Source organism: Delphinus delphis, chromosome 13 (genome assembly GCF_949987515.2).
Source record: "Delphinus delphis chromosome 13, mDelDel1.2, whole genome shotgun sequence".
Lineage (NCBI taxonomy): Eukaryota > Metazoa > Chordata > Mammalia > Artiodactyla > Delphinidae > Delphinus > Delphinus delphis.
In genome coordinates, this window is record NC_082695.1 from 32,936,166 (window position 1) to 33,080,344 (window position 144,179).

Genomic DNA, 144,179 nt, shown 5'->3' on the forward strand with positions numbered 1-144,179 from the left:
TCTCTCATTGATACTGGACTTTGGAAACAGGAGTGTAAAATGAGACTGTGGTTTATTTCTTAAAAATAATGGATTCTGGACTTCCCCAGTGGTGCAGTGGTTAAGAATCCGCCTGCCAATGCAGGAGACACGGGTTCGAGCCCTGGTCCAGGAAGATCACACGTGCCGCAGAGCAACTAAGCCCGTGGGCAACAACTACTGAGCCTGCGCTCTAGAGAGCCTGCAAGCCACAGCTACTGAAGCCCGCGCACCTAGAGCCCACGCTCTGCCACAAGGGAAGCCATCACAATGAGAAGCCTGTGCACTGCAACGAAGAGTAGCCCCCGCTCACCGCAACTAGAGAAAGCCCGCGTGCAGCAACGAAGACCCAACGCAGCCAAATTTATTTATTTATTTATTAAAAAAAAATAATGGATCCTGTCATCAGGAAAGGGTACTGATGAAAATTAGAAGAGTAAAAGCGTGGTAACCTTGGCTTCCTGCAGCTTTGAACAAGGATATTAGTACCTCAGAAAGAGGGACCTCCATGAGCAATTCAAGGTATCCAACTGAGATTCAGCAGGTACTCGTTTAGAGCCCATGGATCAGGGTAGGGTAGCAAGTAAGCTAAGGGAAACCTGAAAAAAAATTTCGTCTCTTAGCTTTAGATCACCATAAGGCGGACTGTCATTTCGGGGGAGTTCTGTGGAAAGCATCCTGTGCTAGTAAACTTATTTGGAATGTGGTTATCTTTTGTTTTCAATCGGAGGGCAGAAGCCTTCTAGATAATTCCTATAAGTGATTCTTGTAGATCATGGCTGTTTCTTTTTATTTGCTTTCACTTGGGTTGAACTTCGGTTACTGGATAGTCAAGAGGGTCAGGAATTTAATAATGAAAACGAGCATATATTGAATGTTTACCAGGTATCAGGCACTATGTATACAGTCTCTTTGTATGCTTTGTGACAACTCTCAGGTTACACATTATTAGGGATGAAGACACCAAGATTCAAAGAAGTTAAAAATGCCTCCAATATCAAGTTGTTATCAGAGCCAGGACACAAGAACGAGCCCGCCCCCAGGGCCTGTGCGCTTAGTCACCGTTTCCTATGCCCTCAAACCAGGAAAGGAGCAGCTCTGGCCGTGCACATGTTCTTACCACCTTCAGTCCACTGTTAGGGAGAGCAGCTGGAGGACAGAGGGGGCATTTACACAAATAGCTGCCCCTGAGTTTGTATAATAAATTGATCCCAATATTTTAATTTCTGTAAGATATTTCCCATCCGAGGGCCCGAATTACTAACCAACATTGTTTTGCCTCTCTTCCGGTCTAGAGGCTGCCCCCAAATAATGTGGAAAACTGCAAATAGAATGTCATGGATGATTGCAAAATAACAAAGCTACCCGTCTGCTTTCTTTACACGTTCCGTCATGCAGTGAGCCAGGGAAGTCCCACCAGACCAGAGGCCATCTACTTTGGTGCCAAAATTAACTCATTGTGTTTATAAAAATGGTTATCTATGTCAGGAGTTCTCCCACCCACCCCCTTCTCTCTGAAAAGTGCTAGAAAACTTGAATTCAGGTTCTACCTCTACTGCTTTCAAGCTGTCACCACCTTGGGCTGGTTATATAATCTCTTGAATTCCTTCAGCCAAAATGCAAACAGTGATTGCCTGCCCAGTTTACCCCACTCTTACTTATTATTTCAAAAGATAAATTCTTTGTTTTGCATAAGTAACAGGTAGGAAATTTAGCTTTAAAATGTTTTTTTTAAGATCAGATATAATTGATTTAAAAAGTTACCGACCTCAGGATGACCGATAGAGAAGGTTAGAAGGGTAAAAGGGAACTTAACTGCACTTCATTCTTATGCTGTTTACATTTAATTGAGTGAAGTTTGTGTGTATTAGTACCGGTTTTTCTAATTCTTGGAATATTTTAGCTACTCTTCTGCAATCTTCCAACAAGCTTTCAGCCAGTATGAAACAGAAAGTATTAACCAGATTGGAAGGCTATGGGATCAGTTGATCTGATAAGTGTAGACAAGATTATATTTAATAGGGACTTCCCTGGTGGTCCAGTGGGTAGGAGTCCGTGCTCCCAATGCAGGGGGCCCGGGTTCGATCCCTGGTCAGGGAAATAGATCCTGCATGCATGCCACAACTAAGACCCGGTGCAGCCTAAATAAATAAATAAATATTAAAAAAGAAAAAAAAATGGTGACCTACTTAATTTATACCAAAAAGTTTATATTTAATAGTCTATAACAAAATGTGACATTGAGAAATGAGGACTGAAAAATGGTAGCAATGAATTAAATTTAGGTGCTATATAATTAATCATTATTTTCCCAAACTCACTTCTGTGAATTATGAGATCATAAGAATTTTCCAGCTTTTTTTCCATATAAGTTTAGTGAACATCCATCTCAGATAGATGCGAAATTAAAGATGTAGAGAAAAAAATTTTTTTTCCTTGTGATGAGAATTCTCACGATTTACTCTCCTAAGAACTTTCATATATAACGTGCTGTGGTGTTCATTATATTTGTCATGTTGTACATCACATCCCTAATACTTATAACTGGAAGTTTGTACATTTCGATCACCTTCATCCAGTTCCCCTCCCCCACCCTGTACCTCTGATAACCACAAATCTAATCTCTTTTTCTATGAGTTTGTTTCTGAAGTATAACTGACATACAACACTGTGTTAGCTCCTGGTGCACAACATAGTGATGTGGTATTTCTATACATTTCAAAACGATCATCATGATACGTCTAGTTACCATCTGTCACCATGCAAAGATATTAAATAAACGACGGTACTCATCGACGGTACTCCCCACCCTGTGCATTTCATACCTGTGACTCATTTATTTTGTAACTGGAAGTTTGTACCTCTTAATTTCCCTCAACTATTTCTCTCTTCCCCCTTGGCAACCACCTGTTTGTTCTCTGTATCTATGACTCCATCTCTGTTTTGCCGTGTTTGTTCACTTATCTTTTAGATCCCACATATAAGTGAAGTCAGGCATTTTAACAGCCATGAGGTGATATCTCATTGTGGTTTTAATTTGCATTTCCCTAAGAAGTAGTGAATTGAGCACCTTTTCATGTGCCTGTTGGCCATTTATATATCTTTGGAAGAATGCCTATTCTGGTCCTTTGACCATTTTTTAATTGGATTATTTGGGGTGTTTTTTCTTTAGGTTTCTAATTTTATTTTTTTTTAATTGAAGTATAGTTGATTTACAATGCTGTGCCCATCTCTGCTGTATAGCAAAGTGACTCAGTTATATACATATAGACATTCTTTTTTAAAATATTCTTTTCCATTATGGTTTATCACAGGATACTGAATATAGTTCTCTGTGCTATATAGTAGGGCCTTGTTGTTTATCCATCCTGTATATAATAGTTTACATCTGCTAATCCCAAAGTCTATTTGGGGTTTTTTGATTGTATGAATTCTTTATATATTTTGGATATTAACCCCCTATCATATATATGGCTTGCAACTATTTTCTCCCATTCTGTAGGGTATTTTCCCTTTGTTGATGGTTTCTATTGCTGTGCAGAAGCTTTTTAGTTTGATATAGTCCCACTTGTTTATTTTAATTTTGTTGCTTGTGCTTTAGGTGTGGTTTCCAAAAAATCATTACCAAGACCCATGTTAAGGAGCTTTTTTTCCTATGTTTTCTTCTGCGAGTTTCACAGTTTCAAGTCTTACATTCAAGTCTTTAATCCATTTTGGGTAAATTTTTGTGGGTGGTGTCAGATAAGGGTCCAGTTTCATTCTTCTACATGTGAATATCCAGTTTTCCCAGCCCATATACTGAAGGCACTGTCTTTCCTCCATTGAGTATTTTTGACTTCCTTGTCAAATATTAGTCAAGTGTACATGCTTGGGTTTATTTCTGGGCTCTTGATTCTATTCCATTGGTCTGTTTGTTTTTATGCCAACACCATGTTGTTTTGATTACTATAGGTTTATAGTATAGTATAGTATAGCTTGAAATCAGGAAGTGTGAGGCCTCCTGCTTTGTTCTTTCTCAGGATTTCTTGGGCTATTTGGGTCTTTTGTGGTTCCATATAAATTTTAGGAGTATTTTTTTCTATTTCTGTAAAAAAAAACTGCCATTGGAATCTTAATAGGTATTGCATTGAATCTATAGATGGCTTTAGCTAGTATTGACATTTTAACAATATTAATTCTTCCAATCCGTGAACATGGGATAGCTTTCCATTTACTTGTGTCTTCTTTGATTTCTTTCATCAATGTCTTATAGTTTTCAGGGTAGAGATCTTTCACCTCCTTGGTTAAGTTTATCCCTAGGCATTTTATTGTTTTTGATGCTATTGTAAATGGGGTCAATTTTTAAATATTTTTCATTTCAGATACTTCATTGTTAGTGTATAGAAACACTACTTATTTTTGCATGTTAATTTTTTATCCTGCAACTTTATTGAATTTATTGATTAGATCTAACAGTGTTTTGGTGGAATCTTTAGAGTTTTCTGTACATAAGATCATGTCATCTGTAAATAGAGACAGTTTTACTTCTTCCTTTCAAATTTTGATGCCTTTTATTTCTTTTTCTTGCCTAATTACTCTAGCTAGGGTTTCCAGCACTATGTTGAATAGGAGTGGTGAGAGTGGGCACCCTCGTCTTGTTCCTGATCTTAGAGGAAAAGCTTTCAAATTTTAATGATTGAGTATGATGTTAGCTGTGGGCTTGTCATATATGGCCTTTATTATGTTGAGATATGTTCCTTCTATGCCTACCTTTAACTGTTTTTATCATGAACAGATGTTGAATTTTGTCAAATGCTTTTTCTGTGTCTATTGAGATGATCGTCTGATTCGTTTCTTTCATTCTATTAATGTGATGTGTCACATTGATTGATTTGTATATGAGGAACCATTCTTGCATCCCAGGGATAAATCTCACTTGATCATGGTGAACCATTTTATGTGCTGCTGAATTCAGTTTGCTATCATTTATTTTGTTGAGGATTTTTGCATCTATATTTGTCAGGGATAGTAGTGTCCTTATCTGGCTTGGGTAACAGGATGATGCTGGCCTCATAAAATGAGTTTGGGAGTATTCCATCCTCTTTGATATTTTTGGAAGAATTTGAGAAAGGTGGTGTTAATTCTTTCTAAATTTTGGTAGAATTCACCAGTGAAACCATCTGATCCTGGGATCTTCTCTTCACTGGGAGATTTTTGATTAGTGATTCAGTCTCCCAACTAGTAATCGATTTATTCAGATTTTCTATTTCTTCCTGATTAAGCCTTGGTATTTTGTTTGTTTCTGAGATTTTTCCATTTTTAAATTTCTCCCTACTAGTAATTGATCTATTCAGATTTTCTGTTTCTTCCCGATTCAGCCTTGGTAATTTATGTTTCTAAGAATGTTTCCATCTTTACATTTCTTCTGGGTTGTTCAGCTTGTTGGCAGATAGTTGTTTGTAGTAGCTTCTTATGATCCTTTGTATTTCTGTGGTATCAGTTGTAATGTTACCTTTTTTTTCAATTATAATTTTGTTGATTTCAGTCCTCTCTCTTTTTCCCCTAGTTAGTCTAGCTAAGTGTTTGTCAATTTTGTTTATCTTTTCAAAGGACCAACTCTTAGTTTGGTTAATCTTTTCTATTGTTTTTCTGTTCTCTATTTATTTCTGCTCTAATCTCTATTATTTCCTTCATTCGGCTAACTTTGAGCTCAGTTTGTTCTTCTTCTTGTAGTTCCTTAAAGTGTAGAGTTAAGTTGTTTATTTGGGATCTTTCTTGCTTCTTAATGTAGGTGTTTATTGCTATGAACTTCCCTCTTAGACCTGTTTCTACTGCATCCCGTAAGTTCTGGTTTCACATTCCATTGTGTTTCTGAATTTTCTAGTTTTCCTCTTGTTATTGATTCCTATTGATGCCACTTGGGTCAGAGAAGGTACTTGTTATGATTTCCATCTTTTTGAACTTTCTAAGACTTGTTTTGTAGATTAACATATGATCTACCCTAGAAAATGTTCTATGGGCACTTGAGAAGAATCTGTATTTTGCTGTTGTTGTTTTATATTAAAATGTTCTATATATGACTGTTAGGTTCATTTGGTCTCTAGTGTTGTTCACATCCGTTGTATCCTTATTGATTCTCTATCTGTATAATCTATCCATGGTTGAGAGTGGGGTGTTAAAGTTCCCAACTCTTATTGTATTGCTTTCATTTTTTAAGCGATATGTTAATAATGCACCGAAAACAATTTAACTTTGGAGATAGAGTGGAACTCGACGTATGCTAATTAATATCTGACATCTACAGAAGGCGCTACAGTTTACATTTTTTAAATTAGTTCACAGTATTTTGAGATAGATATTATTGTCATTTTACAGACAAAAATTTTTTAAATGGGCTCAAACCTAGGTTCTTTGATTCTGGTAAGTTAAGATACATTAATATCTGAATTATAAGCAGCCTGAAGTAGAATACTAAGTATGTACATGGTCTGTTTACTTTATATAAAACTTTTGGCTCTTCTTAAAACTTCCTAATGTAAAAGACTAAGATTTGATTTCAGACTCCCAAGTTCCTAAATTTGTTGTTTTTTGTTTTTATTGTGTATGGCTGTCTACTAGTTATCTTCCAGTATCCATTCTACTCTTGTTCTATAGTAACTGAATTTTTAGCTGTGCACTGCACTTATGACCGTAAAATCTCTAAAATTAGTTTTGTGGGGGTTTTCTTGCAACTGAAAAACTTTGAAAATATTTCTGTGAGTGACACCATCCAGTACTGTAATTTGGAGTGTGGGCCCTGTATTTAGACAAGCTGCGTGTGAGTTTTGGTTCCACCACTCAGTGGCCTTGGACAAATACTTGAACCTTTCTAGTTTTATGTTTTCTTACCTATAAAAGGGGACACTAATAATATGAGAATTAAGTGAAATAATCTATGGAAGGTTTCTACTCATGATGAACGCTGTATTTTATTGTTATTTTCCTATCTATCAATGAAAAGATGGGACTCCTGGCTTTCAGTCTCCTCTCTGCCTTAAATTTGCTATGAGAACTTTGAGTAACTGATTTTATCCTCCTGAGTCCTTGATTTAAAGGAGGGGTTGCATTAGATGATCTTTAAGTTTATTTCAGGTTTCAAGTCTATTGTTCTGTAATTATTTAATTAGTTGGGATAATACCCTTTAGGCATTTTTTGTTTGTTTTATTGAAGTATAGTTGATGTACAGTATTATATGTTACAGGTGTACAATATAGTGATTCACAATTCTTTAAAGGTTATGCTCCATGTATAGTTATTACAAAATATTGACTGTATTCCCTGTATTGTATAATATATCACTGTAGCTTATTTTATACCTAAGAGTTTGTATATCTTAATTCCCTGCACCTATGTTGCCCCTACCCCTTTCCCTCTCCCCACTGGTAACCACTAATTTTTTCTCTATATCTGTGAATCTGTTTCTTTTTTGTTGTATTCACTAGTTTGTTGTATTTTTTAGATTTTACATATAAGTGATATCATACAGTATTTGTTAGTCTCTTTCTGACATTTCACCTAGCATAATACCCTCTAGGTCCATCCATGTTTGTTGCAAATGGCAAAATTTCCTTTTTTTTGTGGCTGAGTAGTATTCCATTTTATATATATATATATATATATATATTCTTCTCTATCCAGTCATCTGTTGTTGGACATTTAGTTTGCTTCCATATCTTGCCAATTGTAAGTAACGCTGCTATGAACACTGGGATGCATGAGTCTCTTCAAATTAGTGTTTTGGGTTTTTTTTGGATATATAACTAGGAGTGGAAATGCTGGGTCATATGGTAGTTCTATTTTTAGTTTTTTGAGGGACCCCCTACACTGTTTTCCACAGTATCTGCACCGATTTACATTCCCATCAACAGTGCACAGGGGTTCCCTTTTCTCCGCATCCTCACCAACATTTGTTGTTTGTATTCCTTTTGATGATCCTTTAGGCATTTTTAAGGTAATTACTTGAATTGCCTGCCTTCTAACTCCGAATGGGCACCAAAGGTGATCCCAAGGTCCAAGTTCCTCAATACCTATGAGAGGTAGTAGGAGAGGGGTGTCGGGAAGCTGGTGAACATCACTTAAGTTTGTGCCACTTCAAAATAAAGGGGATATGGATGATTCCACCCACCCTGTCACAACTCCTAGTAGAATCATTCAAATCACACTTGATGTAATACCACTAAACCTGGGCTTTCCTTCTCTTATTTTAAGGACATTCTCAGCCTTTGGAGATGCATCTAAAAGAAACATAAATCTTACTCTAAAAAGTATTCCGGGATCCCATGCTGTCTGTTTTTTTTTTTTTTTTTTTTTTGCGGTACGCGGGCCTCTCACTGTTGTGGCCTCTCCCGTTGCAGAGCACAGGCTCCGGACGCGCAGGCTCAGCGGCCATGGCTCACGGGCCCAGCCGCTCCGCGGCACGTGGGATCTTCCTGGACCGGGCACGAACTCGTGTCCCCTGCATCGGCAGGCGGACTCTCAACCACTGCGCCACCAGGGAAGCCCCCGTGTTGTCTTTTGATTTATTCTCTTGCTTTGGTGGAGGAGCACGTGCTCAGTCTGAGGAGAGAATAGGAGTGAACTTTGTTGAGATCCGTTTTACCTTCACGCGTATTGATGGTTGGGCTGGGGATTGAATTGTAGGTTGGAAAACAATCTGCCAGGAAGTGAAAAATTCATATTTTTGCACAGAGTTTTCTGAGCAAGCTTTTTATGACACCTGGCTTGAAAAACTAGCCTGGGAAGCTGAAGGGTAATTGAATAGCCAGAGACCTCCTGAGATTCTAATCTCCCAATGTGTTTATATTTCAAAGGTCATCTCATTTCTAAAAGTATGTTACAAAAGCTGATGGTGTTGAACCACAGATCCCGGAGCCAGTCATTTACATTCCGAAAGATTGTTAATAACTAGGGAGCAAAATTTCTCTCAGGAGGGAAGGGGCAGTTTGGGGGTCTATATAAACTCCCAGATTCGTCATTTCAGGCAGACCTGTGTGCAGAGTGACACCTGGCTCCCATCATGTCACCTGTAGGGTACTCGGTATAGGGAACTGGTGCTAAGTAACAACAACTTTGATTTCTCCTCTAGAAACCTCACATCTGCTTTCAGGGTAAAAATATGAATAAGTAGATGGTAAAAAACGTATAATCTATCTCACAATTTTGAAGTATCTGGAGAAGTCTAAAGCGGTTCTGATTTCTGATCCTTTATGTGGGGCCCATATATTTTTCTCTCTTTAAAGCTTGAAGAATCTTCTCTTCAGCCCCATGTTCTGAATGAAATCGGATGATGTGTGGGTGTGGGTCTTTGTACTACAAACTGGTGGGTCCTTTCAATCTGGGAACTATGTCTTTCAGGCCTGGAAAGTTTTCTTATTTCATGTATGATTCCTTATCTTTGTTTTTTCTCTTTGTTCAGTTTTCCTAGACAAGACTTCTAAATTTCTTGTTTATTTCTTATTTTCCATCTCTTTGTCCTCTTCATCTGATTTCTGAGCGATTTCTTTAACATTATATTTCCAACATTTATACTAAGTTTAAAAGAAAGCTTTTTGTTTGAAATAGTTTTAGATTTACGGAAATGTTGCCAAATGAGTACAGAGTGTCTCCATATACCCCAGCAAACTTCCCCTAATGTAAGTATCTTCCTCGACCATAATGTAATAATCAAAACTAAGAAATTAACATTGGAACAATTCCATTAATTACAAACTTAAGTTTGGACTTCACCAGTTTGGGGTTTTTTTCTTCTCACTAATTAATGTCCTATTTCTTTTAATGGATCCAGTCCAGGATATCACATTGCAATTATTTGTTATATCTCCTTAATTTTCTCCAATCTGTGATGGTTTCTCATTCTTTCCTTGTCTTTCATGACCTTGATACTTTTGGATAGTACTACTGTGTTATTTTTGTAGAATGTTTCTCAGTTTGAGTCTGTCTGATACTTTCTTATGATTACATTGAGGTTGTGCATTTTTGGCAAGAATACCACAGAAGTGATATGTCTTTCTCTGTGACTCATATCAGGGGGTTCCTGTTGTTGCTGTGTCTTATTTCTGCTGGTGTTCACCTTACTTGAGTAATCTAGTCTTTGCGAGGTTTCTCAACTATAAAGTTACTATTTTGCCTCCCCTTTTTTTTTTCAGTTCTTAGTTCACAAGTTTATTATGAAAAACACTGCAGTGCTCTTGTGCAGTAACATCATCTTACAGGAGGGAGGAAAAAAAACCAGTTCTGTTCAAAACAACTCACCAGGCTCTGACAGTAACAAAGAACAACATGAGGCTGAGATTTGAGAAGGGGAAATAAACTGAGTGCAGACAAATCATACAATTAAATTAAACAGTATCCCTGCAAATAAACAAAACGATTTCAAAACTCACAAGTAGAGGGGAGGCCTTGGTACTTAATTTTAAAAATGTTCATTAAGCTCCAATGATTGTTTGCTGGTATTCTTATCTATAGTCATGCTGAGTAAAGCTATAGCTAAATGGTTATCACAACTCATGAATATTTATTTTATTCTATGAGATATAAGCCAATGCTCTCATTATTTTGTTACTCAAATTGTTTCAGCTTTGGCCATTGTCTACCACAATTTTAATTTCCATAAGCTTTGTTTTATTTTTCACTTGCCTCCCACCGGCTCTCTTTTCATAACATTCTGCTCTTGTTTTATGCTTGCAAAATCTTAACGTTTCTGAAGATACTAACGGTAATTTGTTTTTTAATGTTCTCCCTGCATCAATCATCTGTTTCCTTCAGGTTGCTTTTCTCTGTTTGTTTGCTTGCCTTGGTTTCTCTCTTTATGTTAGAGACATTCCTCAGAGGACTGGTGATACTTCTTGGTCATCTCATTTCTAAAAGTATGTTACAAAAGCTGATGGGAATCCCTGAGCCCATGGGAGAGGCTTCACTGTGTGGTGACCTGACTGGGATGCTTGTTAATTATCACCTGATGTCAGCATCTTCAGATCCTTCCATTTGAGATGGTCAGACAGACAAAGAATATTTTCAAATCTCCTGTTTGGGAGGAAATTCTGGGAATCTGAAGGAGTAGAAGGCTGAAGAATATCAGTATGTGTGAACTACCTTTAGTCTCCTTGTTCTCTGAATCCCCACCTTCAGCTGGTGTCCCCAAATCCAGAGGCTTCTTATTCTACCCCCTCAGGAGCATATTTTTTAAAAAATCTCTTTATTGTCACTTAGTAGCATTTTGGAACGGTAAATTAAGAAAATACATTTGTTCATCTGTCATGTACAGCCAGAAGTCTCAATAACTATTTTAATATGGAACTTCTTAAGGGGGTTATAAGTAGATCTTAAATAGGATTTGGCAGAAATGTGCCGAGGCCTGTCTGTCGGTGGCAGCCTGTGGAGTCGGTCAGCAAATCGGAAGTTCTAATGTCTTTCCTTTAAACCAGGGTAGCATGAGGACGGTCAGATTATGTACTTTGGTTATAGATCTTTAGTTTGTGAAGTTTGGGGAGAAATCAGCACATAACTATGAGACTCCAATAAGCTATTAAAATGTTAATGACATTTTTCATTCCCAAGTAAAAATATTTTAGTAGGATCTTTCTAAATGAAATATAGAAGATACTGATCCTATTGGTAAAACTGACCCATGATGATGTTCACAGGCTTCGGTTCTCTCTGGGGGTTTAAACCCCCATTTGATATTTATTGTGCTTTACTACAAGCCAGGTCTTGTAGGAGGTGCCAGGGATGCAGTGAGGGTCCTCACAGTCTAGTGGGTGGAGAGAGATCCATAACAATTACAGTCTCATGCAAGGGGAGTGTGGGAGTGGGGTGGGGGTGGGTGGTGCCCCGCAGGGAAGGAGCACTTAATTCAAACTTGGGGTGAGGGAAGGCTCTTGGAGAGAAGCCTTTCCACATACTCACTTCATCATATGTAGTCCCCATATTGATTTCTGGTAGGCATCTCGGACATAACAAATCCAAAACCAGACTCCTGACTTGACCCTCAGATCTGCTCCCCACACGTTCTTTCCTGTCCCACTAAATGGGAACCCCATCCTCACAGCTGTCGAGGCTATAAAACCTTTTCTTTTGCATCCCACAGCCATTCCACGTGCTAGCCACCAGCATCTCCTACTGGTCCAGCCTTCAAAATGGAGCCAGCATCTGACTGCCCTAGTTCTAAGCTACCGTTATCTCTTGTCAAAATATTGCACAGTCCTCCTGTTTCTGCCCTTGCCCCATCCCACTACAGTCCAGGCTAAACTTAACAACCAGAAGGATCTTTTATATATTTTTTAAATTTATTTATTTATTTTTTTCCACCGTGTTGGGTCTTCATTGCTGCACAGGGGCTTCCTCTAGTTGTGGCGAGTGGGGACTACTCCTCAGTGCACAGGCTTCTCAGGGCGGTGGCTTCTCTTGTTGTGGAGCACCGGCTCTAGGCGCGCGGGCTTCAGTGGTTGTGGCACGTGGGCTCAGTAGTTGTGGCTCGTAGGCTGAGTAGTTTTGGCTCGCAGGGTCTAGGGTGCAGACTCAGTAGTTGTGGCGCACAGGCTTAGCTGCCCTGCGGCATGTGGGATCTTCCCGGACCAGGAATCGAACCCGTGTCCCCTGCACTGGCAGGTGGAATCTTAACCACTGCACCATCAGGGAAGTCCCCAGAAGGATCTTTTAAAATAGAAACTCTAATGTCCCTTCCATCACGTTCCTGAGGTCCTTTAGGTCACTACTCAAATGGTACCTTATCAGTGAAGTCTTAACCACTTTATACAGATAGCAACCCCCCTACCTCCACCTAGGCATTCACTATCCATTGTACTCCTTATCTTATGACATGCTATATCTTACTATTGTAAATTTACTATTTTGTTTATTTTCTGTCTTTCCCCCACTGGAATACAAACTCCATTATAATCAGAATTTGGTCTGTTTTGTCCATTACAGTATATTCCCTAGATAATCCTAGAACTGTGTAAATTTCTCTTGACATTTTTGTGTATGCCCTTCCAGACATTTTTCTATATTTATAAATATATTTAAATAAACATAGAATCGTGTTATACATCCTGTTTTTAACCATGCTTCTTTCATTAAGCAGCATATAAAAACATTTTTCAGTAACAATACTATTCTTGCACAGTATAATTTTTATTTTTGTGTAGCATTCCAGTATTTGGATGTTACCATAGTTTATTTATTCAAGCTTTTATTTTTACACTTTTTTTTTTACACTATGTTTAACTTTTTTGTGTGCCTAAAGCACACCATTCTGACCAAATATTTGTTCACATCTCTGAGCACAGGATATGTCCCTCAGATGGGTCTTAAGAGGTAGTCTTGTTGGCTCAAGATACATAGAAAATTATAAACTTTGTTACCAGTTGCATCTCGGAAGGGTGATATTATTTATACTTTTACCAGTTTCATACAATTTCTTTTAACACTTACACTAGCAGGTATAGGAAGTATAGAAATAACTTCAGTTTTTCAAGATAAAACTGAAGAAACAAGTAAGAATTTGATCCTTTTCTTTGAAGATAAAAATCTTCTCTTTTCAGTCTATTGCTTGCCTTATCTGTATGGTATCAGACTCACTCTAAAATTTTGTGAAAGTCACTTAAACGTGGTGGGATAAACTTTTCAGTGGTTTCCTGGAGACAACTTTTATCTTCTAAGAGACTTTCTTGTTTAGAAGGATCCTACTAAAAATATTTTTACTTGGGAATGAAAAATGTCATTAACATTTTACCCATAGTAATTCATATACATAATACTACTGCATATTTTCTACAAGAAATTTTAAATATTGGCTTTATTTTTATAATAATAAAAAAGTAATGCCCAATATTTTTGGGGAGGTGCCCTGATAAATAAGAAGTAACTGGCCAGTCTCTTGCAGGTTCCACATTTTTTATTTGTGTTTAGGATTGCACAGACACCAGAAAATTCTGCTACTACAATGAATGGAATAATAAGAAAAGGATGAAGGTCGATTTAGTGTGTAAGAGTTGCATTCTTGCAAATGGCACTGAGCAAATAAAAGACTGGTCACTTAATCAAAAACATTGGTAAAGTAACATGTACCTTAAAGATTTATATGTAAACCACTTAAATGTACATTTTTTAACCTGCATTTGATACCGGGTCAAGAGGTTCAGTGATTAGATTGACATATCGTAAATAATTCATAACTGTAATACTGTTTCTTTAAAATAGAGAGAGAACTTAAACCCACTCTGAAACTATGATTATTGCTTACATTTTTGGAATTTTTTTAGCCAATATTTTGTATTTGTCTCACCTATACATAACATAATTTAGCTATTCCATTTTTCGAAGGCATCTAACAGATTTCTTTTTATAGAAGCAAACCTCTTCTCACAATGATTTATCAGTTTGTGAAATAGTTAACTGAATTACATATTTAGATTAAACAGTACGACTGGCATAAATATGTCTGGGGATAGAGGAATACAACTCCCAGCAGGCATACAGTTCAACCGATAGAGGCAGAAATATGTAAATGTTCTAGAAAGTAGCCCACTGGCCATGAGTCTACAGGGCATATAGAGTGCCATTATCATTAGTACCATATTCAGATTGTGAAGGAGTCATTTATTTTCAGCAAGGCACATCCATAATTTAGTTTTAACTCATTCATTTGAATTTTATTGGTTTTGAAATTTGGTTTGTATTTAATTTGTCATTTTAATAGTGTGTAAAAGCTACAGAGATTTAACTCATATAAAGATTTATAGTTGGTTTAATTTGTATATGTTAACGTGACATTCTAATCATTGAAGCCAGCCTCAGGGATAGGTGAGCATCTTTTTTTCTTTTTAATTTTAAAAAGGTACATGTATAATACTTGAATATGAGAATCACTACCATATTGGCCAGGAAGGAATTAGCAAGAACTGATAGAAAGAGATACACACATACACTTATATTTACTGATCCACTCTAACCCTCCACCCCCCTACTCTCTTTCTCAAATGAACTGTCAGTCAGTCATTAAACACACACGGGAAGTTCAAGCTCTGAATGTTGGTGGGAAAGTGGATACAAAGTTGAATAAAACTTGGTCCCCTGGTCTCAAGAAGTAAGTCTGGAGTGGGAGGAAAGAGATGTAATGCACTCACTCATTCGGCCACTATTTAACAGGCAAGAAGTTAAGTGTCATGCAAAAAAGTAGAGGTGGCGACTTGGGGACATCCGAGCCTGGGCTGGCGCTGCTGCCGCTTCGTTTTTGCACAGTGAGTTTCAGCATTCAAAACTGATTTGTACCTTCAAGAATACTTCATTCTGAACTTGCCTCTCTATGGGCTAAGGCCATTATAATGGTGACAGCTGTTCAGTTCTCAGTTAAGATTTGTTATTATCACATAAACAAACCATACTGTTTGCAATTACACTCTCTCTTCTAGGTCTGTGTAAGTTTGTTAAAAGGAAGTGTGTGTGTGTGTGTGTGTGTGTGTCTGTGTTTAATCCCTTTAAGTATGAAAGCTATACATCTGAGAACCCAAAGCTAATTCACAATTTCGAAATGGCATTGGTAGTTTATTAAAAATGAAGATTATGGCTCTCATAGATTTTTACATGTCCAGACGTTCATGTCATAGGTTTTCTACGCTACCATATATTTGTTCTATTCAAGGAAATTATGCATATAAATGAAGTTCTGACCAAGTCTACAATATTAACCCCTCCCAGGGAGGAATCTGGCAAGTACCCATGTATCTACCCAAACCTGGTCGTTTCACAGCAGGACAGGACCTAGGCTGAGAGAGAGATTTGGGAACTGGGCTGGGTAGTCAGATAAACTGAACAATAGGGTCTGGTCTTGAGGATCAACTCACAGAGATGGGCAGTCAGAGGCCTGGTGCCCGGGCTGTTCGGGGGCTCTTGATGTAAGATCTCCTTCAGTCTCGAGTGGGTCAGGGCCAGGCCGACCAGGTTCTAGGAGGAGCCCTGCAGGAGATTTGGGGAGTTTGGGGAGATAGAAGCTGAGACCGAGTTCTGTCTGTTGAGGCCTCTGTAGAAGTAGAAAATCCGTCAGAATCTGACCATTAGTCCTTCACGATGGTCAGATTAGTTTAATGACTTTGCAAGGGGAGGGGAGAGACCCACAAATTATGATCTTTCCATGTTTTTTGTTTGTTTGTTTTGTTTTTTTTGGCTGTACCACGTGGCTTGTGGGATCTTAGTTCCTCGACCAGGGAAACACGGAGTCCTAAGCGCTGGACCACCAGGGAAGTCCCTCCATGTTCTTTTCTTTAAGGCATTATTTACTTTCTGAAATCCATACTAATGTTTTCCCTCCTTCCTTCCTTCATTCCTTCCGCCTCCCCTCCCCTCTTCCCTCCACTCCTCCCTCCCCCTCCCTCCTTCTTGTCTCTTTCTCTCTCCCTCCCTCCCTTCCTTTCTTTTTTTCTGTATTAGTGTACTAGGGCTGCCATAACAAAATACCACAAACTGGGTGGCTTAAAAGAACAGAAATCTATTCTCCTGAAGTTCTGGGGGCCTCAGTCAAGATTTCAGTAGGGCCATGCTCCCTCTGAGGTTCCCATGTGTCTCTCCCAGCTTCTGGTGGTGGCCAGCAATCCTTGGCATCCTTGACCTGCCCCTGCATTGCTCAACCTCTGCCTCTGTTGTCACATGCCTTTCTTCCCTGCGTGTGTCTATGGCTCTCTCTGCATCCTCTGCCCTTATAAGGACACCAGTCTTACTGTATTTAGGACCTATCCTAATCCAACATGACCTCAATTTAACTTAACTAATTAAATCTGCAAAGATCCTATTTCTGTATAAGGTCACATCCTGATTTCTTGGGCGGACAAAAATTTGGGGGAGACATTATGCAACCAAGTACAGACCCCTTTCTGTTACCCATCCCACCCCCCCGTTTTGCTTTTCTTCCTTCCCTTTTAGAACTTTAATCAGTTGCAAGATAAGCAATGAGCTGGTTGTGTTCTTACTTGGTTTTGATGACCTTTTACAAATCACTCCTTGTTATGGTTTTCTTAGCATTCATGAATTATTAGATCATCGATAACTCATAAAGATAAATTATTTATTTTAAACATGCTGATTATTCAAGCTTCATATATTTTCTTGGACGTTTTGCTTGTCCTCTTTAATTATCCTGCTCTTTAAGAGCTGGCTTGAACTTCAAAGGTCAGTCAATGCATTTTTCATAACTTGTAATGGATTTGGGGGGTTTTATTTTTAATAAGCCTTTCAGAAATGGAAAATATCTCTATCAACCTATTTTCTCATTTTTCAATGAGAGATTCTGTGTGGCTTTATTTTTTGATGCAGATATTTACAGTCACCTGACAAAGGGGTAATGTCAAAAACAGAGGCCAGGGCTTCCCTGGTGGCGCGGTGGTTGAGAGTCCGCCTGCCGGTGCAGGGGACACGGGTTCGTGCCCTGGTCTGGGAAGATCCAGCATGCCGCGGAGCGGCTGGGCCCGTGAGCCATGGCCGCTAAGCCTGCGCGTCCAGAGCCTGTGCTCCGCAACGGAAGAGGCCACAACAGTGAGAGTCCCGTGTACCGCAAAAAGCAAACAAACAAAAAAACAACAACAACAAAAAAAACAGAGGAAAACGTGAAGTGTGGATAATATCATGTCATAAAAATGGCAAAATTTCTGCATCAAGGTGAAGAAGAAAGTTGACTGGAAATGCGTCTTACTAACATCCATGTTGTTGCAGGCTGAAAATAGTCTTCCAAGTCTCTTCAGGTAAATCAGATGAACTACTTGGGGAAATTAAAAAAAGTAACCATGACCCGTGTGGACAATGGGTTGGAAGGGAGTAAGAAGGGATGTAGTCAGGAGTCTGTTGTCATAGTGCCAAACTGCAGAGCGACAATAGGAACCAGAGGACCAGCTCTGCCTGTGCACAGGGGGTATGTCTCCAGATCCATCCACAAGGAAAAGGATGTCCAAAGACTAGTGAGCTCTGACCAATCACTTTACTCCCTCCTTCTCTCTTGGAGAGGAACAAAACAGGGGATGTAGAAAAATGGAAATGGAATCTGCAATATTCCTGACTGGGGAGAGAGGAAGAAACACTTCCCACATCCATTTATCTGTAGGGCCTGCCTTTTCTGTCTCCAAAACATACCTCAAATCTGTCCTCCTCTCTCCACTTCCGTTGCCTCCACCTTAAACCAAAACCCTTTCCTTTCTCATTAGATTAATGCAATTCAGGCCCCAGGTGTCTAAAATCCAGAGGAGATGTATGCAGGCCGGCGTGGTCTCCAAGTCTATTAGAAGTTCAAGATCAAGGTGCTGGCAGGTCCCGGACCTGGTGAGGGCCTGCATCCTGGTTTACAGATGGCCATCTTGCTGTATCTTCACATGGCAGAGAGCAGAGAGAGGAAGGAAGTTCTCCCAACTTTTCTTGTTAGGGCTCTAATGCCGGTTATGCAGGCCCCACCCTCAGGATCTCGTTACCTCCCGGCAAGCTCCAGCTCCCAATACCAGCATATTGGGGGTTAGGATTTAACATATGCATTTTGGAGGAACACAAACATTCAGTCATTAACACCCCCCAAGGCTGGCTTAGGGGCGCCACTTCCTGCTACCACAGGCGCGCTCTTTTGTCCCCTCCTTGCTGCAGTCCTGCATTATAATGGCCTGTTTCTTTATCTTCCCAGTTGTAAGCTCCTGGAAAATCAGGACTGTCTTGTTCATAGCTGTGTCCGCAGTACCAGCACATAACATGATAGAGAGTTGTCTGGTGATTAATAATGTAAGCACTGCATGTTACAGGGACCCTTGCTGCCTCTTTTCTGAACTGATTAATGGTTTGGAAAACATAAATTTCTCAGTTTTGTAGATGATATCAAGTAAGGAGGATGACAGAATCAAAACTGAAAAAGTCAAAGATCTAAAATGCCACAGGCTGAAACCAATAAGGTAAAGTTCTAGAGAGAAATGTAAAATTCTACAGGTAGGTTCATGCTGTGCAGTGGTTCTCAAAGTGTAGCCCTGACCAATGTCGGGAAAATATAATTAAAAACAAAATGTCTGGTCAACCTAGAAAACCTCTTCACAAAGATAGAAGAGAAATAAAAGGGTTTTATTTTGAATAAGCATTAAACCAGAACATAATGCGAATCACAGAACAGCCACTAAGGGGATAGATAGCAAAAACAAAAAGAAATGGTACCCATTTACATAACCAGGCAGATGAAACCAATTACCTCTACGTTTTTCAAGATAAAGGGTAACTGATTCTCAAATAAGAGGATTAACTGCCTTCGAATAAGGGAAAAATAAATTTCTCATATCTTTATGACAGAAGGTAGGTTTGTTTTTGGAGACAGGTACCTGCTGAAGTTAGGCTCCTATACTCCCAGGAAACTGGGAGGAAGGGGTGCTATCTTCTTGACGGTTCCAGTTCTGTACGATGGCTCCAGGTCCCCTTTCAAAGAGAAATTCCTGGATTGTAAAATGGGAAAGAGGCTTATTTAGCCCTTAAAAAGATCTCCATACATTTCAAAAGGCAGAGAAAGAGGCCACAAGGGCAAGTTTTCTGAAATAAATGCTCTCTTTTTCTTTGCACCAGGGAGAAGGAAATATTTTTCTCATTTCTAATTTATTTTACCCTTACACCAACAGCATCAGGATCACCTAGGAACTTTAGTTAGAAATGCAAATTCTCAGGTCCCAACCCAGACCCACTCAATCTGAAACTCTGGAGTTAGGGCCGGGCAATGGGTTTTTTAACAAATCTCTCAGGCAACGCTCATGCTCCCTGAAGCTTGAGAATCACTGCAGAGAACTGTTGACAGCAGGCCACTTGAAAAAGATTTAGGGAAGATGAAGGATTTCGTTGAATTTGAATTAATAGTTATCTGCAGTTTGAATTACAGAGGTAGTCACTGCTCTGCTAATACATTACCTTCAATTAGTTAGCAAGAAATTAAGATGTCTGAAATAAAGATATTAGTTGAACCTTGGTTTAGGGTAGACAGTCAAATCGTAACAACTTGCATAACAGAAATAAAAGCAAAAGCATTACGAAAAATTATGCTCATCTGCCTCTCAAGTGCATTCCTTAATTGAATATATGAGAGTTGCCTGATTTTCTGGAAAATCACAGAATGCCCAAATCAGGTAAGGCCATACAAGCCAAACTCAAGAGAAACTAGACAATTGTGCAATTTTTTTTGCATGAACCCCTTCTTAAGTTCACCTGGCTTTCTGCTGGGGGACAAAATCTGTCCTTTCTCAGTGCTTCTCAATTTGGGATGCAAATTGGAATCACTTGAGGATAAGAAACACACACTCAGAGGAGATTCAGAGCAGCAGGTAGTGGATTCTTTGGGGGCATGGGTTCACATAAGCAGTCTGGACAGTAAGCCCTGCTCTCCTTTCTCAGCACGGGCCAGAGCCTGCGATGGACCTCCAAGAAGAGCACTCCAGAGCCCCAGCTATAGTTCTAGGCATGGGGGCTGATGTGGAGAATTTGGAGTAGTTTGGAACGTCCTCATCTAAAGAGTTTGCTTTGAGAAAAGTCCTTTATACCTCCTTTGACCCACTTCTGAAAGACAGCCCTAATAAACTGGTTTCTGTGGCCACTGAAATAGACAACATTCATGATGCCAAGCCTTCCTGAGGAAGACCACCTAAAGTGAGGCTGGTGGCATTTGCTGTCTTAGGAGCTCCGGGTATCCCTGTGATGGACTCTCCCCGTTGTGTCCTCAGGCTACGGACTTTTCCTTCCCACTGGTCCCATTCATGGATGTACTGCAGTTTACCCAGAAGGACCTGGAGGTTGCAGTTAAAGCCATGCAGATGGAGAACCTGAAATTGAAAAGCAAGTATGAGGAGCTCCATACGAAATGCTCGGAGATGGGGAAAATTACGATAGGATTTTTAGGGATGTACCCAGGTGATGGAGAAGGTACAGAAACAGAAGAAGCTTGCCAAAGCTGAAATCTAGAAAGTCAGAAGTAAAAGGTCAACTTACTACAGACAAATTCCATGAAACGTATTGCTCTGAACTTTTAAGGAATTTGAGAGGTGACTGAAGGAGGTGACGGAAGGCTATCTCATGAATGAAGAATGGCTGAAGAAGTGTGCTGAGGATTACAAATTAAGAAGTGAAATGGAAGGCCAAAGATACCAAACATTAAAGGCCCACACAGAAGAGGTTCTCAATCTGTCAGAGAAGGAAATTGCTTGGGTCCAGAGGAAAGGCCCCAGCGGGCTGTTGGCCTTCTAGGTAAGCCTGATAAAGGGCCAGATGAGGAACATCCCTCAGTGACCATTCAGCAGAAGACTAAAGAAAACAATGAACGACTCATCATCTGTTATGACCTTATTTCAGAGCTGGAATGATGTGGATGGAGGTCACTGACCAGTAAGTGACCTTCTCTCCCTCCTCCCGTCTCTCTGTGTAACTGTAAGCAAGACTTGTATACTTTTTTTTTCTCGTTTTTTCCTTTTGGTGGAGATCTAAGATACCCTTAAAAAAAAAAAGTTAGGGCTTCCCTGGTGGCACAGTGGTTGAGAGTCCACCTGCCGATGCAGGGGACACAGGTTCGTGCCCCGGTGCGGGAAGATCCGCAAAAAAAAAAAAAAAAAAGTTATAGAAAATTAAGTATGAGATATCTTGACTTCTGAGTTATGCTCTATTTGACTTCTTCAATGTTGATCTTTCATTAGCAAGTTTTTGTACCCTATCAAATATGTGCTCTTGTGAGGTTTATTGAAATTTTGGGCGGTGTTATACCCTGCAGGTTTTTTTTTTACTGTGGGAAAAACACTGCTCTGAAATTGACAGCCAATAGGACCAAGAATCAATTAATTTTGTTAGTACATATGTACCACAAAAGTATGGTTTATAAGAAGTCGTGTTGGGGGTCCCAGTCTCATAAACTCTTACAATACTAACTGGCAATGATAAAATAATTGCTATAACCTTTTAAAAAAACTTTATTGTAGTTCATTTAGTTATTTATAGTTGCAGAATTAAACAGTGTATTGACATGTGCACAAAATGAGCATTAATTGGGTGAAGAGCAGAAGGTTGTGGGGTGTTGTTAGTGGTCAAGTAGTATTTTGGCTTATCCCCACATGGCGAAATAGGTATATGAAGGACCTTTGTGTCTGAGTTTTTATGGCAAGAAAATAATTTTTTTAAAAATTCATTTTATTGAAGTATAGTTGATTTACAATGTTGTCAATTTCTGCTGTACAGCAAAGTGACTCAGATATACTACTTTTTCATACTATTTTCCATTATGGTGTATCACAGGATATTTAGTTCCCTGTGCTATACAGTAGGACCTTGTTGTTTATCCATCCTATATATACTAGTTTGCATCTAATCCCAAACTCCCAATCCTTTCCTCCCCGACCCCCCTCCCCCTTTGCAACCACAAGTCTGTTCTTTATGTCTGAGTCTATTTCATAGATATGTTCATTTGTGTCATATTTTAGATTGCTATAACCTGTCTTTTAATCAAATCGTGCAAAAATATAATTAGATGTTTTCAGTTCAGTCCTTAGGTATGTGAACTGTCCATCAAGGGGGCAGTGATGAGTTTTTCTTAGTATGAAGATGTGACTAGAATTCAAGCTATTTCAGTGAGACTATATTGACCACCAGAATGACAAAACCTATGGACATGTAAGGAAAGGCAGCTATAGATTTTGGTCCTGAGAGGATTTTAAGAACTACTTTGTTTGACATGAAGGCTCAGACCTTCCTTTTTCTTCCCCTTTTTTGGCCCTAAGAGAATCACAGAATTCTGAACCAAATTTTAATGATCAAGTAATGCCTTTAATTACAAAAGAAAAACTGAGGCCAAAACTGTAATTCACAAAAAAGGAAGCAGCCAAGTCATTTAATACAGGGGAATAAAGGTGAGTGGATACAGCTCAAAGAATGCACCATTCCCTGCCACCCCTTCTTTTTGCTACAAGTTCCACCCATCTTTAAAAACACCAGCTTTGCCAGATTCAGGAGCAAAGAAATTGCTCAAGTTGGGTTTTCTGCCTCCTTTGTAAGCTGCACGTTTTTAACATGTATTTTAAAACTGTGATGTGAAAAGGCCACAAAACAAGAAGCAAATATGCCATTCTCTGCACATGAAAGCATTATTTTACCAGACATCAGAATATGCACTTAGAATTTTTTCTCACAGTTGTGTTCCTGTGGAGATATACACTTGGTCTTATTCATCTGTTTCTCCTGTAACCCCAAGTACAGTCCCCAACACATGGTGCTGTAAGATACGTATTTACATTTTAAAAGTGAATACGTTTTCCATATACTGTTCATTGCCTAGACTTTTCTGATAAAAGGCACAGTCTCTGAGCCTGTTGTGGTTTCAGAACAGAAACGAAGTATGTGAAAAACAGGTTCCTGGGGCAGGAGTGTGAATATTTGTCTGCCAGCCACGCGAACCCTGGCAGCTGTCTCCGGACCTGGGGTCTCCAAATCGGTGTCCCCGGGCGTGTGACAAGCTCAGGCACTTCCCAGGCTGGCACAGATCGTCCAAGGCGAGCAGCAGCAGTTTTCAGAGACGGCAGGGGCGCGATTCGGGGTGGTCCGTTCAATTGCTAACAGGCCCCCCGCCAATGGCCGCGTTGCTGGGCCGAGTGCAGAGGCAGCCGGGCTTCCTCGCAAGGGTCGGGCCCAGCAGGTGGGGACTGGAGAACTCTTTGTGAGTCACGGCCAAGCACGACCCGGTCCGTGGGGCTCGCAGCACTGCCGTTTCCTACCCGTTCCTGCCAAAGGCCCGCTTCAGCGCGTCCACGAAGCCCTCGTAATGCGCCAGGATGGGGCTCTCCCTCTCGATGTAGGGGACAACCCACTCCTCGGCCGGCCCACTGAGGCGGCTGATTAAAAACGCCACCTTGAGGGTGTCGTTTGAGAACCTGGCCTCAAAGAACCTCATGTAAGAGACCGCTTGGATCAAAAACTCGGGAAGCCGGGCGGAGTCGCCTTTGAACGTCTCGGGAAAAGCCACCGGGCAGGCGGGCGGGCGCACCTGGGCCAGCAGGTTGGCTTTTTCGCACAGGAGCCGCCGCACCTGGTCCATGAGCTCTTTGTTTTCCCTGCGCAGCGCACGGTTCTGGGTCAGCAGCTCCTGCATCATGACCGCCAGCGCGTCCATCACCGCCCGCCGGGCTCCGTCCCTGCCGCCGCGCCGCCGGAAGTGCGTGTCGCTCGGGGGCGGGTCCCGGCGGTGGCGCGTCCGGCCTCCGTGGTCCAGGCCGGGCTTATGCCTGAGCGCCGGCAGGCAGCGTCGCCGGGACTACTGGCCGGAAAACCAGCATCCGGGAGGCCTGAAGCAGACGGGCAGCAGCCAGAGAGGAAATGTGGAGTACACTGGGGACCGAGCCGAGGAACGTAGCGCCGCGCTCGGCGGAGGAACCTGACGCCGTGGCTGCGCATCGGCCCTTCCGGTGGGCCCCGTCCGCAACTTCCGGTGGGCTCCGTCCGGGACTTCCGGTAGGCTCCGTCTGCGACTTCCGGTAGGCTCTGTTCGCGGCCGGCGAGCAGGTGCTTAAAGCGGAAGCTGTCTGCTCAGGGATCGCGCGTCACTGGGCAGCTGCTGCTTCGCCCGGTCCTCCCGAGCTGCGAAGCAGTCGTAGAGTTTTTTGAAGTTCCATATTCCTGGATGTTCGCGTGTTACGCTCAAGGCTTCACAGCCACGAGGAGGCAGTTCTAATGAAGCCCTCTGTGCCTGCAGAGTAGACCATCCCTTGGGGCTTCCAACTTGACGGAACAAGGAGCATCTCTCCTATCCGGAGTGCCTCCCAGGTGCCAGACGCCTTATCCTATCTCATCTAAGCGTCCCGACTCTGTGAAGCCCATGCTGGGTTTCTCGTTTGTTTGTTTGTTTTTGTTTTCCTGAGGACACAAGCAGCTCAGAGAGTATATAAATTTATTCTGGCTACAGAGTCGGTGGTACGTTGGTGAAGGCTTCCTGAGTGCCAGGTGATTGAGGATGAACTTAAACTTAAGGTGGCGGCAGGGTCTGTAGATTGGAAGGGGCCCTGTTGAGATGAACGCCATCTGTATTTACAAGAATGAGAGGAACAGATTCCATCTGGTCCAATTCAGCCACCGTTTACTGGCGCTGGCTGTGAGCTCTGCTTCTCTACTGTAATTAGGCTCTGCTCTGACCTCCTTCCTATCTAACCAGTCTCCTATTTTTTCCATCAATGTGACGTGCTAGGTAAAGAAAACTTTAGCCTTTGTGTGTGTGTGTGTCTGTGTGTGTGTGTCTGCAACCAGCGAATCGTTAAGCACGTTGTCTACCAACCACTCTCAGGCTCTGGGACTTCAGCTATGTCCCACTGTTAACATATTTGAGGCGCTTAAAGATTGACCCTGAGGATCCTCCCATGCCAGAACCACCCGAGGTGAAACTGTGGGGAGGAAATTTCAGGAGGAGGTATTGCTGTGTGGTTCAGTGACTAAGAAACCCAAATAGCATATCATGATGAGTAGTTACATTTACGTTTAAGAATATAATTTTTGACTTTTTAGAAATGAGAAGTGATAACTTTTTGCCAGAATCCTCCGTTTGTCATTTACATGGAGATGGTAGGTTTTGATTCTGGCTTTTGATCGATGTACTTTTATTTGGTATTTTACTGTTGGAGACTAGTTTGTATTAATAAAACAATGTTTCCTAATAAAGCTGCAGGTCATAAATTGTGCTAAAACACTTTCAAAAACAAAGTACAAAAGTACTTGAGATCAGTTAATTAAAATGTATGTACCTCAAGAAAGAAGAAAGTCAAATAACAAAAAAGTGGTTATCTTTGGGTGGTAAAATTTTTATTTTATATGTCTGCATTTTTGAAGTGACTTGATTTTACAATAAAAACAACAAAATTTAAAAATGAAAGAAAACAGGAAATATAAAAGAAATGCTTTCTATTTTTAACACATTAGTTATCTAAAGGGAATTTTGGAAAGCACAGAGGATGAATGCCTAGCTTAACTGAGACTGCATTTCAGATCTCAGGCTTAATCTGAAAACACGTAGTATTCTTCAGTTCCTTTTTAGCTAGAAATTATTATTATTATTTTGCCAAGGAAAAAGATAACATGTCATCATATTCAGTTCATCTAAAGAAAGGAAAGCCATTTACTGAGTCGCTATAACTTATGGAATTTCTCTGGAGCTACAGAGAGTATCAAAATGTCGTTTAAGGTTTCAGAGCCAAAATGAACTCTTAGTTTGTCCTCAGTATAAGAAATACAAAATTTATGAACGCAAATACAAGACTGGGCAGTCAGCTCAAAACACTGAGGATGTGCTTTCCACTAACTAGTAATACTGCATACATTCTTATGCACATATCATATGTTACAGTATACATTTTTTTAAAAAAACATGTTGCCAGATATATGATAGGTCATCTAGTCCAGAGCTTTTCTGTGCTGGGAGTTCTAGTTTTTTGTTGTTGTTTTTTAATCACTGGTTTAATCTCTTTACTTGTTATAGGTCTGTGCAGTTTTTCTATTCCTTCTTGAGTCAGTTTTGGTAATTTGTGTGTTTCTAGGACATTTTTCAATTTCATTTAATTTATTGGTGAACAGTTATTCATAGCATTCTTTTATTTGTGTAAAGTTGGTTGTAATGTCCCCATTTTCATTTCTGATTTTAGTTATTTGCATCTTCTTTTTTCTTTCTCAGTCTAGTTAAAGTTTGTCTGTCAATTTTGTTGATTTTTTCCTAAGAACAGACATTTGGTTTCATTGATTCTCTATTTCACTTATCTCTGTTCTAATCCTTATTATTTCCTTCCTTCTGCTAGCTTTGGGTTTAATTTGCTCTTCTTTTTCTAGTTCCCTAAAGTGTATATGGACCAAACTGGGTCCCCTCGAAATTCATATATTGAAGCCCTGATCTTCAATGTGACTGTATTTGAAAATAAGGCATTTCAGGGAGGCAATTAAGGTTAAATGAGGTCATAAGGGTGGTTCTGTTTCTCTGAAGAACCCTGACTAATACATTCTTCTTTTAGTCATTTCTAATTCTTCTTTAATCAAGGGTATATTCATAGATATAGTCTATAGAAAACTATCTTTCAAGTGTATACTACCAAAAAAAAAAAATCCTATGACAAATAAGAACCAGGACCATGAATTTTTTGTATGTCCGTGGTTCTGTGCATTCTCAAGATGTTTTAAAAGGCTTAAGAGAAAATACATTGAATGATGGTACACACCTGCTTTGGACAGAGTTGTAGTGGAGGATGTTAAATTTATTAAATTTGGGGTGGGGGGTGAGTTTTGCCACTGTGGGACTTGCAAGTCCAAAACCTGTAGGGCAACCTGGCAGGCTGGAGATTCAGGGAAGAGTTGATGTTGCAGTTCTGAGTCTGAGATAAAAGTGCAGGCAGAATTTCTGTGTTGTCGTCTGGAGACAGAACTCTTTCTTTGGGAAACTTCAGCGTTTGCTCATAAGACCTTCAACTGATTGAATGAGGCCCACCTGTGTCATGGAGGGTAATCTGCTCACTTTATTTTACTTTTTTTTAAGAATATTTTTAAAAAATTATTTATTTATTTTTGGCCATGTTGGGTCTTCGTTGCTGTGTGCGGGCTTTCTCTAGTTGTGGCGAGCAGGGGCTACTCTTCGTTTTGGTGTGCGTTTTTCTCATTGTGGTGGCTTCTCTTGTTGCAGAGCACGGGCTCTACGCATGCAGGTTTCAGTAGCTGTGGCACAGTAGTTGTGGCTTGCAGGCTCTAGAGCACAGGCTCAGTAGTTGTGGCGCACGGGCTTAGTTGCTCCGCGGCATGTGGGATCTTCCTGGACCAGTGCTTGAGCCCGTGTCCCGTGCACTGGCAGGCACCACCAGTGTGCCACCAGGGAAGCCCTCTGCTCACTGTAAAGTCAATGATTCTAAATGTCAATCACATCCAAAAAATACCTTCACAGCAACTTGAAAAACAGATGTTTGACCAAACAGTTAGTCACCATAATCTTGCCAGGTTGACACATAAAATCAGCTATGTAGAAATTTGATTATTTTAGAATAAAACTTGAAGACATTTGAAGAAATGGCCTAAACAAAAGTGAGTGAGTGTGAGAGAACTCATCTGAACATTGTTTTTTATTTGACTCACAATTCTTGTAAAAAAGAAGTTAAATCAGGAATATTTCAAAATAGTTACTTCCTTTAGGCAAGTAAATGCAGAACCATGTCCCTATCTGTGTGGGGTTAATCAGAATATATTTCAAACTGCTGAAAGCAATTATGACAAAGGACAGTGTGACTGTCTAATAAATGGTTGTTTTTGTTGTCCAGCATGTATCTTTGTCACTTGTTTGCTCTCTTTGGGGGAATCATTTACAGTGACTCAAACTGTGAGTCAGGAAGTGAGATGTCCCCTGATGTCACACTAAAAAGACTTGTGAGACACATACTACAGGGGCTTGATGAATGGATAACCTGTGGAACTGAAATAGCATTTTATAGCTATGGGTATAATAGCATGGGTATAATTTTCTTGCAGGTATCCTTAGGAGATAGTCCTACTGCCTCCTGGAATGAATGGGCTTTGTTTTGACGTGGGCCTCATACTAAGGTAACAGTCTCTTTTGGTCATTTGTCAGCGTGTCTGGAACCCCAGCTATATTCATCAACCTTTATAGATTTGTTAGGGGAATCAATTGAGTAATGCATGTGAAAGCATTTTGGAAGCGATCAAAAATTAGAAAGTTGATGATACAAGTAAGACAATGTCTTTACCAAAGCGATTATAAATGTCAGAGTATTTATCAGAGACTATTTGTTGGTTTCAAAGCTTTATACAATATTTAAATGAACTTTGGCATTTTTGGTGGGAGGGTGGTTTTATTGAATTTTCAGACCTTTCCGTGTGGGAAGCAAAGCATTAAGGAATTCACTGAATTCAAGATATTAATAGCAGAGGCAATAATATGGCTTATATGACTATCAGTTTAACAAGGTTAAGTGGTCCTTTAAAGGACAGAATTATGTGTCAGATTGTCCTAGGTACTAGGACACAACAGTGAATAAAAACAGATACAGTTGCTGCTATTCTGGAGCTCGTGATCCTTGATTAAAGAAAACTGGGGCAGCATAGTAAAAGAAAAATTATGACAGGGAACCCCAGTTGATAACTGTGTAGTCAGAGAAGTGGGCCTTGAAGAAAGGGCACTTAAGTTGAAATCTGAAGGACATGAAGGCATTAACTAGGGAGGAGATGGGGATTTTCACAAAGGCAATCGGCAAAGTCTCTGGTGTCAGAGGAAGTATGGGATATTTGAAGACAAAAGTCCCGGCATATCTAGAGCACAGAGTGAAAGGGAAAACAGTACAAGATAGGGCTGGAGAAGGAGGCGGTGACTAGACAGTGCAGGTGCCCAGTGGGCTACATTACAAATCTTGGTCTTCACCCTAAGAACAATAGAAAGCCATTGAAGTGTTAATTAATAGGGCACATGATTATTTGTTTTGAAGAGATTACTCTGGCTATAGTTGGGGTCAGAGCAGATGTGAGGAGACCAACCAAAAGGCTGTTACAGTTGTCCAAGCAAGGGATGATGGTAGCTTGGATTTGCAGAGTAGCAGGTGAAAAGAGAGAAGCAGACAGCTTTGGGAATTCTGTAAGGGGTCACATGGACAAGATGTAGTGATGCATTGCATGCAGCAAAGGAAAAGCTTGGTGACTTCATTTACTAAGATAGGAAATGCTGGAAGAGGATCATAGGTTTATCTTGGACATGTTGAGCCTGCCATTACTAATAACTGTAACCTTCCTTAATGTCAATTCCAACCACCCTATTACCACCAGTTCTTATGTTTCCATCTCACTCTCTTTAGTACCCCTACTCCAATGTTGCTTTTCCCACCAGTACCTATAATCTATTGATCTCTCATAGTTTCATGGGTTCTCACTCTTTTCTCATCTCATTGACCGCTTTATTTAATTTCTGTTCCTTCTGTAGTATCGTTATCATCACCTCTTTGCATATGTGCTCGACTCCCTTGACCTTCTCTTGCTTCATTCTCTCTTCTTGGAGAAAACACAATCCTACTTAAATTCAGTTCTCTACTTGCTCCTTACCTGCCCTCATTCTGGAGAAAAACACGAAGCCATGCTGAATGGGCTCAATTTATATGAGCATTAATATCAAACATACCCATAATGCTGCCTGAAAATCATACTGGCTTTCACTAGTACTCACTCTTCAACTCTCCTTGGTGATTGTTTCATACCTACCACACCTCAAATCTTTCTTCTCCAGTTCTCACTCTAAGAGGATGGGCTTGCATCCCGCCGCACTGAGAAGCAGAAGTGATCAGAAGAGAATGTCCATGAACTCTCGCCATCACATCTACCCACCTGTAGGTGTCTGTAATCATTTCTTGTGCCTTTTCTTCTCTTATTACGGAGGAACTAAGCTTACCCTAGCAAAGGCTAACCTCTTCACTTGTGATCCCATTTCCTCCTAGGATGGGACCACCCAAGGGCAAGGGCAACACTCAGAAATTCTCTCCTCTCTCCCCTGCATCGTCACTCTTCTCTTCCACCAAAATCTTCTCTTGACCTCACTTTTCTCTCTGGCTAATGTCCATTTTCTTTCCTCCTCTTAACAGGGAAACTCCGCAAATGAGTTGTTTGTATTCACTGTCTCTGTATTATCTCCTCTAATTCTCCATCCACTTTAATCAGACTTTCATACTTGGTACTTTACTCATCCTGAATGTATCAAGGTCACTGTGACCTCCATGTCAATTTCAACCCTTATTTTATTGGACCCATTGGTAGCATTTAATATCAATGCCAGAGATCAATTTGATAGCAAATCACTCTTTCCGCCTTGAGACTGTCTTCTCTTGGTTTTCAAGTGTCACATTCTCTTGGTTTTACTCCCGCCCCCCGGATGCCCCTCCCCGTCTTCTTTCCGTGTTCTTCCTCACCTCCCTGTGTGCCTGGATCTCATTTCTTGGACCTCTCCTCTACCTCCACTTCTTTAGTGATCTTGTCCAGGTGTGTGGACTTAAGTACCATGTATAGATCTGAAAACTCCCTAGTTTTTATCTCCAGCCTAGACCTCTCCCTGAGCTCTAGACTTGTATATCCAGCTGGTTACTTAAGAGCTCCTCTTGGATGTCTAATGCACATCTCAGATTTAACATGTTCCCAAGGGAGTTTCTGCTCCTCGTTTCTGGACCTGCTCCTTCTGAAGTTTTCTCCATCTGAGAAAACGGAAACGTCATCTTTCTAGTCACCCTGGCCCAAACCCCAGGGGTTATCCTTGACTTCCGTTTTTCTTCTCAAACATGATATCCAACCATCAGCAGATTCTCTTGGCTCCATCTTCAAAATGTGTATGGAATCTGATCACCTTTTACCAGTTTCACAGCTAAAACTTGGTCAGAGCCGCCAAAACTGTCCCGTTGGATTACCGTGCCGGCCTCTAACTGGGCCCCCTACTTCTACTCCCAGCCCCACGCCCAGAGCAGCATTTTAAAAACACAAGTCAGATCGTGGCATTCCTCTGCTCAGAACCCTCCAGTGGCTTCGCATTTCTTCAGAGTAAGAGCCAGAATCCTTACAGTCGCCTCCCAGGCCCTATGCAGTGTAGGCTTCCTGTTAACATTCTGATCTATCTCCCTGCTTTTCCCCTTGTTCTCTCAGCCTGACCCACGTGGTATCATCACTGTTTCTCGAGGGTGCCGTGCACATTGCCAGTTACAGGATTTTGCACCTTTTGTTCCCTCTGCTCAGATGTCCACTTTCATTGCTTCTTTACCCTTTTCAGGCTTTTTCTCAAACATCACCTTCTCAGCGAGGCCTTATCTGATCACACTAAATAGCGTGTGTTCCGTCTTCTTCCCAACACTCCCTGTCCCCTTCTCCCACTTGATTTTTCTCCACAGCATTCATCATGGTGAAAAATATCTGCTTTTATATGTTTGTACTTTTGTTCTTCTCTCCCCAAAGAGAATTGAAGTGTGATGAGGACAGGAGCTCTGTCTGCTTTGTTCACTGTTGTATCATCAGTTCCTGGAACAGTGCTCGACCTATAGTAGATTCTCAGTATTTGTTAAAAGCGTGGATTAATGAATCCAAGTGCATATAGTGAGTGGGCAACTCGGTCTTTGAGTCTGGAGCTCAGAGGAGAGGTTTTCACTGGGGAAGCACGTTTGGGGCTCATTGGCATAGAGATATAGGGTGACCATGTATTCAAGTTGGCCCTGAACAGTCTGGGCATAATTGCTAATAGTACCCCTCCTTTACTCTGAAAAAATGCTCTGGTTTGAATGATAAATTGTAGAGTTCTCCTAAAAATTCATGGTAGCTGAAACCGTAGGACTGGATGGCATTGCCTGGAGAAAGCCTATAAAGTAAAACGAGAAGAGGATCTAGAAAGAGCCCTTAGGTTCTCTAACTTTTAAAGGCTCATAGAGGAGGGAGGAATCTGACGAGGAGACTGAGAGGGAGCAGTCAGACAAGGAGGAGAAAAACCAGACGCACAAAGCTAAGAAAAGAGAGTAGTTCGAAAAGGAAAGCGAGAGGTCAATAGGGTCAAAGTCTCCTGAGAGGTGGAATAAGATGAGGACTGAGAGATACCCATTAGATGCTTAGAAGTCAGTGATAGGCCTTAGATGCTCAGTAATAGGCCTTTTGGTGGAGTGATTAGGGCAGAAACCAGACATGCAATGGTGGGAGGAGAAATGAGGAAGACGGCAAGTTATAGAAAATCCCGTTCCTTTGGTTGTGAATATAAGAGAGAACAGGCACATTCTGGATTACCCATTGAGCAGACTGAGTATGTGCTTAAGACAAAGCTCGTAGCAGAGTAGGAGCAGCAAAACAGCAAATGTGGAAAGAATTTAGTACTTGACAATTGGAAACAATGAACTAAAGGAGTCGTTACCAAAAACTCACAGTTCTATCGGGCTTTCTGGGCGTTGTTTTACTGTTTGCTTTACATGTGGGAAAGAGTACCTCAGTACTTAGTCCTCTGAGTGATCTGACCTGGCCCTGAATGTGGTCACAGTGGAAGTGGGTGTGCCACTGAGAGAGCGTGTTTTCTCTTTCTGTTTGGAAGAGGTTCGAGCTGGAATGTCGATGGGCAGGATCCAGATGAGAGGCACCAGCAGAGCAAACAGGAGAGGGGAGAGAGAACTGATGGTGGCATTTTACCTGGGAAGGTGGGAGGGGCGTGGGATCTGAGCATGATGGGAAGAGTGGCCGGAGGTGGGTTGAGGGGTACATGTCTGCTGTAACTGGAGGGAAGAAGGAGGGGCTGGGCACACATACAGCTGGGTTTGGCCAGATGGATGTGGGAGGAGAGGGCATTGCTGTCTGGGGTCTTCAACGTGCCCGAGAAAGAGGAGGTACCACCTGTGAGTGCGGGAGATGCCTGTCTGGGGCTTAGAGCAGTTACAAGAGTGACAGAGTCACCGACAGAGGAAACAATGTTAAGGGCTCTTTTGAGGTTGGTGATCATGAATCATCGCCGACATGTCTTCAGTTACCTAGGTGATTACAGGAAATAATAGGCTTTTTCTCTGATGGAGCAAAGGTCACCAAGAGAAAAGTATTTAAGAGTGATGTTGCCTTCAACGGCCAAATACCCAGTTCTTTTTCTGTGATGTCATGAGTCAGCATATATGCGTGGGAAAAGGTAGGGATCATTTGGAGAAACATGCTCTGGAGACAGTCTGTTCTGTTTCTCCTTCAGGAATGAGTGAGGCTGAGTAAAACTGAGGTATTCCTCAGATAAAGTTCTCACCAGACTGGGTGGGAGTCAGGACGCCTGAGCCCTGGTCCTGCCAGAACCATGTTAGCTTCCTTCTCTGGGTTTCAGGTTGCTCACGGAAAAGCTGTCAACAGTCTTATTTTCCTTCCACTTCTAGAATCTGTGAGTCTATGATGTTCTGTCTCCATATTGTCTGCCTCCAGCAGACAGGCAGGAGTGTAAGTCCTGGACTTCGTTTTGGAATTGGAAGAGTTCTTACAGAATATCTGAGCCTGAATTTGTGCTCCAAGATACTGGCTTTCGAGGGGGCCTGATGAACTTGACCCTTCTTGCCGGGTGGAGCTGTGAACCCATTTTTAGCAGATGAGGCAAAGGAGTCAGGCAGGTGTAGATTAACACACAGTTTTTATTACTTTACCAGTAATAAATCAGCTTTACCATCTGATACTGGAGAATGTGGCTTAGAGTAGCTTAGACAAATGGGCTTTGTGATACTGAATTCCAAAATGAGGTTCACGCACCCACCAGAGTCACAGGAGCACAGAAATTGCAGACTTGGCCACATCGTCCTTGAGGATGTGATCGCACAGGGAACAGAGGAGGACACAGGATTTGTGTGGGCAGCCAGCTCCCTAAATAAAGGCAGAGAGAGGAAGGAGTGGAGTCATCAAGTATCAGGTTCTCTCCTCCACTTACCACTCAAGTAAGTTGCTCCTTGTCAGGGGAGAAGTAAGGATGAGGGAGAGAGGGAGCGAAAGAGCAGGATTTATGGGAATGGACAGTATCCTTTCCAGGGTTTATGAAGGTGGAAATGTAAATGTAAGCACAAGCAATTGCATGGCAGGGAAGTTTTTTGTTTCTTTTTTCTAATAAATTTATTTATTTTTGGCTGCATTGGGTTTTTTTTTTTTGTTTTTTATACTTTTTGGATTAATAGTTAACATTTATTAACATTCGACTCTAATTGCTTCATCTGTTTTTTTATAAGAATATTTTAATTGCAGACATTTCTCCCCTAAATATTTTAGTGTGCATCTCTTAAAAATGTCTTTTTCTGTTTGTATAACCACAATAACTTTATCACACTTAACAAAATTGACAACAATACCTTATATTATCTAATATCCAGATCATATTCACATTTCCTCAGTTGTCCCAGGATCCAGTAAAGGACTCTGCATTGTATTTGGATGTTACATATCCTAAGTCCTTTTTTTCTTTTTTTGAATTTTATTTTATTTTTTTATACAGTAGGTTCTTATTAGTCATCAATTTTATACACATCAGTGTACACATGTCAATCCCAATCGCCCGATTCAGCACACCATGACCCTCACCCCCCGCTTTCCCCCCTTGGTGTCCATACGTTTGTCTCTGTGTCTCTATTTCTGCCCTGCAAACTGGTTCCTCTGTACCATTTTTCTAGGTTCCACATATATGCGTTAATAAACGATATTTGTTTTTCTCTTTCTGACTTACTTCACTCCGTATGACAGTCTCTAGATTCATCCACGTCTCTACAAATGACCCAATTTCATTCCTTTTTATGGCTGAGTAATATTCCATTGTATATATGTACCACGTCTTCTTTATCCATTTGTCTGTTGGTGGGCATTTAGGTTGCTTCCATGACCTGGCTTTTGTAAATAGTGCTGCAATGAACACTGGGGTGCATGTGTCTTTTTGAATTATGGTTTTCTCTGGGTATATGCCCAGTAGTGAGATTGCTGGGCCGTATGGTAATTCTATTTTTACTTTTTTAAGGAACCTCCATACTGTTCTCCATAGTGGCTGTATCAGTTTACATTCCCACCAACAGTGCAAGAGGGTTCCCTTTTCTCCACACCCTCTCCAGCGTTTGTTCTTTGTAGATTTTCTGATGATGTCCATTCTAACTGGTGTGAGGTGATATCTCATTGTAGTTTTGATTTGCATTTCTCTAATAATTAGTGATGTTAAGCATCTTTTCATGTGCTTCTTGGCCACCTGTATGTCCTCTTTGGAGAAATGTCTATTTAGGTCTTCTGCCCATTTTTAGATTGGGTTGTTTGTTTTCTTAATATTGAGCTGCGTGAGCTGTTTATATATTTTGGAGATTAATCCTTTGTCCGTTGATTTGTTTGCAAATATATTTTCCCATTCTGAGGGTTGTCATTTCGTCTTGTCTGTAGCTTTGCAAAAGCTTTGAAGTTTCATTAGGTCCCATTTCTCTATTTTTGTTTTTATTTCCATTACTCTAGGAGGTGGATCAAAAAAGATCTTGCTGTGATTTATGTCAAAGAGTGTTCTTCCTATGTTTTCCTCTAAGAGTTTTATAGTGTCCGGTCTCACATGTCTAATCCATTTTGAGTTTATTTTTGTGTATGGTGTTAGGTAGTGTTCTAATTTCATTATTTTTATTTTTATTTTTTTGCGGTACGCGGGCCTCTCACTGCTGTGGCCTCTCCCATTGCGGAGCACAGGCTCCAGACGCGCAGGCTCAGCGGCCATGGCTCACGGGCCCAGCCGCTCCGTGGCATGTGGGATCTTCCCAGACTGGGACACGAACCCGTGTCCCCTGCATTGGCAGGTGGACTCTCAACCACTGTGCCACCAGGAAAGCCCCTAATTTCATTCTTTTACATGTAGCTGTCCAGTTTTCCCAGCACCACTTATTGAAGAGACTGTCTTTTCTCCATTGAATATCCTTGCCTCCTTTGTCATAGATTAGTTGACCATAGGTGCGTGGGTTTATCTCTGGGCTTTCTATCCTGTTCTATTGATCTATATTTCTGTTTTAGTGCCAGTACCATATTGTTTTGATTACTGTAGCTTTGTAGTGTAGTCTGAAGTCAGGGAGTCTGATTCCTCCAGCTCCATTTTTTTCCCTCAAGATTGCATTGGCTATTCGGAGTCTTTTGTGTCTCCATACAAATTTTAAGATTTCTTGTTCTAGTTCTGTGAAAAATGCTGTTGGTAATTTGAGAGGGATTGCATTGAATCTGTAGATTGCTTTGGGTAGTATAGTCATTTTCACAAAATTGATTCCTCCAATCCAAGAACATGGTATATCTCTCCATCTGTTGGTATCACCTTTAATTGCTTTCAACAGTGTCTTATAGTTTTCTGCATACAGGTCTTTTGTCTCCCTAGGTAGGTTTATTTCTAGGTATTGTATTCTTTTTGTTGCAATGGTAAATGGGAGTGTTTCCTTAACTTCTCTTTCAGATTTTTCATCATTAGTGTATAGGAATGCAAGAGGTTTCCATGCATTAATTTTGTATGCTTCAACTTTACCAAATTCATTGATTAGCTCTAGTAGTTTTCTGGTGGCATCTTTATGATTCTCTATGTATAGTATCATATCATCTGCAAACAGTGACAGTTTTCCTTCTTCTTTTCCAATTTATATTTCTTTTTCTTCTCTGACTGCCGTGGCTACGACTTCCAAAACTATGTTGAATAATAGTGGCGAGAGTGGACATCCTTGTCTTGTTCCTGATCTTAGAGGAAATACTTTCAGTTTTTCACCATTGAGAATGATGTTTGCTGTGGGTTTGTCGTATATGGCCTTTATTATGTTGAGGTAGGCTCCCTGTATGCCCACTTTCTGGAGTGTTTTTATCATAAATGGGTGTTGAATTTTGACACAAGCTTTTTCTACATTTATTGAGATGATCATATGGTTTTTCTTCTTCAATTTGTTAATATGGTGTATCACATTGAATGATTTGCGTATACTGAAGAATCCTTGCATCCCTGGGATAAATCCCACTTGATCATGGTGTATTATCCCTTTAATGTGTTGTTGGATTCTGTTTCCTAGTATTTTGTTGAGGATTTTTGCATCTATATTCATCAGTAATATTGGTCTGTAATTTTCTTTTTTTGTAGTATCTTTGTCTGGTTTTGGTATCAGGGTGATGGTAGCCTCATAGAATGAGTTTGGGAGTGTTCCTTCCTCTGCAATTTTTTGGAAGAGTTTGAGAAGGATGGGCGTTAGCTCTTCTCTAAACGTTTGATAGAATTCACCTGTGAAACCATTTTGTCCTGGACTTCTGTTTGTTGGAAGATTTTTTTTTTTTTTTTTTTTTTTGCTGTACGCGGGCCTCTCACTGTTGTGGCCTCTCCGGTTGCGGAGCACAGGCTCCGGACGTGCAGGCTCAGCGGCCATGGCTCACGGGCCCGGCCGCTCCGCGGCATGTGGGATCTTCCCGGACCGGGGCACGAACCCACGTCCCCTGCATCGGCAGGTGGACTCTCAACCACTGCGACACCAGGGAAGCCCTGTTGGAAGATTTTTAATCACAGTTTCAATTTCATTACTTGTGATTGGTCTGTTAACATTTTCTATTTTTTCCTGGTTCAGTCTTGGAAGGTTATACCTTTCTAAGAATTTGTCCACTTCTTTCAGGTTGTCCATTTTATTGGCATAGCGTTGCTTGTAGTAGTCTCTTAGGATGCTTTGTATTTCTGCGGTGTCTGTTGTAACTTCTCCTTTCTCATTTCTAGTTTTGTTGATTTGAGTCCTCTCCCTCTTTTTCTTGTTGAGTCTGGCTAATGGTTTATCAATTTTATCTTCTCAAAGAACCAGCTTTTAGTTTTATTGATCTTTGCTATTGTCTTCTTCGTTTCTGTTTCATTTATTTCTGCTCTGATCTTTATGATTTCTTTCCTTTTGCTAACTTTGGGTTTTGTTTGTTCTTCTTTCTCTAGTTCCTTCAGGTTAAGGTTAGATTGTTTATTTGAGATTTTTCTTGTTTCTTGAGGTAGGCTTGTATAGCTATAAACTTCCCTCTTAGAACTGCTTTTGCTGCATCCCATAGGTTTTGGATTGTCGTGTTGTCATTGTCATTTGTCTCTAGGTATTTTTTGATTTCCTCTTTGATTTCTTCAGTGATCTCTTGGTTATTTAGTAATGTATTGTTTAGCCTCCATGTGTTTGTGTTTTTTACATTTTTTTCCCCTGTAATTGATTTCTGATCTCATAGCATTATGGTCAGAAAAGATGCTTGATGTGATTTCAATTTTCTTAAATTTACTGAGGCTTGATTTGTGACCCAAGATGTGATCTATCCTGGAGAATGTTCCGTGCGCACTTGAGAAGAAAGTGTAATCTGATGTTTTTGGATGGAATGTCCTATAAATATCAATTAAATGTATCTGGTCTGTTGTGTCATTTAAAGCTTGTGGTTGCTTGTTAATTTTCTGTTTGGATGATCTGTCCATTGGTGTAAGTGAGGTGTTAAAGTTCCCCCCTATTATTGTGTTACTGTTGATTTCCTCTTTTATACCTGTTAGCAGTTGCTTTATGTATTGCGGTGCTCCTATGTTGGGTGCATATATATTTATAATTGTTATATCTTCTTCTTGGATTGATCCCTTGATCATTATGTAGCGTCCTTCCTTGTCTTTTGTAACATTCTTTATTTTAAAGTCTATTTTGTCTGATATGAGTATTGCCACTCCAGCTTTCGTTTGATTTCCATTTGCATGGAATATCTTTTTCCATCCCCTCACTTTCAGTCTGAATGTGTCCCTAGGTCTGAAGTGGGTCTCTTGCAGACAGCATATATATGGGTCTTGTTTTTGTATCCATTCAGCAAGCCTGTGTCTTTTGGTTGGAGCATTTAATCAATTCACGTTTAAGGTAATTACCGATATGTATGTTTCTGTTACCATTTTCTTAATTGTTTTGTTTTTGTTTTTGTAGGTCCTTTTCTTCTCTTGTGTTTCCCACTTAGAGAAGTTCCTTTAGCGTTTGTTGTAGAGGTGGTTTGGTGATGCTGAATTCTCTTAGCTTTTGCTTGTCTGAAAGCTTTTGATTTCTGCATTGAATCTGAATGAGATCCTTGCCAGGTAGAGTAATCTTGGTTGTAGTTTCTTCCCTTTCATCACTTTAAGTATATCATGCCACTCCCTTCTGGCTTGTAGAGTTTCTGCTGAGAAATCAGTTGTTAACCTTATGGGAGTTCCCTTGTATGTTATTTGTCGTTTTTCCCTTGCTGTTTTCAATAATTTTTCTTTGTCTTCATTTTTTGCCAATTTGATTACTATGTGTCTCGGCATGTTTCTCCTTGGGTTTATCCTGTATGGGGCTCTATGCACTTTCTGGACTTGGGTGGCTATTTCCTTTCCCATGTTAGGGAAGTTTTCGACTATAATCTCTTCAAATATTTTCTTGGGTCCTTTCTCTCTTGTCCTTCTGGGACCCCTATAATGCGAATGTTGTTGTGTTTAATGTTGTCCCAGAGGTCTCTTAGGCTGTCTTAATTTCTTTTCATTCTTTTTTCTTTGTTCTGTTCCGCAGCAGTGAATTCCACCATTGTGTCTTCCAGGTCACTTATCTGTTCTTCTGCCTCAGTTATTCTGCTATTGATTCCTTCTAGTGTAGTTTTCATTTCAGTTATTGTGTTGTTTATCTGTTTGTTTGTTCTTTAATTCTTCTGGATCTTTGTTAAACATTTCTTGCATCTTCCCGATCTTTGCCTCCATTCTTTTTCCGAAGTCCTGGATCATCTTCACTATCATTATTCCGAATTCTTTTTCTGGAAGGTTGCCTGTCTCCACTTCATTTAGTTGTTTTTCTGGGGTTTTATCTTGTTCCTTCATCTGGTACATAGCCCTCTCCCTTTTCAACTTGTCTATCTTTCTGTGAATGTGTTTTTTGTTCCACAGGCTACAGGACTGTAGTTCTTGCTTCTGCTGTCTGCCCTCTGGATGAGGCTATCTAAGAGGCTTGTGGAAGTTTCCTGATGGCGGGGACTGGTGGTGGGTAGAGCTGGCTGTTGCTCTGATGGGCAGAGCTCAGTAAAACTTTAATCCACTTGTCTGCTGATGGGTGGGGCTGGGTTCCCTCCCTGTTGGTTGGTTGGCCTGAGGCAACCCAACACTGGATCCTACCTGGGCTCTTTGGTGGGGCTAATGGCAGACTCTGGGAGGGCTCACGCCAAGGAGTACATCCCAGAACTTCTGCTGCCAGTGTCCTTGTCCTCACAGTGAGACACAGCCACCCCCTGCCTCTGCAGGAGACCCTCCAATGCTAGCAGGTAGGTCTGGTTCAGTCTCCTGTGGGGGTCACTGCTCCTTCCCCTGGGTCCCGATGCACACACTACTTTGTGTGTGCCCTCCAAGAGTGGAGTCTCTGTTTCCCCCACTCCTGTCGAAGTCCTGCAATCAAATCCCGCTAGCCTTCAAAGTCTGATTCTCTAGGAATTCCTCCTCCCGTTGCTGGACCCCCAGCTTGGGAAGCCTGATGTGGGGCTCAAAACCTTCACTCCAGTGGGTGGACTTCTGTGGTATAAGTGTTCTTCAGTTTGTGAGTCACCCACCCAGCAGTTTGGGATTTGATTTTATTTTGACTGTGCCCCTCCTACCGTCTCATTGTGGCTTCTCCTTTGTCTTTGGATGTGGGGTATCTCTTTTGGTGAGTTCCAGTGTCTTCCTCTCGATGATTGTTCAGCAGTTGTGATTCTGGTGTTGTTGCAAGAGGGAGAGAGAGCACGTCCTTCTACTCCACCATCTTGAACCAATCTCTCTGCATTGTGTCTTCATTGCTGTGCACGGGCTTTCTCTAGTTGTGGCAAGTGGGGGCTACTCTTTGTTGTGCGCGGCTTCTCATTGGGGTGGCTCCTCTTGTTGCGGAGCATGGGCTCTAGGCACGCGGGCTTCAGTAGTTGTGCTCGCGGGCTCAGCAGTTGTGGCTTACGGGCTCTAGAGCGCAGGCTCAGTAGTTGTGGCGTGCAGGCTTAGTTGCTCCGCGGCATGTGGGATCTTCCCGGACCAGGATTTGAACCCATGTCTCCTGCATTGGCAGGCGGATTCTTAACCACTGCACCACCAGGCAAGTCCCAGGGTAGTTTTCATAATATAATACACACATTGTATGTATATGCATGTGTGCAGGGAACATACAGATTAGGTGGGTAATAACGTTACATTGTTCAAAAGTACATGTATGTGAAATTATTGGCAGTGTGTCGATTTTCCCTAAGTGTTGGAGTGGCCGTTCATTTAAAATCTCAAATCTCAGGACCAGCGTGAAATGAGTGCTTTTCCATGGACAGAGGCTCATATGTCTGGGTATTTGTCCATTAAGGTTTACCTTTACACATTTTTTTTGCCTGTGATTCTCTAATTTTAACTTACATAAAACTCATTTCAAGAAAAAAAATAAAACTCATTTCTGTAAAGTTGGAAGTAATCTGTCCATCGTTTGAATTCTTTGGTCTTTCTTTACACTGTTACTTGGCATTTTATCCTATTCTGGCTTGCAATATCATGGTTTATATGTGTGTCTTTCCTTTATTAGAACGGAAACTTCCTATTCTTTTATTTTCTTTTTTGGCTGCGCCGAGTGGCATGTGAGATCTTAGTGCCCGACCAGGGTTTGAACCTGTGCCCCCTGCATCTGAAGCACGAAGTGTTAACCACTGGACCACCAGGGATGTCCCTAGGAACAGAAGCTTCTTGAGGGCAGGGATCCTATGTTATTTTTATACCTTCCACAGTGATTAACCTTCTGCTTTGCATTTCATACGTGTTAAGCAAAGACGTATCAGATGAATATTTAGCGAATAATCTTTTAAAAAATTTCTAAATTGACGTATAGTTGATTTACAGTGTTTCAGGTGTACAGCTTAATGAATAATCTTAAACATTATTTTCCCATACCATTTTAAAGGGATTTCACACTCACTTATTTTCAACTCATTTCTCTAAGAAGTAGCTTTGTGCAGAGGAAAATACTACGTAGATTTTTGGACTTAAGCCAGGTCATAAAAGTTGATATTTAATAACAAAAACTGCTACCTCTGTTACGGCTCCTGCTGCTTCTCTAGTTGCCGCCTCTAGTTGCTGTTCATTGGGCAAGATTGTATTTTGTCATTTGTTACATCACTCAGCTTCCTTCCAAACCCAATGTGCTGTCTATTAATTTTTCTGTTTTAGCATTTAGAAAATATGCTTAGATTCTCATGACTAGATTTGCAAAAGCACATCTGTCTGACTCCTAACTTTCCTTTCTTCTATTCTACATGGCTTTTTTCTAGTTCGTCATAAGATCTCAAATTGTATTTTCAATATATATTCTTGTCATATGATAAAATGATCAACAAATGTTCATCCAAAAATAGAAATAAGGATGTTAATCCTAAAGACAGGATAAACAAAAGATGTTGCTTTTCTTAAGCACAAAATCTCACACAGAAAGTGGATGAGATATAAATTTATTTCGAAAAAGTATTTTAGAAAGTAACAGTAATTTCCTGTTTGGCTTGGCATGTAAATGCTCATATTAAAACCTGATCTTTGGAATAAATTATATTAATTTAAAAGTGAAAAAGTGTTTCCATGATGCCCAGAGTGGGCCCAGAACCACAGCCTCTGAGGGGCATGAAAGAAGCCCATACAGACTTTCTGGAACTGATAATCTTGTCATGGAGATGGGATTCAGACCCGAGGTATTATATATATGTGTGTGTGTACATGTATATATAAAACAAAAGATGTGTGTGGCACAATGATAGTGTTCATTTATACAGTCTCTTTTTAAAATCAGACTAGTTCATTGCATTCATTCAAACATGCATGCATTTAATAAATATCTTAAAGTGTGTATGGTCTCTACTATGTGCTAAGAAAACGCTGGGCATTGGATTGAAAGGCGGATAAGACACAGGAAAACTTCTGTTGAGGAACTCATAGTTCATGGGGGAGACAGGCAGATAATGATAACCCAGGGCTGTACTAACAATGATAGAGATGAACAGGGATTCTTGGGAAGCAGGGGACGGCAGCAAATCCTTTGTGGACAGCGGAATGCTTCCAGAAGGAGGCCTGCGTCTTCTCTGTAGGAATAAGTAGGAATTAGCCAAGTGAAGAGGAAAGGTGAGTAGGTCATTCTGGGCAGGAGGAAGCACATGGATAAAGATGTCAGACTAGGAACGTCAGGGAACAAGAGCTGTGTGCGGGGAACCAGACACAGTTCTGTGTCGCAGGAGTGGGACGGCACGGCAGGGAGTAGTGAGATAAAAAGGCAGACAGCAGGCCGAGGCCAGATGCCACCTGCAGGCCACCTTCAGAAGCATGGATCTTTTACAGAGAGCGTGCGTTATCTAAAGTTTTATTTTTCCCTTTGGAGAGGAGTGACATAGTATGTGGTTGGTGTTGCATTCTCTATAGATAATTCTGGTAAGTGTGTGGTAAATCGGGTTAATCTGTCCTACGACCTGTTTTTATAAAGTTTTACTGACACAGCCACACCCATTTATGGACACACTGACTGCTTTCCTATTGTGAAAATGGAGGTGAGTGGTTGTGAAAGAGAAGCCTAGAAAGCCGGTGAATGTAAATAAGCAGATGGATGTGAAAACAGGAGACCAGTTACGATGCTACGGCAGTAGTCCACGTGAGAGAGAATGAGGGTTTGATTAGGGCAGGGGTGATAGGAATGGAAGGTACCTGGTAAATCTAAGAAATATTTAGAAAGTAAAGTCAGGCAAGTTAAGAATCACTCACCGACTTCTAGAGTAGATGGAAGATGCTGCCTCCGGTTGAGAGAGTGAGAGCACAGGAGAGTACTCGTATGGGAGGGAGGGGATGCCTAAAGTTCTGAATGGACTGTGAGTCTAAGACCTCAGCCCACCTGCCACCTCATTCAAGAAAGGTCTGAGCTTTGGGATTGGGGTATGGAGGGCTGCTGCAGTTCGGCAATTAAAAACAAAAAAAAGTATCCAATGGTTTGTTTTTTAAGCTGTACCCAAATATCCCTGAATCCTATGGAGCTCTGTCTCATCCTCATCTGTGTAGTCTGTCCCCACGTAGACCCCAGGTGCCATCGGGAACCTCTACACTGTCATCAACAAACTACATCCTTGGACTGAAAAATCCCCCCATCCAAGAAGTAGAAACTGATTTTGGCCCACATTCCAGTGTACTGGCCTTTGGGAGGGTCCACTGGTCATTGTCCTCCTAGTGCCACAGGGACGGCGAGGCCCAGGCCATTACCTTCTGTGTTTGTGAAAAGAGAAAATGCTATGCTGTGCAGTCAGTCACACTTAGCTTTTTTTATCCTTCTTACTTGAGTTTAAATTCTAGCTCTACCATTTACTGGCTGTGTGACCTTTGCAAAACCACTTAACCTCTCTGTGCCTCATTTGCTGCGCCTTTAGAACGAGAGCAATAACGGCATCTATCTCAGGATTAAATGAGACAAATTCAGGCAAAGAATTTAGCAGAGAGGTTGGTATAGTCATTCGACATGTGTTTCTCAAATGGCTGCTGTAGAGCTAAAACCATGCTAGGCACTGTGACCATTGTGATAATTAAACAGGCACAGGCTCTGCCCTTATGGTGATACCAGTGTAGCACTAACCAGGTAATAAAATAACTATGAAATACTAAATTGAGGAAAGGGAGATAAGGGAAATGAATCTAGGATCCTGATATAGAACAAATGTGTGTACATTTGTGCGTGTGCGTGTGTGTGTAGTAGTTGGCGGTTAGACATGCTAAGATTAGACAGGAAAAATCTCTCTGAGTAATATTTAAACTCAGACTTGGATGAGAAAGAGACAGCTGTGTGGGATGAAAGGAAGAGCATCTCAGGCAGCCAGAACCGCTGTGTGAGTGTCCTAAACAAGCGCTCAAAGAAGCATTTAGTGAGGCTGGTAGAGAGTCACAGCCCACACTCTCAGGTGGGGACAAAAGATTTTTTCTAACTAAGAGCCAGTCTTTTTATCACTTTGTCTGATGGCAGAAAACTTAATCCAGTTACTTCTAGGCAGACTCGGTCAAAATGATTGATTACTCAGTCATTTCAGAAACCTCTGAGTAAGGTTCTGGCTTTTAAATAGCTAATATAGGATTTCTCCTTTGGACCTTTCCCGAGGCTGTGTCTAGACTCAAGGGCCGGGCGTGGGGTATCCAGTTTGCAGGCACCAGCCGTGCCTTGGCAGTTGCTGAGACGCAGCCTCGTCAGTCCTCTGCTTGTGGGACTTGATCCCTGATCCATCATCGTAGGTGCCCACGTGTCTCCGTGGCCTCTGGTCCCTCTGGAGCCTTCCTTATTCTGACCTCCAGACCCATCCTGAGGTGGGTTCTGAGGCCTGTCCCTATATGTCTAAGCCCTTCTACATATGTGAGCGTTCTCTAGCGCTGGGAAGGGCATAGGAGATGGCCCTCCAGCTCATCTGCCCAGACAGCTCGCTTCGCTGTTGGTATTTTATCCCTCTAGCCTCAGCCTGGAAATTTTCAAGAAGCTAGAGGTCTTTCTGAGCTACATACCCATAGAAGTCAGATGAAGGTCTTGGGATTTCTCCAAATTCATCTGGGCTCTCAGTCATTTCCCCTCTGAGGCCCCACCTCTCCATGGACTGACCAGGCTTGGGAGGCAGCCTGAGACACAGTCCCTTTTTTGGAGGCCCTGCTAAATCTAGTTTCTTATCTGTCCTTGTGAAAAAAACCAAAAAAAACAAAAAAAACCACTTGCCTCCAAGCCCAAAAGGAGTTTTCAAGCAAAATAAAACAAATGCAAGATATTTCCTTTGGGGTTTGAATGAATTTTCAAACAGAATAAAACAAATGTAGAACTGGCTATGCTTTTCCCCCTTTTCGCGCCAGCTCTTTTATGTTACAAATTTAACCTTGAGGCTGGTGCTCAGAAGAGCTTTCCGCTCTGCTCTGCCAATTGATTGAAAGCCTTTAGCCTTTCAAGACTTTAGCCTCTGCTTTGCATTTCAAGCACTTATTTTAAAATTCAAATGCCAGGAATTTGATTGCTTATTTTCTGAACTCAGGTCCGTCTCTCTCTAAAGCTGTAAGATCCAGCCTAATGTCTACTGTTGTTATGTAAAGCGGTGTAAAAATCAATTACTGTGAAAATTATCAATGTCAATTTCCAAATGTTATCATGCTACTTAAGCATTATTAGCTTATTCAAGGACCTTTTAACTACTTTTTCCTTAGATTTATCTGGCAGCTTCTCAGTACTAAGCATCCACTCCCCTGCCCACTGCCACTGACAGGAGCCAAGCTGTGTGGTTCATTATCCTCTCCTCCTTGCCCCCCCACCTTCCAGGATGACCTCCACAGCCCCTCACTTCAGTCTCAGGGTTCTTTCACTCCCTCCCTGGGATTGTTCTGCAGTCGCTGACGGGTGCTCTCAAGACCTTGCTGTCCTCCAGGACTCCACCTTAAACCCAGAAATCCTGCGTTCAGTCCTGGCAGCTTTCTTACTTTGCTCTTGTGGAGCTAGCATTTCAACCTCACAACTTCTAATCCAGAGCCACCTCTTATTTTCCTCCTCCTTACAGAGTTCCCTGTGGCTTACTTAATTTCTTTCCCTTGATTTCTTTACCACTTGGATCCCATTGGTTACGTGCATTCTCAGCTGTTAAAGGAAAAATCCAACAATCATATATTTTGAAAAGATCATGAGTTGGGCAGCATCCAGGTTCAGAAGTGCTAAGAGAAAGGAGCTCTGAAGAGCTGCTCTAGGTGAGAGATTTTTATAGACCAAAGCGATCAGGGGCAAGGAAGTTATACTGGGCATTTGCTGATTGATCAACGCAGGGTTACCCCCTTCATGGAGCAAAGGGATGTCTTGGAGCTGGTCTGGATACTCGTGTTGAGCAGGGAAGTGCTGATTGGTGGACCTAGGCCTTCCTTTTATGGGAGATCCCAGCTTAGAAACTAGCTAAGTTTTGGTTTGTTGACTGGGGCTTAGCATGAGTGACCCCTTCTTGGGCCTACTTTAGATATTTTAACATACCTGTACCTGACTTCATGTGACCATAGCACCTGACACGTCTCTAGATAAGTGTTTGCAGACCTCAGCTGGGTCTTAGTGTTATTCTCTCCCTCTTCCTCTCCCCTGCTTCTTTTTCTTATCTCTTTTTTTCTATTGGACTCAAAGCTACTGGGTCTTATGCCTCTGAATCTTTAGTGTCTAATACTCTTCTTAGTACTGATCAATAAATACTTGGTGAATGAATGAAGAAAAGAGTAATGCTTATTCTTCAAATAAATTCTAACATTTTATATCTACTTATTCATTCTTCAGTCATTCATAGTGGCTAAATACAATGATTCAAAAGTGTTGAATAGAAAACGTGAAATTATTTTAGATTTAAAGCATTAAAGAATGAGGAAAAATTGAGTTAAAGTACTTTATAGTTAAATCTGGCTCTTGAAATATTCCATTTTTAGGATATTCTCACCTATATTTCTATTTACTAGAAACATTAAATTATTACAAACTCACTTTTAGATCAACTTATAGTAGTGCAATTTACGTGAAGTAAAATGCACCCATTATAAGTATATATAGTTCAATGAGTTTTGACACATGTAGATACCCACGTAACCACCACGAACAGTAAAGATATAGAACATTTCCATCATCCCCAAAAGTTCCTTTGTGTCCCTTTTCAGTCAGTCCGGATCCACCTCCCTGTGTCCCCAAGCCCCAGACAATCACTGATCTGCTTTCTGTCACCATAGCTTCTTCTGCTTTTTCTGGAATTTCATGTAAATGGAATCGTACAGTATGTACTCTGTTGCATCTGGTTTCTTTTGCTCCGTACATTGTTGAAATTTATCCGTGTTGTGGCCTCTGCCACAATTTGTGTAGCCATACAATGTTGATCAACTTTGAGGTTGTTTTAGTTTCTGGCTGTAATGCATAAAGCTGTTGTCAATGTTCTGCATAAGTCTGTGTATGGATACAGTTTTCATTTCTCTTGGGTAACCACCTAGGAGTAGAATGCATGGGTCTTAGGCTAAGTATGAAGTTAATGTTACAAGAAACTGTCAAGCTGTTCTCCAGGGTGGTTGTTGACATTTTACATTCCCACCAGAGTTCTAGTTGCTCCCTATATTATCACACTATATCTCATCAACACTTGGCATTGTCAGTCCTTTTACTTTTCCCCATTCTACTGGGTATGTAATGATGTCTCACTGTGGTTTAAATGTACATTTCTCTGATAACTAATGATGCTGACAAGTCTTCATGTGCTTATAGGCAATTAGTAATATATTCTTCTGGTGAAGTGTTAGTTTAAACATTTTGGCAAGTTTTATCTGGGTGGTTGTCTTATTGAGTTGCAAGAGTTATCGATATATATATTGTGAATATTTTCTCCTAGTCTGTACTTTGCATTTTTATTTCCCTAGCAGTGTTTTTCAGATAGCAGAAAATTTTAATTTCAGTGAAGTCCCATTTATCAATTATTTTGTTTTATGATTCATGCTTTCTGTGTTTCATCTAAGAAATCTTTGCCTACTCCGTGGTTGCAAAGAATCTCTCTTATGTTACAAGCTGATTTTTAAAACAGGTTAAAAACTAACCAGTGAGTCAGCATTGTTATGATCTTAGCTACTGTGGTCTAAAGAATAATTCTTCTCTGATACCAAAATCCCTGTGTAGTATACTGTGACTCTCCTAATTCTGAATTAAGCCTTTGAATAGAGATGAAGAGCTTTGAACAGTTGTTTAAAAAATTAATAAGTATTTCCAAAGGTAATGATTACATTTATTCCCAAACATAGAGACCAAGTGAGCAGGATATGAGAAGAGCACCCAGTTGAGGCTCTCTTCACACACACACACACACACACACACCCCAACTTGTCATTCCCTTTTTCTTTCTCCTTTTGTTTAAAAAAAAAATCTGTTTTGAGTCTCTGAATATGCCACTTTTTCTGTCTTTTGTATCTTTTTCCCTTTATATTTGCTCTTCCCAGAGAAGCTCCATTTATTTCTTGCCTCTTTTCTTTCCCTTCCCATATTCCCTTCTTATCTCTTTTTACTTCTCTCTTCACCTCTTCTATTTCTAGTTTTTTTTTCTCACTGATTATTCCCTTCTGAAATTGACTTAGCGTGGAACCTATATATAAATAGACAGAACTATGCATTCAGAATTTGAGTAGAGTTTTATAGTGTCTATTCACAATTTTGAAGATGAGTTGAATGCTTTATGCTTCTCTTTAAAAACTGACCAAGTTGGTTTTAATTTGAATATTGTTCCCAACTGATTCTCTCTCCTGTCATCAGGTAGAATCAAGTTTTATTTGGTAATTTGGGAGAACTTTTTGCACAGAGATGAACCACGGATACAAAGCTCTTTGGTAGAGAAAAAAAATCTTCAATGTTAGATTGTTTTTTCAGGAAAATATTTATTTTGCATAAACATTGTACAAAATTTTAACTGTTCTAATGTACTTTGGGAGGTTTTGCTGATGTTTTCTTTCAGAAAATACGGCTATTTCATAGTCCCTTTTAAAGAATCTCACAGGACTTATAAACTGCTTCATAAAATGCAAACCTACAGAGACACTGTCCTGTATTCTGTAAGCCTGCAAAATTCTTTAACATTTCCCATTTCTTTTCTTAATGTGGTACAGTGATTATTTTTATTCTCCCTTTCTCTATTCCATATTCTATCTTCATTTTTTTCCCAATTTATGTCATTTGCTCTCTCTGTATATTTTTACTGCACTCTCTTTAAGGCTTTACAGTTTGGATAGCACAATGATTGCTCTTTCAGTGTCTTCTTCCCCCTTCAGGTTTTCTATTTTCCCACCCCTCTGTACCACATTCTCTTATTCCTTTAAAAATTTCTGCTTAATTCACATCTATGCTTCTCCTTAGATCCAATTCAGCGACTTCTGGCAGCTCTTAGGAGAAGAAAAGAGTTCTTGTCCAGTACTTCATTTCTGTAATCATTTGAAACCTACAGACTAAGACATTCGGGAACAATTATGGTTTAATGCTTCATAATGAAAATGCTTCTTTTCAGTCCATTTCAACTGTCCTCAGAGGTGCTAAAACTTATTTAACATTTTAGTTCATTGAGTAATGCATTTAAAATGAATATAGATGGAAAGAATCAGGGTATGGCTAGAGCCAAGGTGAACTGCAAATCATGGAAACAGTGGGCATATTTCAGAATGGGTTTTCAAAGTTTTATATCTGTGAAAGCTCTAAAGACAGAGTGGAATAAATAAATGTTAAGAGGGGATGGATAGAGACTTGGGGAAGTCTGAGAGTTACCGCCCTAATCTGCCTATGGTGATTTCTTTGGCATCTCCAATTTAATGTTCGTACGTCACATGAATCACTACTTCATAGTATATCCATGTTCATTTTTAAAAAAATAAATTTATTTATTTATTTTTGGCTGCGTTGGGTCTTCATTGCTGCACATGGGCTTTTTTTAGTTGTGTCGAGTGGGGGCTACTCTTCGTTGCAGTGCGCAGGCTTCTCATTGCAGTGGCTTCTCTTGTTGCGGAGCACGGGCTCTAGGCACGCGGGCTTCAGTAGTTGTGGCACACGGGCTCTAGAGCACAGGCTCTGTAGTTGTGGTACACAGGCTAAGTTGCTCTGCGGCATGTGGGATCTTCCCGGACCAGGGCTCGAACCTGTGTCCCCTGCATTGGTAGGTGGATTCTTAACCACTGAGCCACCAGAGAAGCCCCTCCATGTTCATTTTTGTATAAAATAGTCTCCCAAGTCTCCAAGTAAAATAGTTCTATTAGATGACTTTTTTCTTTTTCCTGTGCCTTTCAGTCCATCCAGCACCTTGTTCAAGTGTCTGTAGGGGTAGGAGTGCCCAGTGTGACAGGCTCAGCACCAGAGCAAGGAAGTTGGGCATCTCGTCCAACTTGTTTACCCTCTTGCTTCCCGTCACCGTTACCATCATTAACTGGGAATGAGGGTGCTGGAGGAGATAGATGGTGGTGGTGATTGGGGGCTGCCTCTCTGGTAGATGACTGTCTCGAAATGCAATGGATTGTTTGAGTAGAGAGTGACTCACCCTGAGTGGAGGTGTTTAAAAAGAGACAGGGGACGTCCCTGGCGGTCCAGTGGTTAGGGCTCCACGCTTCCACTGCCAGGGGCACGGGTTTGGTCCCTGGTTCAGGAACTAAGATCCCACATGCTGTGTGGCACAGCGAAAACAAAATGGTGGGAATGTAAATTGATACAGCAACAACAAAAAACCAGAGTGAGGTTGTGGGCTAAGACTGGATAAATGACCTATCAAAGAATCTGGCTGTTGTGGTAGAATAGAAGGGAATTTTTATTTTTCTAGAAAGCATTCTATCATTAAATGGATCATTTACATTAAGATACAAAAAAAATCTAGTATCGTTTTTAGGGTATTGAAAGTAAACCATCAAAACAATTCCACTAAGTAGTAGAAATTAGAGATAGTATTGTTGAATATAAAATTTACTAATGAAGTAACTGTAAATTAAAAATTTATTAAAGTGCCTTGGTTTTATTGGGAATAAAATTAATTGTTCTTACTAAAATATAAACAAGCAAAAACTAGAATGAGAGGGAATTCCCTGGCTGTCCAGTGGTTAAGACTCAACACTCTCACTGCCGAGGGCCCGGGTTCGATCCCTGGTCAGGCAACTAAGATCCTACAAGCCATGTGACCGAAAAAACAAAACAAAACACCGGAATGGGAGTATATTGTCCTCTGGCTAGGTAGCAGTGTTGTGTTGGGTAGAGAAAATGAAGAGATGATGGAAGGAAGAAAGACAGAGAAGAGCTGAGGATGGGGCTGAGAACTGTCCTTAACCTGTTGCATTGGTTTTTACTGGGTCATGTTATTTCCGGTTGCCATAGCAGGCTAATCAAACGAGCTCTGGGACCTTCTTCAGGCATTCTTTCTTTCTACTACCATCTTGGCCTCTGTGTAGCTTGGAAATCAGTGGGAATCCATCCGGGTTCCTTCCATATTTAACATTTGGGGGCTTCCCTGGTGGCACAGTGGTTGAGAATCCGCCTGCCAATGTAGGGGACACGGTTTCGAGCCCTGGTCCTGGAAGATTCCACATACCGCAGAGCAGCTAAGCCCGTGTGCCACAACTACTGAGCCTGCACTCTAGAGCCTGTGTGCCACAACTACTGAGCCTGCACTCTAGAGCCCGTGAGCCACAACTACTGAGCCTGAGTGCCACAACTACTGAAGCCCGCGCACCTAGAACCTGTGCTCCGCAACAAGAGAAGCTGCTGCGATGAGACGCCTGCGCACCGCAACGAAGAGTAGCCCCCGCTCACCACAACTAGAGAAAAGCCCGCATGCGGCAACAAAGACCCAACGCAGCCAAAAATAAATAAATAAATTTATGACACTTGGAAAGATGAACTCTGACGTTGGAGGAGATAGAAGTAATTTCTTTCTTTTTAAATGCTGACACATCGACACCCTGCTACTCAAAATATAGTCTGTGGACCAGCAGCACCTACAGTGTGGACATCACAAGGGAGCTTGTGAGAAATGCAGAATGTCGGGCCCCAGCCCCACCTGCTGAATCGTGATCTGCATTTTAACAAGATCTCCATGGGGATTCATGTGCACAGTCAGGCTGGAGAAGTACTGATCTAACATATTTAGTTGGCATTCCTGTAGGGTGTCCTCTACTCCCAGGGTGTCAATAATTTCCTGGAATGTGTTTAATTGGGGCTGTGCTCTCTTAATTAATCTATTAATCCATTATCACATTTAATCCTCACAACAAACCTTCAAGATACCTTAATCCTTCTGTTGCAGATAATGCAGTTAAGTAATTTACCTAAGGTCACAGAGCTGGTAAACACTGGAAATGTTCTACTGGGATCTGACTGATTCCCAAGCCTTTTTTTCTTTTCCTACACTATATTGCTTTTTCTTGAACTTAATAATGAGTAATTGTTTATGCATTGGGAGAATAAACTCATTAAAAAATTAAGGTTGTAAAAGAGAGCCCCCTTTTGAGCGTATTTAGAGAAAGAGGTCTTTCAGTCATTTAAAGATTATTTCAACCCTCGGAATGGGAGAAAATATTTGCAAAGGAATCAATGGACAAAGGATTAATCTCCAAAATATATAAACTGCTCTGCTGCTCAATATTAAAAAAACAAACAACCCAGTCAAAAAATGGGCAGCAGACCTAAATCGACATTTCTCCAAAGAAGACATACCAATGGCCAAGAAGCACATGAAAAGCTGCTCAACATCACTAATTATTAGAGAAATGCAAATCTACATTTGCATTTCTACAGTAGAAATGCAAATGTAGATTTGTAGAAATGCAAACTACAATGAGGTTTCACCTCACACCAGTTAGAATGGGCATCATCAGAAAATCTACAAACAACAAATGCTGGAGAGGGTGTGGCGAAAAGGGGACCCTCTTGCACTGTTGGTGGGAATGTAAATTGATACAGCCACTATGGAGAACAGTATGGAGGTTCCTTAAAAAAGTAAAAATAGAATTACCATACGACCCAGCAATCCCACTACTGGGCATATACCCAGAGAAAACCATAATTCAAAAAGACACATGCACCCCGGTGTTCGTTGCAGCACTATTTACAATAGCCAGGTCATGGAAGCAACCTGAATGCCCATCGACAGATGAATGGATAAAGAAGATGTGGTACAGGGGCTTCCCTGGTGGCGCAGTGGTTGGGAGTCCACCTGCCGATGCAGGGGACATGGGTTCATGCCCCGGTCCGGGAGGATCCCACATGCCACGGAGCGGCTGGGCCCGTGAGCCATGGCCGCTGAGCCTGCGCGTCTGGAGCCTGTGCTCCGCAATGGGAGAGGCCACAACAGTGAGAGGCCCGCATATCGCAAAAAAAAAAAAAAAAGATGTGGTACATATATACAATGGAATATTACTCAGCCATAAAAAGGAACGAAATTGGGTCATTTGTAGAGACGTGGATGGACCTAGAGACTGTTATGCAGAGTGAAGTAAGTCAGAAAGAGAAAAACAAATATCATATATTAACGCATATATGTGGAATCTAGAAAAATGGTACAGATGAACCGGATTGCAAGGCAGAAATAGAGACAGATGGAGAGAACAAACGTATGGACACCAAGGGGGGAAAGTGGTGGGGGTGGTGGTGGTGGTGGTATGAATTGGGAGATTGGGATTGACATGTATACACTAACATGTATAAAATAGATAACTAATAAGAACCTGGTGTATAAAAAATAAAATAAAATTCAAATAAATAAATAGTAAATAAATAAATAAAAGAGGAACTATAAAGTCACAGGTAAGGGGGCCAGGAATATCCTGACTCCTGATTCTGCAGGGAAAACTTATGAAACCTCGGAATACTATTCACTCTGCCTCAATTGCCTTATTTATAAATTGGGAAATTTATATCTTTTGGGAAAAAAAGAAAAGATTTTTTCAAATAGTGCATTGCACCTCTGTTGGTGATAAAGCAAAGAAGACAGAGTGAAGCATCATTGGTCCCTGGATTTTGGAGTAACTTAGGGAAGTGGGAAGAGTGCATCCTGGCATGCACACACTTCATCCTGCCCATCAGCTGACTTGTATCTTGTTGCTGCTGAGGTAGGCCCCATCTGTTCAAGCCCATGTTGAGCCAGGTGCTAAGAGCAGTACTGATTGTTTTATGCTTAGGCTGCCCATATGCCTCCATGCAAACTGTAGTTCAAGAGCTGTAGAACGATTTGCATTTGCAGTCTATCAGATGCCTTTGAACAAAACTAGTGCCAATAAGGCTATTTGAAAAATGCTTAATATTTGCCAAAAGAGTGTAGAACGTGTGGCCACCAACCAGATTATTAAGAAATCTTGCATTTTCAGAAAAGCTCCATTTTCCAGGGAGAGGTGCAAGTGAAGAAACCCTGTAAAACCCTGGAGATGACCCTGATCACCCTTCGTTCTTGGAAAACTCCATTCAGCTGCAAAAATAGAGGCTAAAACCCAAAGCCACTGACAATTTGATTTGAGGCTAGAGTATTCTTAAGTCACCCTAGCTCAGGGGTTGTAACCCTGATGGATTTGTTTCTATCTGGGCAATATCTAGTGTGGGCTGTCCACACTGCATGAGCATTTCTTGGGGGAACGAGATAATGCTTTAAAATGAGCAGCGTATTTGAAGCATGAAGTGAGCCTGGGGGCACGTCCCAGCATCTTTAGAGTAGAACAGGGTGTACACCGGGGCATGGTTTTCAGTGGGGTGAAGGCAAGGGAAGGATTGATATTTCTGGATGGGTCTCAGGGCTGTTCTCACACTTGAAGGGAACTCTGTTGGCCCTACCTTTCACAGGGTATGTGTTTGTTGGTGGAGGAGACCCGCCCCTCCAAGGTCTTTCCTCTGCGCTGGCCAGCCCTGCTGTCCCTAATGTGATGACCTTGGGGGCCTCCAAGCTTGGGAGCTTTCAGAGTCGCCTGGGAGCGGGGCCTGATAGCGGCGCCTTCCTCACGCGCTCCATCGTCAGCCTGTCCTTCCCTCCAGCTTCCTTTCTGACGTTAGTAGAAGGTTGGGACTTGGGGCGAGAGAGCGGCCCTGGACTTCAAGGACCGATGAACTTGGAGTCCCCACCCCTCGGTTCAGAGCTAGCCCAACTCGGAGAACTCAAGAGTCCGCCTCTAGAGTAAAGCTCTTTGAGTTAATATATGTTAAAAAAAAAAAAAAGGGCAAACGCATCCTAAATGTCAGTCCGATATCCACGGGGGCGTGAGACAGCAGGTAATTAGAAGCAATTAGCTGTCCCCCTGCCGGGAAGCCGGGCAATTACCTTTTCTCTCTTCCTCTTCCGTCTGTCCTTCTCTGTGGAAGCGGTAGAAAGGTTTTGCTCCCCAAGCAGCAGTGTACGCTGAGCTGGCGCGGGAATGAGGAACGGACTGAGCAGGCATCAGCTCTGCTCCTCCCGCCGCCGCGGTGGCCGCCGGCAGAGCAGTGCATTGTGGAGGCTGAGCGCGCCGCTGCGGCGGGACCTGCGGCCCCGGGATCGCGCGCCGTGGAGCTGTCCGACGTGCTGACCGTCCCGACCCGCGGCCGGCGCGTGCCCCGCGCGCCCACCTGCACCGGACCCCAAGACCTGGTCTGCCGCTCACCCTCCGTCTGTCCGTCCGTCTGCCTGTCTCTCCTTACCTTGGGGCGCAGCGGCTGGAGGAAATCATGGTGTTCGCTCCAGGTACACCAGCACCTTGCTTTTTCACCAGGTGTCCGGAAGGGGAGCAGGGAAGAGACGGGAGAGGATAGAGAGAAAAGACTTTTCTCTTCGGCCCACCCGTGCGTTTGGAGTTATTACTGCCTGTGAGCGGGGGACGGGAGGGAGAGTGCCCCTCTCCCCAGTCCCGCCCCATCTGTCCTGTAAGAAGCTCAGCCTTCGTCCTGCCCCGCCGCTGCTAATGCCGCCTGCTGCGCCGTATCCCGTCGGACTCAGGCACCTTGCGAACTGGGACCTTCACAGCAGCACAGGCGCCTACTTGAGCGGGAGGGTGGAGAGGTGGGGCAAAGAGTAGTGGGTTTCGGGCTACTTCGGTGGGAACCTTCTTCAGTGCCACTTCCCCCTCCGTAGAAGTGATCGAGTGACCCCGTTCCTCCCGACCTCCTGGGGAGAGAAGTGTGTGAAGCCCAGGGAGTGGGACGAAGGGCGGAAGAGCAGTACTCCTTAAGGAATTAGATCTGAAACTCCAGCGGCCGGAGGCTGCAGTACAGAGGCTGCTCCTGCGGCGCCGCTGGCTGTTGCAGTGTCTTTTTGGAGCTGGCGGTGAAGGACTCAGTCCCTTTGCTGCTCTCTGTGGCTACAAGTTGGCGAAGAGTCATTTGCCTGCGGTTGACCGGGCAGACTGGCGTACGCGTGTGTGTATTTGAGTGAGCCTCCCCAGCCCCCCAGCAAGGACATGGGCGTGTGTTTCGGGTGAGATCAGGAGAGTTAGGGAGTGGCGGGGAAAGCGTGGTCATTATTAACGTAGAAAGCTCTCTCTAGGGAAGAGCTTCAGTCTTTTTTCCCCCTCTCTTAAATGACAGGCTCTGCTATCGTTGAAGACCGTTGTGGGGGAAAAAAGAAAAAAGAAAAAGTAAGGAAAAGAGTAGAGGGGCCTGGAAGTCTTTAATTTTGTTATGGTTCTTTAACTTAAAAGGTTGATTTGCATTTGCTGTGGCCACTGACCTCAGATGGCTAGGGAGGAGAGGTACAATGCATTTTTAAAAGGTAAGAATTGAGCCTGGCCTTCAAAAAATTCACATAGCAAAACTGGAGAAAAGGAAGCCCCCCCACCCCCAAATCAGCAGGCTAGCTGAGGAGGCAGGAATGAGTTTCTGTCGTTCTGACACTCACCACAGGCAGTGACTCAGAGAAATGCCTTAGAGGAAAGCCCAGGAGCCCTTCTGCCCACCCCAAATAACTCAAGGGGAGACGGTGTTCTGTACAGCGAAGGACACTCAAGCAACCCAGAATCTGTGACGTTGGGAAATAGCAGCTCCTTGTTGCATTTATAAGCTACTTAACACTTTGTAAAAGCATTTTCAGGTCGTTATCTCATTCGATCTTCAGGTTGCCCTCTGAGGTAAGCAGTATCATCTCTAGTTTACCACCCCCCAGGGAGGTGGTGGTTCCAGATTGTCTTGCCAGCCTCAGCTGGAGTTTTCTGACTTCAGATTCTCTTTCTTTTTTATACCTCAGACAAAATACCTTAGTTTCAGGGATAGCTGCTTTTTGGTCCAAGGTCAGACATAGCCAAAGGGAAGTGTTCTTACACTTCCGAGGGGGGGGGATGGGCTGGCGTTGTGCAGTGAGGATTGTTGGGCGATGTTAACTAGGCATTTTCTAAAAGCATAGTAATAGGTGGAAGATTGTGTAACGAGCAGTGGGGAATTTCTGGAGCCCACCATTTGGGTAGGGCTTTATTTTTCCATTTTTCCCCAAGTTTGTATTAGTTCTATCTTTTCATAACTGTTAGAGATAGCACAAATTGACCTGAATAGGATATGTACAGAAACTCACAGGGAAACACTTTTTGGGTCATTTCTTCAATTTTGAGTTTCTCTTGAAAAGTCATAAGCATTTTGGGGCAGTAAGAACAGGGTGCTAAAAATATTATGTCAATTACCTTCTCATCTACTGATCATAAGTCTTCTAACTCATGTAGTGATATTATTCTGAAAGAAGATCAGAACAATGAATTGCTTTTTAATTCTGCCAGATTTTCAGCATTACAACCTCATTTCTAGGACTCCTGCTCTTCTAAATCTCTTTAATCTGGGGATCCAGATGTTTTGTACTAGTGAGGGGAAATACTCCCCCATCCCTTTCTCCAAGCCAACCTGACACTCAGGAAGGGAGGGAACAGAGGCAAGTGCTATGGTTATTCCAAAATTAATAAAAAGTGTTAGAAAATTCAAGATGAATATAATAACAAATTAACAGTGAGCCGATCATAAAATTGGGTCCGTGGGTACTATGCCCTTCAAAACCCATTGTAGCTTTTCTGGATTTTAGCAAAGGGAGACAAGAAGCCTGAGTCCTAGTTCCGGCCTTGCCTGTATAGACTGTCCTGCCTTTGAATGGTTCTGCTGCCTCTTTGCTTACCTTAAAGGCAAGGTGAAAAGTGACAGAGATTCATGAAGCAAATTTAAGTCCAGAAGTATAATGGAATGAAGGAGAAATAACCTTATATAACTCTAGTTACGATTCACTCTCATCATATAGTATAAAATAGTCTTGCATTCTCTTGTTTCAATTCATCTACAGATTATAAGGAACAGGGCTTAAGTGGGGCAGGTTCTTTGGGTGGTTTTTCAGTTTACATAGGGTAGACAATTCAATTCTACACTTTTCCCCCTTCTTGTACCATTCATAGGCTTTGTAATTTAAGAGGGTTTTAGTTTTGTGCATACCAATGTTAAACCCCTTAAAGGTAAGGGCCAAGGCTACTAATTATTTGAGAATTCAGTTACCGGAAGGCTGCTATCACTCATTGCTTCTTCCCTTTAAAGGAATTACACAAAATTAATAACAGTTAAATGAGAAATAAAAAATTACAGAATTTCTCTGTAAATACCATATATCCCTAAACATAGGTTAAAACTAAGCTGGGGTGGGGGTGGGGCCATGGCTGAGGCAAAAGGTCAAAGGCAGGCCCTTTGCTTTTCCTAAATATCTAATCTATTCCTCCTGCTTTCTTACTCCCAAACAGTGGTTAGAATCCTTCTTCATAGAGCAATTTGAGAAGATTTAGATGCATACCACCAGTGCTAAAGGAAAGAGGGTGACACAAACAACATGGCAAAATATTTTAGCTCCTGTGCATATGCTACTAAATTGACCCAGGTTACTTAGTCTGTGACTATAGCAAAAGCTCCCACTTGGGAGAAAAGGAAAAGGTTCTGGAAGAAAATGTCTGGACTTCCCATATGGTACTGTTGGTTTTGTGGGGAATATCAAGGCATTCTTACCAATTTGTGGATAAAGTCAAAGCAGAAGAAAGAAGAAAGACCACTGGACATTGGTGTTGGAAGTGAAAAAAAGCACACAGGAGAATGTCGGGATATTTCCTGGCCTATTCCAGGATGAGAAAGAAGATGCTCACAAATTCAAGTGTCTTTTCAATGCCATGGTTTCACCCAAAGAATTCAAGACTATGAACAATCAGATGAGCAACCCCTCCTCCCTTAAGGAAGAGCTGTTAAAGAATAGAGTATGAGGTGGAAAGTGAGGACAGAAGCTTCCTTATCCCTGGGCAATTCCTCCCTTTCCCCCAGTGATTAGTATATACTTCAGGGGTTAAAATGCACCTCTCTGTAGATGGACCTAATGTATACTTGACTTTGTTTGGATTGCCTTCAAGTAAGAGGTTCTGTCAGCAAAGCGATCTCTCTTCTCTTGCACATGAATTAGTCAAGGTCTGATAAGGATTTCAGGGGGGAATAAAAATGGTATAATTATAAGCCATTAGCCAGTCCCTTGACTTCTAAGATTAGTTTGAAAAACATTTAACGAAAATAGTTCTAGAGAGAGCTATCAAAAGTATTTAAGAAAATAATTATTGCAAGGGTGTTATAGCTTTTCTTTATATAAATCTCTTACCAATTCTTGAGAGATCCATGAATGAATAAATTATATAGCGGACTGTCTTAACGGTAAGGTTTGCAGTCTGCCAACTTAAATTCTCTTCTGTTGGCATAAAGGGTTTTTTAAAATTTTTAATTAATTTATTATTTAAAAAAATTTATATACAGTTAAATTGACCTTTTTTGGATGTACAGTTCTCTGAGTTATAACTTATGCATAGAGTTGTATAATGACCACAGAACAGTTCCATTTGTACCAAAAAATCTTCTCCTGCTACCCCTTTTGTAATCAAACCTTTCCTCCTACCCCTAACCTCTGGTGACCACTGATTTGTTTTCTACTCTTACAGATTTGCTTTTTCCAGAATGTCATATAAATGGGATCATACAGTATATAACCTTTTGAGACTGACTTCTTTTACTCACTATAATGTCAGTGAGATTCATCCACATTGTTGCCTGTATCAAGAATTCATTCCTTTTAATTGTTGAGTAGTATTCCATTGTATGAACGGACTCACAGGTGTTTATCCCTTTTCCCAAAAGTTTAGGTTATTTTCAGTTTTTGGTGATTATGAATAAAGTGATAAACATTCCTGTACATGTTATGTATGAACATAGGTTTTCGTTTATCTAGGGTAAATACCTAGGCTTGGGACTACTGGATCTTATAGTAAGTATATGTTCTTCAGAAGGGTTGTACCATTTTGTGTTACCATCAGCAATGTTTGCGAATTCCAGCTGGTCTGCATCCTTGTCTTTCTAACAGGCATATAATGGTATTCATTGTCATTTTATTTTGCATTTTCCTAATGGCTAATGATTTTGGTAATTTTTTTCAGGATTTTATCAATATTTGCCATAGGTGTGTCTTCTTTTTTTTGTAATTTAATTTTATTTTATATTGGGGTATAGTTGATTTACAATGTTGTGTTAGTTTCAGGTATACAGCAAAGTGATTCAGTTATACATATATATATATATCCATTCTTTTTCAGATTCTTTTTCCATATAGATTATTGCAGAATACTGAGTAGAGTTCCCTATGCTATACAGTAGGCCCTTGGGTTTTTTAAAAATATTTATTTATTTGGTTGCAGCAGGGGTCTTAGTTGTGGCAGGCAGGGTCCTTAGTTGTGGAATATGAACTCTTAATTGTGGCATGCATGTGGGATCTAGTTCCCTGACCAGGGATTGAACCCAGGCCCCCTGCATTGGGAGCGCAGAGTCTTATCCACTGCGCCACCAGGGAAGTCCAGTAGGTCCCTGTTGAATGTGTATCTCCTTTCGGTGAAGTGTCTGTTCAAATCTTTTGCCCATTTTGCGGGGAGATGTTTGTGTTCTTATAATTGAGTTTTGAGAGTTCTTTATATATTCTGGATACACATCTGTTGTTGAATATGTGATTTACAAATATTTCCTTCTAGTTTGTGTCTTGACTTCATTCTTTTAACACTTTTACCTTTTTTAAGGGCAAAAGTTTTAAATTTTGATGCAGTCTAATTTATTGATTTTTTTCTTCTGTTGATTTTACTTTTGATGATGTCTTAGAACTTTTTCATAACCCAAGGTCAGGCAGATTTTCTAAAAGTTTTATAATTTTCCATTTAGATTGAATCATGGGATTTGATGCCCACCCTTATCACTTCATCTAAACCTAATTGTTTCCTAACTGCCCCACCTCCTAATACCATCACATGGGAGGTTGGGGCTTCAACATGATAATTTTGGAGGGACAACAAATATTCAGTCCATAATAAGTTGATTTTTGGATATGATGTGAATTACAGGTCAAGTTTAAATTTTTTTTTTTGCATATGAATGTCCCATTGTTCCAATACCATTTTTTTGAAAGACACTGTTCTCTGTTGAATTGCCTTTGTAACTTGTTAAAAAATTATTTGACTATATTTATATGGGCCTATTTTTGGACTCTTTGTTCTGTTTCATTCATCTTATCCTTCCACTAACAACACATATTGATTACTATAGCTTTACAGCAAGTCTTAAAGTCAAGTAGTGAAGGTCCTTGTGGAAGGACAAGAGAAGTCCTTGTTCCTCTGTTTCAAAATTTTTTTGGTTAGTTCTTTTGCTTTTCCCTATAAATTTTAGAATCAGCTTGCCTATATCTACATAAAATCTGCTGGGATTTTGATTGGAATTTCGTGAAATCTATAAATCAGTTTGTGGAGAATTAATATCCTAAGCATGTTGAGTCTCCAATCCATGAACATGATATGTCTCTTCATTTATTTAGGTCTTTTATTTCTTTCATCAATATTTTGTAGTTTTCAGATCTTGCATATGTTTTGATAGACTTATACCTAAGTATTTCTTTTGGGGGAGGAGCATTTAAATGACATTAAAAAAAATTCAGTATCTAAACATTCATATGATTGATTTTTGCATGTTGACTTTGTTTCCTATGATTTTACCTACCTCTCTCATTAGGTATAGGAGCTATTTTGCAAATTTTGGGGGAATTTTTATGTGGGCAGTCATGTTGCCTGTAAATAGAGGCCATTTTATTCCTTTTTTTTTCCTCCCAGTTTTATGCCTTTTTGCACTGGCAAGGGCTTCTAGTACAATGTTAAATAGGAGTAGTGAGAGTGGACATTCTTGCCTTGTTTACAATCTTAGAGGAAAGCATGTAGTCTTTACCAGTAAGTATGATGTTAGCTGTAGGATTTTCTGTGGCTACTCTTTTAGATTGAGGAAGTTCCTTTCTATTCCTAGTTTGCTGCAAGTTTTTATCATCAATAGATGTTGAACGTTGTTAAGTGTTTTTTTCTGCTTGTGATGATATGACCAAGTGGATTTTCTTTTTTAGACTGTTAATATGGTGGATTACATTGATTTTCAAATAGTGAACCAGCCTTACATTCCTGAGATAAAACTCACTTGGTCATGATATATTTATTCGGTTCATTAATATTTTGTTGAGGACTTCTTGTCAATGTTCATGAGGAATATTGGTTTACAGTTTGCTTTTCATGCACTATTTTTGTGTGGTTTTGGTATCAGTATAATGCTCTCCACATAAATGATATGGGAAATGGTCTCTCCTCTGCAGTTTTCTGGAAGAGATGGTGTAGTATAATTTCTTCTTTAAATGTTTGGTAGAATTCATCAGTGAAACCATGTGGGCCTAGAGTTTTCTTTGTAGGGAGCTCTTTAACCATGAATTAAATTTCTTAAATAGATATAGGACCATTCTGTTTATCTTGGCTGAGTTTTGGTAGTTTTTAACAGAATTAGTCCATTTCATAAAACAAAAATAAACAAATGGGACTTAATTAAACTTAAAAGCTTTTGCACAGCAAAGGAAACCATGAACAAGACAAAAAGACAACCCTCAGAATGGGAGAAAATATTTGCAAATGAAACAACAGACAAAGGATTAATCTCCAAAATATACAAGCAGCTCATGCAGATCAATATCAAAAAAAACAATCCAGTTAAAAAATGGGAGGAAGACCTAAATAGACATTTCACAAAGGAAGACATACAGATTGCCAAGAGGCATGTGAAACAATGCTCAACATCACTAATTATTAGAGAAATGCAAATCAAAACTACAATGAGGTATCACCTCACACCAGTCAGAATGGCCATCATCAAAAAATCTACAAACAATAATTGCTGGTAAGGGTGTGGTGAATAGGTAACTCTCCTACACTGTTGGTGGGAATGTAAATTGATACAACCACTATGGAAAACAGTATGGAGGTTCCTTAAAAAACTAAAAGTAGAACTACCATATGACCCAACAGTCCCACTGATGGGCATATACCCTGAGAAAACCATAATTCAAAAAGAGACATGCACCAGTGTTCATTGCAGCACTGTTTGCAATAGCCAGGACATGGAAGCAACCTAAAAGTCCATCGACAGGTGAATGGTTAAAGAAGATATGGAACATACATAAAATGGAATATTACTCAGCCATAAAAAGGAACAAAATTGAGTTATTTGTAGTGAGGTGGATGGACCTAGAGTCTGTCATACAGAGTGAAGTAAGTCAGAAAGAGAAAAACAAATACCGTATGCTAATGCATATATATGGAATCTAAAAAAAAAAAAAGGTACTGATGAACCTAGTTGCAGGGCAGGAATAAAGAGGTAGACATAGAGAATGGCCTTGATGACATGCGGTGGGAGGGCGAAGCTGGGGTGAAGTGAGAGTAGCATCGACATATGTACACTACTGAATGTAAAATAGTTGGCTGCTGGGAAGCAGCAGCATAGCACAGGGAGATCGGCTCGGTGCTTTGCCATGACCTAGAGGGGTGGGGTAGGGAGGGTGGCAGGGAGGCTCAAGAGGGAAGGGATATGGGGACATGTGTATGCGTATGGCTGATTCGCTTTGTGCAACAGAAACTAACATGGTATTGTGAAGCAATTATATACTCCAATAAAGATCTATTAAAAAATAAAGGAATTAGTCCATTTCATTTAATTTGTTGAATTTATATGAATAAATTTCTTTGTAATATTCTCTTATTATCTGCTTAATCTATGTGGAGTCTGTAGTGATCGCTCCCTTTTGTTCCTGATACTGGAAATTTATGTTTTTATTTTTGTTTGACATTTTGGCTACAGGTTTGTTTGTTAATTTTTAAAAATCTTTTCAAAGAAACATCTTTTTGTTTCATGAATTTTCCTTATTGTTTTTCCTATTTTCAATGTCATTGGTTTCTGCTCTTTATCATTCCTTTCTTTCTACTTGCTTTAACTTTGCCTCTCTTTTTCCAGATTTAAGATGACACATTGTTTATTTGGGATTTTTCTTTCTTTCTTTTTTTTTTCTAATATAAGCATCTAATGCTATAGATTACCATCTAAGCATTGCTTTAGAATATCTTATAAATTTTAATGTTGTATTTTCATTCAGTTCAAAATATTTTCTAATTTTCCTCAATACCTCCTCTTTGTCCCATGAATTACTTAGAAGTGTGTTGTTTAGTTTCCAATTATTTGAAGATTCCCTACATATCTTTCTGTTATTCATTTCCAGTTTAATTTCATTACGGTCAGAAAAATAAGCTTTCTATGGTTTCAGTTGTTTTAAATTAGGTAAGGTTTGTTTTTGAGACAGAGTATGGTCTATCTTGGTGAATGGCTCACGTGCCCTTGAAAAGAATGTGTATCTGCTCTTTTCAGGTGAAGTGCTTTATAAATGTCATTTTGTTACAGTTGGTTGATGATGTTGTTCATTCTTCTATATTCTAGCTGATATTCAGTCTACTTGGTCTATTGATTACTAGGAGAGGAGTGCTGAAGCCTCTAGCAAAAACTCGATTTTTTCGTTTCCCCTTTGGTTTATCACCTTTTCTTCATGATTTTGCTGCTCTTTTATTAGGTGCATATACATTTAAGATTGTTGTATCTTTATCTCTGGTAATTTTTCTTGCTCTGAAGTCTATTTTGGCTGATAATAACCTAGTCATATCACCTTTCCTTTGAGCAGTGTTTGCACGGTACAGTTGATTCTCATCATTCATGGATTCCATGTTCGTAAGTTTTCCTACTCACTAAAATTTATTAGTAAAATAGATCAATGGAAATCAATATTTGCAGTGCTTTCTCTGTCATTCAAGCACATGTATAGAATGGCAAAAAATTTGAGTTGCTTGATATACATGTTCCCAGCTGAGGTTGAACAAGGCAATGTTTTACCTTTTTTTTTCAGCTCTCATACTGTAAACAAATGTGCTTTTTGTGGTCTATTTAGTTTTTTACACATTTGTGTTTTTCTTGGTGATTTCATTGTTTAATGTGGCCTTCCGGTGTGGTGCTGAGGTGTCGTCTAATGTCCTAAGTACAGGAAAGTTGTGATGTGCCATATGGAGGAGGAGATTATTAGATAAGCTCCATTCAGGCATCAGTTACAGTGCTGTTGGCTGTGAGGTCGATGTTAAGAAATCAGCATCACGTATTAAATAAGGTGTCTTTAGGACTTCCCTGGCAGTCCAGTGGTTAAGACTCTGCGCTTCCACTGCAGGGGGCATGGGTTTGATCCCTGATCGGGGAACTAAGATCCCACACCCTGCATGGCGCGGCCAAAAAATAAAACAAACAAATGAACAAACAAATAAATGTCTTTAAACTGAAACATACATACAACAAAGTTATGTATTGATCGGTTGGCAAAAATGTTGTGACCAGAGGCTTGCAGGAACCTAACCCTTGTACTTCCCTTGGGAGCAGTGGTTCCATATTTGCTAATTCACTATTTCCAGTGACTTTATAATATAACTACTCTAAATGAGAATTGACTGTGTATCGTTTTCCATCCTTTTACATTTAATATCTTTATCATTATATTCAGTGTAGGTTTCTTGTAATAGCATATTGTTGGATCTTCTTTTTAATCAAATGCATAGAGTTTTAAAGGTGGTAAGTTAGCTACTGACTGCGTAGATGTTTTTCTTATATAATTACTGCATTTTCTTTTTAAAAAAATTTATTTATTTATTTATTTATGGCTGTGTTGGGTCTTCGTTTCTGTGCGAGGGCTTTCTCTAGTTGTGGCAAGTGGGGGCCACTCTTCATCGCGGTGCGCGGGCCTCTCACTGTTGCGGCCTCTCTTGTTGCGGAGCACAGGCTCCAGACGCGCAGGCTCAGTGGCCATGGCTCACGGGCCCAGTTGCTCCGCGGCATGTGGGATCTTCCCAGACCGGGGCACGAACCCGCGTCCCCTGCATCGGCAGGCGGACTCTCAACCACTGCGCCACCAGGGAAGCTCATTACTGCATTTTCTAATTCCCCATTATCATTTAAAGTTAAACAATATTTCATCATTTGAAAATTTTTGTTGTTATAGTTCTAGAAATTTTAATAAGCATAGATAATCAAGAAGAAAATAAAAATCACAATATTATCCAGCAGCAACAACTGTTAATTTTTTATATACAACTTCTCAGACGTTGTCTCTATAATTACATCTTTCACTTTCTTAAATAAAAAGATAATTCTGACATGGCTGTTATTTTTGGACATGATTGTTTACAGGACGTACCATTATCTTTTCATGCCATTCAGTTGTCTTCTACATATCATTTTAAAAAAAGACATAGAGCAGAGTTGTCATTGTCCCCATTTTTATAGATGATAAAAGAAAGGTTCAGAATGCCTGATCAATTTAATGTTTCAGAACCAAGATTTGACATTGGGTGCACTTATTTTCTATACACAACGTAGTTTTAAATACATAGCAAGCAGCAGACAATTTGCACGCTAGAATTAGAGACAAAGAAAAAGAGGTAAAACTGGTCTCCTTTGGGGAGAATCTCTGTATATTGAGCATCTCTTCTTCCAAGTTAGAGGACACGAGTTACTCTCTCAACCACCTTGAAATGGGCTCTGTCCTTTCACACTTCCTGGATTCTTCATCTTCTCCTGGCCACTGCCAGTGATGGAGGGCGAAACAGTGGACAGCCAGAACTGCCAAAATAGAAGGGAAAATAAAAAGCTCTAACAGATTTACACAGTGCTTTATAATTTCTAAAGCATTTATATTAACTAAGTGCCACATGCAAGACATTTCTTGGGTCGAGAATAAATGGTATTGGGTTAAGTGTAGTCTCTCCTCCTCTATACAACTGATGAGAATATTTCAGTTATTTGACGGCAGTTCAAATATGAGGCATAGTTGGTTGCTGCAGAAGCTTGGGTTTGGGGACAGATAGGCCTGGGTGCAAATAGCTCACCTCTGCCATGTCCACACTGTGGCATTGGCTAAGTCATCCCATCTTGCTGATTTGCTCATTTGTTAAATGAAGATCAGAATATCTGTTTTCCAGGGTGGTGATGATAAAGATGAAGTGCCTGGACTACGGGGTGCTAAATGGTAGCGACTACTGACATTATTGTTTTAAAAGGCAATGACTAAGAATGTGTATTATATATATATATGCATGTATATGATTTCAAGATTGGACCATCAGTCTTAGGGAACTATACAGTTGATTCTTTCCATAGAAGAAGACTGGCTTACTGGTTCACTGTGTCACCTGGGTAGAGGTTACAAAACTTTAAAGTAAAATGCTCTGACAAGGTGAAATGATGATAAAGCAGGTGTCGGAGTGCATCCTGGGATGAATAAGTTATGAATCACGGAAAGTTGCTGTTTAATGGCTCGCAGCTGCATGCTTGAAAGCAGATGGCGGTCTTGCTGATCTGAATCATTCTGATCTTCTCTAAATTTAAAAGCTGAATGATGATTTTCTGGTAAAGGTATAATGCAGTATATTTTTAATATTTAACTACGTAGTTAGGGTAAATTAGTATTTTGGGATTTGAGATATTGTTTCACATTCTCTATCCCTTTTTTTTTTTTTCCCTTGGAGCCTAAGTTCCCATTTCGTGATCATATGTCATGGCCACACACACTCTTAGATATTATTCTTTGAACATTATCTTTGGTCCTACATAAATCTCATTGGGAAGAAAGCCATTAACTTTGTTGAGACAACCTCACAGTCATGATCCAGAGATTACCAGAGAGGTTGGAATTTTTCTTCAAAAGTTTCCCTGACTTGCTGTGTGACTTTGGGTAAGTGATGTGCTTCCTGCCCCTCTTTCCAAAATATTTTCTAAATAGTCCTCCTCCGCATCTTAGAGGTTTAGCATCTTAGTTCTCAGCACAGATGTTTATTGGGCAGAGAAGATGAATGCAAGAAGAGGCAAGGGAGCTACATTTGTAGAAGACCTACTATGTGCTGGGTGTGTCACATGCATTATTTTTTAAAGCAAGGCATAAAGAAATGCCAACCTAGAACTGCCTTTCTTTAATTTGTGGCTAAAATGCTATTTCATGTTCCAAATAGTCACAGAGGATCTACTTGCTGAAATTAGTAGACAAAAATGAAATGCCTTCTCCTTTCCCTTTAAAATATCGTGGGTTTTTTTGTTTGTTTTTTTTTTCCAAATGAGAGAAATAGAGCTTATGGTACTCAAGAAATATTTTCAGATTACGAATGTAAAGTCTCTGTTCTGAACACATCTCATAAACCACATATAATGATGGGTCTTTTTGGTATTTAGACAGGAGGCCTCCATAGAATGCACATCTGTGTTGTCTGACAGAAGTTCATTTTTTTTTTCCATGGAATTTATTTCTAACATTCTGTGTGTGTGTGTGTGTGTGTGTGTGTGTGTGTGTTGGTTTTTTTTTTTTTTTTTTGCCTTTCCATTTAAATTTTACATTTTTGCAGGAATAAAAAGTGAAATTCTATCTTTATTGCAGTACCGTAGATGAGGTTTTGATCACCCCTAGCCAGGGAATTTGGAATGAAGTTCCCTATAGCCTTAATTGCAGTCTGACTCATGCTTCAGAATAAATTACTTCACCACCAATCAGGCCATGCTGTACAAATCCATACATGATAGTTGTCTTGCTCTAAAAATAACTTAGGTCAAGAAGGACAACATTTAAAGTTTCCCTTATCTTGCCATTCTTTCTTGTGCCTTTGGGGCATTGCTAGTAGGGTGGAGCTCTTAGCCATCAGAATGGGACTCAGGAAGAAGAGTAGGTATGATCACTCCTCCTCCGATTCCTTGGAGCAGAGCAGAGCCCTTAGAGCCACTTGCAACCTGACCTGGGGAAAGAGCAATAGTGTCCTTGGTGAGGATGGAGCTGGGGATGTCAGGGAAGGCCATGGATAGGTGGGTGGAGGTGGGGGACACACACTTTAGATAATTTCATCTATTTATTCATTCACTGCCTATCTTCTCTGAGCCAGACACTCTGCTGGGCGTGGACACTGGGACTTTGATATACAGAAGTACAGTAAAGGGTTAGAATTCTGTGATTGAAGGGCAGAGAGTAAAGGGGCATGAAGAGGAGGGGTGGGTCGATTCTGCTGGGGAGGAAGTGACTGTCTTTCCCTGGGTCTGATTCCTCCTGGGAAGCTTGCCCTGGAGAATAGGAAAGCCTTACTCCAGAGAAACCCTCTTCTATCGACCATCCCTTAGTGCCACTGCACCGTGCGTGAGGACCCTGCGTGTGTGAGTGCTGGAGTGTGGGCTGGGGAGACAGGGACCACCAAGGGAGAAGCAGAGCCCCCTTTGTCTTTGCTTTTAGGCACATGAATGTACCTTTTAAAGAAATGGTCTTTATAACCTCTAAATGACAGTAAAGATGTCCTCAAGGCAGAAATATATTAAAGATCTAAAAGGAAACTCTCTAAGGCGAACAGATGTGTTTGATCTGGGCCTGACTCTGCTTGAGGTCATCTCCCTTTAACCACTGCCAACACCAGGACAGGACTAAGATGTGCTATGTTCCCCTTGAAGAGTTGCCTCCAGCCTGGGTAGATGGGTCTTTTTCTGTTTCTCCAAGCAGAGCCAGGGGGACTTTTATTAAACATCAAGGGAAACCCCAAAGGAAATCAGCATACAGTACATTAAAAGGGTTGGGATTTTGATGTGATCACAGGTATTTTACTTCTTGGTCCCAGTGGGGTTCCAGCCCACCTGTAACTATCTGTGCTGTAGCTCAGGGATTCTCAGTGCTGGCTACACACTGGAAGCTTTTAAAATCTGTCAGTGCTCTGGGTCCAGCCCAGGCTGGTAAAATAAAAATCTCTAGTGGTGTGCCGTAAGTGTAAGTGCTCATTAAAGGCTGTCCAGGTGGTTGACTGCATTTGGGCTGAGAACCACTGATCTCACTTCAAAGGGCAAGCGCACCAGGCAGGCAGCTCGCCTGGTTCTGCACTCCTATCCCTCCTGTGTCTTCTCTTCTCAGAACGGGGCACGTACAAGCACTTGGTACATGCCGGATAAATGCATGAACGAATGAGTCAATGGTCATCTTTCTTTTCACCTCATAGTCATCCCATTAGAGTAAAAAGCGAGAGAAGTTTCTAACTCTTCTGCCCACATGGGGTCTTTCCAGCCAGGCCCTGCTCTGGTTGAAGGAAGATACCTCTTCTGGTTATTAGCAGGGCTGTAGGATTGTCACTCTTTAGATACTGGGAGTGGTCTTGTCCCACTTGTTCGTGAGGAGATGACAGTCACTCAATGACCATGGCAGCTAGAGAAGCAGGATTATCATGACAATTAGCAGGAGGGTCTAGGCAGATGAGTGCCACCTTGGTAAGGCTAGGGGTCAAAGCCAAGGTAGCCCCGTCCTCCAATGCAGGAGCATACAGTCCTAGAGGGATTTCAACCAGGGACTTGCACTGAGACCGTGGGATATAACCTTCTTGCCCGGTGGTTTGCCTGCAGGCATGACTCTTAGATGGGTGTGGTGTCACAGTGGAAGAAGGAATAAGGCAGAACGCCTGGAATATACCAGGAATTCCACCCGGCAGTGTCAATTCTATATGCTCTACAGTGATGTTCTAAGTAGCTTTTGGTGTTCCTACAATAGTCTGGGTCAAATGGAGAAATAGGGACAGTTTTCTTGGTTCCACATTTCAGAAGGGCATAACACTGCAGATTTCAAACACAGAAGAAAAGAATCAAGATAAGTATATCGTCAAATCAGTTTTCCCTTAGGCTTAAGACATATTTTTGTTATGTAATTTAACTTAGAAACAATTTACATATCATAAAATAGGAAGAGTATGTTTATTTTTTATAGAGTATTACATACAATGCATGAGTCTGAAAATAAATATTTAATGCTATTTAATATGCTAAGTGTCCCACTTGGTTTTGGTGACCCTGGGCTTGAATTGCCTGAGTTTTTTTGTAATACTACTACAAGAGGTGATTATATATATTTATTGTTCAAAATGATTATTTGTAAAGAAATTACACAGTTTGAATTTTGTAGCTTGAACATGCATATATACTTCTGACCAGAACAGTGGAAACGCTGCACAAAACGTACTGAACTGTCTTTATTTCACTTCCTGAACGCACATGTTCTACCAACATGTGACCTTAGGCTCACTGATGACTCAGGAAGGACTGAAAAAAAGGAACTAAGGATCACCCCATCTTTCCCTTTCCTTCTATGTCACTGTTTTCAGCTTAGGTTGTTGGCTAATACAGGGGAGCAGTAAGAACAAGAAAGAATATGATGGGGTCCATTGGTCGTGCATGTTTCCTAGACTGCTATAGCCTTCTTCCCGTGTTCTAAGCAAGCTGTGGTTCTAACAGCAAGTGTCGCCACCCCCAACCCCTCCCCCAGTTGTAGACATAACACACTTACCTCATACTCGCATGGAGGCTTTGAGCCTCACTGGACTCACACACATCATGATCCACTGGAATTCTGTGCTCATGGGCATCACTAAAGCTATATTTATATGCGTATGGGGTGGCAGGGAATGACATACTGCATGGATATGTCTCTGTTCCACCATCCCAAAACTCAAGTTCAAAGATAAGATCATGAAGAATTTCAAGGTGGTGACAGCAGAGCCTTGAATCAAGCACAGGAGGCTTCCAGATGTGGGGCTTCATGTGCCTGCACCAGTCCCATGCCCATGAAGCCGGCCCTGGCTACTAGAATCTGGTCCAGAGGCTAGGGATGCCGCTGAACGTCGTACGGTCCTGATGCCTGCCTCCCCAACGTAGGCACTGCTGCCAAGGTTGCTATTCTGTCTCTGAAGAGCATCAGAGGCCTGCACACAGGGCCGGTTCTCTCTTTGTAGAATTGTTCCCCTGGTGGGCTCTGCTCCATGTTCCTCCATGTCACGGTCACTCCCCCAGAGACCGCTGCCTTCTGCTCCTTGCGGGGAGGGACTGTTTACGCTGCAGTAGTCGGGCCCCTCAGTGCTTCGTCTAAGTGGGCAGTTGTGCTTACTGCTCTTTGCTGTCAATTTGCTGATGAGAGACAGGTTCTCCAAGGTGGACCTTGACCACGCCTGGACGTGGTACATGGCCCTCAGGGTCCCTGTAGGCAGTGACCCCTTGAAAGGGAACCCTCCTGGGCACCGCCTCTCCCACAGGGCAGGACATTGAGAGGCTTGGCCCTTCTTGTGCGATGGTTCCCGGGCTTGTTCCTAACCAGGCTGGATTGTCTCCAGTACCAGAGTCCACAGCACTATTGCAACTTCTCTGCACGTCTGAAAGTTGAAAAAAAATGTTCGTGGGAGAAAAGCCAGAGAACGTAGGGCAGGGGGCAGAGAGCAGGTGCAGAACGAACCCTGGAGGGGAGAGGGGTCCGGGGCAGGGGGGGAAGCTGCAGGGTGAGAGCTCAGAGCATCTTTCTCGGACTGTTGTCTTCACGTGGCAGGAAGTGTGCTGGGGGTGGGCGAGCGAAGATCCCAGACAGCCCAGAATCAATCCCCCACCCCCTTTTTCTGCCTGGTATCCCATTTCTAGGTCCGTAATCACGCACAGCAGATGGCAGGGGCGGGGATGAGGGCAAAGAAGGGCCAGGCTGGACAGGTGCTCGCACGGCACTTGCTGCTGCTGCCGCTGACCGCCGTCGGTGTGGTCCAGGGCCTAACGACGGCTCTGTGCTCCCAGCATTCAGGAAGGTTCTTTGAAGCTTCCCTCTGAATTCCCAGAGCTTGATTCATGTTAATTAATTTATGAGGCAAACACTCTGTGCCAGACCTGGGCGCGAGTGAAACAGACGTGACCCCTGCCCTCAGGGGGCTTGTCATCATGCTTAGGCACAGAGACTAGAAAAACAACTGCTCGGTGTCTTGACTGTTTTCTCTGTCAAAGGAAAGGACACGATTTTATTCCAGTTAGAATATAAGCAAAGTTAGCCCCTCATTTCTGTTTTGGCTCACAGTCGAGTTGTGAGCTGCTTTTTTTTTTTTTTTTGGGGGGGGTATGCGGGCCTCTCACTGTTGTGGCCTCTCCCGTTGCGGAGCGCAGGCTCAGCGGCCATGGCTCACGGGCCCAGCCGCTCCGCGGCATGTGGGATCTTCCCGGACCGGGGCACGAACCCGTGTCCCCTGCATCGGCAGGCGGACTCTCAACCACTGCGCCACCAGGGAAGCCCACCAGCTGCTTTTAGATGTGCTTTTATGTCACTGATGGCTGTTCTTCTTTTTGGATGTGGGGAAAATGTCAGTTTCTTGAACCAATGATTTGGAAAACAAAAAATACACAGAAGATGAGAAAGCTACACAATGAAATACGACACACACCAAAAAACACCTACTATGCCCCATGATGTGATATTTAAAATTTTTTTGTGTGTAATTTCACAAAAGGCTTTCAGCAATTATATGCAGTGAATCCCAGGGAAATTCACATGTATTATGCAGCAGCGTATGGTCAGTCAAAGCAAGTTCTCTCCTGGAAGAGGATCTGAGCATTTTCATGGTTAGTAGTAATTAGGATGGTTCTGTTAGGCTCTTTATTTTGCATATTACAATATCAAATTATAGGATTTGAATGATTAAATACTTTTTAACCAGTTGTGAAATGAAACATTTCACATGCATTAGAACTCAGACAATGTTTAAATAAGACTATTCACCAAATCATTTGTCCTTCTTCAAAATATCTGATTATGCTGTAAACTTTCAAACAAAAAGTGTGTTATCTAGATCTCACCCCTGTTTTCTTCCATTGTAACTCTTTTCTTCATTGGCAGGAACCTGATCTTCACAGTCTTAATATGAAAGAGGGAGTTTTATAGATTTGGTATAAATGAATTGAGTCAGGCACTTGAGAAATTGCTTCTCCCGGCAGTAAAAATTCTATTTCTTATATTCTTGGGAAGTACAAATAGAAGAGACCAAGAAAAACCCTTTCTGATATAGGGTGTTGTTTTCTTTTTTTTCTTCCCTAAAATGTTATGGATCGTCTTAGCCTTTGGTAACATGATTTCTTGGGGGAAAATACATATAATTGTATAAAATTATGTAAAATATATTAAATAATTTGGTCAGTGAAATATCACAAGGAATAAGTAAGGCTGTGAATCAGGGACTCATCATTCTATCTATCACCAATTACTTATTAAGCAGATATATAGCATACTAGGAGCCCAGTCTGTGGAGTCAACCTGCCTGGGTTCAAATTCTGCTTACAAGCTGTATGATATTGGGCAACTTACATAGTCTTTTTTTTGCTTGTTTCCTCATGTGTAAAATGAGGATAAAATACTACCAGCCTTATTCTAGTTATCTATTAACTGCATCACAAACCACCACAAAACTCAGTGGCTTAACAAAAGGACAGTAGTCATTTGGGTCACGAATCTTCACTTTGGGGAAGGCAGAAATAGCTTGTCTCTGCTCCATTGGCATCAGCTGGGATGACGAATATCTGAGGCCATGTTCTCTTCCACGACTGATGGTTGATGCTGGCTGTCAGCTGAGATCCTAGCTGGATTCTGTTGGTTGGAACACCTCTACGTGGCCTCCCCACATGGCCTGGGTCTCCTTACAGCATGGTGGCTGGGTTCCACAGTGCGCACCCCAAGGGAGAAAACGCCAGGTGGACGCGGTATCGCCTATCCTTGGAAGTCAAGCCATCCCTTCTACCATATTCTGTTAATTGAGGCAGTCCCAAATGCTCACACAAGGTCAAGGGGAAGGGAAATAGATTCCATCTCTTGATGAGGGATGGCAAGGTTCTGAAGAACATGGGGGACCAAGAGATGTTGTTGCGGTCCTATTGGGAAAACACAACCTTTGACTTAACTTGATACAGTTTTTGTGAGTCAGTTCATAAATAAAATATTTATCAAATATGGAGCAGTAAATACGTGTGCTATTGTTATTACGGAGCATGTAAAATGCATTAGGGGACTGTATAAATTCTTTGGTTAGCAGAGACAGAAAACTCTGGAGTTACCAGTCCAACCCCTAATTTCAACATAAGGAAATTGAAGGCCAGGGGTTAACTTGCTCAGCCATCCAGTGAAAGAACTGTGGTCATGAGCCCAAAGTTGTGAGTGCTTATTGTTTAAGGTCAGACAATGGAAACTTACAGAGCTGGCAGTCATGGAAATAGACCTCTAAATAATTACTAAAGTAATAAATACGCTGTCTCCAGAGATCCTTGGAATCAAAGATAGACCTGATTATAAAAGGAATAGGCCTTTTCTCTAACTTGTAGTCTATTTGTGTTCAGTTGCAAAGTTGGTTTTTTTGCCTTTATTTTGTGGTTGATAGGATCCGGTGAAATTCTGCCAAAATTGCTAATACCACATATTTTGCCACATAATGCATACAAGGCAGTATTTTTGTTAAAAATCAGAATATTTTTGACTGTGCCAAATGTGTGAAGGTGTGTCAGTCTTATATACAAATATAATTGCATGAGGAGATTGTACCTGATGAAGTGGGCGGACAGGAGGTACACATGGCACAGTCCAGGACTTCAGGTGGCGGGAGGGGGCTGGGATGTGTGGCAGGCCTTTGTCCTCTGCCTGGCCCTTGTTCATTTCAGAAACCTTCCCCTGCCACCCCAGGGCCCAGCAAGCCCCAGCCCGAGTCCACTCCCATAGGCTGAGATGCTGACTTGGGACTATGGGAGTCTTGCTACCTTGGACCAGTTCTTTGCAGATAAACTTTGTCTTCTTAATGACGCCTCTGTGATCATCATCATGTTGGCATAGCTTGACCAGCGCTCTCCCTAGAAAAAGCACATTTACATTGGCCTTGGCCAAGCTCGTGCTGATTGAGTTGTCCTTCTAGAACCTTGGGCAAAAAAGGGTCTACAGGAACTCTCAGCTGCCTCTGTCTGCTGACTCCCAAGGGCAGATATAACACTTTCCCAATGTAAAATTTCATTGGTTACAGTTATTAAAACTTCAGGCCGGTATGGGATTGAGGGGCTGCAGGTGAAGAGTAACTATACTGGCTGGGCATTGCCTGTAATGGTAGATAGTTAATATAAACATGTTTTAATGAAGACTCATTTCTTTCCTAGAAAATTATGTGTATAGTTTATTATAAAGTTGTATCTTTTTGCTCAGAAATATGTTAATTGAGAGAAAGTGTTTTCTTGCTTTTAGTTTATCGGGATTTTCTAAATCTGTCTGTTAGACCCTCTAGGGACCTCAGAGGAGCCTGGAGCTGCCAAGTTTGTTGGTGGTGGGCGTGTGGAATGTGACCCATGGTCATGGTGCTGGTGTGGGGAAGGCCAGTGGGTTCATCTCGTCTTCCAGTTCAGCCTGGCTTCCCGGAGCTAAGCTGTGCAGACCTCGCCAGGGAGGAAGGCCTTGGCTGACGGAGGGCGTCTGTGGCGGCTCAGGCAGAGGCGCTGGCTGTGCCGACGTGCTGTGCGTTTGCTGTCCCCGCTGTAAATTTCACCCAGCCTTCCTACCGCAGTTAATTCTACATGTCAGTTTGGCCAGGCGATGGTCCCCAGATTTTTGTCAAACATGAATGGGCCTCATCCCATCCCTGGAAGGCCTTAAGAGAAAAGACTGAGGCTCCCGGAGGCAGAAGAAATTCCTCCTCCAGAGACTCGCCTGCAACATCAACCCTTCCCTGCTGGCCTGCCCTGAAGATTTGAGACTTGCCAGCCCTCATGATCACGTGAGCAAGTTCCTTTAAATCTCTGTCTCTAGCTCTGTCTCTATCCCATTGGTTCTGTTTCTCTGAAGATCCCTGAGAGATACATCTCCTTTAGATCCCTTATGTAGTTACCCCACACTGTTTTTTGTTTGTTTGTTTGTTTTTTAAAGAATTGTTTCCTGTGAAGAGAAGAGCACCTGTTTATGGTCCTTGTCATCCAAAGGGCACATTTCTTAGCGAGGCTAGCTTTGGAGGCAGGAACCATAAGGAAAATGTTTACACCAAGACAAAGATACAAAAACTTGGTAGTAGGTTTCAGGATAAAGGAGCATTTTAAACAACATAAGATATAGAAACATGGAGACAGGGTGGTGCCGAGGAGGAATGGGCGTGAGTTTTGGAACTGGGCAGCTTGGATCTGAACTGTGATCTGCAGCCTCCTGGCTGAGCTACCTTCAGAAAGGTACTTAACCTTTCTGAGCTGCAGCTTTCCTCATCTGTAAAACAGGCCAAATGACATCCACTTTTTGGTGGGTAGTAGATCATGTAGGTGCTCAATCATTGGTGGCTACTTTGGCCGTTTTGGTTATTAAGAAAGGCTGCATTAGGGCAATGGCAGAATGATGCGGCGGGTCGTATTTCTTTATTGTTTCCTTCTGCTCCGCTGAATAAACAGTTTTCAGATTGGTCTCCTCCCTTTACTTCACCCAACTGTGCTTGCAGACTGTTCGTTCATTTCAAGATATAAATGATACAGAAGAGCACCCGTTGTTACCCTTTTCCATAATAGGGCTTAAGGAAAAGCAAAAGCGACAGAAATTCTGGCAATAGCCATAATTCAGGGGCAATCATGTTCAGATTGGGTTGGGGGACAGGGGCAGAAATGGTGGTCTCCTCTGCAGTGAGCAGAGCATGTGGTCCTGTCTTTCTGCCTGCAGGTAGGAGAAACAGCACTACTTCCTGTAGGCGATTAGAGGAATAAAGGAGGTAATTCATGAAATGTGCTCACTGTGCCAGGAGCATAGCAAGTGCTTAGTGAAGATTAGCTAGAAACAGCAGCAGCGGTGGCAGCAGTAATTTACTACAAAGATTGGCGTCCAGCACTTCAGGTGGGGGAAAGTATGAAAGAAGGCCACGTGGGAAAATAAACGTGACGCGTATTCTGATGCCAACTAGACTGTAGGGAAAACTTTTCAGTGGGGATTAGGGAAAAGTAAAATATTTAAGGTAGAGCCAGGGCAGTGTCATAAAACTCAAAACGCTGTCGTATGGTTATTATTACCGCTGTTTGGCAATGGTTTATGAGAATCTGCCCTGTAAAACATCACGTCTGTTGCAGAGTCTGTTGTTATAAACTCTTGATGGGATGACGTTGCCTGCTATTTCTGCAAAGTTAACAACATGGTTGTGGCAGACACTGATGCTCGCCTAGACAATAGCAACTCCTCCTTCATCTGGGTGAGCCCTGATTTTGTCCTGGTATCTACCTTTCACGCATGTGGTTCAGGTAAACACTGATTAGTCTAGGCTATAATGATGGTTCCGTTCCTGTTGCCAGTGATTGGTTCAGGGTGGCCATATAACCAAATAGATAAGAAAGAAATCTTGCTGGTTGAGACATGTGTAGAGGGGGTGGAAAGGGAGGAAGGCATCTAGTAAAAGGTTCCTAGCTCTTAGAAATAGTCAGAAGGAGGAAGGAGTCCACTTTCCACCTCTGGATGTTGCTTTATGAGGTTGTGATGCCTGGATCTATTGCAGCCATCTTGTGGACATGAGGTAGAAACCAGCCATCATTTTATTATTATTATTATTGGCTTATTTTTGCCTGGGGAGAGATACACCCATCATGTTTTTGTTCTGGATGAAGATAGGACTGAAGAAGGAGGATGAATGCATATTGCTATTGTTTTTGCACATTCTGCATTTGTTGAACCCTACTTCTTCTGCTCCACAATACTGTGGATTCTGATCCCAGAGTCTCTCTGCTCTCTTGGGCTGACTGAGTCCCACCTTCTTGACAGTCCTCTTCTAGTATATTCTAGGATGTGGCTTTTTCTGACTATTTCCTATGTCTACTCAATCCTATATGCTTTTCTTTGTCCACAAATTTGTAAAGCTCTCTCTTTATTGGTGCCCTCTGTTCCATTTTCTCTTCTTTCTGTGTTTGTGGGTTTAGTCCTTTTTGTACTTTTATATATGGGAAAGTACACAGGCTAATGCTTGTGCTTAGTGGATCAGTATGACTATTTCTTTTGTAAATTGCTCATTATAGTTAACTTCTGTTTTATATTGGGGTTGTCATCGATTTGCAAGACCTATTTACATATTAAGATACCAACCGCTTTTCACATATATAACCAACATTTTTCCTAGTTTATTGCTTTTGAAAATTGTTTGTGTTTTTCTTGACATATGGAAGATTATATTGTCACGTAGTAAGATTTATCAATCTTCTTTGTGATTTCTTTCTTTGTTTTTATTCTTAGAAGGACTTTTTCTCCCCAAGATCCAATATATATTCGCTCTACATTTTTGATTCTCCCTTCCTCTCTGTCTTCCGGCACACCATCATCATTGGTCCATGCAGAGCTCTTGTTTTTTTATTTTCTTTTTTTCCTTTTATCCTCCATCCTCAGTGCCATTTCTCTCTCCAACCACATACATCTATTCTAATGCATCCAATGTATGTTCTTTATTTTAAAAACAGTCACCATTTTTTCTCCATCTGGAGTTAGAGATTTAAAAATTAAAAAAAAAAATTTACCCAGTTTTCTCACTGTCTTTCTCTGTTCATTCAAATTGCCTTCTTTACCAAATGTCAGGTACCAGGCTTTCTAACCTGTTCCGTTTATCCATCTGACTGCTTTGGTGCTAAGATCACACTACCTTAATGATTATATAATTTAAAAACATTTGAGTATGCGGGAATGAAAATCATGTGTGATGTTCTTCCTGTGTCATTTAATTCTTTTCTCTTTTTTAATATGATAGACAAGGGGACCATTCTCTAATAACTAGCACATCTATGTATGTTAGTGTAGCAAATTACTAGTCACTGTCACCTAGGCCAGTCACGCCTTACATTTTGCAGATGGTGAAAAATATTATGGTAGATGTGACTTTAGGAGCAGAAACATACTTAAAAGTAGTGCCTGTGACTGATTCAAAAGGAAACATGCTCACATGTTTCAGTGAACTCTGGTTTAGAGTTACTGAAGATGTTTACTGTGATTAACATTCTTGTAACCTTAAATCATGCTCTGTCAACTTCTAAGAAAACAATTTCAAATGTCATTTTGTGCGTTGATTGTGCAAGGATCCAAGAATGAAATCGGGTTCTGACCTTCCTTTTATCCGTGTTGAGCAGACTTTTCTGTCTGGAATTGGTATTTATCAACAGCTTTCGTCTTTCCTGTGTGTTTATCATGGGAATGTGGTTTGAATATGGTTCTTATAACATGGAGCATGTGGAAATATTGTGGTGAGAATCAGATTTTCTGCTTTTGGACACAAAATGGTGCCTTGTTTCCTGAAGCAGCCCTGGACGGTGGTCCTCTGTGCCTGCTGTCGGGGAGGACAGACAGGGAGAAAAAGCGCAGCAAAGACTTTTTTGTGCACCCTAGAGCAAAACAAAAAGGGAAAAATTGGCAACTGACTAGTGCCTGAAAGCCAAATGTGTTAATTCAGAAAAATGACAACTCTAGCATTTTGTTGGGGCAAAATGGCAAAAAAACCAAATGCATTGCTATAAGATGTGAACATTTTAATTCCTACCAATAATCAGTAATATAATAATTGAGGGGGGCTTGGTTTTGAGGAGGGGTTAGGGCACTTTAGGTAATTTAGGTAATTATTTAGTTTAGGGAACCTTCTCACTAATAGATGCTTATAATCCTTCTGTATACTGTGTACATTCTAGTTGATTTGCCAAAAATCACAAGCTTAAAAGCTATGAAAATAATAGTTTATCACAATAATTGCATAGTACATTTTAGAACGCTGAATATCAGAGGATTTTTAGAAAAGGAACCTTGAACCCAGACAGGTCAAATGAATTGTCAAGTTGCTTAGTAACTTAGGGGTGAAGCTGGCTGCAAATCAGACCTTTATCAAAGCCCACTGTGGGAACTTCCATGGTGGTGCAGTGGTTAAGAATCCACCTGCCAATGCAGGGGACACGGGTTCGATCCCTGGTCCAGGAAGATCCCATATGCCGCAGAGTAGCTAAGCCTGTGAGCCACAACTACTGAGCCTGCAAGTCACAACTACTGAGCTCACGTGCCGCAACTACTGAACCCCGGGCGCCTAGAGCCCGTGCTCCAACAAGTGAAGCCACCACAATGAGAACCCCACGCACTGCAACGAAGAGTAGCCCCTGCTCGCTGCAACTAGAGAAAGCCTGCACGTAGCAAGGAAGACCCAACGTGGCCAAAAAAAAAAAAAGAAAGTGTGGGTTCTGCCATGTAGGAAATGCAAACTGCTTTCTCTGAGAATCAACTGGCAAAGGCTGTCTGGAGCACTGGTTGGAGACTGGGGATGTAGCCAAGCTCACTTTTAACAAGTGACAGGAGGGTTAGCAGTGCCAGCCTTAGAAAGAGGTGAGGTGAGACATGCAGCCTATGTCTGCTCACACCGTATTGCACTTTTCTTGTACTCCGAGAGATAAGTTTACAGATGTTCTTAGCTTATCCGCTGAGGATTCCACTTAGGCCATGTTGGATGTGTGGGTGAAGCTCCCTGGTACCTGATTTAAGGACAGGGATTGAAGACAGAACAAGTGCCCAGATAGAACCCTTAGCATCCCATCTTGGAAAACTCTCATCTCTACTTTATTTGAAAACTGGGCGTGACCCCAGAGTGTCCCTGTGTTCCTGCTGCTCTGAGGGGTTAAAGGTCATACTGTAATTACAGAGAGCAGACAGAGCACAGGAAGTGAAGTGCTTTGTCGTTACTGCTGTTATTTCTTGCCCTTCACTCATACCACCCTTGGGGTGTTGGCAGGTATGTGCCCTGCAGGCCTCGCCACTCTCCAGTTACCAGGTGAGCATGGGATGGAGCCAGTAGCTGATGGACCATTTTATTTGCTTTTCTTAGGCACCAGTTAAAGTCGTAGATGACATCTCCCCTTGATAAGCAGCAGACAGACGTTGAAACATTTCAATAGAATGTTTTGCTGGGTTCATCTTTCCTTTTTCATGGGGACTGGCACTGATCCATATTTCCTCAGTGAGTTTTCATGCTCTGCAGCCTATCTGGCTGGTAGACTGGAGTACACATAAGAGAGACGCCAGCTGTCTACAGCAGGAACTGAAATAATGAGTTGAGAAGTATTCAGTTAATGGGCTGGAAAGGTGGAAATTAATTCAAATCATTGAGGACAACGTTACTTATACATTTTGTTTTTAGACATAATGGAATAAAAGGTAATGGTTTCTACTCCCAATTTTAATATCCATTCATAAAGACCAGTGATATGGTAATTTCCCTCATGCATTGTCACTGGGAATGCATTATTGCACCAATTCATTTTTATGTTACATGATATAAATGTTATGTATAAAGGATGACACTAATGTCCTATGTATTCCTTGTAAGGCAGGTGCTACAGTTGTTTTCAAATGTTGTGATAAAATTTTTGTTAAGCTACTCACCTTCAACCACCTTTTTCCCCTGTAACCATTGAGGATACACTGAAGCAAGCTTACATGTTGAGAGCTCCAATCCCTATTTATGGAAAGGACTGGAGCCGCCTGGCTCATCCCAGATTGTATGACCTTGACCGTTTTAGCTCTATGCAAAACAGTTGAGTTCACTGGATTAGAGATAATGAAGTAGAAATTAGATACACATTTTTCACTTGCTTTTCCAGAGTTAATTTTCTTTTGAGTGAATGAAGAACTCATTTAGTAAAATAAATACAAAACTGTCATATATCTGCAATCCACCAGTGCCTCTCAATTGTGCTAACCCTACCTCAAGCCACAAGCAGTGAACTGATTGCTCCTCAACTTCACAGAATTCTAGCCTGTGTAGGAAAATGAACTTTGTGATAAGAGTAGGCACTAATAGGGTATATTTGTTATCTTTTTGTCATCTTGCTAGGATTAATTTTTCCCTCCCCCTGGGTTAACATGGTTTTTTACATAACATCATTTCCATGTGCATTTTATTTATTTATTAATAAATTTATTTATTTATTTATTTTTGGCTGTGTTGGGTCTTCGTTGCTGTGCCGGGGCTTTCTCTAGTTGCAGCGAATGGGGCTACTCTTCGCTGCGGTGCGCGGGCTTCTCTTTGCGGTGGCTTCTCTCATTGCGGAGCATGGGCTCTAGGTGCGCAGGCTTCAGTAGTTGTGGCTCGCGGGCTCTAGAGCGCAGCCTCAGTAGTTGTGGCGCACGGGCTTAGTTGCCCCACGGCATGTGGGATCTTCCTGGATGAGGGCTCAAACCCGTGTCCCCTGCATCGGCAGGCAGATTCTTAACCACTGCACCACCAGGGAAGTCCTCCATGTGCATTTTAAATTCAAATATGAGTTGGGTTTTTTTTTCAACCATCCTTTTTTTTTATCTTGCTCTAGATTTTCTGCACACAGAGAATATATTCCAAATACAGGTGTAATATCTGCCTATGATATATATTCAAATGTGTATCATCTTTTCTGTTCATTTGATAGAATTACAACCTCCACCCTTTTCACAGTTTTCTAAAAAGGCCTAATTGTTGTACTATTAGATTTTAAAATAAACTGCCTGGTATATTATGTGATTCACTAAGTATACCAGATGGATCCAAAAGATACCGAGTCATGTTGTTCAGCCTGAACACACATATTGATAACATTTTCTGCCAGCATTTTTTTTATCATTTGCAAATATTCTACCTGTTAAAGCTTCAGAGATTTGGAAGTATGTCTTCTAATTTTATTACTTCTTAGAATCCATTTTAATTCATATCTATTAACTCCAATCAAGTATTGAAATAAATAGCTTGAAGGCTGCCAAGAAGACAACATGACTTTAACATACAAAGCATTTAAACCGTGTATATGAGAAGGAATTTTTCCATAGATAAGAGCTTCTAACTTGAGAGTGTTTCTGGTCAATAATGCCTTTGGCCTCGAAACAAAGCAGGCGTTGAGGGTTTTCTCCTTGATTTATTTCCATCTCTCAATGATCCAAAAATGATTAAAGAAGCAGCTCCATTTCCCTCAAAAAAAAGTTGTTTTCTTACATTGTCCATGAACCTGAGAGCTTTGACAAATTTAACTATAATTAAAGAGGAAAACCCTGGAAGTAATACTAATCTCCATAACCCTGGTTGGAGACCAAGAGAGGGGCATAGATGTAGCAACAGTTAGAATTTTGAAATTAATGGGTCAAACCTTGTCGAAGATGAATGTCTGATTAGTGTTTCCCAGAGTGCCGTGGGATCTGGCACTCAGCTAATTCAGTAAATGGAAAAGACACCCCTCGCACTTGGGGGCTTTGATTATCGGTTTGGTTGTCCCCATTAATTAAGTAAACAGTGAAATGCTCACTTGCCCACTGAATTTCCTCATGCTCCATGAGTATAGACTGAAGGTGAGCATTAAATAACACCTGAAACTGCATCAAAATTACCTGCCGTGGTGACTAAATACGTAAACTTCTGAGCCCGTCCCCCACCGTCTTCCCTGTGACATGACTCTAACTATGTGGCTCTGGTGATGCCGGGTTTCGGGAACCACCAGCCCACCTGAGGGTCAGTGACCTGCCTGGGGCCCGTCACTTTGATCTCACCTTTTCAGTGAAGGATCATCCTCTGTATCACTTTTCTGTGTGTTCACTGTTTTCTGCTGCTTGTGCCATGACTGGGCGACCCTTTTGCTCTTTATGCCCCTAGTCGTGCTGATTTTAGGTCTTTAAAGAGAAATCTGTACAAAATGGGAATTTGGAACTTACGGCAGAATTTGAAAGAATCCCTTCAGCCTTATTTGCCATATACCACGATGCAAACACATATCACATTCAACTATTGATGGCATCGGAATATTTATTATAACACTTTCAATCCTCATATTTATGGAATACACCTCAGAAAGCATTTCTGTTGTGATCTCTGTGCAAACCTATGCAAATATGTTATTTTCACTCATTAAAACAGAAATGGCAGCACTTTAAATAATATGTAAATGTGAAGTCTTGAGTCTTAAACTAGTTACAATGTGTCTTATGTAGTTAATTTCTATTTTCCATAGTTTGCTTTGCTGGAAGCTTTTTTTTTTACTATCTACAGTTTCAATCAGACGCATGTGATTTAATTTTATTTTGGGGTAGCTAATTTGCATCCTCAGAGAAACTGTTTCTCTCTTTCTTCATCCCTCCCTCCCTCCCTTCTTTTCTCCGAATCTGATTCTCAGACCAGATGCTCAGTGCATTTGCTGTGCTCTGACTTGGAGGTTTGAGGCTGACAGCCAAAGCTCCCTGCGACCCAGGGCGAGACGCGAAATGAACCCCCGTCACGTGGGTCTAACAACGGTTCCTACCGTCTGGGTTTATTTTCCTTCAGCTTCTTCTTCCTTCTGAAATATCACTGGAGAGAAAAAAAGACATAAAGCATCTGATTTTGTTCTTCACTTCCTTTTCTATTTCCAGCCACCTGTTCTCATTTTCTAATTAACCCCAACACAGCAACAAGAGCCAAGATTCTCATGGTTATATAAGAAGGTATAATAAAAGGAAAGCCACGTCTACTAGAATTTTGCCCAAGGGAAACTCGGCTTCACGGTTGAAGAAGGCGTTCTGTTCTCTCTTTGTCCAATTTGTACGGGAAGCAGTGGTGATTTGCCTTCTCACTCCTCTGCTACAAAAACAAATCAGGTGTTTTTGCGTGTATTGTATTGTGTGAGGAAGGCAAGGCTTCCTGTGAGCTCAGAGAAGTCTGGAGGTGGGGTTCGAACCCAGTACCTCTAGTACAGGGGCCCCCTCCGCACAGGCTGACGGCCTCTGAGCACCTGCTGTGAGACCTGATTCATTAGAGCCCGATGTGTGCAGGGTTCAGGGAGTTGATAAATGCCTGGAGAGTCTTCATGGCAAACGATTGACCAGGAGGAACAAAATCACGCTTCAACCTCTGAAGGGACTTTTCACACCGCCTTGCTCTGAAAAGTATTTGAAACCAAATGGAGGGTGCTGAGAACTGACATGAAGCGGGCTTGTAAGGATGAGAAAGGAGGAGAGAAGGGAGAAAAACAGGCTGATAGGAAACGAGAGAGAGGAACTTGCTGTAAAATTTCAAAGGTCGTCATTGGCCTGGTTAGATGTGGCCTAGAAACTGGAGCAGCCTTTCTGATATTCTTACGCCAGGGTGCCTTCTGCACGGAGGCCCGGGCTGGTGCCAGAAAGGACGTCTCCTCAGCTGTTTCCTCCTGAGCTGGACTCTCATTGCAGTGAAGCAGTAAAACGTAGCAAAGGCGGCCAAGAGCCGGGAATTAATGGGAGCAGAGAGAGAGGAGAAGACAGAACAGATTGGAGAACAGAAACTGAGCACCCCGTACAGCAGTCCTTCACCCAGCAAATCCTGAGTGTCTGCTGTGAACCAGGGCTGTGCTAGACCCTGGGGTCGGAGGGGTGAGCAGGACAGATGGGGTTGTGCTCTCGGGGGCTGATGGTCTCGTGAGGAAGGACGGACCATTAGCACAGGCCAGGCTGCTGCAAGCAGATGGGTGGTAGGTTCATTCCTGACAGCTGTTTATTCCCCCTTGATGAGAGACTTTCAAAGAGCTGCAGTAAAGACTTTTCTTCTCAGGATTAAGTTCAGAAAACTGAACGCGGCATTGCTACTAAGGGTCAAGTGCCCCATGTTAAAGGTTTTGAATTTTAGACAAAGGTGGACGGCTTGAAATCCATGTAGACCCAAACTCTTTTGCCTTTTGTATTTTAATTTATTTAACAGTCACCTTGGTCAGGGTCCCCAACCTTTTTGGCACCAGGGACCAGTTTCACGGAAGACAGTTTTTCCTCGGATAGGGGTAGGAGGTGGGAATGGTTCAGACAGTGATACGAGTGATGGGGAGTGATGGGGACCTGCTGCTCACCTCCTGCCATGCGGCCTGGCTCCTAACAGGCCGCTGACTGGTACTGGTCCATGGCCCAGGGGTTGGGGACCCCTGACTTTGGTACTCCTTGCTTTAAGTCACCGTTCTAAGCACACAAATATTCACGTATTTAATCTTCATAACAGTCTTATGAGGGAGGTGCTATTATTGTGCCCACTTTACAGGGGAGGAAATTGGCTTGCTCAGGGTCTCACAGTGCTCTGGGCTCAGTGTTTGGGTCCTTCCCCAAATTCATATGTTGAAATCTTAACCCCCAATGTGATAGTATTAGGAGGTGGGGATTTAGAGAGGTGATTAGGTCATGAGGGTGGAACCCTCATCAATATGATTAGTGCCCTTATCAAAGAGGCCCCAGAGAGATCTCTCCACCCCTCCACCATGTGAGGACACAGTGAAAAGACATCTGTGAACCAAGACTCAGGCCCTCACCAGAAACCGAATCTGTGGGCACCTTGATCTTAGACTTCCACCCTCCAGAACTGTGAGAAATGAATGTTTGATGTTTAAGCCCCTTGATCTGTGGTATTTATGTTATAGTAGCCTGAACAGACTAAGACACACAGTGAGTGCTAATGGGCATTCAACACTGGGTCTTCTAGTGATGAACTGAACACAAAACCAAGTGAGAGAAGGAGGGAGGGCTTGGGGTCAGACGAGAGACAGGTGCCTGGTCAGCAGGGCCCTGAAAGCCACGGTGAGAAGTGAGCTTTCACTCCAGCTGCAGTGGGAGACCAGGGGAGGTTTTGAGCCGTGGAGTGACATATTGGGTTTCCATTTAAAAAGGTTCCTCTGGCTTCTGTCAGAGGAGCAAGTGGAAGGATAAATAAAAGGTGTAATAACAGGACAATGGCTTGATGTGGGGAAAAAAAAAAAATTAGGAAACAAGCCCTGGCATGTGTTTATGTGGTTTCCATGCTGTGCAGAGGACGAGTTCATCTTTGGGCTGCATTCCGAGCTGCCAACTCCTTGCCTTCTGGAGACCAGGTGACAGCAGGGAGGCGTCACGGAAAGGACTCCTGGCAGGCAGTTCTAATCCCAGCTCAGGGACGTACAGAGTGGGACCCCAGTGAGTGGCTTCACACAGTATCTGGGTCTCCATTTCTCTGCTTAAAGAACTGAGAGACTTGATTCTTTATCCCTGTTCATCTTTTTAAGTCTTAAAATATTTTATGATCCTTAAAAACTGTGAGAAAGCTTAGACATCACATCCTTCCGGAAGGTGAAAACTTGGCCTGTCTTGTGCGAACCTGGCACATTTAGACATGTAATCAGTGTTTCGTGAGTGACTATTGAGGAGCAGGTAGACTTGAGGATGGCTGTTGGAAGGCTAGTTCCACAGCACGCCCCGGCTTCTGCTCACGTCCCTCCATCAGGAATTCGTTTATAGCATCTGTCTGCCTCTCACTGCTTCTAGCATCTCTAGGGTGATGTGGGAGCAAGAGGGACCCTGGGGGCCATGAGCTGTTTCAAGGGACAGGGATGCTGCACCTGCAGCACACACTTCCTGTGGCTGGACGACACGGCCTCACAGAACTTCTGCAAGTTTTCAAACGTATATGGAGGCTGTGGAGATTAATAACATTTTCATTCATCTAAAAGAATTTCTGAATTCATAGCCTCTTTCTGTCATTGGGTCATGAGGGGCTATGTGAAATACTTTGACGTGACAAAGGAATCATCTTCAAAAGGTTGGGAGCTGCTCCTTCAAGGAGAGTAGGAATGCTTTTACTTTACATCAGAGGATAGTGTTCCTCTGGTTATCCTCCTGAGAGTCCTGCAATATACTCCCATCCTCCAGGGATGAAGAATGACTATTGAGAGAGTCTTCAGACAAGACATTAAAATGTAATCTTGCACTGAAGACTTGTCACAGCTGGGAATTTGATTCCTTCTTTAGCAGAAAAACAGTGATTGTGAGGATTACGCTGTTTATTTTTAGGGAGGACAGTACAAGAGGGATTCTTTTTTTTTTTTTATAAGGTCGCACCATGTGGCATGCAGGATACCAGACAGAGATCGAACCTATGCTGCCTGCACTGGGAGCATGGAGGCGTAACCACTGGACCACCAGGGAAGTCCTTGTTTTTGCTTTTTTTTTTTTTTTTTTGCGGTACGCGGGCCTCTCACTGTTGTGGCCTCTCCGGTTGCGGAGCACAGGCTCCGGACACGCAGGCTCAGCGGCCACGGCTCACGGGCCCAGCCGCTCCGCGGCATGTGGGATCTTCCCGGACCGGGGCACGAACCCGCGTCCCCTGCATCGGCAGGTGGACTATCAACCACTGCGCCACCAGGGAAGCCCCTTGTTTTTGCTTTTTAAGGATTCCTCCGAAGGCACTCAGAGAGCTGGTATCAGTTCCTTCCTTCCTCCCTCTCTTTCTCCTCCTCTTCCTCCTTCCTCCCTTTCCATTTTGAGTAGGAAGGGAGAGCATGTGGCTAGTTTTGCCTAGGAACTCAGAATCTTCTGTTAAATATTTAAGAGATCTGGTAATTCGGTCAAGTAATTTTCATCTGAATGAGGACAGGGAACCTCTGGACTGTATTTCCAGCTGCTCCGGAACTCTTGGGAGGACAAATTAAATGGCCTTGTGAGAGTTTCTGTGGTCAGAAAGTACAATGGATGTGCTGGTTATTCTTACTGTGTTTGATTAAATAAAACCACAGCCTTGTCTCATGAATCAAAGATTTCCCCTGCCGACAGTCTCACACACACATTTACACACTCACACACTCATACACTCAAAGTATTCACACACACACACACACACACACACACACACACACACACACACCATCCATCCATCCATCCATCCATCCATCCATCCATCCATCCATCCATCCCGGGTCTGCAGCAACCCCAGAAGTGGCCACTAGGGGGAAGCAGAGGCTGCAGAACCGGGCGGTGGGGGGAGCCGAGCCTCGGGGGTGGAGGGAAGGCCTGGGGCAGGGACCTGGCTCCGAGGGTGGGAGGGGCGTCTGCGATCCCCAGCGTCCCCAGGTTGGTTCTGCTTTCTCTTCGGGTCCAGTATGTCGCCTTTTTTAACATGCGCTCACATGGTGCTTACCTTTTCTGTCCCCTTAATACCGGGCTCCCATATTTCCAGAGTGGCCATCTGGGCTGTGACCCCACCTGCTGTCCCTTCCTGGCACATCCCTGGCACGGGGGACTGCGGGAGCCCACAGTTTTGGCCAGCTGGGTTTGTTTGGTGGCCCTGGGAGGGGAGGACAGGCAGTGGGTGACATGGCCACCCGGGAGAAGTGAGGTGATTAGAAAAGCTGAGAAGAGAGGCAGTGGCTGTCACAGGGTGGTCGGGGGCCCATCTCCCACTCCCGCCCCCTGTTGTTTGATGTGGATAATGGACTTGTTTTCAGTCTTATGGAAAGTGTCATGCACACCCGTAGTTTGGGGACAGATTCTTGGTTTCCCCTTTCCTCTGCATTGCCATTCCCGAATCCCTCCTGCATAGAAATTCTAGAGCTGCTACTGGCCACAAAAAACTAGGAACCAGAGGAGTTGGGGTTCCTTCGTCTTTGGGGCGAAAGGAGGGAAACTTGAAGCTGAATTTTGCAGAAATGCATGTGGAGGTCAAAACCGCCTTTCGCGTCTCTTGGAACTCATAACCTAGTCTTGATGGAGTTATTTGCTATCCAGGTGTTCAGAAAATTAAATACCTAAAGCATTTCCAAGATGGCATTTTTACAGACATTTTTCCTGCCTCAGCTTCCTCAAGTGAAAAGCTTTTTTCTCTTGTGTGTGTGTGTGCGTGTGTGTTTCCATGACAAAAACTGCTTAGTTTAAGGTAGCCTGACTTATGAATTTTTTCCTTTATGGTTGTTACTTTTTGTGTCCTGTTTAAGAAATATTTGCCTACTCCCAGGTCATAAAAATATTCTTTTATATTTTCTTCTAAAAGCTTGATAGTCTTTTAAACACTGTTTTCCTGAAGAGCAGTTTTAAGTTCAGAGCACAATTAAGGGGAAGGTAGAGAGATTTCCCAAATACGCCCTGCCCCACACATGCACAGCCACCCCCCTAATCAACATCCCCACCAGGATGGCGCATTTGTTACAGTCAGTGACCCTACGTGGACACGTCATCACCCAGGGTCTGTAGTTTACATCAGGCTTCACTCTTGGTTTTATATTAATACATTCCATGGGTTTGGACAAATGTATGATGACGTGTATCCACCATTATAGTGTCACACAGAATATTTCCACTGCCCTAAAAATCCTCTGTGCTCCAGCTTGTTTTGCTTTTCAAATACAGATATGAAATCCGCCTGGAACTGATTTTTAGGCATAATGTGAGGTAGTCAAAATTCTTTATTTTTCCGTATGAATAACTACTAGGCCTGACCCCATTGCTTGAAAATGCCGTGCTTTCCCTACTCCACTACTGTGTTGGTGTTTTCGTAAATCAGGTGACCCCAAATGTGGAGGGCTGTTTCTAGACTCCTTATTCTATTCTACTGGTCAGTTTTTCTACTGCTATATCAATATCCCACTTTCTTAATTACTGTAGCTTTATGACTAGTATTGAGAGCTGTTGAAACAGGTCCTCCCTGTTTGTTATTCTTTTTTCAAAATTACCTTTGCTCTTTTTTGGCCAAAATACTCAAATTTGATTTCTAGATTAAAACTGTCTTTTCCTCTTCAAGTTTTATGGGCATGATTCTTTATGGCTCTCCTAAAAATAACACATGGGAGGCCAGTCATATAGTATAAGTTTAATTATGTTCTAAAATAATGAGATAGCTCTACAAGGGCAAAGCTTTCTAGGACACGGTAAGTCCGTGAGTCACGCGTCTGTCCTGCCCGCCAGGGTCAGGGAAAGAAGTTCCCTTTTTTTCTCTTTCCAAATTCCAACTGTCTTTCAAGGCCTGCTCCAAAGCCGCACGTTCCCACCTGGATTACGTAACTCCCCTCACACTTGCCCAGCCGCCCTGCATGGCACAGATTTGGTGATGATGCAGTGTTACTCTCAGGAAAAGACCCGCCACCTCCCAGCCTCCCAGGACCTCCACCGTCTGGGCTGGACCACTTTCCACAGCATCTCCTGTTTCCCCCTCCCCCCGTAGTACCCAGCCTTCAGGTCCCCACAGGGCTCTGCCCCACACACTCCAGGGACTTTCCATTTGGGTTTGATCTGTCTGCCTCTGCGCAGTTCTTCGCTTCTTGTTCCCACAGCCTTCCTTGTATGGGCTGATGCCTTGTGAACCCTTCAAGTCCTCCATCTGGGCATCCTTCCCTGGCCCCCAGACTACATCAGCTCCCCTTGTAATATGCTCCCCCTTCATGGCGTGCATCGCAGCTCAAAATTATAAACCTAATGGATGATTTGATCAACGCCTGACTCTTCCACTAGATTCTAAACTCCAATAAGGCGGGATCCAGGACTCATCCTTTTTCATCTCTGATATCTAGCCTAGTATTTGTCACATAGCAACTGCTCGGTAATTCTTCTATGAATGAATGCATGCGTGAATGAAACACTTTGGCCTCGTGGCCTATGTTACTCTTCACAGCACCCTGCATGCAGATGCTCTATAAATATCTTTCTGATTCATCTTACCTTGTTCTGTAGGACATTTTAATAACGAATTCTGTGTAGTTTCTAAGAGTAGCTTGCCACATTCTGAATTGAGAGGCCTGGCCATTGCAGGCAGAGTCAGGGTGATTCTTCAGGCCCTGTACTTGGTTTGATAGGGGTGGTAGTGGTAATCAAATATGACTTAGAAGTGTCCCCCACCTGCCATACCTGTCTTGCTTTCCATATCTCAAGTCTGCCTTTTGGAAAACCCTGGGAATTCATGTCACTTCACCTTGCTCGCTCAGTGGCAAAGCAGGGCAGCCAGGAGGGCTTCGTTGGCATTTGGCCTAGATGAGTGAGAGCTAACATCTGGTCCATCATGGAAAATTCCTGTAGTTACAGAGCTGGAAAATAGACTATCATTCCATTAATAAAGGGACCGGAATTAGTTCTTGTTCTCTGTGCTTCGTGTGCTAGTCATTGATGAATGATAATCCTGTCTTTATAGTCTCAAGCAGTCAGAGGGGAAGATAAAAAGTATGCTCCCTGGTCACCATCAGCAGCACTGCATTGGAGGGAGGGGGCAGGCTGTGGTGGTCGAGCCCCATCCTGTCCTGATAGGGACGTCTGTAACTTGCATATTTAATGGGGAGAGGCAACAGCTAGAGATGCCGCTTCTGATACAGCCTCTGCCCCCCTCCTCTGTACGACCAAGGGAGAACCACTAATTGGATTCTGCCTCAAAAATGGGAACACTGACCTTTTCTCAAATCCACCAAACTGCAATATAATAGGGTTAATGTCATAGAGGTAAATGACACTTAGGTTCTTAGGGGAAAAAACTGTGTGTGTGTGTGTGTGTGTGTGTGTGTGTGTATATATATAAATAAAAACATTGTGTGTGTTGGTGTGTGTGTGTGTGTGTGTGTGTGTGTGTGTGTGTGTGTGTGTGTGTTATGCGGGCCTCTCACTGTTGTGGCCTCTCCCGTTGCGGAGCACAGGCTCCGGACGCGCAGGCTCAGCGGCCATGGCACACGGGACCAGCCGCTCCGCGGCATGTGGGATCTTCCCGGACCGGGGCACGAGCCCGTGTCCCCTGCATCGGCAGGCGGACTCTCAACCACTGTGCCACCAGGGAAGCCCAAACAGTGTATATTTTTATCAGGAGGACCTTCCTATGGTCCTTAGAGGCATGGTTTTAATGGATATGAATAAGGAATTAAGACCAGTTATTAACCACATTGCAATGGAGGTCCTCAGTTGCCTTCCGGGGCTGGGGCAGGTGGAACAGCAGGATCTGAGGGCGGGGTGAGCGGGGGGCGGGCTCAGGGAAGCACGACCACAGGGATGTCTGAGTGTGTGTGTGTGGGGTGGTGGTGGGGGAGTGGGTTATGATTCAGGGTGGAAAGACGCTGAAGACGAATTAGGTTACATCACGTTCTTGATTTCAGCGTATTTATATTGGGCATTTTGAGTTTAAAGCTAATTAAATTGATGCATCATCTTTTGTGAAATACCAAAAGGATTTGGTAAACACTAATTAGGCTAGAGGACGTTTACATCATTTAACACTAGGCAATTGGCCACCTACGACATGTGGGTGATTCATTAATTTCAAGTAAATTTAATGCATGTAATTAAATGGCAAGACTCTGAGGGTTTCTGTGGCTGGCTCTGCCTTCCGCCCCGCGTAATGCACTTCTTCACACTTACTTATATTCAGGGTGTCCACGGGGGTGTTCTCAGAGACCCTGTCCTTCTATGTGAATGCCAGAGGAGCACCAGCGAGTTGTTACACTGGATGCGTGCCTGCTTCCTCCACCCTCACCGGCACCCCGTGCTCTGCCCCCCAGGGGGCCTGAGTGGTTCCTTCCTGTGTTCCACCTCTTGATCCAACCTGATTGGGTCAGAATGAGCCCCAGGCGTTCAATCGATGGCCTGGCATGAAAGTCCTGTATCTCAGGGATGACTGTGGTTGAGTCGTTCGTGTTCTTGCACAGGAATTTCAACTGAAGAAATGGCCAGAATCAGGCAGTTGCAAGTAGAATCTTAGTTGAAAGGTTCTCAGAGAGAAGGCAGTGTCCAAAATCACGAAGCACTACAGGTCACGAATAAGTAAAGGCCATGAAGTCAGGGAGTCAGGCTGGAAGAAAGGGAGAGTTGTTAGTTGGAAGCAGCCGGTGGAGAGTTGAAACTCTAACAGCAGAGAATAATCTAGATAATCCAATCACTGGAGCTATATTGGGTTATTACAATTTCTGAACTGAAATGTGAGACTCAGCCGACCATTTCCATGACGTCTGGCTGTGACACGTGTATCCCCACAGTAACACCCCCTACCCCACCCCCACCCCCCAAAAAAACTTAAGGAAGCAGAAGAGAGTATCTTTCCTTGCATGCCAAGGAATCTAACACACAACATGTATCTGAGGTTTATGTAACTTTTTTCTTTCAGTTTTATTGAGATATACTCGACATACATCATCATAAAAATTTAAGGTGGACAGCATAATGACTTATGCATATTGTGAAATGGTTCCTACAAGAAGTTTAGTTAACATCAATCATCTCGCATAGATACAACGACAAAAAAAGAAAAAGAAAAATTTTTTTTCTTGTGATGAGAATTTTATGATATATTCTCTTAGCAACTTTCAAATTTATATTTGAAACTTTCAAATGACAACTATAGTCATTGTACATTAAATTAAATCCTCAGTACTCATTTATCTTATAACTGGAAGTTTGTACCTTTTGGCCACCTTCATCCAGTTCCTTCACCCCCCATCTCCCACCTCTGGTAATCACAAGTCTGATCTCTTCTTCTATGAGTTTGAGTTTTTTGTTTTTTGATTTCTTTTAGAGTCCACATATAAGTGAGATCATATGGTATTTTTCTTTCTCTGCCTGACTTATCTCACTTAGCATAATGTCCTCAAGGTCTAGCCATGTTGTCACAACGGCAGGATTTCCTTCCTTTTTAATGGCTGAATAGTATTCCATTGTGTGTGTGTGTGTGTGTGTGTGTGTGTGTGTGTGTGTGCGCGTGTTTGTGTGTGTATCTCGCAACCTCTTTATCCATTATCTGTTGATGCACCCTTAGGTTGTTTCCCTGTCTTGGCTGTCATGAATGATGCTGCAATGAACATGGGGGTGCAGACATCTCTTCAAGATACTGATTTCATTTCCTTTGGATATGTGCCCAGAAGCAGAATTGCTGGATCATATGGTAGTCCCATTTTTTATCTTTGGAGGAACCTCCATACTGTTTTCCATAGTGGCTGCACTAATATATAATCCCACCAACAGTGCACCAGGGCCCCCTTTTCTCCACATCCTCGCCAGCATTTATCTCTTGTTTTTTTGTTGTTTTTTTTTCGGTACGCGGGCCTCTCACTGCTGTGGCCTCTCCCGTTGCGGAGCACAAGCTCCGGACGCGCAGGCTCAGCAGCCATGGCTCATGGGCCCAGCCGCTCCGTGGCATGTGGGATCTTCCCGGACCGGAGCACGAACCTGTGTCCCCTGCATCGGCAGGCGGACTCTCAACCACTGTGCCACCAGGGAAGCCCTATCTCTTGTTTTTTTGATGATAGGATTCTCACAGACCTGAGGAGATACCTCATTGTGGTTTTGATTTGCATTTCCCTAATGACTAGTGATGTTGAGCATCTTTTCATGTAGCTGTTGACCACTTGAATATCTTCTTTGGAAAAAATGTCTGTTCAGCTCCTTTGCCCATATTTCAATTGGATTACTTGTTTTTCTGTTACTGAGTTGTATAAGTTCTTTATATATTTTGGATATTAACCCTTTTCAGATATATGATCTGCAAATGTTTTCACCCATTCTATAGGTTTCCTTTTCCTTTTTGAAATTTTCATTTTTCATTCCTTTTGCTGTGCAGAAGCTCTTTAGTTTGATGTGGTCTCACTTGTTTATTTTTAATTTTGTTGCTTGTGCTTTAGGTGTCATAGTCAAAAACTCATTGCCAAGACTCTTGTCAGGGAACTTTTTTCCCTATGTTTCCTTTTAGGAATTATATGGTTTCAGGTCTTACATCTAAGTCTTTAATCCATTTTGAGTTAGTTTTTCTGAGTGGTGTGAGATAGGGGTCTAGTTCCATTCTTTTATATGTGAATGTCCAATTTTTCCAGCACCATTTATTGGAGAGACTGTCTTCTCCATTGGGTATTCTTGGCTCCCTTGTCAAATATTAGTTGACCGTATATACATGGGTTTATTTCTGGGCCGTCTGTTCTGTTCCATTGGTCTATATGTCTGTTTTTATGCCAGTACCATATGGTTTTGATTAGTGTAGTGTTTATAAGTAGCTTGAAATTGAGAAGTGTGTTGCCTCCCGCTTTATTCTCCTTTTGCAGGGCTGCTTTGGCTGCTTAGAGCCTTTTGTGGTGCCATATGTAACTTTTTGTTTTGCTTTTATTCTCTAAATGCTCTGAGTGGCTTTACCCTCCTCTTCATCCTTGTCTTTCTCTGTTCCAGCTTGTTGCAGCTCTTTTTTGTCCCACATCCTCACTGTAGATAGATATTCCCGACCCAGAGCAAAGTGGTAATGAGGGCAGTTAAGGTTATACCAGCCTTGCAAGTCACCAAAGGGATGCTCCAGACACAGCATCATGCAGACTGCCTTTGACTTTTTTTTTTTTTTTGTGCTACACGGGCCTCTCACTGTTGTGGCCTCTCCCGTTGCAGAGCACAGGCTCCGGATGTGCAGGCTCAGCGGCCATGGCTCACGTGCCCAGCCGCTCCGTGGCATGTGGGATCTTCCCGGACCGGGGCACGAACCCGCGTCCCCTGCATCAGCAGGCGAACTCTCAACCACTGCGCCACCAGGGAAGCCCTGCCTTTGACTTTTTAGTCAGTTTATCTTCATAATGGATGTGGACCATTTTTAAAGTCTTTATTGACTTTGTTACAATATTGCTTCTGTCTTTTTTTTAATGTTTTGGCTTTTTGGCCGTGAGACATGTGGGATCCTAGCTCCCCGACCAGGGATGGAACCCGCACTCCCTGCACTGGGAGGCAAAGTCCTAACCACTGGACCGCCAGGGAAGTCCCTATCTTCATAATGGATGGATGAGGGGAAGACGATTTAGCTCAGATATTAAGTCACAGCTAAATTTAGAGTAGATTTTCTTCTCTTTCTCTTTCTCTCTAAGAAATCAGCTTACTCTTATCCTTAGATTCTTCCTTCCTCCATCCAAAGATTGAAAAGTAGCTTCACACTAGGGACTTTTTAGAGTTAACACAGATCTGGTTTGGCTAAGATACTCTTTCCAGGAGCAAACATGGACCGTTTGAACTGTTTTTGTTTGTCCACACACTTATGCTCTTTGTTGGTCGTAGCCAGAGCTCCCTGAGGATCAGGGAGTGCAAGTGTATACCCTCCCTCTTTTCAATTTAGCCTTGCCCTTGTGTGGAAGTAACTGCTTCTTTGTTTTAGCGATAGAACCTCCCTGAGTTGTAGCTGGACATATGGCTACCCGGTTGAAGACTGTATTTCATAGTCGCCTGTGTGGTAGGTGTGCCCATATGATTCAGTTTCCCGCCATAAAATGTGAGCAGAGTGATATTCACAGGGTCTGTGGCAATTCCTCAAAAGGAACTGACCTGCCCTCCCTTTTCTCTTTGGCGTCCTTCCAGCCCCAGATGGGACCTTGGTTAATAGGCTCCACCCCTACAGTTGAGGGCAGAGTAATGAGAGGGAAGGGAGCGGGCTCTTGAGAGAACCTGTTGGAGCAGGACCACCTACTCGCAGGAGAACCTCTGGGCTGTTACAGGCGAGAGCAGGCAACACGTCTTCCCGTGTCAGCTCTTCTATGTTTGTTTCTCCGTTACAACTGCCCAGTCTGTACCCCAACCAGTACACAGTGGTGGACACTCAGTGCTCAGGAACCTCACTGAGTGATGAATAGGTGTTATGTCACTTGATCTTCTAGCAACCACCCCTAAATAGATACTACTTGCCCATTTTACAGATGTGCAAACAGACTTAGGAAGGCGAGGTGACTTGCCCAAGATCACACGGCTGTAAGTGGTAGAAGGAACTTGGACCCGACTCTGAAGTGCTTCAAAACACGTATCCTTAATTGCTGTGCCCTCGCGTCTCTTGATATTACTGTTCACTCTTTTTCTAAGAGAATATTCGAAGTATTCTTCTCTGCCAATTTAAAGTTTCAGTATGTTACACATCGTGACTCTGGGCTCTACTGCTTCTCTGCTTGGTTTGGTGTAGATTGCTCACTTTCTTCTGCTGTTTTTGGGAGGTGGGGGTGGGAGCGACGACCATCCTTTAGTTTTGAATACATTCATTTTGCCTCATTCATTAGACTGTAAATCCCTCAGGGGATAGTGCTAGTGACACATGCTGAGTAAATGACGGTTACACGTCTAAAGAGAAAAGATATGTCTGGTCTTCCAGAATGATGCAGTGTTCTCTTGTGTGATGTTTTTCTCACGGGTGTATAAATTCTGTTGTTAATCATCAGTCCTGGTGAAAGCCAGCCCCCATTTAAAATACATTTTCATGGCAGAATATTTGAATAGAGGTAACATTGGAAGAGATGATTTTGAGTAAGGAATGATGCCCATTCTACTTATTGTTCTAAATATAAGCAGGTGGAATTTTAACTCTTCATACTGGCACTTCAGCCAACGTTAGATTCATGATCATTCTGCCACGTATGAGTTCGTGTGAAGTTTGCTGCATGATTAAAGAAAGTTCAGAATAATAGTGCTTCAGATAAGATGTATTTTTTTTTTTTCTAACATGAGAAAGGTCTGGAGGTGGGCAGCTGAGGACTGGTATGGTGGCTTCGTGGTCACTGGATGCAAGCTCCTTCTAACTTTTTCCTCCCAAATCCCTGAAAATGGTTTCCATTCTGAAGGTTCCCTCCTGGTTACCAAGAGCCCTGGTAGAGACAACCATTGTTTCAGAGTTGCAGGCAGTAGGATGGGGAGGGGGCAAAGGGCCTTTACCTTCCTTTTCCCTCTTAAAGACCTCTTCCAGAATTTTCACTAAATGAACCTCCACCTCACTGGTCAGAACCTAGCTCTACCTAGTTACAGAGCTGCCCAAGTAAAATCAGGGTTTTGTCTTGTTTTTAAGGAAGAAGGAGAAGGGTCAGTGTTAGGTGGACTGCCTGCCTTCTAATTAGAAAATTCCCACCATTCTAGATCGGGGTGGCGAACTATGGTCCATGGGCCAAATCTGGCCTGCAGCCTGCTTTTTAAATTTATTCTTATTTCTTATTTTTAATAGCTCATTTCAGGTTACTACAGCAGAGCTGAGTATTTGTTACAGAGATTGTAGAGCCCACAAATCTAAAATATTTCCTGTCTGGTCCTCATTAGAAAAAGTATGCCAACCCCTGTTCTTCTAAATCATGGGGGATGGATTCTGAGGAATGAATGGTTTCATTCCTTGGGGTGCTATTCCAGGAGCAGCATGGAGCTTAATATGAATTCAATAATAATCTGTTCTTCTCCAGCCCCAAGTGAAGTTGTATCCATTAAGCATATGTTTGCCTGCAAGTACCATAAAACCTGACTAATGACAGATGAAACAAAAAGAAGTGTATTTATCTTGGATACAAAGAAGTCCAGAAGTACTGGATTGGTACAGATGCTGAATGATGCTTTTCAAATGAAGTCCAGAAGTACTGGATACAAAGAAGTCCAGAAGTACTGGATTGGTACAGATGCTGAATGATGCTTTCCAAATGGGTTCTTTTTTTTTCTCCCCAACCATGCCGAGAATGTTGGCTTTCTTCTCATGCTTATTGTAAGACGGCTACAGCACCTAAAGTTGTAATGTCTGCATCCTGCATAGGAAGAAAGGGAAGGTGCCAAAGGGGGCATGAGTCTGTCCCCCTTCCAGAAACTTTCCCAGGGTCCTCACTGGCCAGGACTATGTCTCATGTCCACCGCTAGCAGCAGAGGATGCTGGGATGATGAGAATAGAAATTGGGTGCATCGCTGGGGCAGACACATGGAGGTTGTGTTGGAAAGGGAGACGTGGAGACAAGAGTGGTGTGTGCTGTGTAGGGCACCCCCGCAACTAATGTGGGTCCCTCTAGAGATATTACCTTTGTTAGAGTCTCCTTTCCTACCTGCCTTTGCCTGTCACAGTTCCCAAAATTAATTAATTAATTAAGATTAATTAATTAATCTTGTTCTTTTCACCTCCCTTTGTATTCTCGGCTAGGTGAGAAACCTGGAAGTGAGCCTGAAGAGGCGAAGCTGCAGATCGCCAGCGAACAGATCGTGCAGAATGCCATCCTGCGGGCTGTGCAGCAGGTCTCCCGGGAGAGTCGGCAGAGGGAAGCCAGGGCTGGCGACACCCCTCGGGGCAGCTTCCGGCCGGGCGCGGGGGAATTAACCAAGAAGCATGAAAAGAAGTAACACGGTGGATGGGGCTCTTGTCACACGCTTGGTTTCCAGCCTTTTTTTTAGCATAGGATGCGTTGCCAAAAATGTTGCCAGTAAAGCAGACCGAAGTGTCAGCGACACCTAGCAGTAGGATGAATTCACACTAGGCCTTGGCCGAGAAGCACTGTTCTGCAAAAGTGCATTAGATGCTTCTGTTTATATTAACGCAGTGCCTCTGAAACGTAGTCGGGACAAACATGACACTGTCATTGCAAAAGTAGTTTTGCAGCACAATTCATTTCTAAAGTTGGTTTTTTTTTTTTTAAATGATTCCCTATGTTTATTTACTTTGGCCTTGTATGCATTCTGTCTGTGACCTTAACCAGCAGTTCTTTCTGCTGAAACACCGAGAGCTGTACTGTGATCTTTATAATATTTAAACAAGATGTGCTGGAAAGGTAAAGGAATGGTGTTACAGTCCTCAGATATGGAATTGAAGGCTTTACTAAAGTGGGTTCAGGTCCAAGATCATATTAAGCAAAGGCAAATTCTAAGTCCCTCAGGATCTTACCAAAGCATGTATTTATATATATTGTTTTTTTAAAAAGGAGGACCCCAGCTTTTCCAGAACTCAGTCTCAGTTCTGTCAGTTGTTTGATAGTTAATGTTTCCTCTCTGTGCAGAAATCCTTGGGAAATATTATGGATTTCTTTTTCCATTTCAAGATGAAAATAAGATGGGTGAATCTAAATGCATGAGTCGCCGATGTCGGCAGCCCCTTGAAGAGAAACTGGAGTTGTAGATTCCATCTTGGAGATATCCTAGGGTCAGCTTATGGGGTGCAGGGTCCTTGGAAGGAGCTCTGGGGACTTATAAATGCTGTGTTGCCATCAGACTATGCACTTGCACTAGTACCTTGCTAATAGGAACTTTTCTTTTCCCATCCACAAATTAGATTTTTTTTTTGAGATTATGAAAATCATACATATCAGGAATGAATGACACATAAAATGGGAAAATCATTTCCTCAACTGAAACGTGAAAATACAGTGGGATCAACAAAGCGACCATGCTGTGAAAGCAGTCATGGGACCATATGTGTGTGAATGAATAAAGCCATCTCTGTTGCAACAGAATGACTTCCGCTCCACTCTCATGTGGGTACCGCACAGCTTTCTGTGTCCTTAGAGTCCCATTTCCTGGGTTTCCCAACAGTTACTGAGTTGATGCTACTGGGAACAGATGAAGAATTTGATCTTTGTTAGAAATTTTTGGGCTTCAGAGTATCAAGGTTTACGTTTGATAGTTTTTTAAAAAGCAAAGTATCAACATATGAAGTGTGACTGATATTAAGACATGCTTCTAGAATTCCAATATGTTACACTTTCCAGAATGGATACTATTGAGAAATAAATGAAAACAATCTCTTATCAGTTCTGTTAGACTGTCTCACACCATGTACAGATGGAATAAATTCACAGGGGGAATGTCTGTGGGAGGGAGCAGAGGGGTTAACATTTAAATATGGTTTGTTCATAATTTTCTTTAAGTAGTACTCATGACAATTGAAGAATGAGTTTAAGTTGACCTGAAGTCATATAATGGATGTGATATAATTGTACAGCCTAGATAATAGGAATGAAGATATTAAGGGAAATTATTCAGGAGTACCCACAAATAACAAAATAAACCCAATGCTTGTAATTTGCAAGTGATCTGGCACTCTGTTTACTGAGATGTCTGGATATAACCAGCCTTGGCTTTTGCTGCCGTATGTCAGAAACACATAAACACGTTCTCTTTCCTCTCTGGTGTGTCTGTGCTAGTACATTGGGGATCTTGGAGAATATCTGATTAACCTCTGTATCTAAATGTTATTTATAAATAAAATATATCCAGCTTTGAAATATGTTGTCATTTATAGCCAAGTTTTCTTCGCCCTACTCTTTGGTCCTTTCACATGGGGCTACGAGGCATCCCAAGGCTGTTCCAAACCTCTAGATCTCGTGACCCTGAAAGCACTTCTTAACAGGCCTTCACTGTCACTGTCTGAGGACAGCTGTGGGATGGGGGTTCCTGAGGCTTGAGCAGAAAAGGGTGCGTGCTAAGAAGTGGCCTTTTGATCTCAGGAAGTAAAGGTAAGTAGATGGGGCAAAGCTGAGTGTCTTTCATGATCTTTGTGAGATGGAAAGTCTCCAGCAAGAAACAGATATTGATAAGTTCTTGGAAGGAGGAAAGAAAGTCAATCCCTGCACTCGACAGGTAGGTGCCGCATCGGCAGAATCCTAAGAAAACTCAGCCATAAAAATAAATGCATCTGTTAAGCTCCTCCTTGTATCTGTCTTGGTATAAAGTTATGGGGTTTTGAAGGGGCCGACAGAACTTCATTCGGCGTAGGATCAAGGTGGGCTTCCCCTTGGTTATTACACGAACCAGCACAGAGCTTTTGGTTTTAGGAATGAGTGGGAACATGTATTTCATGCCCTTTACCTTCCTGGCTTAATAGATAGTAAATGCACGTGGGCTTCCCAGCTCTGCGTGTTCAGCTGCTTGTCTTGGGCTTTGCCTGTCCCTGGGGTGGAACTGGAGACAAATTCTTTTCTGCTGCTTTATTTTTCTGTAGTCACCTACCCAGCGTGAAGAGTGTTGTAAAAAGAACTCACGCTTCATCCTTGTTTCTCTTTTAGCTGCTTAGTCTTCCTTTATGTTGTGGTTTCAGGTTACAAATAAATGAATCAACATTTAAAGATAACCACTGAACTTATGCCATTCAGGCTATATTCAAGGTTTAAGGTCTCTATAAAAAAACTACAGAAAGGAGGGAATTTTACATTTATCCACAGTAGCAACTCTTCTAAGTAAAATACAGTAGAGAATAAAATCTCTGAAAAATCTGGTAACTAGTTCAGCAACTCTAGTACCCAGACTGGTAAAGAAACTAAATAATCCAGTTTGAGTAATTTGTCAGTTTATGTAAAGAGAAAGTAGAAAATACAATAATAATATCAGCTCTCTTGAGTGTGAGAAAGTTTTCTGAAATATATGACTACACACTAACTCACATATCTCATTGTCACAACTTCATAATTAAGGTGTAGCTGGGAAGATTTTATTCTCCTTTTGCAGAGAAAGTCACACTGAATCTCAGAGAGGGTAAGTATGAAAAGTGAGTACTATTGGGTGTAAGAATACACACATCAGCATCACTGATCTTTGTGGGCATATGCATTAGCTAGGGAGCTTAAGAATATAAATTCTAGGGATATCTATGTTAAGATGGGACAGACTGCCTTATAGAATCAGAAATGTAACACATAGTAAAGGGCCAGCAAAAATCATCATCAGGAGAAAAAGCTCAATGCCATCACCATTGAAAAGTGGCAGCAAAGGAAAGAAACGGGGGCTTCCCTGGTGGTGCAGTGGTTGGGGGTCTGCCTGCCGATGCAGGGGACGCGGGTTCGTGCCCCGGTCCGGGAAGATCCCACATGCCGCGGAGCGGCTGGGCCCGTGAGCCATGGCCGCTGAGCCTGCGCATCCGGAGCCTGTGCTCCGCAACGGGAGAGGCCACAGCAGTGAGAGGCCCGTGTATCGCAAAAAAAATAAAAATAAAAAAAAAAAGAAACGGGAGACTCCAGAAGTAACAAAATAGAAAATCACAACAGAGCATGTGAAGTTGCTTCTCTTCCCCTTAGGCCTCAGCAGCTGCAGAATCCTGACCCAGATGTGGAGAAACGTGAATGAGAAGGTGACATTACTCTTTATCTTCTGGCTACAGTGTAGGGGAAATGACCATTGGGAAGAAACAGGTGAAACAGGAAAAAGGACTCCTTTTAGAAAGAAGTGACGACCTGGTCTTACAGAAATGAAAAAAGACAGAAAAGAAAAGAAAGAAAATATATGTTAAAAAATCCCCTCATTGGGGGTGGTGGTGGAATGAATTGGGAGATTGGGATTGACATATATAAACTATTGATACTATGTGTAACATAGATAACTAATGAGAACCTACTGTATAGCTCAGGGAACTCAGTGCTCTGTGGTGACCTAAATGGGAAGGAAATCCAAAAAAAGAGGGAATTCACTTTGTTGTACAGCAGAAACTAACACAATATTGTAAAGCAACTATACTCCAATAAAAATTAACTTAAAAACAAAAAATAAGAAATCCCCTCATATTCTAGGAAAATGGATACAAATGCGCAACAGCAATATTTCCAAGAATAAAAGAAAAATTCTTGAAAATTCTGGGCTGAGACCTAGTCCTTTACAAAGGTAAAACTTTAGGCTGGCATCAGACTACTTCATAGCAGCGTGTGACAACCTAACATAAGGGAGAAAGGCTACAGAGTAGCTCTGAAGGAAGGAAAGTGTGAAGGAAGGGTATTATTCCCAGCCAAGATGTCACTCAAGAACAAAGGCAAGCATTAAAAAAAAAAAAAATCGTACTCAAGGGCCCTTCTTGGAAAAACTGCTTGGCCGGGAACTTCAGCCAACTAAAAAGATAAATCGAAATAAAGAATCTAGGTGAGGGGCTTTCCTGGTGGCGCAGGGGTTGAGAGTCTGCCTGCCGATGCAGGGGACGCGGGTTCGTGCCCCGGTCCGGGAAGATCCCACATGCCGCAGAGCAGCTAGGCCCATGAGCCATGGCCGCTGAGCCTGTGCGTCCGGAGCATGTGCTCCGCAACGGGAGAGGCCACAACAGTGAGAGGCCCGCTTAACGCAAAAAAAAAAAAAAAAAGAATCTAGGCGTAGGGAAGCTGCAGTAGAAGGACTGGTAAGGAGCAGTGCTTTCACTTAAATATCAAGTGAACCTGATATAACTGCAAAAATTGGGCTAAAGAAAAGTGTATTGTTCTATCTTGACAGTATAGAAATGTAACTTACAAAAATCAGGAGATGGGGCAAGGGAAATATCGTGCTAATGACTTCATCTGTTAGAGGAAGAGAATTTATCTGATCTTAAGTTGAATGATCTAGTTTAAAAAACCCCAAGGATTCCAATGTCTTAATTGATTTCATAATTTCTCTCCTTAACCCTTGAGGAATGTATTAGAAATAATATCTTATGATAAAGATTTATTTAAGGTGTAGGAATTCCTTTAGCTTCCATTTAGTTTCTTTTTCTTTCATTACATTAAAAATGAATTGTTATATATATAAATTCCCTTGGTACCACACGTGACAACTATTGGCTCATTCTTCCGTTGAAACTGATCACAAGACTTGCAGCTGTGAAGACCCAGGCTGACCTTCCCTTGGGAAAAGTAATTCTGTTGATTATTATGCCTAGGCCACAGATGGTCCATGGTCTAAGTAATAAAAGAAGAAAAAAATAGCTTTATTTACATACTGCTTTTATTTTTTTTACTTTTCTATTTTTTAAATTTTCTTTTTTTTAATTGAAGTATAGTTGATTTACAATGTTGTGTTAGTTTCAGGTGTACAGCACAGTGATTCATTTATGCATATATATGTATATATTATTTTTCAGATTCTTACCCCTTATAGGTTATTACAAAATATTGAGTTCCCTGTGCTATACAGGAGGTCCTTGTTGATTATCTATTTTATATGTAGTAGTGTGTAGATGTTAATCCCAAACTTCTAATTTATCCCCCCCACCCCTTTCCCCTTTGGGAACCATAAGTTTCTGTTCTGTCCGTGGGTCTATTTCTGTTTTGTAAATAAGTTCGTTTGTATCTTTTTTTTTTTTTTACATTCCACATACAAGTGATATCATATGATATCTTCTTCTGTCCGGCTGGCTTCACTTAGTATGATAAGCTCTAGGTTCATCCATGTTGCTACAAATGGCATTTCATTGTTTATTATGGCTAATATTCCATTGTATAAATATACCAATCTTCTTTATCCATTCCTCTGTCCATGGACATTTAGGCTGCTTCCATGTCTTGGCTATTGTAAACAGTGCTGCGATGAACATGGGGGTGCAAGTATCTTTTCAAATTATAGTTTTCTCCAGATATATGCCCAGGAGTGGGATTACTGGGTCATAGTGTAGTTCAATTTGTAGTTTTTTAAGGAACCTTCATACTGTTCTCTATAGTGGCTGCACCAATTTACATTCCCACCAACAGTGTAGGAGGGTTCCCTTTTCTCCACACCCTCTCCAGCATTAATTTGTAGACTTTTTGATGATGGCCATTCTGACTGGTACGAGATGGTACCTCACTGTAGTTTGGATCTGCATTTCTCTAATGATTAGTGATGTTGAGCATCTTTTCCTGTGCCTGTTGGCACATACTGCTTTTCAGTTTTTAAAGCAAGTTGGTCTCGTGCCTTAGATCCTCTCTTAGCTGGTTTCTACTTAACTGTTAAACCAGCGCTTTCTGTACATGCCTGACATTTGTATGTAAGAATCGACCCCTTGGCACGCGCTTGCACCAACACTCCACTAATATGTGTGGCCAACACCGTTGGTGGCCTTTTATAGTCCCTCAGTATTTGCCATTTTCCTCTGCACAGATGGTGTCTCAGTACAAAAGCTGTCACTTTCTGCCTGTGTGCTCAGCTCACACAAGGGATAGCTTGAAGCACCAGGGAGCTAAGTCCCCAGGTGCAGCCCTCAAATGCTGATGGATGGTCCATAAGTACCCCAGCCTCCTCGCCCTTAGGCGGACCAATCCCGAGCCTCCTAGCATTGCAAGTCTGATATGTCCCAGGTGTGAACAGCCCTTCCCTCCTGTCTCTCTCCACCATCTCCCCACGGATGCTTCCTAGGGTGAGCTCCGAAATGAACTACTTTCACTCAAATCTTCATCTCAGAGTATACTTTTCTCGAGGTGGGGGGACCCAAACTCAAGACACTGGTATTATGGGTGTTTCCTATCAAAGAAAATTGAGGTTACTAATGACTTGTGTTTTATTGCAGGCAAATCAGGGCAGCCTTTCTGGGAAGATCATCTGCCCCAGATAGATCTCAAGCGGAAGCTGGCGTCATTTGAAACAAATCTCCAAAGTGACAGACCGTGAGTTGGTTAAGAAATCAGATGTGTTGTGTATTTTCATTTTATTACAGAGATTTTGGTTGTCTTGAGATTGATTTATCTCGGTTCTGTTCTCCAAATTTCTGGCTAATTTATAACAGTTGGATCCACATAAATGTCAAACAGGCACGGGAGGCGAAAGTGGTTGAGAGACCATTGCCAGGTCGTTCACCTCGTGAATCTAAAGTACTGAGATTTAACAAACAGGAAGCAAATTTCAAGTCCAATAATTTTAGCAGTGCTCTTCCTGCTGGAATCGAGTCTTTCTTGGCAAGTCTTGAGAGAGTCACTCCTTTACATTTATTTATTGTTTTTCCCATGCTTCATAATTAAAGGTTGCCCTCTGAAATCTGGAGAAATAAATTTATGTAGACTTAGAATTTGCTCCTAGTGTTTTAAAAGTTCAAAGTTTATGGGAAAAGGCAGTGTTTTTTGGAATCAAGAGAGCACTGTTCTGTCAGGTGAGCTGGGCTTGTGCTCCAGGTGCGATCACTAAAAACACCCTGTGTTGGTCCTTCACAATTTTTATCACAATCTGTCATTACGTGTTTATTTTTTAGGTTGTTTAATTTCTGTTTCTACAGCTAAACTGTAGGCTTCATGAAAGCAGGTAATGTGTCCGTCTTGATAACCTGTATCTTAATATAGTGTCGGCAAAGAATTAACTTCCAGTAATTACTTGTTGAACAAATGAATAAATTACCTGCATGATATTAACAAGCTTCTTAAGTTTTCTGAGACTTGGCTTCCTTATCTGTAAACTAAAAGTTGGCTAAGATGATCACTAGGCTTCTTTCTAGTTCTAAAATTAAATGATTCTATGTAGGACTTTTTTTTTTTTTTTTTTTTGCGGTACGCGGGCTTCTCACTGCCGTGGCCTCTCCCGTTGCGGAGCACAGGTTCCGGACGCGCAGGCTCCGGACGCGCAGGCTCAGCGGCCATGGCTCACGGGCACAGCCGCTCCGCGGCATGTGGGATCTTCCCGGACCGGGGTACGAACCCGTGTCCCCTGCATCGGCAGGCGGACTCTCAACCACTGCGCCACCAGGGAAGCCCCTTGGTATGTTTTTATTGAGGTTTCATGTAAGTGTACGGCTCGATGAATTCTTTTTTAATTTGAATTAATTAATTTTTGGCCGCGTTGGGTCTTCGTTGCTGCACGTGGGCGGTGTAAGGTCGGATCTTAACAAACGGCACCGCGAAACAGAGGAAAGCTTCAAGTAAGCTTTATTAGGGAGCGCTCCTGGGCGAGGTTCACTGGTCCGAGAGAAAGGGGCCAGAGAAGTCGCGCCCGGGCGAGGGTTTGGGCAGAATTTATAGGGGAAGAAGCGAAAGGGGTGTAGTGAATCCGGGAGGGCGCAGGGTATTCCTTATTTGGTGGTCTTTTCGGGTATCTTGGCAATGGTGCCGGTCGCCTCAGTCTTGGAACCGTTAGTTCCGCCCCTCGAAAGGCGGGAAGGCTGGGCCGGGTTCAAAGTCCCCAGGTCAGTTCCTGGAACTGGGTGGTCGTGAGAGTTTCGGTCTTCTGCAACCTGTGAGTCTGATAGGTTTCCCTGCCTCAGGCCAGTTGGGGCTACTCTTCCTTGTGGTGCGCGGGCTTCTCATTGCAGTGCCTTCTCTTGTTGTGAGGCACAGGCTCCATCCTGGCGCACAGGCTTCAGTAGTTGTGGCTTGCGGGCTCTAGAGCACAGGCTCAGTAGTTGTGGCGCACAGGCTTAGTTGCTCTGCGGCATGTGGGATCTTCCCAGTCCAGGGCTCGAACCCGTGTCCCCTGCATTGACAGGCAGATTCTTAACCACTGCGCCACCAGGGAAGTCCCTCTTGATGAATTCTTATGTGTGTATATGGTCAAGTAAGTGCCACCAGATTGACACAGAATGTTTCCAGCACATAAGTACATTTCCTTATGCCCTTGGCTGGTTGATACCTCCACAAAGCTAACCACTATTTTAGCTATATAATTAAAAATTAGTTTTGCTTATTTTTGAACTTCATATAGATGGAATCATGTAGTATAAACTTTTTTTTTGGCCTTTTTCCCTCAACTTTTTGTCTGTGAGATTCACTCATGTTGGTGCAAATAGTAGTAATTTTTTTTCAATTTGCTGTGTATTCTATTATATAAATATACCACTACTTATTTATCAACTCTACTAGGGTTTCCCTCCAACTTTGGCTATTACAAATAAAGCTTCTATAAATACCCTTGTACATATCTTTGGGTAGGTATATGCCATCTCCTTTGGGTAGACACCCAGGAGTAGAATTGCTGGGTCATAGTATATATGTGTTTACTAGATTCCATCAAAGAGGTTTCCAACATGGTAGCATTAATTTATCCTGCTCCTAGGAATATATGAGAGTTCCAGTTGCTTCATATGTTTGAGGCAGACCTCATCCTTCTAAAGGGACTTTGTTTCGTAGGCATCATGAGATTATGGGGAATTTCACTCTGCCTTTCAGAGCCCTTGGTTCCTCAGCCTCCTGCCTGTTCTGCCGGAATTCAGCATGAGTCCTTTGGGGGAGATCTGGCCTAATTTTGGACATCTCATGTTTCCATTCAGTCCATTGGACTGCCAGAATACTTGCTGATTTCATTTTCTTCAGTCTTCACCCCAGAATCAGCCAAGACCCCACTCCCCTCCTCCTCTAAAGAAAACATCTCACCCTGGAAAGACTTGCCCTGATTTGCAACTCCAGTTTACCGAGGTCCCACTGCATCCCGCCACTCTGCTTTATTTCAAGTATGCTCTTGGTATTTGATCCACTCTTTTTTCTAGTTGCTGTCCTTCCCCAAAGCAGAAATCCTCTGATTCTGTGAATTATTAATCTAGACATGGTACCAGTGATATCGTACCAGTTACAGATCACATTTTTAATAATGGGATCAAATATAAGAACAAAACCCCGATTTTCACTTGCATTTGTTTTAGGATTGCAACTTGGAGTCAACCTTGAGTAACTACATACTCTACTGATGTGCTTTTTGATAGACAGTGTTTTGTAGCGAGGAAATTTTGATAAGGTCACTTAAAATTATGTCATGGTGGGTAATAAAGGAATCCAGTGCTATTAGATAACAACGCTTTTCATCTCTTGTCTTTTTTGACCAACTTTCTGCAAACCCCTCTGTATTCCTCCACAATCATCTTTCCCACCGTCAAGCTTCTGCATCATTACCGTGCCTTGACAATTCTGAATCCAACTTTGAAAGAAGAAGAGGTGAATGAAGGGAAAAGAGGAAAAGAAGGTTAAAGTGAATCAGGAAAGGAGGAAGATTTATGCTCTGTGTAGAAATGTGCACACATGGGCACGTCCACATGGACACACACGTGTCTATTGCATGTGTGTGTCTGTATTACGGTGTATTTATGTCCTAAGTCTGAACATGCACGTTTAGGCTAAAATTAAGTAAATATTTTTGGTCTTGGTTCTAAATGAAAAGTAGGCCTATTTTATAATAAGTCATATAAGTAGTAAACAAATAACTTGCATTAAAAGTCATTTGTTAGACTTTTACTCTTTTCCAGAGACTAGAGCTCTGTGGCATTAGGACAATTAGAAGTAGTCTTCTTGTCAATTGCTGGTTGTCTTCCCCAGTTCTTTTCCAGGTAGGTTTTGTTTACTCCCCAGATCCCTGAGCCAGATGTGGAGGTGCCTACACTCCCAAACCCTGAGTGTCCAGCCTTCCCCTGTTGAGTTTGTAGTCTCTCGTGCTGTGCCTAGTGGCACCTGGGCTGGGGAGGACACTGCCCCTGTCTAGGTTTTTATAAATGTCTTACTCAAGTGCAAACCTCCAGCTTGTGTATCAACTGTTTCTCTTCTTTGACTTGGTAAGCAAGTATTAAGCTTTGGGGTGGGGGGGGGAGGTATGTAATGTGAAACAGCTTCTTGTTGTCTTTTTTTTTTCCCCCTCCCATTGTTGTAAATAACTTTTAATGGCCAAACCCCAGATTTGTAATTTTTTTTTTTCTAACTGCTAGAACCATTCTCTTCCACCTGGTTTTACTGCAACATTTGGAAAAGGAATAAATGTCATCCCTTTAAAAAAAAAAAAAAAAGCAGTCTTCTTCAGATACATGACCTCTCGATTTCTTGGAAACCTTGGCAGCCAAGCTTCCAAAGAGAATTCTTTCATTCAAAGTGAGTTATGAACTCAGAGTCTTGCTACTGTCTTAGAAAAAACAAAACAAAGGCAACACAACAGAAATACCTTCCATCATCTTTACTAAAATAATTTTCCTTTTGGAGTAGCTTCATATCCTAATTTGTCTCCAGTAACTTATTTTTACTTTATTACATTAAAAGTTTATTGAAAATTGGAGTTCCTGCTGAAATAATATAACTATTAAACTATTACAAACCACTCTGATGCTGATATTTTTTCAAAACTAATTAGATTTGTGACCTGAAGCAAATGAGTTTATCTTTCTGGTGCTTGTTTCCATTATTTCAGAGACAAAGGATCATTACATGGTTCTACTTTTTTTTTTTTTAATTGAGTATAGTTGATTTACAATGTTGGGTTAATTTCTGCTGTACAGCAAAGTGACTCAGTTATATGTATATATATTCTTTTTCATATTCTTTTCCATTACGGTTTATCACGGGATATCGTATATAGTTCTTTGTGCTATACGGTAGGACCTTGTTGTTTATCCATCCTATATAATAGTTTGCATCTGCTAATCCCAAACTCCCAATTATTCCCTCCCCCATTCCTATCCCTCTTGGCAACCACAAGTCTGTTCTATACGTCTACACAGTTCTACTTTTTACTATTAGTTGGTAGGTGAATGGTATCCAAATGCTGGTGTCATTACATTCAGTCCTGTGAGGGTCCCAAGAGCTAAATGAATGAAGAGCTCCTGAGGCAAATGCATCCTTAATCCTTGCAAGACATCAGAGCTAAGACCACTACATGGTTTCTTAACCTGGTGAAACAAGCAGGATAAACCTTTTTACCTGGACTAGTGGAAGGCCTAAGTATCCGGCTGTATACCTGCTTTGAGTCTTTTTTTGTTTTAAACCCACCTTTATTCCTTCTGGGCTTCCAAAGATAGGGGTAATCCTTGGCAAAGTCTTTCCTACCATATGCATGACAGGATGAGAACCATTAGATTGGTCCCATGCAGAAAAAAGTTCCAAGAAAACATACTTTTTTTTTATCCAGTTCAGTTCTACTTATACTACCCATAAAGGCTACACTTAGTCTTATAAGAGTTATGTTCTGTGGTTAATGATCTAGTTATATACCTACGAGGATTCCCTTTTGTCCTTGACCCACACAAAAAACCACTTCTTTAGAGGTGGAGTGAAAGAAAGTTCCTTGCACTCCCTCTAGAGGGAAAAGTACGCTATTACATTACCTTAGAGGGTTAGTTTAAGAAATCATGTTAATGTTTAGAAAAGTTCAAAGCGCCACACAGATGCTGTTGAAAAGCTATGATGTTGGGTACTTGTGAAAATCCTACTTTGCAAGATGGTTTTAAGGTCTAGGAAAGGAAAGGGAGGGAAGACGTTATTCAAATGCATATCATATAAAGTAGAAACTAACAGGTTTATTTAGATATAAAATGGCAAAGGAGAGCAGGAACGGGCCCTTGGAGGAACGGATATGTCAATGGAAATCTTTTCGAACTAGAGAAATGGAAGAAAAGGAAAGAAAAGTCGTTGTTTTAAATAAAAAAATTTATTTTAAAATATTTTATTGAAGTATAGTTGATTTACAATGTCGTGTTAATTTCTGCTGTACAGCAAAGTGACTCAGTTATACATATATACATTCTTTTCCATTATGGTTTATCTCAAGATTGAATATAGTTCCCTGGGATATACAGTAGGACCTTGTTGTTTATCCATTCTATATACACTAGTTTGCATTTGCTAATCCCAAACTCCCAATGCTTCCTATCCCAGCCCCTAAATAAAAATTTAAAATTATTATTTTAAAAATATTTTGGATTTCAAGAATACATTTTTCATGGATCAAAAATACCTTGTAAATGATCACCTCCTCTATCTGTTTAGCTTCATCTCGCGCCACTTCCTAACTCACACTTTATGCTCTCGTCGTCGTCCTAAAATACTTGTAGTTTCTCTTTAATTTCACACTTTTGTGTCTGTGATCACGTAGTCCCCTCAACCCAGAACACTTTCCCCAACATCTTTTATCTTGGAATCGCTTACTCACTTTCCAGAATCAGCTCAAGAATCTTCTCTTTCTAAAAGTATTTCTCACAGCTCTATACTTTCATTCATTCCCCCAGTGAGATTGGTCTAAGCACAGCCTTCCATGTGCCCCAAAGCTCGCAGGGATGCCTCTATCTTAAGATCTGCCTCATCTCTTTACAATCGCTACGAAGTGTCCATCTCCCCTGCTAGATTGTAAATCCTTCTGGGGTAGGGGCCGTATCTTAACCATTCTTGCACTCCCACGATAGTGTGCAGTGCTTTGAATAGGGTTTGAACTCAGTCAATGTGGAGTTGAGTTGTACTTTTAGACTTCCCAGTGTATATTTTGAGCTGTGCTGCATTTTAGGGATGGGGCACAGGTGAAAGGAGATCCCGCTCAGTCTGGCCTTTCTTTATTTTGCAAGTGGGATGAAATGGTGAAGGAATTTTATGACCTCTAGTTATCGTGCTTTGGGCAGCTACTAAGAGGCATAGCAGGACTAAGATTGACTTTATCTTGTGGCAGGAATTATGTCAATAACAGCCCATACCTTAAACCCATGAATCGGAGAACTCTTAGGAAAGATACCATATGCCTCTTGTAGAGAAAATAATCACTTTCACATATTATTACAGTTGAGAGTGAGCTCTCCTCCTTCAGCTGCCTAGAGAGGTCTCATGAGGATGCTGCCGCTTCGTATTGTGTACAGTGATGTCAGCTGGGCAGTGCTCATTTCTGTCACTAACTCTTCTGCTGTCATTAGAAATCACCCCCTCAAGGGTACCGAAAGCATCACCAAACCCAAGAAAAGAACACAACTGCTGAGCAGAAGGTGAAAAGCGTTCAGGAGGGAGAGTCTTGACTGTGATTTATAATAAGGTCCCTCAAGAGAGAAGCCAACCAATGAATCAGAATGAGTTTGTTGGATCCTTCAGAAAAACTGTATCTGCGCTCCCAGGACCTGAAGACTACTGACGATTTCCACAGGACATTTTCCCAAGCTTTTGGATGTCCCTTGAACATTTTTCTCTATCTAATTGAGAGTTTAAGATAGTGGTTTAAGTACCTTATTCTTTAAACCTAAGTGTACCTTATCTCTAAACCATGGTAGGAATTCTGCTACCAAGAAATCAGTTTGAAGAGATGAGTGGAAGTTTTGGAAAGAAGAGGTGTGAATACTGTTAGCAAAGTGTTAACAAGCTTAATTTTTTTCTGATTTATTACTATTATTTAATAGTACTTGGGTCTACCTAGATTCATTCCATCCCCTTACCATGGGGTACTACTCATCCTTCATGGGGCACTACTATACCTTGGTTCTCAGCTTTCCGGTCTTTTTGTCTGTTAAGAGCTCATGTAAATTACAGTAATTATAATATATGAGCTACAGAATCCATGACCACAACTCCCTTGCCTTGTATAGAGTGGGTGCTCAATATACATGGTTTGGAAGAATAAAGAAATTAAGTAATAAAAACTTTAATTAGCATTTATTATGTTCTAAAATCCATGGTTAGTTTCTTGCATATACTAACCGATTTAATCCTTATCTGTCTATAAAGTGTGTACCACAATCTGTACATTCTACAGTTTGGGAAATTGAGATGTAGAGAAGTTAAGTAAGTTAACCAAAGCCATCGTCTAATAAATGGTGAGATCAGAATCTAAAGGAAAGCGTCCTACTGTTTGCAACTCATGACCACTGCCTAGTGTGAACCCTGGTGGCAGAGTGGGAATCGCCGCGGGAGGAGCGGGGAGACTGGGTCCTAATTTTCCCCTCTGCTTTCCCAGCCTGCACGTCCTCACTGCAGGGTGACAACCTCCTCACTGTCTTTCTGCCAGATCATTGTGAGGATTAGGTTTAGATCAAGGTGACTATAAAATGTCTGGCAGAGAAATCAATGTATTTTTGAAATGCTAGGTAAATAGGGGAGTTGGGAGTTTAGTAAGGAGAAGAGTGGGGAGGTTACCTTCTCTGCAAGTTTGCTGAACTGAGGAAACTGAGGGCTTGGGGGAACCTCAGATTTCCCTGGAAATCTTGATCAGAGTCAAGGGCACTGGGAGTAGGAAGTGGGAAGAAGAGGAATCCTTTTCTTCTTAAGTAGAGGGATGAGTACTTGCAAAATCTGTACATATATATATCATAGATGTTAACTGACCTAAGAAGGAAGATCTTGATCAATACTATGAAGTATTTTGTTAATAAGCCTTAAAGTGCATATTAGTAACTTAAATGTGATTAGAGAATGTTTTTAGTTACAGAATGATACCATCTGGTTTTTTTTTTTTTTTTTTTTTTTGGTGCTGTATCTGGAACATATCTCAGGGCTCCTGTCAAATAGGAGATAAAGTTGAAAGGTTTTTCTCATCTAATTAAGGATGCAGAATTACCTAACCAGATTATAAAGGGGCTGCGCTCTCTCCATCCCCCACCTCCTGTCCTCCTGCTTCTTTTTATAAGTGAATTAACATGCAGTTTAAATGGAATGAATGATAGCCCATCAGGATGGATACTTTAATAGCTCCTGGGACAAAAACTAATAGAAAAACAAGCTTAATAGCATCTAAAGTTGCCTTAAAATTTAGTTTGAAATTGAGTTTTAAATCACTTAATGTGTAAGTTCCAGAGTTCAAACATATGATATATTTTGGCTTTAATTGCTTTTGTGTTATGTGTATGAAAATCTGACACAGTGTTTCTAAACTGTGGTATTTAATTGTAGCCATAGTGACTATTGACTTTAATAGTTTATAACTAACCACATGTGGTCATAAAATGTTAGAACTGAAGGGACTTTCAGCATAGCATTTCTCAGAGTTCTATAGGAGCCTTGTCCTGTAAGATACTCTGGGGAAAAAAATTGTTCTCCATGCAATTAATTTGGAAGACACTGCATGTCATAGCTCACTCTTGGAAACTGGCAATGCACGTGAACTTATCAAAGACTCTGAGAAGTTCTGCAACAATGAAACCTATCGATCTTTGTTTAACCAACTATTTCTGCAGTATATTTCACCATGGAAACTTCTAGACCAACAGCCGTTAGTGACTTGTAGGGAAAACACTGGGGTATTTAGTCCAGAGTCAAGTGACTTGCCCATAGCCACACAAACTCAAGGATCTTAACCCCCAATCTGTTATAGCTAGTCAATGTCAAAATGTGGTTGTTATGGCCTATTTTTAAAGAACATATGATTGCAAACTAGTGACTGCCTTTTTTTTGTTTAATCTTTATTGGAGTATAATTGCTTCACAATACTGTGTTAGTTTCTGCTGTATAACAAAGTGAATCAGCTATACGTATACATATATCCCCATATCTCCTCCCTCTTGCGTCTCCCTCCCACCCTCCCTATCCCACCCCTCTAGGTGGTCACAAAGCACCGAGCTGATCTCCCTGTGCTATGCTGCTGCTTCCCACTAGCTATTTTACATTCAGTAGTGTGTATATGTCGCTACTTTCACTTTGCTCTGCCCCCCCATCCCTCCCCACGTGTCCTCAAGTCCATTCTCTATGTCTATGTCTTTATTCCTGCCCTGCCACTAGGTTCATCAGTACCATTTTTTTTTCTTACCCTCCTGCACTCTTGGTGGGAATGTAAATCGATAACAACCACTATGGAGAACAGTATGGAGGTTCCTTAAAAAACTAAAAATAGAACTGCCTTTTTTTTTAATGTTCACAGACCATCTCTTTAATAACCTGTCCTGAAATGTTGCTGGTTATTGATATCAAGTTCATCAATCCATAATGAATGCTTTTTGAAACTTGAAACATTTGCCAATTTTTAATCCTTTGATATTTTTTCCTTTGTTTTGGTTTTCCAAAGATTATTAATAATGGTTCTGTAAACATATATTCAAGTCTCATGATGTGATTCTTTTGGCTAGAACATTTTAAATCTTTGGAAGCAATTTTTGATCCAATTACCTTATATATCTTGGTGTCTTTTCCCCTTTACTCTTTCTTTTGCCTTTTCCAATTTTTCTTCTTAAAACTAATAATCCATTTTTTCCTTTATCTGTTTATGACCAGTTGTATACAACAACGTTAATGATGTGTGATTTAATTTAACAGGTAATACTTGCACATTGTCTTTTGGAGCTTTACATAAAAACCATTAAACAGTTAAATGTTTTTGCTTATAATAGTCCCATAATTTGAATTTAACCCTATAGTATTTCTAGACTGTACCCTGTAAAATTCATTTATACATTTGAATTAATTTCTGATTTGTTTAACATGTTAGTGTCCCTGCCCCAAAACAAAAAGGGAAATTAATATAATGCTGAATATTACTTGGGTTAGAGCCAGAAAATACCCCTTGTATAAATAGTAGTAGGTTCATACCTGGATACTTATGAAGTTCTTTTTTTTTTTTAAAGGAAGGTACTTTTTCTTTTTTTTAAATTTATTTATTTTTGGCTGAGTTGGGTCTTCATTGCTGCACACGGGCTTTCTCTAGTTGTGGCGAGCGGGAGCTACTCTTCGTTGCGGTGCATGGGCTTCTCATGTGGTGGCTTCTCTTGTTGTGAAGCACAGGCTCTAGGTGCGTGGGCTTAAGTAATTGTGGCACACAGGCTCTGTAGTTGTGGCGCACGGGCTTAGTTACTCCACGGCATGTGGGATCTTCCCAGACCAGGGATCGAACCTGTGTCCCCTGCATTGGCAGGCAGATTCTTAACCACTGCGCCAGCAGGGAAGTCCACTTGTGAAGTTCTTAAGGCAAATCTTCCGTAAAGGCTGACATAAGCGCTAACAGAGGCTGGCAATATAAAGGAAGAGAATTTGGAGGGTCCAGCCTCAAGTGACATGTACTAGTGAGAAGCCATGAAGCCTGGAGCGTAGAGATGAATACGATTCAAAATTGTGCAGCTTTGAGGAGTTATAACATGGTCTAACAGGTCCAGAATATTCCCCCTGAGCAGTGGGACTTTCACTGTACTAATTCTTGATCAATGGTCAGCCATCAACCATCAAGGGAACTCTTCTTTCAGAAAAGTTAAGAGCTTGATATCATAGAGGGCTCCATTCTATGTGAAGTGATGAGGTATGGAAGGGAAGGAGCCTGGCAAATCTGAGAAAGAAGCTGATGGAAGAGTGCGAGAAGGTTGCAGACCCAGGCTTCAACCAGGGATTGTTTGAGACTTACTTTAAGGTGCGATGCGAGGTAATTTCCAGGTAGCAATGTCACACAGTAATAAGTAGTATTTCCTAAGCTTCCGCTATTTCACGTGTTTTCAAAGTCGAATTTCGTTTAATTCTCAGCACAGCCACATTAAATATGGTCATAATCCTCACTGTGCAGATTTAAAAGCTAAGGCTTAAGGAGGTTAAGGAATTTGTTGAAGATCCTACAAAGTGGCAGGGCTGGAATCTAGATCTGAGTCTGTTGCCTCTGACAGGTCCCGGCTGTACTGTCAACTGAAAAGTATCCAGACAAACAGTTGGCCCTGACTTCCCAGAATATCTGAACAGAACGACTACAGCAGTAGGCACATTTGACAAAACATTCACTTAGCTACCGTGTTCATAACTCTAAGTGATGATGGGCCATATTGAATTGGGCCATCCTGAATATGGCCACCTGGGCCATATTGAATTACACACAATCTTTGATACATGGAGGTCCCAGTCTAACTCTTGTGCCAGATACCTTCAATGCATTTGGACAGCAGAAGAAAGGATGTTAAAACATTTATACTGTGTGCCTTCTGACGAGGCGGGCCCTTCTCAGGTGCCACAGCCTTCACCACTTCCTGCAGTGATTTGATTCACCCATTTCAACGTGCTCCCAACCCCTAAGACATTTGAATTGGCAACTAGGCCCCAGCATTTGCTGCACAGAGGGAGGAATAGTGTTTGAAAAAGATCGAGTTGTAGTAAGATGGTGAATATATGAGCAGGAAACGATGCAGCATATTTTGCAAATTTTATATTTATCAATATTTTTTCCTACCCAACTTTATGTACGATTCCACCCCCCTCATTTTAGCAAAACTCAGTCATGCATTTATTTATCTAATTTATGACATTTTAGTATCTCCCAGTTTGCTTCTTATTTAGATTTTTGTTTTTGGTAAAAAAAAAAAAAAAATTTTTTTTAATTGTATTTTTGTTGCAAAAATTTTTTAAAAAGAGAAAAAAAAAATCCCGGTTAATCCTGTTGCTCAAAGGCAAACACTATTCCCGATAACTTCTGGGATTTTATGTGCGGGTATATACATTTTAAATTGTTTACAAAATTGGAACATTCTCTGTATGTTGTTTGTAACTCTCTTCTCCTACTTAGCAGGCTATCAGAAATGTTTTCCCCATGTCATTAAACATTTAAGCTTCTGAGTTACATAGAATTTTGTTGAAAGGCTATGTCATAATCTATGTAATTCATCTTCTATTGGAGGATATTTCTTGACTTTTGTGTCAATGATTTTTTAATCTACTTTTAACCTGAATTTGCAAATAGGTATCCAACGTGCATCGTCAGATCGTTGAGAGTCAAGTTTCTCCACGACTCTTAACGTTGACAATGCTGGTGACTTGAACAGCTGCCTACAACTTGTGCCCATGTTTCTGAGGCAAAAGGAGCCGAAGAGGGTCCATTTTAACTAACCCTCCGCAGAGGATGTGAAGCAAGTGAAAGCTTCAGGCGACTCTGAACTTGAGAACAGCTTCACTTCCCTTGCTGGACACTAGGTGTCACTCTAGATGTTGAAAAGCAGTATCGGGCTATCATTAGAAACAAGTTCTTCAGCAGACCTTGAGATTTAATTTCTGCCTAATATTTTCAGTGATGCTTACTTATATTCTTTTTACTTTTTTGAGTTGTCTCTTCCATGACTACACTGTAGCAGCACGATGAGGCTGGCTTAATCAGACAAGAACATTTCTGCCTTATTTTGTCTTAAAAAAATCTCTGAAATACTTAGTTTTCCTTTCCCTCTTACCTTGTTAGTCTGAACTAAAAAGCAAAAGCAAAAGCCAAAATAAAAAAAACCAACCAACCAAAAAAAAAGAAAACCTGGATTGAAAGTGCTTTAGGATCTTAAGTTTGAGGAGTCTCAGTTCAGTTCTCACATCCAGCATAAATGAATACAACTTTCTTTTCATTTTCTATGAAATAATGAACATGAACTTTCAAAAGCCATGCTTAGGAATTATCCGTGTGTTGATGATTTGTGGGGCAGGGTTGAATCCAGTTCTGTGGTTTTGTCATCTTGTTAAGTATCAATACTTCACACCTGGGGTGTATGTCTGTATGTATGAAGAGGAAAGCTTGCTGCAGGGATGCAATAAAAAGCCACATGGTATATTAAACTCCTTTTGCTTGCCATAAGTGGTTAATTTCTTGGGTTATAGGATGATAAGAATGATGGCCTTGAATCTCCTTTACAGACCACTGGCAGTTGAACTACGCATGAGTTGGGTTAAATTTGACGTTGACGGACATACCAATTCCTCAACCAGCCTTCTTACCTTTCTTGTTGGGACAACTAGATTAATTCCAATCCAGTACACATTGTGTATCTTTGTGCTTAAAGTTTTATTTTTTTTCTAATTCAGCTATTTCTCAAGGACAAAACCCTATAAATGACATTATCAGGTCAAAAGGCAGTTTGCACATTTTAAAAGATCTTACTACATTATTACACAATTGTTTTGGAAACAGATCAACTGATTCTTAATGTAGGGGGGCCATCAATTCGTTTTCTTATGATAGATTCTTAATTTAGTTGTGGTTCAGTTACTCACAACATGACCATTTTAGGGTTGTGTAAAGGTATCTCTCTTTCGGTGCAGGTTTAGGGATCATCTCCTTTCTTACAGAGAAAACGACATTTTTTTTTTTTTTCAACTTACCACATTACATTCAATGTGATTGTTCGTAGTAAATTATAAGGCTTTGGTAGACCCACTTGCTAGTTCCCTTGTTATCTTGAGATTTGTGCCATTTGGACCCATTGACTCTATGGTTATAGCATATTTCCCAAACATCCTTGTAGACTTTTTGTTTTTTGCAAGTTTTTTCCAGCCTTATCTTCTATGAGTTAAAAAGCAGACTTGAAATATTAGCAAGAGGACAAATCTTTACATTAATTTAGTCTGTTTTCTTTCCTTATTTGATTTGTAGAGTTGAGACTCAGACATTATTCTTGACTTTCTGGTAATCTTTCTGGATAAATTCTGGGGTTGACATCTGTGATACCTGAAAAAAAGTCCTACCTCTTTAAATAACTGTGGGTCTCAGTAAAGTCAGACAACCCCTTATACTGTGAGTACATACTGGGGCTCTGTGACTTGCAGTCTGTTAGGTGACTGTCCCCTGTCTGCTTGGAAAAACCTGGTTTGTTCCTTTGATGCTTTTGAGCCGCTTATAAAAGGAGGCTACCAGGAGACTATATCCTAGAAACAAGAAAAAGTTGCAGTAGACTAATCAGTATGACGACTCTAACCAGAATTTTAGACTTGCCTATGTAATTACCTTTAAAAAAATAAGCCAATAATATCTGATTACTTAAAATGATATATATTCATAATAAAAATTTGGGAACTGTACATAAAAGATGTGTCGGTCAGTCATATCTTGTTATCAGATGACAGAAACCCATCCACACTAATCTGAACACAGGAGAAATGTATGGCTCAATACATCAAGCCAAGAGGTTAATGAAGTTTCAGAAAACTCTGGATCAAGGGTGATGTTGAATTGAATGATGATATTCTCTCTAGGGATCATATTTATTTTATTTAAAAAAAACTTTTATTGCAGTGTAGTTGATTTACAATGTTGTGTCAGTTTCAGGTGTACAGCAGAGTGAATCAGTTACACGTATACATATATCTGCTCTGTTTTAGATTCTTTTCCCATATAGGCCATTACAGAGTAGAGGTCCCTGTGCTATACAGTAGGTACTTGTTGTTTATCTGTTTTATATATAGTCGTTTGTATCTGCTAATCCCAAAGTCCTAATTTATCCCCCTTTTCCCATTGGTAACCATAAGTTTGTTTTCTATATCTGTGCGTCGATTTCTATTTTGTAAATAAGTTCATTTGTATCATCTTTTTAGATTCCACATATAAGTGATGTCATGTGATATTTGTCTTTCTCTGTCTGACTTACTTCACTTAATGAGATTATCTGTGGTCCCATCCATGTTGCTACATACAAATGGCGTTATTTCATTCTTTTTATGGCTGTGTAGTATTCCATTGTATATCTGTGCCACATCTTCTTGATCACTTCATCTGTCAATAGACACTTAGGTTGCTTCCATGTCTTGGCTCTTGTAAATAGTGCTGCAGTGAACATTGGGGTGCATGTATCTTTTTGAGTTAGAGTTTTCTCCAGATATATGCCCAGGAGTGGGATTCCTAGATCATATGGTAACTCTATTTCTAGTTTTTAAAGAAACCTCCGTACTGTTCTCCGTGGTGTATGCCATTACTTTTATTAGGTAAACTTAAACCAGGAACTTAGGACTTGTTCTTGACACATTCTCCTCAGCTTTATGCCCATTCAGATTCCTAAATATCCCTCACGTCTTCCTGTCTCCCATCCTTCCTAGGGACGTGGGCTCACACGGCACCCTGGAAATGTCCTTCATGTCACCAATGGCAGCCTCTAACCTCCACATCACGATGTTGTTCCCATCCCCAGCAGGTGCCAGACATGTACTAGATGTCGATGAAAATTTGATGAATAAATGAATGAACGAGAGCCCCATGTAGTTTGAAGTATCAGGAATTCTAAATTAGTCAATCCTAGCCTATGACATTCCATTAAGCATTACAAACAGTTCATAATAGGCAGTGCCTGTCCAGGGGAAAGCAATTCTCTAGGAATTGTTTGATAGGCCTGAATGACCTACTTTATAAATTCTATGTGTGATCTTTGGTTATGATTGTCAGGGCTGGTGTCTTCTGAAACCAGTTAACGTCTCGGCTTGAAATGACGATTACGTCAAGGTCATGGGCAGAGGATATTTTCTCCCAAAAGGAGAGGAGAGTGAATATAGGTGTCTATTTTGGAAACCAGACAATGAGGCGATAGCACGACAGCTGTGTTATCTTGAATCCAGGAGAAGAGGTAATAATACATTAAACGCGGTGTGCTAGGTCGTGAAAATATATCCCAGAGGTCAGGTCAAGCCAAAGACAGCATCAAAGAGGCCGGTGGAGGTCGTGGGAATTTGAGCTCTCATTTGCCTCTTTCTCTGTGCTTTGGAGGGTAGCTGGGAGAGGATTTTTGAAATGCAAAGGGCAAGCATCCTTCTCTCCTAGCGACCAATAAATGGATTTTTCTAGAATGCAGTGTGTGTATATGGGATCCGAGAAAAGCCCCAGAGATGTTAAGAATAGTGTGCCACTGTGACTTGTCATTTTTAATGACTTTCTTTAAATATCTTCCCTATATATTTTATACAGTTTTTTTGTGTGTTCTGTTCTCTCTTCCCTGGGATCCTTCATTGAAATGAAATTTGAGATCGTGCTCTAGTGGCTCTTCATAGGTACAATTTTCTCTCCCTGTTTGATAATACTCCTTGTGTCCTTACATGCGTGTTCCTTACCTTTAGTGGATGGTCACTTAACATCATGAAGTGAGAGAAAATGCCTGTAAGCTTTTATTTCCTTTCTAATGACAAGAATCCCGCAGCTCAGAGTTGACATTCGTAGTGGGAATTTTTAGGCAGCATTAATCTTGGGTCCAGTTTCTCCTGGGTCACTGTGCATGGGCAGTGCCTGGTAACCTTAACGAGAACCAGGTGGGCGGGCACTGCAGGGGTCACAGCCATCTTCCTGCCCAGCGCTCCAGGCTGAAATGCAAGGGAGAGGGTGTCTGAAATGCTTATTTCTGTTGCAGAAAGTGCCCAGACCTGGAGGTTTTAGGGTCTAGAATTAGTTGAAAGCAGAGAAAGAAAAAATCTGGTATTTGAGTAAGAGAAGTGATCTCTTCTCAGTGTGTAGAAAAGTTTCACAGTGGGTAGAAAGTCTTGGGTTTTTAAAAAATTATAATTTTAGTCCATTTCTTTTTAAAAAATTTATCTATTTTTGGCTGTGTTGGGTCTTCCTTGCGGTGCGTGGGCTTCTCAATTGCGGTGGCTTCTCTTGTTGCGGAGCACGGGCTCTAGGCGTGCGGGCTTCAGTAGTTGTGGCACACAGGCTCTAGAGCACAGGCTCAGTAGTTGTGGCTCACCAGCTTAGTTGCTCCGCAGCATGTAGGATCTTCCCGGACCAGGGATCAAACCCGTGTTCCCTGCATTGGCAGGCAGGTTCTTAACCACTGCGCCACCAGGGAAGTCCAAGTCTTGGATTTTTTTGAGAGGTTTGAGAATCTAGGTCGAGTGAAAAGTGTTTTCACAGCTTTGTCTGCATAAGGCTGAGAAAACTCTCCAATTCGAAATAATGAGCCAACCGTTTTTCCTGGAAAAGTGTTATGTTTCTGAAAAAGACCATTTATGAATATCAAAAAAAAGATGGAAAACCACGTTTATCAATCCCTTGATCAATCCCAGACTTAAGGGCTCTAAAGACCCTAAGAATTAAAAATATTTCTGCAGCCAACCCAACACATGTAAATTAAGAGGGAATCAATTATAAATGGTAAAATAGTGTGGGAAAGTCAAAGTTCTGACTTGTTTCCCATAATGACTATTTTCAAGTGTTCTTTTTAAATTTGAAAGATCAAATTAGTTAAAAATAATGAAGGGATGGGGTTGTACTGCTTTGCCCCAAGCTTACATACAGTTTGCAGTTTGGATAATTCTGTGCTAAGCAGATACCTCTAGGAGAAGGATACTTTTCCTAATAGGCACGTGGGTGGAGTTCCTTGGTGGTAAATCTGTCCTTGGGAACTATGTCAAAGTGAAGTACAATGCTGCCACCTGGTGGCCATATTCCGAAATTACAATAATATCTTCCTGTAGGGCTTTTGCCTGCTGCTTCCTGCACCAACGTTAGGCGACGTCAAAGACTTTTAGAGCCAGAGCAATATTAGAGCAAGTTGCATGCAGCTTTTCCAGTTTACAGGTGAGAAATAGAGACCTTAGTTGAAATGGCACAGCCAGAAGGTGGCCCTGGTACATATACCTAGTTAATGGTCCATTTCGTGGTGTAAGTAGGTACTTGGAGACAGCAAAGTTGGATTTAAATGGCAGCTCTGCAATTTACTAGCTGTAAGATATTGGGCAAATGATCAAACCTTGCCGAACCTTGGTTTCCTCACATGTGAAATGAGAATTCCATTAGAAAACACCTCGTGGGCTTATTGGGAAGATTGAATGACATAATACGTGTAATTTGCAGACATGATTGAGACGTGCCTAGCAGAGGACAGAACGTTGTTAGAATAAATGTGACAATGGACTCGAGGGTGCCTCGAACATCTACTGAACTGTACAAATAGAGGATGGTATGAGTCACGATCAGCTGAAATCAAATGACATAGAATAAAAGGCACTCTTTCCCCATTTCCTTCTTCCTCTTTGGGAAGATGCCAAGTTGCTTTTGATCCCTTTCATTGCCTTATTCTACCGTTTCTCTTCTAAGTTCTGAAGCTCTGCTTTGTTGAATTTCTTGCAGGGCCTCAACCATTCGGGGGTAACTAGGGTGCTTGTAACTACTGTCTAAACTGAAATCCCTGTGAATTATTTTGTTTTGAATCCTGAAGTGCCAAGACAGAGTTAAGTGGTGACGCTGAGATCAGTAATTCACGCAGCCACTTTAGCATAATGTCCAACCAGGCAGAGCCCAACAACCACTTTAAGCTTCCTCTGCACCTGTGAGCTTGTGCACCTGTAGCCTGGGGAGGTCTAATATGGAAAATAGAATCTAACCATCTGAGCTTGACATGTAATGAGTTTCCTTTTTTGTCCCACTGTTTCAAAGACCGGCCAGGCAAAGGATCTAATGTGTTTGGTCCGCTTTCTACTTGCCAAGGCACCATGGGGTATGCCAGGACTTATTTAATTTTTTAAGTTAAAAAAAAATAAAACACCAAAAAAAAACCCTTTGGGTCTAACGCCTGAAAATGAAAACGGTTTCACCCTGCAATGAATGCCTGTAAAATCCGTAGAGGACTGCAGTGTGCATGGCTGATTCTGATCCAACATTTATTGGGCACCTGCTGTATGTTAGACACAGGCCAGGTGCATTACACACGTTACCTGGGGGTGGACAGGGCAGACGCTGCCGCTGCTGACAGTTGTATTAAGTCTGCTTGAGATGGAAGAGTGTCTTAGTTTGTGTTCCCATGGGAGCAGACCCTGGATAAACGTTTGCGTTCAAAGCATTTATTTGGGAGGTGATCTCAGGAAATAACAGGAGGAGAGTGGATTTTTTGTTTGTTTTTTTGCGGTACGCGGGCCTCTCACTGCTGTGGCCTCTCCCGTTGTGGAGCACAGGCTCCGGACGCGCAGGCTCAGCAGCCATGGCTCACGGGCCCAGCCGCTCCGCGGCACGTGGGATCTTCCCAGACCGGGGCCTGAACCCGTGTCCCCTGCATCGGCAGGCGGACTCTCAACCACTGCGCCACCAGGGAAGCCTGGAGAGTACATCCTTTGAAAGGGTGGAGGAAGAAGCTGATAAAGGCTGTATGATCAAACAAGCTTCTACTGTGGGCAGATAGAACTTAATTCTTCCAGGGAGGAGGGGACTCTGGGAAAGAGAATGTGAGCCTCAGAATTTTCTCACCGTCCATCAGTCACGGCTCTATGGTGTCTGCTCCCTGGCCCGTTGGTCCCCCCAGTTTTGCCTTCAGGCAAAGACAGCAGGTGCTAGCACTTTGAAGTTGGGCCAGCACACATGGAAAGGGTAAGTGCTAGGCAGCACGGTTAGGGCTACAAAGAGGGAGAGGCCCAGGGCCACACCCTTGGGGATTCCCAACCCCTGTAAGTCTAGAAATCCACCTTTGGTGGAAGAGGGGCATGTGAAGATTCTGGCGAAGAATTAGACGAAAACCAATGTTTCTTTATTGGCATCTTTACCCGGGTGTCTTCAGCATGTCTGACACATCACCTAGATGATGTCCTTGTGCAGACCAACCTTGGAGGTGAAGAGATAATGCTTGGCTGGGACCTGGGAGCCTGTACCACAGTTCCCCGGGACAAATGGGCCAAGGGGATGTCCAGGCAACATTTGTTTTAGCCTCAGACCCAGTGCATCTGCTGATGACCCAGGAGGGAGCTTGTAGAAAGAGAGAGGGAAGACAGCCAGATGAGAGGTTAACCCAAGGTCATCACTAAAAACAAGCCGTGGGCCTCCAGGACCCGCTCTCACTAATACCAAGCCATGGATTTTATACCTCTGGTGGTGAGGAAGGGTGGCCAAGACAAATAAGGGAGGAAAGTGCCCCATACCTGGCGCCTAGAGCCAGGCTGAGGCAACATGGAGTGGTCGGTAGGGCTCTGGAGCCAGGCTGGTTCCAGTCCCGGCTCAGCACTCAGTGGTGTTGAAATCTAGAACTCTCTGTGGCTTGGTTTCCTCATCGTGTACCTACCCCACAGGGCTGCTGTGTGGATTAGAGGAGGTAAGTATTTACAGACGAGCCTGAAAGTCTGTAATGAGAGCATTAGTGTGTATGCAGCCCACCCCCAGTGGGCCCAGGGCCATCTTGTTACATCTAATTAAGGAGAAGAGAAAAAAGCCATTTAAAGGGGAAATCTAGAGTCAGCCCAAATCTCTGGCTCCGTGGTTGATGAGTCTTCTTGATCCTGGCCCAACCTCTGGGGACAGTGAGAGAGGACAAGGAGGGAGACGGAGGGAAAGATGAAGGGAACATGGGAGGATAGAAAGGGGAAGAGAGAGGTTGGAACTCTGCCTGTAAGTTGGGATGTGTCAGGACAAGTCTTCTTTTGGCGATTTGAACCCCACATTTATGCGGTGGTGAAGAGGAGTTTAAAAGTTTTAAAGTGCCCCCCTCCCCTTTTAAGCTGTGGACATTCTTGGACATATACAGAGACGGGATTTCAGTCTCTATCAGATATACATGAAGAACTTTAAAAATGTCTTCAGTGGTTTGTGTGTCTGTGTCTGTGTGTGTGTGTACACATAGAAAGATAATCACTGAGAATTCTCATCCTCCACTCCCTACCCCAACAGGTAACCACTTACATGAGCCTCTTATATATACTTCCAGAGGTTCTTTATACAAAGGCAAGCAAATATGAATATATTTTAACTTTTATCCCCAAGAGGTGCTTAAAATGGATGATAATAATAATAACAGGTTATTAAGTATTATCTATATACCAAGTGTCCATTTTATATACATCAGACCCATTTTACAGATAAGGAAATTGAGTGTGGAGTTAAATAATTTTCCCAAGGTCATAGAACAAGTAAGCTCGGGGGACAAAATCTGAGCCTAGTTAGTGTGCAGAGTCTGGGCTCTTAGCTATTATGCAATATCACCTCTTAGCAAGTAATTAAAATCCATAGAGAGAATATTTCTATTATCTCCAAAGGGGTAGTCTTTCCAGTAGCTTTCTGCGCAGAAGCTATTATTTTACGTCCCAAACTTTTAGGACCACGTTAAGTCATTATTCCAAACGTCTCAGAAAAGAAGTCAGTGGACACAGGAGTCAGCTGCAGGCTGAGTGGCACTTGCTCCCAGAGTCCTCTGGGGCATCCAGTTAGACCAGAGAGATGTGGCCGTCTCTGCGTGAGACCAGAGCTAACCGTGAGCTGTGTCCAACGGCAGAATAAAAGCCAAACGCCTCAACTAAATCTAATACCTTTGAGTGCCTATGTTATTCCGGCGCATTGCTAAGCATCACATTTTTATTCTCACAGGCTACCACAGCAACATTCTTATGGACCCACCCAAAGGTTCCTACCTTTCTCTTTACGTTTCAGAAGTACCCAGGAATTACAGTGTCGTGATAGAGTTATTTCCCCCCCAGCCTGATTGAGCAGAATCTTAGACCCCATGATTTTGAAGCCAACAGTAACAGACACTGACAGCTGAGAATTCAGATACAAGAGTCACTACCTGGGTCAGATCCGTCCCCCAAAGTACATCAGTATCAGGCTTGCCTCTGCCCTCTCAGGTATACAAAGACCTGGCTTGCTGGCCCCTGTTAGCTACAGAATTGAGGTGCCTGAGCTGGGCTCAGGAGAGCTCTGTACTTAGAAGACTTCTCGCAGCTCTCTTAACCCACTGAAAAGCTTAGGACTAAGTGGCTCAGGGTCTGTGTTCGCTGTTTTCTATCCTCCCTTCCGCTATCACCCTTAAACCAACCTTTGGCAGCCGTGAGGATACACTGCTCAGATCTCCTTTTAAGACAGCCTGCCGTGAGGAATGTCGTCCGCTCATAGCCTCCTGCCGACATACCCCTGAGATCCACTGAGGCCACACCCGGCCTCTCCAGCCAATGATGGAGCACGATGGGGTACTAAACTCCAGCCATTTCTGCCCAGTGTGGCACTCTAGTGGACACTCTTGCTCTGGGTGTCCCCAGTGGTCTGACTGAGACTCTCAGCTCTGCCGTGAAGATGAAAGCCCTTCCTCCCCAATTCCCCTTCTTCTCTCCCTCTCGACATAGGTGTCCACCTGCATCACAGCTGAAGGTACTCCTCACCAACTTTATCCTTCTCCCCTTTATCCTTCAGAACCACTGCCCAAATCAACTTCCTTTTAATCAGAGCCCCAGTGTTCTCACGGCCACTCTAGTGTTACCCCACGTGAGAGGGAGTGGGATGGGTAGGTGTGGAAAGATACGGCAGTCGTCACAAACTGTGGCGAAAATACGTTAGTTCTGTAGACTTTACAAAAGCAAACAACATCGTCTGGGACTATGAAGCGGTGTGTGCAAATGAGGGACCCTGAAGAGTCATCAGCTTCCTGAAAACCCCACCTCTGATTGTCCACACACGTGGGGTAATCAGTTGGCACTGAGGACGATCCTAAAGGACAAAGCAAATCATGAAAGAGATGGACAGGGTGTGCTCATGCCGTCGACAGTAAGTAGCAAGAAACGAGGAAGGGTGATGGGCAAGACAGAACGCTTCTGTAAGTCAGGGTCACGTGGAGCGTCATGGCTAATGTGGGATGCTTAGTTACCCAATGTTAACTCCAGACAAGGCTGAGTTCCTTTCAGAGTTCGACGCGTCTTGAAAGAACTGTCAATGATTTTGTCACCAACTTGGAAACCAGGTATGGCTTTGCTGGTTTAAAGCACTTGTATCACAGTGAGGGGTCAGTGGCTGTGCTATATTATTTATTTTTGGCTGTGTTAGGTCTTCGTTGCTGCATGTGGGCTTTTTCTCTGGTTGCAGCAAGCAGGGGCTACTCTTCGTTGAGGTACGGGGGCTGCTTCTCATTGCGGTGGCTTCTCTTGTTGCGGAGCATGGGCTCTAGGCGCGTGGGCTTCATAGATGTGGTGCGGGCTCAGTAGTTGTGGCTCGTGGCCTCTAGAGTGCAGGCTCAGTAGTTGTGGCCTGCGGGCTTAGTTGCTGTGCGGCGTGTGGGATCTTCCCGGACCAGGGCTCGAACCCGTGTCCCCTGCACTGGCAGGCAGATTCTTAACCACTGCGCCACCAGGGAAGTCCCACTGTCAGGCTTCTTTAACAGAGGTTGAGAACTGTTCTTCCAGCCAAGTCTGGCAGACCGTCTATCTTCCTAAGTAAAGTTTTATGGGCACACGGCCATGCCCATTCATTTACGCGTTGTCTGCTGCTGCTTTGGGGCTACAACAGAAGAGTCGAGTCATGGGGGCAGAGACCTTATGGCCGGCGAAGCCTAAAGTAGTTACTCTCTGGCTTTTATAGAAAAAAAAACTTGCTGACCCCTGTTCCAGAAGGAAGCAGAGGCACACTCCTAAGGGTTTAGTGAAAATTATTCAATGATAGAACTATTTACAGAGGTAGGAAAAGGAGCAAGGGAACCAGGATGGATACAAGGTATCCGCTAGCAAACGAAGGAGATGGAAGCACTTCCTGTTCCTGGACTTGAAGGGTCAGCGAAGGAAACAGTGTTGCCAGAGCCGGGAGGGTTGCAGCCTTGGGAGAAGGGCGTGCCCTGCCAGCACTGCCTTGAGGCAGGGAAGTGGGGAGGAGAATCTACAACCTGACGTCTTCACCCTTGTCATGGGGTGAATTGTGTCCCCCCCCACCCCCCATTCATATGTTGAAGCCTTAACTCCCAGCGCTTCAGAATGTGAATTCTTAGGAAATAGGGCCTTTAATACAGTCATTAAGGTAAAATGAGACCATGACAGTGAACGAACCCTAATCCAATGTGACTTGTGTCCTTTATAAGAAGAGGACATTAGGACGCAGACTCACACAGAGGGAAGACCCCGTGAGGACACGGGGAGAAGGTGGTCATCTGCAATCCAAGGAGTGTGACCTCACGAGGAACCAAGCTGCTGGCCCATTGGTGTGGAACGTGTACCCTCCAGAACTGTGAGAAATTAAATTCCTGTTGTTCAAGCCACCCAGTTTGTGGTGCTTTGTTATGGCAACCCTAGAAGACTACTACATGCCTTTCCGGAAGGTGTTGCCTCCTTTCAAAGACCCAACTCTACAGGAAGTCAGAGGGCAGGGAGCCCGGGGGATTCTGTCTGCATCGGTCAGTCTCCTGGCCACAGAGTGGGGAAGAGAAAGATGTGATATGGGTGGCAGGTGGGGAGGCAAACAGAGAACCCCCAGGACAAAGGGCAAATACAGAAAGCAGAGCAGCAGGAAAAAAATAGAGGAGTTGCCTACAGAATGTATGTTCACACGGAGAATGAGAATGTGCCTTGCTTTAAAACTGCAAAGGATTGATCCACACTCTTAAGTAGCGGAAATATATCTAGAGACTATAAGCTTAAATTTCTCAGGAAACGCATGAACTAAAAATAGCCTTTTGGAATCTAATCTATTGGTAGGCCAAGAGTTCTGGCGCTTGACATAAGTTGCCTCTAAGTTAATTATAGGACCGTGGTTGGAACAGCTAGATTCGGAATTTTCCAGAACGTTTAGTAAGAGCTTAGGGAAAAGCATGGTGCTAAGTGTTCTGCAGGACAGATGTTTTTTTTTCGATTCGCGGGCCTCTCACTGCTGCGGCCTCTCCCGTTGCGGAGCACAGGCTCCGGACGCGCAGGCTCAGCGGCCATGGCTCACGGGCCCAGCCGCCCCGCGGCATGTGGGATCTTCCCGGACCGGGGCACGAACCCGTGTCCCCTGCATCGGCAGGCGGACTCTCAACCACTGCGCCACCAGGGAAGCCCTAGATGGTTTTATGAGGTGTATCTGAGCAAACCCAGAACTCCCATTTGCCTGGAACACCCGGTGTAGGCATCGTGCGTACGGCGGCATTCAAGGTATCTTGTTTTCCATGAAGGAAACAAAAGTCTTTTGGTCCTTAGGTGGGTGTTTGAGCCCAGCCCTGGTGTAGTTACTATCTGTGTCCACAAGATGGCAGGCACAGCCAGGAAGAGGCTGCAGGAGCCACTGGATGTCAGTCTCCAGGCTGGACCACTGGTGGGGTCTCTAGAAGTTCCTGGAGGCGGGCTGGGATTCCATAGTAGTTCTTCCTATGAGGAGGGAAAAGGATCAGGTCAGAGGACAATGAAGTAGCTGGGAGGGGAGCGAGGAGATAATCAAGTTTCAGCGTAAAGTTGAGAGAGGGATGATAGGGTTGTTTTGATACAGAGTTGAGGCACAGAGGATAAACCACAGAGACAGGAGGAATGTCAGAGGAACCAGAGCACCAGGTAAAAAGATGAAAGGTTGAGAGGTAAACCAGGCATCAGGGTCTACCGGAGCGGGGAAGAGGAGAGGGGCATGTCAGCAGCACAGGAGAAGTTGGGTCTGAGGTCCATGACGCTGGTCCTGACGCCTGTCCATGGTGCTCGGTGCTTCCAGGAGAGGTGACTGCAGGGATGGATTCTGACTTACTGGACCTTGAAGGAGGCGCAGGGGATGAAAGACACAGAGCTAGTCAAGTTCACAGCTGGTTCAGGGAATGGCAACACTTCTGATGGGCTGGGGCAGAGCTTTGTGGAAAGGGGGAGGGAGGTGAGGCTGCCAAACTCGGGGTTTTCCCGGTCCCGGAGAATCCTTGAATGTCCAGCCAAGCAGTGAGGGCTGAAGAGAAATGATTCCGTCATTAAGGTATTTTAAATAAGAACAATGGTCTGTACTGGTGCTTTGGGAGGGCCAATTCGCAGCTAAATACAAGATTGATTTGAAAAAGAGTGATGTGAGGCAGTGAGAGGTTCCCCAGCTCTGGAAATAGTCTAGAGGGATGGAATTAAGGGTCCAACATGGTAATGATATTTAAAAAAAAAAGGAGAAATGTTAAAGGGATTAGTGGCTTATGTGTAATGAGAAAAAACGCTTAGGAGAGTTTTTATACTCGTCTTAGAAGAACTTTCAAACACACACACAGGGCTTCCCTGGTGGCGCAGTGGTTGAGAGTCCGCCTGCCGAGGCAGGGGACGCGGGTTCGTGCCCCGGTCCGAGAAGATCCCACGTGCCGCGGAGCGGCTGGGCCGCTGAGCCTGCGCGTCCGGAGCCTGTGCTCCGCAATGGGAGAGGCCAGAACAGTGAGAGGCCCGCGTACCGCAAAAAAAAAAAAAAAAAAAAAAAAAAAAAGCTATCAGGACATAGTTTTAGAAATGCACTTAGAATCTGCATGATGTTAAATCTCTCGGGTGTCTTTGAGATAATCTATTATAGTAGAGTCCAGCTCCTTACAAATGCTCTGGGTTACCCAAGAGCATACATCTATTGGGTGGGATAATTGGATGTAATTTAGGTTAGATATTCATCTTGACATGTTGCACATTGTCCAAACAGAGGACTGTATCTTTGGTAGACATAAAGGACAAGAACACAGTTATTTTGACACGTGAGCTAGGGGAATTTGCCACTTCATTGATCTGTACCCCCCAATTTCAAGCTATGTACTTGGGTAAGAGTTTGAAACGCCCACTGCTAGACACGTTACGGTTTTTTTTTTTTTTTTTTAAAGAGTCAACAATTTTTATTTATTTACTTATTTATTATTTTCTGGTACGCGGGCCTCTCACTGTTGTGGCCTCCTCCGTTGCGGAGCACAGGCTCCGGACGTGCAGGCTCCGCGGCCACGGCTCACGGGCCCAGCCGCTCCGCGGCACGTGGGATCCTCCCGGACCGGGACACGAACCCGCGTCCCGTACATCGGCAGGCAGACTCTCAACCACTGCGCCACCAGGGAAGCCCCACGTTACGGTTTTGAAATTAGGATGAAAAGTGGTCTTTCTATCAGTGGAAAACCGTTCTAGAAATTGAGCTCTGTCGCTTGAAAAAAAAAGGCACAACCTAAAAGTTGGGAATTATGTTTTATTCGGCGGATTTTCTGAGGACTTAAGCCTGGAAGATGGTCTCTCAGATTGCTCTGAGGGACTGCTTCAAAGAGGTGAGGGAGAAGCCAGGATATATAGGGGGTTTTGCACCAAAAACCAGGTGGTTGGAACATCAAAAGATTACTTTTAATTAAAGAAAACCAGTTATCTCAAGTTAAGGAATTTAGGCTTTTCTATGTATGGGAAGTTGCAAGCATCTGGGTTCATTGAAATCATTCCTTGGCTACGCACCTTGGCTGTCTAGGGCCAGCAACCTGCTCTTTCCCATCCTGAGTCCCCTAGGGGTGCACCACTGGGGGTGGCTGCAGTGGCTGAGGGCTTGATGGCCGCAGAATCCTTTGTTTGCTGATATAGCAGGCAATATTTTTTCATCCACAGCTCCATTTTCATGCTTCCAAGTCTCTGCTTCACCCTTATTGTCACCCCTGCTTCCTTTTGATTTTCTCTAGAGAGCTCTTAAACTTTTCTACCACATCCTTGCCACTTCGTTAGCATATGTGTGTTCATTCCTGTCCACTTTCCACCGACCTGTGGGCTGCCATTTATTCTGACCCTTCTTTTCTCCAAGGCTTTTTGTATCTTGCTTAATATTCAATGCCGCGGATTATGTTTGCATTTCTTTCCCTCTTAGCAGAAGAGAGCCTTTACTTAACCTCCAGTCACTGGAAGAGTATAGATATATCATAACGCGTCTGTTTTAAAGTCAGCAATATAGAAATAATTAGAAAAGCTTAGATGGAGACCTACTTTTGGATCAGCACTATCAGAGCTACGTTTTGTCCTAACAGTTACTCTCTAATCCATGCTCCTAGTGGCTGTTAAATCCCTTCTTCCTTCTGGTTTAACTTTGCTCATGCTAAGCTTTCTTTCTGGGATGTCTGTAGTACAGCAGGAGACTAGGACAGGATGAGTATCCCTATAGTGTCACCGAGGAAGTGTATGAATAGCAACAACGCTCAGTCTTCTAAAACTGGGCATTGGTCCTTTATTTTTACAATCCCAATTAATTTCCATGAGGAATTTTCTTACGGTACCTGAAGCAAAAACAAAGGTTAAATCTTGGGAAAGCATGCTAATAATTTAGGGACAGGAAAGCTGAGGAGGAAGCACTCCTAAGATATAAAACTTTAGCCTCAGGTTGTATTTATTCTAATTGTGAAGTAATTCTGATAGGATTTAGCTGAATTACTTTTACGTCATCAGTTTGCCTAAGCAAACCCATTCATGGTTGACAAAGGTTGAGGGCTGTTCACAAGGAGGTCATTTATATGCGTAATTGACAACTACACATCATAAAGGACCCCTGGACTGTTTATTGTGGAAGATTTCCTACATCTCTTTCGTTGCTTTAGATTTGGTCGTCATGCGTATTTGAAAACAGTAGTTGCTATTCCTTGAAAGTATTTTGTATGCTTATCTACTCATTTATTATTTCATTAACATTTGACTACCTACAAATACACTTATTAATTTCGTGTTTTCCTTATTAAGCAAAATTTTGTCAGTTTGATGAGTTTAGAAAAATGTAGTCAAAAAGAATATGTTCATTATTGCAGGGGATTAAAAATCAGGTTCCCTGGGTTCTTGTGCCGAACGCACTCTATGTTAGCTGCGTGAGGGTAGGCAACTCACATAACCTGTCTCAGCTTTCGTTTGCTTATTTGTACAATGAGGATATTATCTACCTGCTCGGCATCATAGGAGTTTGGCAAGGATAAAGGGAAATAATTTGTGTAAAAATGTTTTGCTAAATTGTAAAATGTTACGTAAGTATAAACGCACCAGCATCAGGCTTCCAGAAGCTAAGTCATATGGTCTAAAGATATGCTTTTCTTTTAACTTCTATGACTTTAACGTTATTCTTAGAACATTAAAAAATTGGATCTGTCAGCAAAATTATCCATTTGTGCTTCAGAAAGAGCACCTGGAAACATCTCTTGTGCCCAAGGTGACTGTAACGAGGCAGCGAGGCTTCCAACACTTTCCTGTTAGACATTCACACATGCGTGTAGAACCAGGGCATGGGGCTTCCTTGGTCAGCGCGGAGGTCTAGTAGACCAGTGAGGTTCAAGCATGTCCTAAACTCAGTACCCAGGGCATCTGATCTTCAGAAAGCTTTGTTTATTGCTACTTACTGACTTTGGTCATTGAGCTTTTAAAAACATTTGTATTCATATTCGTTTTGTGCTATGATACAGTATGACCAACAAGATTTAAAAAATGGAATAGAAGTCCATTATGTCCCCGCTGAGTGTTAAGGCTGATGTCTGAGTGTAGTTTCTTCCTGCTTTTCTGAAAGAAAACGATACCTATGGCTACATTCACAGAAGCCATTGGTTTGTCTACAGAACGATCGCATTCGTGGCACTTGTAGGTATCTTTTAGCACATGGAGTAGGTGGACCAAGAAAAGAACCATCCTTCTTGCCTTACCCTTGTTTAGAGGTTCCGGAGATTGTAGGATGTTTGCAGCTGGAATCACACTGAGTTCCCAGCAAGCAGCTGTGCTGCCCCATCACGAGAGCTTCTAGGTTAAGAGACAGGGGACAAGGGTGTTTTTTAAAAAATAAATTTATTTATTTATCTATTTATTTATCTTTGGCTGCGTTGGGTCTTCCTTGCTGTGCGTGGGCTTTCTCTAGTTGCGGCGAGCGTGGGCTGCTCTTTGTTGTGGTCCGCGGACTTCTCACTGCAGTGGCTTCTCCTGTTGTGGAGCACGGGCTCTAGGTGCGCGAGCTTCAGTAGTTGTGGCTCACGGGTTCTAGAGCGTAGGCTCAGTAGTTGTGGTGCACAGGCTCAGTTGCCATGGCATGTGTGATCCTCCCAGACCAGGGCTCGAACCCGTGTCCCCTGCATTGGCAGGTGGATTCTTAACCCACTGTGCCACCAGGGAAGTCCGGGGCAAGGGTATTAATCAGAGTTCTCCAGTGTAACAGAACCAGTAGGATGTATGTGTGTATATAATATTATATATTTTAACGACATACACACACACACACACACACACAAACACACATATATATATCGGTATATATTTAAGGAAATGACTCATTACAGTTGTGGAGATGCATGTCCAAGATTTGTAGGGCAAGTTGACAGGTTGTTGACTCAGGAGGAGCTGATGTTACAGTTCAAGTCCAAAGGCTGTCTGCAAGCAGAATTCCTTCTTCCTGGGGGAGATCAGTCTTTGTTTTATTCAGGCCTTCAATTGATAGGATGAGATCCTCCCACATTATGGAGGACAATCTACTTTTTTTTGGTATCCTTTGACCTACATCTTCCCATTTGCCCCTTCCCCCCAGCCCCTGGCAACATTATTCTACTCTGTTTCTACGATATTGGCTTAATATATATATTTTTAAGATTCCACATATAAGTGGTGCTATGTGGTATTTGTCTTTGTCTGTCTGGCTTATTTCCCTTAGCATAATGCCCTTCAGGTTCGTCTGTGTTACTGCAAATGGCAGAATTTCTTTTTTATGGGTGAATAATATTCCCCTGTTTGTATATATGTGTACACACGCGCACACACACACACACATACTACATCTTCTTTATCCATTCATCCATTGAAAGACATTTAGGTGGTTTCCATGTCTTGGATATTGTGAGTAATGCTGCAGTGCACATGGGTATGCAGATATTTCTTTAAGGTACTGATTTTAATTTCCTTGGATATATAACCAAGGGTAGGATTGCTCTGGTTTCCATTGTAGTTCTAATCTCAGTGTCTTTGCCATGCTCCTTTGGGTCTTTTCCACACATGTGCATCTCAGGAGCCATGCTAGGGTTCGTGCCAGTTCCTGCATGGAATTAGGGGGTGTGCTTCCCCAGCTCTCCTGTTCCTGGGATCACTCCCATGCTGTGGCTCCCCGTGGTTCCCTCCTCCCAGTTCCCTGGCCAGGAAGTCAGGGTTTCTCTGGGTTTAGGCTGCCCACACTACTGCTTTGCAGGCTGGGGCAGCTGGAGTCACCCTTGACACAAAGTGGTGAGAGAGGAGCAATTTCTCTTACACAGGCTCTCCTTTCCCTTGTTCTCAAGCCAGAAAGATGGGCTGAAAGCTTTGCTGCTACCTCGGCTGTGCAGTTCCATGGCTGGGGCCACCCTCTTTTCAAAGCTGGGAGGAGAGACAGGAAAAAAGCCCACCCACGTATGGATTGCTTCTTCACCTTTGACTCCCTTCTTCAATCTGCGTACTGATAGTTGCTTTTCTAAATCCTCACCTGGTTGCTTTTTTGAAAGTTGTAGTCGTTGGGTGTAGGGGGCTTACCTCACCTTGCCTGGCATCCAAAGTCTCCAATAGATTATTGGTGTTGGCCATTGTTAGGGATATCAGGAAACTTCTATTAATATCTGATTGCTGAGACCAAGAAGACCATTTAGAGAAATACATTTTCAGTAACACACAGAGACAAATTTGAGAACGAAGTTACCTTTTCACTTGTATGTTCGCAGCAGAACCCATTCATTACAGAACTGACTCCCAGCTTACAGTATACATTGGATTTAAAGGTAACACCTACAAAGGTCTGGTGACTCTGCTCAATATTCTCTTTGGTGAAAAAACAATAGTTCTTCTCTCTGGTAAAAGGTAACAGTACCTCTGTTTTTTTCCCTAGGGAGTAAGAAACTTACAGAAAATGAGCCTAACTTCTCTTGTAATTCAAGAAATAGGGCAAAGCGGAAATACTGGTCAATTAAAAGTATATTTCTGTTTTCCATGATGAATCTTGAAATCCAAGTCTTTCAATATACGCCATTGATTCTGTGTGGCTGGAGTTGTGGATAAGGTTAAGGGCTGGAGGCAACTTTTCTTTCTGAGAATAAAGGAACCGTAGAACTTTGGCAGAAAGAGAAAACATTTTTAAAGAATTTTTACACAAAAACATTTTAGAACTTTGTGTATCGTAAAAAATAAAAAATTCAGTGCTAGGCAACAGGAGAATAAAAGTTGGAAATAATATGTGAGGGAACATTTGAGAGATTACTGTTTTCCAAGTACTGTTCTAAGTGCTATACATGCTCACAATAATTCCATGGGGTGGTTATTATTACCCTCTTTGTATGGGTGAGGAAACTGAGCCTTAAAGACATCATTCATCCATTTTCTCATAGCTGGTAAGTGTCAGACCTGGAATCTGAAATCAGTCTGAAATCAGAGCCTGTGCTTTTAAGTCATCTGCTGTGTTCAAGTGCAAACCCTATCATATGAGTATAAAGCAAAGGAAGCGTGCTGTAATGGTGTCTAGGAGTCAGGACATGGATTTTAGGCCTGGCCTGCGCACTAATTAAGGATGTGACCTTGAAGAAGTCATGCCACCCTTTTAGTCTTTAGTTTCCTTATTTGGATGATCTCTAAGATACTTTGCCAACAAAAAATGTAGAAGACTAACAAATCTTGGGAGGAGTAATGAATTTCAGCACAAAACGAATTCATTCATGGGACTTCCCAGGAGGTCCAGTGGTTAAGACTCCGTGCTTCCAATGCAGGGGGCCCGGGTTCAATCCTTGGTGGGGGAACTAAGATCCCACATGCCGAGGAGCCAAGAAAAAAAAAGAAAGAGATAATTCATTTGTCGAACACTGAGTGTGTGTTACATAATCTTTTTGAGAACTGAGGATACAGGGTGAACAAAGTGAATAAAACTGTTGATCTCATGGAACTTTCATTTAAGTACAGAAGACAAACATGTCAATTCATAATAAACACGTCATAGAATGTCAGGTGGGGATAAGTGCCATGATTGAACACAGTGGTAGAAGATGGGGAGTGATGGACCCATTCTAGGCAGGGGGTTCAGGGAAGTTCTCTCTGACAAAGTACCATTTGAACAGAGGAGCGGGTACAGTCAGGGAGCAGGCCATGTGGGTACTTGTCCAAGAGCGTTCCAGGCAGACAGAATGAGTATCTCAGAGTACAGGTGTCTTGTACATGCACCTCAGTGTATCTGAGCCAGCATTTCTGTCATACAGATCTAGAAGTTGCATTATATTTATGAATGTAATTACTAATGAAAATGAGTGGGATTCTGCATGTGTCTGAAATCAGTTCCAAAACTGATGGAACTAGGCAGTTTGCCATCAAAATGGGAGCCATCCAAACTCTGATTTCTGAATGAGGTTGAGAAGGGATATGCATTTGGAAAACAAAACATATTTCATTCAGAAATAATTGAATTCACTTCTTGAATGACTGATTCGAACTGACCTAAAGTTATTCGATAAGACAACAGGAGTTTGGAAGATAGAAACGAAATCAACACTGTTGTTTTTTGAAGTCAAAATCAAGACGGACCTAAGTCTTAATTAGTATTCTGTTATATGCAACTCTGATTCATTCAAAACCTGAATTTAGGAGTGGTATTTGCCTATCAATTTAGGAGAAATCTTTACCCCGGAGAGGAGGGTTAGGAATTCCTATGGAATGGGGACCAGAGGATGCTCAATGTTTATGGCTCCTGTGGGGCACAGAGAGATTCTGAGGGAAGAGACAGTAGTGAAAGCAGGATTCTGTGTTCCTGGCATTTTTGCTGCTTGAAATCTTGCTAGACCACATTTTCACAGGCTGCCTTGTAGCCTCTGGGGTTTCCTGGGCAATTTAAGCATACCTTATAATGCAGCAATTTTTAGACAGCATAGCTTGTGCTGGTATGTTTGTGTTTTTTCTCATACTTTCTGTATAAATAATACAGATTTTCTATATAAACTTTCACGTACAAAATATCCCTTTACATGTTATAAAATATTTCCACCTGCTTTATCTCATTTGGTACACACAATCCCCTTTAATTTCCATATGACAATAAAAATAAGAACATTTATTGAATACAGGATTTCATTTTATCTTTATTATTGTTCCAATTTTATTGGTGAGGAAACAGAGTCTCAGTAGAGTAATTCTCAAATGGTTTTGGACAATTGGAGTGACAAAATACCCCATGATTATTCTACTGATGTAATTGGATGTAAGACTATTTTTCTTCTCGGGTTCAGTTGTGATTTGTAAGTACCCCGCAGTTAATTACCCCCCAGAGTGTGTCCAAATTCAAGATCAAGGAGACAGACCAAGATTAGTTAGCCCTGTTGGTCATCCATTTCCAGTAGAAACGGTGTAGGTTGAAGAGCCTGGCAGAGGAATCTATCGGAATAGAAATGTAGGATGACTGTCTTATGTTTGCTGTGGTACAGGGAATTGGTTCTCCTTACTTCAAGCCAAGTGAGAGGGGCTTCAAGGGAATCACCCAGAAAGTTTGATATGTGTCTTCTGTAGTTTGGAGGACACAGAGGAACTGGGGTTTGACACAGGGCTTACAAAATCTAAACCCAAGTGGTTCTGATCATTGACTTGAGAAGCAGAAAGAGGGAAAGATGGGATGTATTAGGAGCATCATACACATGGGTCAAAAGGTGCTCCCCTGGACCAGGTATGACCAGCCTGGTCCTTTAGAGAACTCTGTCTAAGAGGGCTGCCTGGAGGGAGCAAGCAGAAAGGCAGACTGCCAGAACCAAGGGCTAAGGAGTCAAAAGCAACCAGATAGAGGAGGGGCACTGCCTGCATCTTGGGAGATGGGGCTATCGCTGAGGATCTTATGAAAGTGTCCCCGTGTCAGAAATTGCCACACCCAGAGGACAATGCATGGTTGCAACCTCTGCAGCTGCATACGAACTTTC

The 144,179-nt window shown here is 42.1% G+C and overlaps 2 protein-coding genes across 6 annotated transcripts; one reads left to right on the plus strand and one right to left on the minus strand.

The window, feature by feature from the left end:
• Nucleotides 1-22,803: 22,803 nt before the first annotated feature.
• Nucleotides 22,804-24,483, minus strand: LOC132436152 (protein LDOC1-like). Its single transcript, XM_060028710.1, has one exon. It carries the CDS (start codon nt 24,162-24,164, stop codon nt 23,766-23,768), a length of 399 nt encoding a protein of 132 aa, XP_059884693.1. The 5' UTR covers nt 24,165-24,483; the 3' UTR covers nt 22,804-23,765.
• A 52-nt stretch (nt 24,484-24,535) lies between these two features.
• Nucleotides 24,536-103,893, plus strand: AKAIN1 (A-kinase anchor inhibitor 1). Of its 5 annotated transcripts, XR_009521719.1 has the most exons (3): nt 24,536-24,814; nt 28,532-28,603; nt 101,829-101,962. XR_009521719.1 is itself a non-coding variant. In XM_060028712.1 (2 exons), the coding sequence occupies exons 1-2, from the start codon at nt 56,686-56,688 to the stop codon at nt 102,023-102,025; spliced, it is 213 nt and encodes a 70-aa protein (XP_059884695.1). In that variant the 5' UTR covers nt 56,671-56,685; the 3' UTR covers nt 102,026-103,893. The 5 variants fall into 5 exon arrangements, 3 of the variants coding, with proteins under 3 accessions (XP_059884695.1, XP_059884696.1, XP_059884694.1); XR_009521720.1 differs by lacking the exon at nt 28,532-28,603 and having other exon boundaries at nt 101,829-101,959; XM_060028712.1 differs by lacking the exons at nt 24,536-24,814; nt 28,532-28,603 and adding an exon at nt 56,671-56,701 and having other exon boundaries at nt 101,829-103,893.
• Nucleotides 103,894-144,179: the final 40,286 nt, after the last annotated feature.

What these genes read in the sequence shown, in the direction of transcription:
- AKAIN1 (XM_060028713.1), top strand. Translation starts at nt 96,731, where the DNA reads ATGAATGATGCTGCAATGAACATGGGGGTGCAGACATCTCTTCAAGAT. An exon ending in CAGAATTGCTGGATCATATG is followed by an intron (nt 96,834 to 101,828) that starts GTAGTCCCATTT and finishes ATTCTCGGCTAG; the next exon opens with GTGAGAAACCTGGAAGTGAG.
- LOC132436152 (XM_060028710.1), bottom strand. Translation starts at nt 24,164, where the DNA reads ATGGACGCGCTGGCGGTCATGATGCAGGAGCTGCTGACCCAGAACCGT.